The 141,776-nt window shown below is 41.3% G+C and overlaps 9 protein-coding genes across 19 annotated transcripts in view; 4 read left to right on the top strand and 5 right to left on the bottom strand.

Annotated features, from left to right (window-relative positions):
• Nucleotides 1–2,124, bottom strand: part of narfl (nuclear prelamin A recognition factor-like) — a 4,466-nt gene extending 2,342 nt beyond the window's left edge. The window contains exons 1-6 of one of the 2 annotated variants that reach the window (XM_042392841.1): nt 2,018–2,124; nt 1,156–1,251; nt 930–1,073; nt 693–822; nt 383–517; nt 1–7 (exon numbers count right to left, since the gene is read on the bottom strand). The exon at nt 1–7 is cut by the window's left edge and continues 112 nt beyond it. In XM_042392841.1, coding sequence (XP_042248775.1) covers nt 1–7; nt 383–517; nt 693–822; nt 930–1,073; nt 1,156–1,251; nt 2,018–2,083 — 578 coding nt within the window. In that variant the 5' untranslated portion in view covers nt 2,084–2,124. Of the gene's footprint in view, nt 8–382; nt 518–692; nt 823–929; nt 1,074–1,155; nt 1,252–1,656; nt 1,938–2,017 lie in introns of those variants that run through there. The other variant, XM_042392840.1, reaches the window with a different exon arrangement.
• Nucleotides 2,125–5,181: 3,057 nt separating this feature from the next.
• On the top strand, nt 5,182–11,689 carry e4f1 (E4F transcription factor 1). The gene is made up of 14 exons (XM_042392828.1): nt 5,182–5,358; nt 5,616–5,737; nt 6,635–6,722; nt 6,807–6,988; nt 7,171–7,291; nt 7,392–7,544; nt 7,652–7,839; nt 7,993–8,229; nt 8,674–8,785; nt 8,938–9,155; nt 9,301–9,499; nt 9,606–9,778; nt 10,273–10,335; nt 10,502–11,689. The coding sequence occupies exons 1-14, from the start codon at nt 5,262–5,264 to the stop codon at nt 10,874–10,876; spliced, it is 2,328 nt and encodes a 775-aa protein (XP_042248762.1). The 5' UTR covers nt 5,182–5,261; the 3' UTR covers nt 10,877–11,689.
• Nucleotides 11,690–12,141: 452 nt separating this feature from the next.
• On the top strand, nt 12,142–43,679 carry grid2ipa (glutamate receptor, ionotropic, delta 2 (Grid2) interacting protein, a). 2 transcript variants are annotated; one of them, XM_042392806.1, is made up of 24 exons: nt 12,142–12,493; nt 13,052–13,369; nt 15,032–15,285; nt 15,372–15,704; nt 15,826–15,980; nt 25,044–25,319; nt 26,332–26,417; nt 27,799–27,868; nt 30,436–30,732; nt 31,066–31,217; nt 31,477–31,638; nt 32,149–32,255; nt 32,387–32,534; nt 33,709–34,040; nt 34,698–37,151; nt 37,265–37,352; nt 37,913–38,002; nt 38,283–38,479; nt 38,606–38,761; nt 39,163–39,249; nt 39,332–39,461; nt 40,722–40,840; nt 40,960–41,124; nt 41,888–43,679. In XM_042392806.1, exons 2-24 carry the CDS (start codon nt 13,288–13,290, stop codon nt 41,966–41,968), a joined length of 6,021 nt encoding a protein of 2,006 aa, XP_042248740.1. In that variant the 5' UTR covers nt 12,142–12,493; nt 13,052–13,287; the 3' UTR covers nt 41,969–43,679. The 2 variants fall into 2 exon arrangements, with proteins under 2 accessions (XP_042248740.1, XP_042248741.1); XM_042392807.1 differs by lacking the exon at nt 12,142–12,493 and having other exon boundaries at nt 12,630–13,369; nt 34,710–37,151.
• Nucleotides 43,680–43,820: 141 nt separating this feature from the next.
• slc5a11 (solute carrier family 5 member 11) lies at nt 43,821–53,417 on the top strand. 2 transcript variants are annotated; one of them, XM_042392830.1, is made up of 15 exons: nt 43,821–45,048; nt 45,890–45,961; nt 46,199–46,303; nt 46,397–46,456; nt 46,538–46,642; nt 46,762–46,867; nt 46,990–47,070; nt 47,149–47,354; nt 47,845–47,980; nt 48,185–48,292; nt 49,731–49,881; nt 50,355–50,523; nt 50,739–50,954; nt 51,591–51,765; nt 51,884–53,417. In XM_042392830.1, exons 1-15 carry the CDS (start codon nt 44,902–44,904, stop codon nt 52,114–52,116), a joined length of 2,070 nt encoding a protein of 689 aa, XP_042248764.1. In that variant the 5' UTR covers nt 43,821–44,901; the 3' UTR covers nt 52,117–53,417. The 2 variants fall into 2 exon arrangements, with proteins under 2 accessions (XP_042248764.1, XP_042248763.1); XM_042392829.1 differs by having other exon boundaries at nt 46,397–46,642.
• Nucleotides 52,891–80,074, bottom strand: arhgap17b (Rho GTPase activating protein 17b). Of its 7 annotated transcripts, none has more exons than XM_042392825.1 (22): nt 79,048–79,276; nt 78,487–78,927; nt 74,043–74,082; nt 65,695–65,799; nt 64,853–64,929; nt 64,507–64,618; nt 64,114–64,190; nt 63,727–63,829; nt 63,234–63,302; nt 62,994–63,075; nt 62,234–62,361; nt 61,576–61,687; nt 61,393–61,474; nt 61,140–61,220; nt 60,417–60,530; nt 60,199–60,290; nt 59,324–59,462; nt 58,218–58,502; nt 57,494–57,615; nt 56,998–57,408; nt 54,684–54,735; nt 53,980–54,066 (listed from the first exon to the last, which is right to left on the bottom strand). In XM_042392825.1, the coding sequence occupies exons 2-21, from the start codon at nt 78,537–78,539 to the stop codon at nt 54,728–54,730; spliced, it is 2,292 nt and encodes a 763-aa protein (XP_042248759.1). In that variant the 5' UTR covers nt 78,540–78,927; nt 79,048–79,276; the 3' UTR covers nt 53,980–54,066; nt 54,684–54,727. The 7 variants fall into 7 exon arrangements, with proteins under 7 accessions (XP_042248757.1, XP_042248755.1, XP_042248761.1 ...); XM_042392826.1 differs by having other exon boundaries at nt 54,008–54,066; nt 54,690–54,735; XM_042392823.1 differs by lacking the exons at nt 54,684–54,735; nt 79,048–79,276 and adding an exon at nt 80,056–80,074 and having other exon boundaries at nt 52,891–54,066.
• An 894-nt stretch (nt 80,075–80,968) lies between these two features.
• aqp8b (aquaporin 8b) lies at nt 80,969–83,238 on the top strand. Its single transcript, XM_042392862.1, has 5 exons — nt 80,969–81,536; nt 81,878–82,004; nt 82,096–82,310; nt 82,502–82,636; nt 83,001–83,238. Exons 1-5 carry the CDS (start codon nt 81,277–81,279, stop codon nt 83,041–83,043), a joined length of 780 nt encoding a protein of 259 aa, XP_042248796.1. The 5' UTR covers nt 80,969–81,276; the 3' UTR covers nt 83,044–83,238.
• A 2,550-nt stretch (nt 83,239–85,788) lies between these two features.
• Nucleotides 85,789–93,725, bottom strand: LOC121884177 (meteorin-like protein). The gene is made up of 4 exons (XM_042392859.1): nt 90,988–93,725; nt 90,095–90,498; nt 88,148–88,207; nt 85,789–87,127 (listed from the first exon to the last, which is right to left on the bottom strand). The coding sequence occupies exons 1-4, from the start codon at nt 91,071–91,073 to the stop codon at nt 86,790–86,792; spliced, it is 888 nt and encodes a 295-aa protein (XP_042248793.1). The 5' UTR covers nt 91,074–93,725; the 3' UTR covers nt 85,789–86,789.
• A 73-nt stretch (nt 93,726–93,798) lies between these two features.
• Nucleotides 93,799–99,808, bottom strand: cbx8a (chromobox homolog 8a (Pc class homolog, Drosophila)). Its single transcript, XM_042392850.1, has 6 exons — nt 99,730–99,808; nt 96,441–96,858; nt 96,276–96,319; nt 95,792–95,857; nt 95,296–95,362; nt 93,799–94,831 (listed from the first exon to the last, which is right to left on the bottom strand). The coding sequence occupies exons 2-6, from the start codon at nt 96,507–96,509 to the stop codon at nt 93,974–93,976; spliced, it is 1,104 nt and encodes a 367-aa protein (XP_042248784.1). The 5' UTR covers nt 96,510–96,858; nt 99,730–99,808; the 3' UTR covers nt 93,799–93,973.
• A 2,394-nt stretch (nt 99,809–102,202) lies between these two features.
• cbx4 (chromobox homolog 4 (Pc class homolog, Drosophila)) lies at nt 102,203–110,282 on the bottom strand. Of its 2 annotated transcripts, XM_042393821.1 has the most exons (5): nt 109,877–110,282; nt 109,733–109,776; nt 108,950–109,015; nt 106,781–106,847; nt 102,203–105,277 (listed from the first exon to the last, which is right to left on the bottom strand). In XM_042393821.1, the coding sequence occupies exons 1-5, from the start codon at nt 109,943–109,945 to the stop codon at nt 103,826–103,828; spliced, it is 1,698 nt and encodes a 565-aa protein (XP_042249755.1). In that variant the 5' UTR covers nt 109,946–110,282; the 3' UTR covers nt 102,203–103,825. The 2 variants fall into 2 exon arrangements, with proteins under 2 accessions (XP_042249755.1, XP_042249756.1); XM_042393822.1 differs by lacking the exons at nt 109,733–109,776; nt 109,877–110,282 and adding an exon at nt 109,460–109,657.
• Nucleotides 110,283–141,776: the final 31,494 nt, after the last annotated feature.

The following is a 141,776-nucleotide window of genomic DNA, read 5'->3' on the forward strand; positions in this document are numbered from 1 at the left end:
ATCCAACCTGAACAGAACACACAAACACATGCACACAATGAGAAACATCTTTGAGCAAACAGAAATTACAAGAAATGTTAACTCAAGCAACTGAACCTGCCTTAAAAGCTTGTAATGTCTAAAAATGGAAAAGATGATTAATATACTCACAATACTTTGTTATAATAATGTAGTCAGTAAAATTAACACTTTTTTCTCCTCAAGTAGTCACGGGATTTTTTATTAGAGAGTGGACAGTAGAGGGCTGACAGGAAATGATGAGAGAGAAATGGGGATGACATGTAACGAAGGTTCCTGCCCACACTGTTGTGATTTTGTGCTCAGCATCTTGAACCACTAAGACAGTTCTATGTTAGACTGATAAAGGTTTTTAATGGAATACCTGGACAGGCAGATGTCAGCATGGGCAGGGCCTTTCTGTCCTGCTCCTTCCTCTGGAAACGCTCCACAAACTCTCGCTGGCTCTCCAGCAGGCTGAAGGTCCGACTAAAGCTTGTGTCAAACACATGGTGAACCCCTGCAAAACAAGCATCATGTTTGCACGTCCCTTTGATCAGTATCTAAATTACATCAGTAATCATCTTCAAAGGTGACTGTGTCCGGCTCATCCAACCTGTCTTATTGTCATTTCCTGCATCACTATGAGCAATATGGTTTGAACGGAAGAGAAAACAAATGTTATTTCCACTCACCAAGGCCTTTGAAGAAAGAAGTAAGCCTCCTCCCAGCCTCGCTGCTACTGACGCCATAGCGTGCTGCCAGGGAGGCTCTGGACTGCGGTGACACCGACACCACCACCACCTTCTGCTCTGTCTCACTGGCCTGTGGACAGAGTGCAAAATTATTACTAACACATTCCAAAGGCTGCAAAACCAAATATGACCAGACACAGAAAACATATGCATTCAAACAAAGATATTCATCTCTACCTTGTTATCGCGCAGCACTTTGTAGAGCTCCTCATGGCTCTGCTGTGTGATGAGGACACTCTCAGCAGAGGTTATACAACCACTGCAGGCCAAGCAGTCATTCAGTGTGATCTTTGCTTTCTCCAGCTTCTGCTTCCCACCATCCTACAAAAAAAAAAAAAACATGAGATGTAAAATTGTGCTACAATTATTCAACACACAGGTTTGGATTAGCCTCTGTACACACCTGGTTGACTTGAAAATAACTGCCATCATCTTCTATCTGGATTTTGGCCACAGATTTGCCTTGTTTCTTCTCGACTTTGACAGGTTTGATACATTCCTGCAAAACAGAGACTACAAACATGAGCCAAAGTACAACATACTACTGAGCGTGAAAGTTTATTCTTGACTTAGGAAACAGTTGTTTGACTTAGATCAAGGTCCATTAATGAGCTTTTACCAGAGCTTTCAACTGCATCACACAGCTATTAATATCAATAAATTCACATAAAAAACAAACAATAACACTGATGTAGAGGTGAACAGACTGAGGTGTATGGCCAGATTCAAAGATATTTTGCGTTTTCTTCTTTCCATAAAGCTCAAGAACGTCAGATGACAAGATTCTACGTGAAATGTAAGAAATGAGAGTTCAAAATGCAAATGAACATCAGTGCCACATCATTCAAATAAGCGAATAGTAGGCCTAAATACAAATGATATAAAGTAGCAAAAACACCAGGACCTTAAACTTGATAACTCGGACACTAACTCGAGTGTTACAGCTATTTCTGCTCAGTTGCATCATTGCTAACATTAGCGGTAAGCTAACTACGTAACACACTTTCGACGGTTTAACATGAGCTGGTTTTACACTTTGCAGTCAGTAACAAAATTCCCGTTGCTTACTGACGACTGTCAGTGAAGATGGATTCATTATTTGCGTGTATTTTTTAACCGTTAGCTCAAACAACAGCGCTGACACGAGCAGTTAGTTTAACATCGTCACTACTTAAATACCTTTGCGGTAATAGTTACTGAAATAGTTACTTATGTCCTTTTAGAATAAATCCTGACTTGTAACACATTACAGTATGTTTCGGTACCTGAGACGGGGTGATAAAATCATCGAGATCTGTCAACTGCAGAACACCGCTAAACTGAGCAGCCATATTTACTGCCGTAAAGTGTTCGTTGTTTACTTTTGGTGTCGTGAATAGCTAACACTTTACTATAACACTAACTCGAGTCAACCATGGATGTATAATAAGAGCTCTTATTATACATCCATGGAGTTAACATTCACAAACACGCCAGTTTGACTAAAGGTTGTAATAAACAATAATAATGTAAAAAGTTAAATAAATATATTGTAAAGCTTACAGTGGTTATACGATTTAACAGCTTTTTTGTTTGTACATTCAGATATTGAAGAAATGTATTATTTGATATGGACAGTCAGCTCTGAATTTGGCTTTTTGGATTTGTGAATATAAAATTTGGTCAAAATAGTAAGCAAATTAAAACAGAACTATGAACAGAGTCATATTCAGTGAATCCAAACAATACATGTTTTTCCAAAGTAATAAATGAATAGCTATCCTTGCTTTAACTTCAGCAGAGAGAAAACTCACTATCTGTTGCCTCCCTTTTCTGTTCTCCACTGTATATATATATATTTTTTTATCTTGTCTTTTTTGCATCTTATGTTATTTATCTTTAATTGGTTATATAATGAAGGAAGGCTGACAGTCTAAAAATGCTGATAATGACTCTTGATAATCCAAAAGAAGGATAGATACAGCTTTATAGCTTTATCTCTATAAAATGAATAAACATAATCACAGGTTTATACAGCTACACCCCATCACCCAGTTAATTGTTCTATCTAAACTGGGACTGTTTTGATTTTTATATATATGTTTCATCTCTTCTTTTTAATTATTTCATATCTATTGTAAATCGCTGCATAAATGAATGCAGAATAAGGATTTCATGGTACAGTTTGTACACTTTGAGAAGCAAATAGTGTCAATATTAAGTATATTTCTGAATGGCTGAATATGCAAAAGTGCTGCCCAGACTGGCCTTCAATTGATGCCTCTCTGTGTTGTCTGTGTTGATAAATGATACCTCCTCATCATTGAATACATGCCCTCAACAATTAGAGGCCCTTTGGATGGAAAAATGCATCATGGGTCCCTAATCCCCCTCCAACCTCTGTCAGTGTTGCCAAATTTTTGACAGACCCTGTGTCAGTATGAAATGACTGGACCTATAATTGTGCAGTGGTCACTGGGTGTTTCCGGTCTTTCAACATCAGACACCCTCACCCAGGCGACCCAGCTGTGGTTGATCAGGCCACAGCTTGTGTTCAGGTGGCACTTGCTTGTCCCCATGGACCTCCTCTCCGGATCCAAAGCCACCTTGAGGCTTTCTCAGCTGTTTCGGTGGTGTTCTTGATGGCTCTGCTCATTACTACTCCTGTGATGCCCAGTGCACTTAAAGCTTTGTGGAGTGAGTGCCCAACAAATCCTCTGCAGCCTACCTTGATGGCCATGCATCTAGCCTTCCAACCCTGCATGTGACAGTTGATGACCAGCTGTTCATAATTGGTCCTCTTCCTTTTGTGAGCCTCCACCATGGCACTATCAGCTCCAAGATGATGATGATATCCAGGAGGATATCCTGGTCCCTGTCACCTTGATTTCCTCTTCCGAAGACTTTGAAGGCAACCAGAGCTTTGTGTTGTTCCTGTAGAGGGCAATGTTTCAGCCACCCCCTGAGACAGCCACTGGCCTTCCTCTCCAAGGTTTCTACAGTGGAGATGGGGACTTTGCAGACAAGTATCGGCCAGAGTATCCTTGGAAATACACCATGCTGGTCTGTCCATGCCTTGAACAAGCCTGGGAGCCCTGACCGTTTGGCTGATCTCAGCCAGCTGTCCAGTTCCTGGCAAGTTGACTGAACAGGTGTGGAGTCCTTGAGGCTGCTGCCAAAGACCTTGCCCAGGCTCTTCATTGGCTTCTCTGAGATAGTTGGGATCAGTGACCTGTTCATGACCTGGCCTTTCTTCAGCCCAAGTACTTGACTTTGCCAGCTTGAAGCCCATCCAACCCACCGGATAGGTTTTTCCAGCCCTTGAGGGATCCACCTGCATCCTGGCACTGACTGTCTGTCAGCCAGCTTGCTACGATACTGAAGAAGATCTTTCCTTCCATGCTCAGTAGTGAGATTATCCTGAATTGGATGATTTGATGGCCAGCTGTTCATACGTAATAGGTCCTCTTCCAACAATACATTGAAATACTGTGAACATTTTTTTATCAAGCAACAAGGTGGGTAGCTGCAGGAGGGAAGCTCACATCAGTATATATTACAGTGATAACTTCTGATTTACAAATATGTAGGTTACACTGCCTCTGCCTGTCCATTATCTTGGATCCCTGTTCGAAAGTAAAGATAGCTGGACCCTGAAAGTTTGAATGTTTTAAGGAATGCCTGTTTGTGTCTGGGACTGACTGAGATGAATTTATAATTTTATCTGCACATTCTGATTTGTATTTAAGTGTACAAAATCAATCTTCATATGAAAATGTGGATTATGGGGCCTGTATCGGTCGCTGTGAGACCCTAGATCTGTCCCACATTTATATAATATGGCTACTCCAGGTTGGCTATGCTTTAAAAACTTTAATAATTTCTGCCTTCAGTCTAATATCTAATGTCTTAAAAAAAAATCTCTATGTTAAAACATAATCTTAGGCCTATTACAACTGCTGCATATATCTGAACATGCAGACTATGTTTGATAAAATAGTTTTAGCTCTGAGAGAAACACAGACATGCAATGCCACTGTCATAAAAAACAGTAAATAATAAAGTAAATAAAAGTTATTAATGGACGCCAAACTGTATATATCATGTATGAGTATAAATAAAAACCTTTCTGTTTGGAAAGGCCTTTTCATCTTAACTCTTCTTATAATAATAATAATAATAATGATAATAATAATAATAATTTATTTATGTTGTGTATTGTATGTTATTAATACTGTAGCACTTTGAGTTTCAATTATTTTAAAATTAAATTAAATGTATTATTGTTGTTATTTTTGTTATTTCAGATCGATTTTTGCATATTTTAAAAACATATTTCCAATACAGTTAATGAGCTACTGCATAAAGTTGCAGGACAAAATAGCAGGCAAGGTAAAATCACGTGTGCATTTTTCCCCTTTATAATGACAAGACACACGCACGCGCCCTATTGTTGTTATGACTACGAGGTCGTAAATCCGCCATGTTTTCCCTCCCTGTAGTGGCGTTGCGACAGAGACGGAGAACGACATGAATGTAGAAAATAATCATACGGCAGAAACAGAGACGGAGGAAACGAAGAACGGCAACGAGACGATCACCATTCAGACCACTCTTGGAGACGAAGGTTGGTCCACTCACTGACCAAAACAAGCGTGAAATGTTCATCAGTTATTGCATTTGGGCCTAGCTAACTTCCTCCATCGTGAAATGTTGCTAGCAGCTAGCTGCCATTAGCAACATTAGCTTGTTTGCGTCCTCAGTGCAGCTTTTAGAAAATGCAGGATTATGAAATGTTTACATAGGTGAAGCTAGTAGGTAGCTTGCAGCGCCAACACGTTCAAGTTATTTATATAGTGAAAGGTGTTGTCTCTGTGCTGTCAGATGAAGATGTGCACAAGTGTGGACGCTGTCAGTCTGAGTTTTCTACGCTGGAAGCTTTCATCCAGCACAAGCTGCATCACAGCTGCAGACGAGAGGCGAGCAGCCAGGATGTCCAAAAACAGGTAGGAGCTGTGATGTGCACTTCAAATGTTTGTACATTACCATTAGGCAAGGTCATTTTTGTAAAAAAAACAAACAAAAAAAAACAAGACACAACTAAATATCTATTTTATGAATGTCAGCATACAGGATTCTTGTAAAAACAATTGATCATTTTGACACTCAAACCATTCAGTTAAGCTGGAAGCCAAGGATGTAGCCTAATACTGGACTATGGAAAAAGAAAATAAAAACAAAACAAAGTTCAATGGTCTGTCCATTTTATTAAATTTACTGGTAAAAATTCACATCCATCAATCCAAGTTCTCAGAATCTTGTTTGAACTTTTCAGGATTGAATTTAGAAAGTACATACTTTGAGTCTATCCAGTTTATAAACAAAAGGAAATGTGCACATACACTTCAAATGCTCCAAGAATCTTTTAAAGAAATCGTATTTTATTGCCTACCTTTTCTGTGAAGTTATTTTTCCATTTTATATTGTTATTGTTATTGTTATTATCATTTGTAACCTTTGTCCTGTTACCATGTTGACTGTATCAATAAATAGAGAGTGAAGTCATGTAATTTATTTATTATAGTATACAGACGTTAAGTAAATTTAACTACATTTTGCTGAAAATACTGCTCTTTCACTCTTCACTTATAAGTAAAAATTTTAATGCAAGACTTTTACAATATTTTTACTGTGTGGTATTAATAGATTTACTTAAGAAAAAGTTTTGAGTACTTCTTTTAACAACATTCCCAGTTAGAGAAATGGTGAAAATAAAGCAGAGTTTGCCTGGGTCCCCCCAAATCACTAAATCCGCCCCTGTGTATACATCCAGTAATTACTATAAACAGCAAGTTTACAAAAGTTGCAGAGCAAATGTAAGTTGGATATCTCTATTTTGTCAGGTTGCTGCAGCAAACGGAAGCTCTTCTACAGAGGTGAAAACAGTGGAAGGTGCATCATCAGATGAGCCTGTGAAGACCAACACTAACGGTGGGTCTACATTTCAGCTTGGTGAATTAAATCTCCAAACTACAAGGTGATTGAATTGTTGTTGTTACTTTGTTTTCCACACAGATGAAAGCAGTGGTCTGCTGGGTCGAGGCCGCAGGAAGAAAATCACTGCATTAAAAGTCACTGAGCAGTCAGATGGAACTGAAGGATCCATATCTGACAATGCTGACAATGACAAACTCATCTACAAAGTCAACCAAGAGGGACGCTATATTTGTCAGCTCTGTGAAAAGACATTTAAAACGGCGAGTCATACAGTTCATTTTATTACATGAATATATGAATACATGAGATGGGTAACATTAGATTTTCAAATTCTTTGAAACCCATTTTAACAGTGATAACATAACATAACAAGCAGGGTAGTTATTACACTTTTTGTTGCCAATCTTGTCTCTCTAATGCTTTTTTTTTTGTCTCTGAACAGACCAACATCTTGAGAACTCACATGAAAACTCATAGCGACCAGAAGAATTTCACATGTGACCTGTGTGAGACCTCCTTTCGCACTAAAGGTTCCCTGATTCGTCACAACCGTCGTCACACTGGTACGGAAGCTAGACTTAGGGGCTGTTATTGTCTTGAATTCATTGTCCTCTAATAAAGTCGACCTAATGATAACTCTACTTTCTTCCCGTCGTCTTGCAGATGAGCGGCCGTATCGCTGCACCCTGTGTGGCCAGTCCTTTAGAGAGTCAGGTGCCCTCACCAGACACCTTAAGGCTCTCACACCCTGCACGGAAAAGATCCGCTTCGTTCAGTACAAGGAGATCCTGGTCAGCAAGGACGGAGTACAGAAAGGTGAGGTTTTTTCTTGTTTTTTTTAGCACTGGATTCAAAGTAAATTTAGAATACTCAATGAAATGATAATCCACTGAGTTACTGACAGGTCTGTGTGAATTTTTCAGGGGTCGAAGCTGATCATGCTACCGTGGCTGGCCAGCAAGAGGTGGTGGTTGTGGAGCAGCAGCCAGAGCAGCAGGAGGTGGTGGAGGCTCAGACTGCTGTCGTCAGTGTGGTAGAGGCTGGTTCCCAAGAGGTCCTCCATCAGGTCCACTTTACTATGGAGGTGGATGGCACAACACAGGAACAACAGGTGAGTGGAGAAAAGATGCAAGTTACATTACACAGATATCTTACCTGAAAGTGCTTTTTGATACATGTTTGTTATATTACAAAAATGTGGCATGGTGGAGGTGTAACTCTTGCCCAAACTCTTCTGTTGACCTGTTGCTCGTCCTCTGGCCAGGTGGTGGTGGAACAGTCTCAGGCAGAAGCCCTGGCGGCAGCTGCAGCAGCGGGTGACAGTCTCATCTGCCAGGCCATCATCAATTCTGGCATTGCACTGGAGACAGAGGAAGCGGTGGTTGAGGAGACCTCACAGGCAACTGAGGAGATAAATAAAGTGGTCACCGAGTGTCCTGATGCTGATGAGAATATCACAGAGATCCAGGTTAAAGAAGAATTTGTGGAGATGGAGGCAGAGGTGAGGGTGAGGGGAACTGCATTGTGTTTGAAGACATGTTTTGCAGTCCGTTGAAAGTGTCAGTGTGGGTTCCTTAACAGTTTTTATTGTTAATATTCTGAAATGTTTCCCGTATCTGTTTGTCCTTTCAAAAATAGTAGAATGCATTATTGTAAATGTGCTAAACATGTAATCTGAGTCTTTTAGTTATTCTTCAAGCAAAAATTACTAATACTGACTGGTTGCTGCCTCTCAAATTTGATGGGTTTTTTCCCCCATCATATATGATAATATACTGAATATCTTTTGGATTTTTGACTGTTGGTCAGATAAAACAGGCAATTTGAAATTATATAACGGGCATTTTTCACTGCTTCCTGACATTTCATAGACCTTGACTAGGCAATGACTATTTGCACACATTACATTATTTTTCAAGCAGCCTGTACATTGTTTGTTTTGCAGGAAGCAGGTGATGGAGATGAACAGACATGCTCAAAATTGTACTCATGTCCACACTGTAATCGCTCTTTCAAGGGCCTGAACTATTTCCGATTTCATGTCAAGGGTCATTTTGGTAAGTATGAATACTCAAAGAATCACTGAACTCTTCCTTCTTGATCAACTATTGTTAAAAAGTGTGGACTAGGTGACAGAAAACGAATCATTAAGGAACTTTCTGGATTCTTTTGTTTAACAATTAATTATCTTTGTGTATTCTTTATGCAGGTTACAAGCCCTTTAAGTGCACTCTGTGCCAAAGAGAGTTTCTGAGTGGTTATCTGCTTAAGAAACACATGGAACTCCATGTCAGTGAGAGGAGGTACAAGTGTGGTGAGTGTGGCAAGCTGTACAAAACCATCGGGCATGTGCGCGAGCACATGAGGGCCCACTCGGATGAAAGACCTTACCACTGTATCAGATGCAACAAGGGGTACAAGACTAAGGTGATTTGGGTGTAATTTACCAGTCCTAATTATAGATATAACTCTTTGTTGTATTGAACTCTTAACTTTTAACTAATTTGTCATTTAGAGACATAAAAGGAATGTCCAGGGCCATTTCTTTACAGTACCTCTTTGTCTTGTTCAGAATGCTTTGCAGGTGCATCAGCGGACCCATGGTGATGAGAAACCTTACGTGTGTCAGTTCTGCTTGAGAGGTTTCAGGGAGAAAGGTTCTCTGGTGCGACATATCCGCCATCACACCGGAGAAAAGCCTTTCAAGTGCACTAACTGTGGAAGGGGTTTCGCTGAGCACGGGACCCTCAATCGACACAGGCGTGCAAAAGGTAAGGGAGATGGACAGACAACAAAACAAAATGTTAAGAAAAACACGTATTTGCAGCAGTTATACAAACAGGCCTAATGATAGATGCTTGTTTTGATTTCCACTAGGAGGCTGCCACAAGGAAGAATCCAGCGAGCAGCAGGATGAACAGGTAACAGAGGAGCAGGCGTCAGTGGACAGCCTCGCTACAGCAGCCATCATCTCATCTCATGAGGATCCTCATGCTGTCCTGGTGGAGTTCTCCTCCGTGGTGGCAGATACACAGGAGTATATCATCAAGGTGAGAGTCACAGGGGAGCTGGGCAAAGAGAAAGTGTGTACATCACAGCTTCACAGTGCATATGAGGTTAAAACACTTGTGGGTTCCAACTCCTTTATCCACAATCCCAATCAGTTACAGAAGAGCAATATTAAACAGATCAAAAATAACATCTACCTTATTAATATATTTTTAGAGCCAAGGAGGAACTAGTAGTTTATAGAATTACCACAAGTCAGTTTAGTTTAACACAATTTAAATACAGACACAACATAATGTGCTTTTCTTTCTTATTTGAATACATATTTAAGCATTTTCAGGCTTGGATGGTAACTAATTCTTAAAAAATGGGTTAATGTTGGATTTTGCTAAATTTAGTAGGGCAATGTCTTATTAGCGCTTTGATTCATGCGTATATTTATTATGTTGTTAATTAAATGTTCTGTATTAACGTTTGGTGTAATATGCTGCTAGCTATTGTTATTCATTTGATCTGCTTCTGTTGTTTCCTCCAGACTCAAACAGAGGAGCAAGTGCAGGAAGAGGAGGTTACACTTATTCAAGACAGCCAAAATGAGGTCAGTATACGCAACCATAAATGAGATCATCTGTATGATGGACAGTAGTTGCAGAATGTGAGAATCACACTGTTTTCTAAAATTCAGGTTAATGAACAAGTTTCACATTGTTACATTAAAGGATTTGCATTGTCCTGTAACCCTGTTTCTAACCTCTCCCTCCCAGATGGGCAACCACATCATGAAAGTGGTGCAGAGAATTGTCAGCCAGTCACATGGCGCCGGCGGCACGGGCAGCCACCAGATCATTGTGCGCAACGTGGCGGTGAACGAGGAGGGCGCGTCCATCTCAGACTGCGGCGACACCATCACCATCGCTACACCCGAGAGCCTGACGGAGCAGGTGGCCATGACACTGGCCTCCGCCATCAGTGACGGCACGCTCCTGGCCACAGCTGGCACCGTGGAAACGGCAGACGGAACAGTTACTATGGTTACGACAGAGGAAGTGGTGCAGGAGGGAATACAGATGGTGCAGCAGCAAGAGGAATACGTCATCACCTCCCCGGAGGAGGTGGAGATTCAGACTGTCATTGTGTGATTGTAGAGGATACGAACAATGGACTGTGATGAATTTGGCTCGACTGTACCTGCATAGTGGATTACCGTCGAGTTCGTATGAGCTTCATGTGGGGCTGATTGAATTACAAAACTAAGGCCAAAGTGTTTATAGAGTTTAAAGTTACAGAAATAGAAAAACTTCCAAGTCATTTTTGTATGAAATGTAAAGACTGAGTGTGCATGAGGACTAGTTTTGTTTATTGATTGACTGAAATGAAGCACTGCTTTCAGATTTCAAGGTAATGTTGTAGCTTTTAAGTGCATCCGGCTTAAAAGACTAGATTATTAGTTTCATTTTATAAGGTATTAATTTAGAAGGCCCTTTTGAAGACAGATGTGATTTCTTTTACGATGTACAAACTGAACATGTTTGTCTCTGCACTGTGTTTTAGGCTTTTTCCAACTAAACCGTTTGTCTTTGCCTTCATCTGTTAGCCTCTCTTCTTTTCTACTGGCAAAAAGTGAAATCCCGTCTTTCTCGTACTACCTAAAATGGTATTATTTCATTGCAGTTTTCACTTGCGCTCTCTGAAGTCCAGGTCGGCAACGGTCATATCTTGAAAGTCTTCTCTTCTTTAAAGACAGATCCAGAATTGTGCGTGTGTGTGTGTGCCTGCCTGCCTGAGACTATTCAGGGACACTATAAATTCCCCCGATGGTACAGTGTTGCTGTTCTGAGCTGGTCAATCATATGCATCTCTAAGCATGACAGATTCACCAGTACACAGACATAAAAATGTGGCCAGTTTACTCAAGCAGAATTTGCATCAAATAAATGCTATTTTCGTATACAGTGGACTTTGGTTTTCTGACTGAGAAGATTGTCCAATCTTTCAGAATGTCATGATAGAGTGTGCCTGACATTGCTATTATATTATCATACATTGTTTTTAGTTTGTGTGTGTTTGAAAAATATTTTTTGCTGGGTTGAGGCTGATCTTGACATTGAGAAGAAACAACCACATACCAAGTATTTCTCTGTATCATTCAATGTTCGTATCTTAGTAAGTAATCAATGATAAAATTAAGAAAAAATCTTCCTTAGTCAAAAACTCAGCTAATCTGCTTCATCAGGACTGCGTGTGTGGTTTTGATCAGATTTGATCAAAGGTATTCACACAACTGTCATATCTAGTGTATTTACATGTATGTGACAGCAGCTTTTTTTCCATCTGAACTCCTCTGACCAGTGAGAAGAGCGAACCAGAGACAAAAGAGTACAGACAGTTGAATTGATTAATTCAACACTGAAACAACTGCTTTTAGCCAGTTTTGCACCACTGAGGGAAAATATGTTCCCTCTCCCTGTCACACAACAAGTTGACTGTGGCCTGTTGGTATCTGGTTGTTTCAAATCTTACAAATTCATAATGTTGTTCCAGCAAAGTCCCCTCAACATCAGTGGAAAAACACCAGAATATCAGCACATTTTTTTTCCTGTGTTGCCATAGATCATGTAGTATTGTTAGTCTTTTGTCTTTGTGTTTAGCTTATTTATTTCATTTCTTTTTCCAGAAGTGTGTGGCTATAGAGTGAATGTCATCCACCATCTCATCATGGGAATACCACCTGCTTTGAAAGCACACACACCTACCAGGTAAAACACTGCTGCATCCTCTGAGATGAGAGCCCAGGCCACAAGGGTTGTACTGATTGATGTGCTGAGAGACTTAGTTAAGCTGCTAAACCTAAACCCAGTATTTGCAATCTTATGCCAAATTTACTATGGCTGATTGGCTTAGTTGAAACACTGCTGTATTGGGTTCGTGTAACCTTGAGCATATCTGCAGGCTACATCTCTAACTGGTGCTGAGGTTAACACAGACGCTATAATCAGAGAAGTGTCCCTGGCTGGTACACCACACAGTTTCTGGGTCATTCCTCAGCCCTCTGAGAGGGCCCCATGCACATGAGCAACAGAGGGAGACAGAGAGAGAGGTTGGGAGAGAGAGAGAGAGGGAAAGGTATTTATAGAAAAATGGGGCTTCGCAGTACCTTTTCTTGCAAAGAACCATTTCAGGACCAAGTGTCCCAGTTTTCTGATCATCGCTCAGCCATAGGGCTTGGACTGAGGCTGAGGCTGGATCGCCTCACCCAGGATGGAGAGCCTGACTTACAGACGCTCTCCCCTCTCCTCCGGCCTCCCTCTCCTCAGCTCCAGTCCGCTGGTTCTCTGATTGAGAACAGGGGGAGGCACTGGCCTACATAATCTACAGATGTGACCCTTTAGGTGTACTCGATTTGCCTAGCTGGGTAGAAGCTTTTGGAGGCAGTGAGCTCAGGTGAGGAGCAGCAAGAGGGTGTCCGTGGACACTCTTTGGCTGCAACAACCCCCAGGTTGGGGGTGTAGGGAGGCTGGCTGGAACGTGCCCCGCTGCAAGCCGGGCAAGGATGAGGCGTTTCCTGAGCAGAAAGGGCCGCTTCTCCCTGCGCCAGAGCAAGTCTGGGACCCGGAGTGCCTCCAAAGATTTCTGTAAGTCTAATTCTCTGAATCACAATTTTTACATGATGTTCCTGAACTGTTTCATCTGCTGGAGGTAAGATAAGGAGAACTAAAAGGAGCTAAAGCTGAGATTGTGTATCTGGGTCGCAGGCTGGAGAGAATAGGACAAAAAGAAGTGACAGTCATCTGAGCGCTGCTTGTGTTCTGCTGGGGAGAAAAGATGCTGATCCACAGCTCCATGTCAGTGATTTCCCAATCTATTTTAGATCAATAATCAGCTACAGATTGATGTTTCCTTTCAGTAGACTGACACCAAGTTCTGTGTCTCTTTGAGTCTTTGGATATGTTTTATTCACTCAGCCACATCTCGCCCTGAACATTAAGCCGTGTGCTCCAGAAAGATCCCTCGCAGATTTGTCTTTCTTTGCATTGAAGCAGATCTGACATTTCTTTGAAAAGTCTTGTGCTGACCTTTATTTTTTCACTTCTTGTGTGCACTTTTTTGTTGCTTTTCTTACTTTCTAATTTAGTCTTTCCTCTTCTGTCTTACTTTGCCCTCTTTTTCCATCTTTCTGTGCCTCTGATCAATTACAAAAAGTAAAACAGTGGTTTGTTTGTTGCTGGTGGTTTGATGGATGACTGTGTGAAGTTGTTCATGTACCTGCAGTTCTAAAATGTTTCACAGACTGTTGTGCTATGTAATATTTTCCAATGTTTTACCTTCCATTTTTATACCTCAGGGTTAAGCTGTCATATGATAAGACTTGATTAAGATCATTGTCGATGAGAGTAGCAGGGCTGCTTTGACTTGAGGCAAACATGTTTTTCAAATTACTGACACGGAATTCCAACCTAAATACGAACTAGATTCAGTGTAGTTTTTAATACTGTCATATGCAAGTATCCTTGTAACACAAATGTGAAATGTACAAAGGACAGGAGGACAGGGCAAAGAGATTGGATAATAAAACTAAAATATACAATGCTAAGGGCAAGTGCAAGTACTCAAAGATGTTTATTTTCAGTTTATGATCCAGAATAAGAGAGGGGTTTGGGGTGAGAACATCACAGAGTGGATTTACCAATCCATATAATGTCCTACATATATCTTTGACATATCAAATTGGCTGTAAATGAGAGGACATGAAATCGAGTGAGCCTGTTGGGAGACTTTGTGCAGCAGAAGAATGAGGCCAGTGACCAGGGGAAGGCCAGCAGTTCAACGTGGGCTAGATACCAGCAGTCAGAAATAACCTCCTTCACTCTATTTCCTAAAACTGTCAATCAGCTTACAGAAAAAAAACCACATCTGTTAATGTAAAAATGCAATTTGACATGAGTTCTGTCTATATATATTTATGGCTTCATTAAATGGACCAGTGTCCCTGCCGCAACAACGAGGCAGTTCCATCACTAAGGTGCCCTATTTAAACCAACGGACAATTTGACCTCCATTTCACAGCTCACAACCTGCTCGTCTGTATGAGCAGCATGCACCAGATCATAAATGTTCCTACAGGCTGACATGACATACATATCCTACAAGCAGTAAAACTGCAGGTGCAGATTTCACATCCTTGTGGAGAACAGTGTGTAAACCTATAGACCGAACTCATGCCTTCCAAAAAAACATGCAGATTTGGTTTGAACCTCTCTACATTTTCCAAGATTCACCTTCTGTCCATCCTCCAGACCTCGGCCTGCCAGCCACCAATCAGAACTGGCCTGAGGCTTTTGGCTTCCGACTGGGGGGCACTGGGCCCAGCTACATCCTGTCCGTGGTGGAGGGCAGTAGCGCCTACCTGGCAGGTCTGCAGCCAGGGGACCAAGTGGTGGACATCGAGGGCCAGGACGTGACCAACCTCAGCACTCCGGCACTCATCGCCCTGGCTCAGACCCTCAAGACGGTGCCACCCAGCATTGGAGTGGTGTCACGGATCGAACAGGTCAGCGGACACCTAACGAACCTACAGTAGATACATAACATTAACAGCATAGAGTTGGCAATTAACACACTTTTCCCCTTCTTCAGCTTGACATCACTCCTGGCCCAGATGGCCGTTTTGGCTTCACCATAGTGGGAGACAGCCCTCTCATGGTGGAGGACTGCATGCCCAACGGTCCGGCTGGTCGCACTGGCCTCAAGGCTGGGGACTATGTCATGGAGGTCAACGGCATCCCGGTGAAGCATCACGAAACAGCAGCGGCCATGATCAAAGCAGCCCAGGGTCGCCCTCTGCGTCTGGGCGTGCTCAGTATGGCCCGGCGGCCCAAGCGGCTGAGCAGCAGCATGAGAGTGCTGTCACAGAGTGGTGATAGCGTGAGGGAGAGTCGCGCCCACAAGGCCATGGAGTTCAATAAGAAGGTGGGTGTATGTGTCGAATAGATGAAGATGTTTGTTCATCAAAGTAATGTTTAATGTACATATAATCTCTTAATTAATTTGGTTATATTAAGCCATGTCTGTGCATGCATTTATCCATCAGGTGGAGGAAGTGCTCGGAGAGGAGCCAGATGTGAAGGAACAGCTGTTTGAGGTGCTGAAGCAGTATGCTGCTGAGAGGGATGTGGAGAGTCTGGCTGAGGCCCTGCCTGACATCCTGATCACAGAGGAACATCAACAGCTAATTGACAGCGTCAGGTACCCAATTAGTTGCTAAGATACATATTCAGAGACAGATTTATAAGTTAAACACTCCCATGTCAATGTTGAGTGTGTGTCTTTGAGAGTCTTTTTGCACTCCCTACGTGCTGATGAAAGACGCCTTGACACATACAAGGGAATTTCTTAAAATGATCTTTCTGCACTGAAACAAACTTTTGCCATACACGGATAAAAGTAAATGAGTTCTGTTACAGTGGCAGTATTACACTTGGTTGTAATATCTGTCGCTGCCAGTGATGTAATCAGGACAGTGCATTCATGTTTTAGCTAGTAGTGCTGTTTCCAGTCCAAACTCTCAAAGGTATATGTGCTTGTGAATTTAGAGTTGCATTAAAGTCCCTTCAGGCAGTGTTGGGGAGTAACTGAGATGTTTGTTTGTAAGGGAAGTTGCTGACTGATGACCAAACAGCTGAAACTGCTCCAATTATGTCTGCAGATTTGTTTTGGTTGTGGGATGTTACGTAAGTGGTGGAATCCTTCTGTAAATGACTAGATTTCACTAACACATAATGGTAAAACATTAACAAAACAGCTCAACTACACATTACAGCTTATCCAAACAAATAACATTTTTTGACTCACAGAAAAACTTCAACTGATTGGAGATATTTATATTTAACTAACTAAACTCACCAAAATCCTTGCAATTCTTGGTTTTGTTGCACACTTCCATATCTTTTCTCATAATCTCTGTATATCACAACCTTACACAACAATAGGAGTGCAGTGAGGGGACCACAAACTCCTTAATTACCCTATTAAATCAATATTTTAGTAAATCCACTTTTCGGCACTTTACTCTAAAAGGTGGGAGAGATGTACATCAAGAGCACATATGAATGACTTTGATGTGATGTCAAGCACTTACTGCTGCCCTTAAGGCGATCTGTCACTTTGTTCTGTTCATCCAATCAGAAGTACAGCACACAAGAGTATAGTAGAAATTCACTGCTGAATATTGCATTTCTTCCTCCTCAGCATTGATCGGAAAATCAAAACCAAAAACACAATACCGCTGCACACACTTGCATTTTTTTTCGTCACTTATCCCCTCTGTCTTTTCCTCTCAGTCTGACTTTCTCTCTGTTGGTTTCTTTCTTTCCCATTTCTCTCTGTCAGCTGTGATGCACTCTTTGATATACGCACCAATTTTTTTTTTTTTTTTTTTTTTGGTGGATCACATCACTGGGTCCTCTTTATTCCCTCCTCTTCATACAGCTCGTAGCTGCTACAGCCAGTTTACTGCTGGTGGTTGAAATATGCACACATGCGAAAACAAAGAAACATGCACACAGCACTTACTCTCTCACACATACACAGGGTCCTTGCTTTGAAGCTCTATGCTGGGAGAAATTATGAGCTGCTGCCTCAGGTGAGTACTGAAAAAACAATTTGTCATTGCACATTTGCAGACATTTGTAGGATGTGACTGGTCATCAAGTTTGGTGTCAAAGCGTTCACTGGTGTCTGTCTTACATAGATGAAGTAAGATACAGTACAGCTGAAGCTTTTTATAGTAACAGTCTTGTTATAATTAATTAGCATTTTTCCATTGACTCATTTTTGGTGAGTAATACTTTCTCTCTCCAGCTAAAAAACAAAGCTGTTGTCCAGCCATCTCAATTTCCTCTGACACAGCTGTCTATAACACAGCTTTGATTGCACATTTCCTTTCTTTGAAAGCTGCCTGTAAAAATGCTTTGTAATGTTTGTTTTGCACAGGAGTCCCTTTAATTATGCATTAACTGTATCCATAGAGGACTGAGAACTGTTTTCCTCACCTTTAGGCGTTGAGAAAGTTCAGTAACTCCCCCAATAAGAGTCTGAATCTGTCTTTAGATAAAATCTAACTTCAGTTAGCTGTCGTTACCCATAATTCCATCCGGGTTTGTTTTGTTCAGGTGCACTGTGACCTCAAGAGACTTTGATATGCAAAGTTGTCCCTCTTCTCTCTGCTGTGTCATTGTGTTATTGTCATTATCAGCGCTGTTTTGTGCACCATCTTCCTTTATGCCAATTAGGCTGTGCAAATCTTACAACATATTGTTGGGTTTTCATTCTGAAGAAAGGGCTAAAAATATTATGTATATTCCACATTTGGAATAGTTTTTGATGTTTTCAGCAGTATCCGGTGATCATGTTTTTGTAGTAGGAGCCTGAGGGTGTATTGCTTCCAGATTGTTCATGAGCTATGCCTCAGGGTGGTATGGTGTAAATGGCTGCTGGTGAAAATATGTAATGTGGAAGTAGTCTCTTAGGGAAATTTGTTGCTGATGATATTTTGTGACAATCATGGTTTATAGGTGGCTCTTGAGATTTTTAGCCATGCTAGCAGGGTGGCTTTAGTAGGGATGGCAATATTGGTCTGTCAGTTGGTTGATTAGTCCACCAATTTGATCCACATTAAAAGATCTCAACAATTATTGGATGAATTGCCAAGAAATTCTGTGTTTCCCAGATGATGAATCTTAACAACTTTGGTGATCACCTGTCTTTTCCTCTCCTGCTAGCATTAACAGTACAGCCTCAAGGAGCTGCTAGCAAGGCTGTAGACTCTTTTGTTTTGTTGAAGTTAAAGGTCCAGTGTGTAGAATTTGGTGGCATATTTTTTCTTTTCGTGTTTTTTTGCAAGTTTGGCAGAGGGAAGGGGGTGAGGGGGAGGGATATTCAGTTAGTTGCAATCAACAACCTCACCACTAGATGCTACTAAATCCTACACACTGGTCCTTTAAAATACAGAGTGAGACATATTCTGAATATGTCGATATTGATTGTCTATTTTCTCTATTTAGTTTGGTTGCTCTAAAGCTCCTAATCACAGTGATTCGAACAGTTGTGCGTTGAACCACACAGCAGGAATACCAGCCACTGACTAAGATTAACAAACCAGACCACAAAATATGATATGAGAGATCTTATCTGATGTGCTCGGTCATGATCTGGGTGCCACTCTCATCAGTTGTGGTGTGGAGAATCAATGTGTCTGCCGCTGACACTGGATCTACCTCTTTTATTCACTTGCTGTCTCCTCCCACAGTTTCTGCCTGCCAATCTGTCAGTCTCTCCCTCCACCTCAACCACTGTCACTTCCTCTGCCAGTCACTCACGCGCACACAAACACATGCACACTCATACTCTCCACCAACCCTACCACAGTGCGATAATTAGAGGTCTTGTGTCAGAGGATGTGAGGTGTGCTTAACAGTGTGCGAAGTTATTTCTTCTGGGTGCCGTGTAAAACTTGACCAGCTGGGCCATGCTCGGCTCAGTCTGCCTCTGTCCCCTCTCCGATTTGCCTCTCCTTCCCACAGGATGTGTTCTATTTTTAAGCAGCCTACTTCTTTTAATAAATTCTCTCTTAGGTTTCTGACGCACTCGCCAGTGTCGATTCTTAAATGACTCTAAAACCCAGGGGTTAGGGAGTGCTTGAAACACTTGAAAGTTATGCAAAAGATTGTATATCTGGAGTGTCATTAGAGAAAAGCTTGAAACACCTATTAGCTCTTTTGTTCATTTAGTTTTGTAGAGTTATGGTAATTAAATGTAATTATTGTGAACTGTCAGCCTTTGTCTGATAATGTATCTGTACATAGACTTCAAAGCTGCAAATTAATTAGACTGATGTGTTCTCAACCCAAGATTAAGGATGTAGCGCAATTTCTTTTCATTTCTTTAGTGTGTGAATACCAGAGTGTTTCTGTCTTTGAGAAACGAGTGATTGATTGTCAAGTTGTTGAAACACGAGCACATGTCGCACAGATATGACTGTCAAAGTGTCTGTATATTCACTTATACACATTATTGCACACAGTCATTGTACTGACCTGCCTATGAAATTCCACCGGGACTCTCCTCTCTTCTCCACTTCTCTCCTCTCTCCCTCCTCACTTACTCCTCTGTTCATCGCATTCTTTCCTTCCTCCTCCACTGAGGGAAGAGAAGATTTGTCACTCACTACCTCTTGCTGCCAAATGATGAACGACTCGACAAGGATTATCCTTTAACCATGACCGACAAGACTACCTTGTGGTGACCTTGACCCTGACTTCTTTGGCAACCTGAGGAAGACAGGGATACAAGATGGGGACAAGAGAAGAGTGTGGCCCCAAAGATGAAGTTGGAGAACAGCTAATGATGTTGCCTGAGGATGTTTTGGAGGTGTGGAGGGATGTAAACCACAGCCACTCTTCTAGTTTGCTCCCTCCCTCTCTTTCATTCTCCCTCTTTCTTCATCTGGCTGCTTCCCGAGCCTGCAGCAAGCGCTTTTGAGATCCAGGACACCTTCCTACTTCTCATCTTTCTCTTCTTTCCCCTTTGTCCGGGAGAGTTGCTTGTTCACACTAGATGGAGACTCACCGAGATAGAGAGGAGGTATTTGAATTGCTTAACTGAGCTCAGGCACTTCCTCAAAGCCCCCGAAGAGCCATGGGAAGGGATAGGAGCCTTTCCAGACACTTTCGGTATGGCACTTTTCCTTTGATCTCAGCAGTGTTCGCTGTGCTTTGTGTTATTTGTGCTGACTTGCATGTGAAGTTGCTGAAGTATTGTTGTGCAACTTTTTTCTGTGTGTTAGTTATTGAGGTGTGTATTGATGATTATTTTACACTTTCTGTCAGCATACTGTATAAAAATATGAAAATGTGTTCTGTCCCTAAATTTGACTCCAGCATCTGAAACATGATGAGCAAACTTCTTGATTATAGCAAAACTCAGAGTTTGACATTTCGAACAGCTGCTAATGAGTTTTTCTTCATTTTGTTTTCTGTCTTCTCTCTGACTGATGTGTCTCAAGCTATTTTTTTGTGTTTGCAAATTCATACTTGGCCCAGCTGTCAAACTGGCTGATCAGAAGTGGGTCTGATAATAATGGTTCTTGCAATGAGTTTCCCAGCTGATTGCAGTTGTCATTCATCCCTCTGTGCGCTGTGTCCTTGATCCACCCCTCCTCCAGACCTAATTATAGACTCCTCTCGCCCTCCTTCTAATTGAGGGCATCCCAAGGCCTACATCCAACTTCAATGGAGGGAACTATGAAGTTCCAGCTCACTTGTTTTGGCCAGGTTACAAAATTTGACAAGTGAAATTTTCTTTGATTGAGATCAGAATAGGGCAGTGGTGTGAAGATGGTAGAGAGCAGTGGAAAAGATGGAAAATCAATAGTTGATTGAACGAAATAGAGCAAGAGACTGTTATAAAAGCACAACGAATGGCCTTGTTCTGTTTAGTTTTCCCTATCTGTCGATTGTCTGAGTGACCATGGTGATGTATGAGTGTTGTTTGGGAAAGTTCTGTGGCCTACATAGCCTGTAAGCACAGACTACCGCACTACATTCCCAATAGTTATATGACCCTGGCCTAGAAAGAGCTCTAGTTCTCCACTTTCTTGTCTCTGGTTATGTCATTTTTCAATGCATAAGTCTTTCTATCTATGTCTGCAACTTTCTCTGCCATTTTTCATATTATTTATCCACTTTCAGCTGTTTGCCTGCTTGTCAGTCTGTCTTTTACCAACTTCTGTCCCTTTTATTTCTCTGTTGCTCACTCTGGTTTCTGTGGCGTAGGTTTACTGACTGTGGATCTTTTTTTTCCTCTTATTTTATGTTGTCATGATATTTCTCTTGCTAGAATCACTTCAGTTTACCTCTTGCTATACAAAACTGACCCTCAAGATAGCAGTGCAGAGCAGCCTGTTGTCGCACACAAGTACATCAGAACCCTCGGGGGAAGCGTTGACTTCTTGCTGCATGAATACACTATGCACTTAATCACTGTCACCTACATACACTACTTCCCTTGGTTTTTAATTCACCATAGTACCTGGGTTGTATTGATTTGTTCTCCAAACACAAATGTAGTTCTACAGCTAACAACTATCTCCATTATTGATTTATCTTCTGATTATTTTCTTGATTAATTTTTTGGTCTATAAAATATCAGAAAATACTGAAAAATGCCAATTATAACTGCAATAACGAAGTCCAAGTTTTTGTCTTTAAATCGCTTGTTTTGTCTGATTAGTTGAAAAATGATTTACGTGATGTATCTATTATCAGCATAGTTGCTTTTTAATTTTATGTTGATTGACTAGTCAATGAATTGATCAATTGTTTCAGCTTTACACAGATGCACATGCACCTATTCCCTTAAACACACATGGATTTACATTGATTGGATTGAACTCAAGTCTAGTTAAGGCAATCTCTGCAGCTCTAGCAAAGGAGGAACTCCCATACTTCTACTACTACTATACTATTGTATAGTTTTAAGAGATAATGAATTAAGATTAGCCATAATTTTTCACTCTGGCACCAAATTCATAACCTTTGTTGCTTCATTTAGCAGTTAAAATAAAAGGCACATGTACTTGTGTATGTCCACAATATACTGAGAGAGAGATATATGATTGTATATTATGATAATGAAGTGTTTCTGTTTGATGGGTCTGAGTTTAACATAGATGTGAAATAAAAGAGGACCTACGATTGATCCCTGTGGAACGCCATATGATGAGTTAAATGTTTTTGACAAATGCACTGTAGTTGTTGAAACAATGTAACATACTACGAGAGAAACGCAGTCTGAGGCAGTAAGATGATTACAGGGTTGACCATAAAGAACTTATTCTATTATCTGTCTAAGAAAGCGGGGATTGGAAAAAGGTCTACATTTACGATAACAGTACTTCTATCTTTATGTGTTCACATTTTGCTTCATTAAATGTGGCTTAGTTAGAACCTTTTTAATGCTGAAATTGATTTAACATTATTTTAGACACAGCCTGTTGTTGTTGTTGGCTTATGACACAGGCAGTGCTTACACAGATGGGTTAGCACACACACGTACAGTGGATCAACAATCAGCTCAGGGATCCCATTATGTGATTGTGGGTTGTGGTACGATTCCACAGGGTAGCCGACCAGGTTTTTTTTTCATAAAAGCCTGATTTGTTTTGAATGACATGGTAACTGTTTTGACTCCATTATATTTATGTATGATGAACATATAAAGCACACTAGGTGTTAACATGTTAGCTGTGTGTTAATGTGCAATATTTATCTAGAGTCTATGACTTGATGTATAGAAGAAAAGGGTTAGGGTTAGGATACAGAGGAGCGCAACATTTCTTGTTGACTTTTAATTATAAGACTATGTCAAATAGATTGGGTTGTGATATGGTCTCAGTTTTTATTGGCTCAGTGTAAGGGAGTGTCTGGGATAGCTTATGCTTTCTTTTAGTGTCTGTCTGCTTGCAAATGCCTGTGAACTTTAGTGAGTCATAATCTTGTCTGGGAAAGAAATCTCCAGTGCAGATAAATTTCTAAGCTTCCTTCAACTTTGGATTTTTAAAATATGGCGTGGAGGCAGCTCAACATTTGCATGTCGCTCTTAATTCAAATCCAAAACTCACTGTACGTTTTTATGAAACTACTGAATGGAATATTGAATATACCGAATACGGAATATCTAATCCTTGCCTCCCTAACAGTGCTCTCAAATGTACCAGCAAAGGGACTGGGACAGCTTTGAAAACCAAACTGCACCGCTGAGCCTTCTCAAGCATTCTCAACAGTGGCGTTTGATTAAGGAGTTGTGCTGTATATCTGTATGCTCATCGGAACTGGTGCACTCTGAAAAACCCAAAGCACTCTTCTCTCCTCTGCACAGTGAAACCACCTAGGAGATTCATAATGAAGACAGGATTCAAAAAGAGAGAGGGAGGTTTGTGTTGAGGATTGAAGCAGAATCATTTTGTAGGAGGGATGCGGTGGTAGATATGCAAAAGAGAAAAGAGACAAATTAGGTGTGTGAGATGGATTTGCTTCTGTATGTATGTGCATGTCTTTAAAGAACCACAGATAAAAGAGAGAGAAACGAGGAGAAAGCGTCCTAGATTTAAAGGAAAAATACTTTATTGGCAGTGTTTCTTGCATTTCTGGGTCATTTCTGTTGTTTTGTTGCCTGTTTTTCTTGTTCTTACAGATAATTGGTGAAATATAAACCATATGCAGCAGACAGCACAGCTACAAGGGAGAAGACATATTCAGCAGTCTAAAACATCTGTGGTTTTTGTCAGGTTTCAGTGTTTGTCCTGGGAAACAAAGAGAAGAGGCTTTTTTCTTTTCTATCTGGTGCTGATTATGAACAGTCTTAAAGGGAGAATTCTGTTATTTACACCAACAAACATTATTAACTAACACTACTTGTTTCAATCTTCATTTTATTGACTATATTTTCATCTACATGTACAGTATTCCACCATCACTGGAATGCACTAAATATCACAAACTGATATCTTAGAGTGTCTAAGGGCGTGTTTTTTCCTTTAAGAAGAAAAAGGCAATAGAAGTTGATTATGGGAGGGGGAAATAACACTAGTGGGGGGAGTGGAGCGTTTTCTCCCAGAGGTGGCTTTGGTGGTTCTTCCTTTTCGCATATTAGCTGTGAGCTGTCACTGATACTGAGCACTCGTACCTGCAGCTGTCAATGTGACAGCAGCACACAAAAAAGACAAAAGCTTTACTCGTGTACTTCTCTCTCTCTCTTGCTCACACACATGCATACACTCTGAAAAATACACACACACATACTAATGTTGGACCAATCCCTTCTACCTGCCTCTCCCCTCCCATGAGACGATATGGACTGAACTATTTTTGAACCAATTAAGTGGATTCTGCTGCTGGAACAATACATATTCAGAAGAAGAATCCCTCTACATTTTTTTTTTTTTGGATACTCTGGACAATGGATGCTTTGAGAGATCAGGATAAAACATTTTGGATTTGGGGGGGGATTTTGGCTGAGATGCTTCACATCTTGTTCTGATTTGAGACTTTGTGTTAAGCTTTAGAACATTCACAGCAAAGCATGTCTGTATTTGTGATGTTGCTCTTTTGTGCAAAAGTAGAAATGGTCTTTTCATTGACAGCACACAAGAGAAGCTGAACTGGATGCCTACTTTGCCTCTCCACCTCTGCTTTCATCCAGAGCTTTTCTAGTTAAAGCTGAATTTGTCTCCGATTCCATAATGTTTGCCAGGATCTTCATCCCCAAGAAGCACCGGGAGCGCTTTGACGAGGTGGTTTCCCAGAGCCTGATGAGCCGCATCAAGGGGCGTAGCTTTAGTGACCCTAGCCGTAACCGCCTTCGCCGCAGCCGGAGTGAGGATCACCCAGAACGACTTCTGGTCTCCACCCGCGCCAGCTCAGTTCCACGCACCCACGCGGAAGAAGGCGTGGCCCCACCCACCCGCGGCATGCGCAAGACCACCTCACTGATCGCTGGCCACTCCAGTGGCTCCACAACCAACTGCAGGTCTGTATGAAGTGTCAATGATCCAGCCTTTAACCAGTGATAAATGGTATCACAGATTTTGATTGGGCAATATTTTCTCTGCTCATCCTGTCTTTTCATTTCCTGTGTTATTTTGCCTTACATCAGCAGGAATGACAGATTTTCTTATTTCGCATTTCATGTCATTTTTAGATTTCAAAGAAAAGCATTTTTCCATTTTTCCTTAAATAACATCCCCCCCCCCCACCCATGTCTGATCACATTTAAAAAAAAAAACACTCCAGCAGAAACATGATAACTGCTGTGACAGGTCCTCCTGTGTAAGCAATGCATGGAATTTAGGTGAATTAAGATGTATAGGAGTTTATGTGGAAAATAGACCTGTCAGTGGTGAAGCCAGTGGGAACATCAACCTGTTTAGACTGTCATGCCTGTCCTCCTGCTCGTCTCCCCTGTGTTGTTTCCTGTCATGTCTTTATGAACTGATGGCAGTTTGTTCTCTTTTTAAATATTTAAAACAAGAAATGCCATGATTGTAAAACTTGAAATTTTAGGAAGAAAGTGCCCCAAAAAACTGCTTATGTCCTCTATGGCTATGTCTTATGAGGATGTTATGCAGCTCCCTGGGGATATACTGTCCATATTTAAGTGGGGCTGTTCAAGCAGGATGTGAATTCAAAGTAGTCTGCTGAATATGGAAATCTGTAGAAGGACCACAGTTTGACTCAAGTTGCTTCTGGATGGGCAGAAGGGCTTTTCAGTTTAATTGCAGGGGACTTTTTGAATACATTTCAGCCACAAAACTGTGCAATGAACTACACAAAGTAAACTTTGTGTGGACAGTGACCTGTTTATTAAATCTAATAGGGTGTCTATGGTAATCCATGCATTATAAACATGATCTCAATCATTAAATGTAAATTAAGCGATCACTTGAAATACATTTATAATACATAAAATACATATTTTTGAACACCTGCTTTTCATAAAACTACTTTTATAGCATTAATAAATGCTCAATCCCTCTCTTTAGGACAGTGAGAGTGTGCAAGGGCAACATGAGCTTTGGCTTCACTCTTAGAGGCCATGCTCCAGTGTGGATTGACTCTGTCATCCCAGGTGAGTTTAAAATGAGTGCACACTTGTGTTATATATATATATATATATATATATATATATATATGTGTGTGTGTGTGTGTGTGTGTGTGTGTGTGTGTGTGTGTGTGTGTGTGTGTGTGTATATATATATATATATATATATATATATGTGTGTGTATATATGTGTGTGTGTGTATATGTACTGATCAGCCAAAACATTAAAACCACTGACAGGTGAAGTGAATAATGATTATCTCGTTAAAATGGCACCGGTGAAGGGGTGGGATCTATTAGGCAGCAAGTGAACAGTCAGTTCTTGAAGTTGATGTGTTGGAGGCAGGAAAAATGGGCAAGCGTAAGGATCTGAGCGACTTTGACAAGGGCCAAATTGTGATGGCTAGATGTCTGGGTTAGAGCATCTCCAAAATGTCAGGTCTTTTCGGGTCTTCCTGGTATGCAGTGGTCAGTACCTACCCAGTACCTAGCCCATCTGGTCCAATCCCTCAGAGGAGCTACTGTGGCACAAATTGCTGAAAAAATTGGGCATGATAGACAGGTGTCAGAACATACAGTGCATTGCAGCTTGATGCGTATGGGGCTGCGTAGCCGCAGACCAGTCAGAGTGCCCATGCTGACCACTGCCCACCACGGAAAGTGCCTACAATGAGCATGTGAGCCTCAGGACTGGACCATGGAGCAATAGAAGAAGGTGGCCTGGTCTGATGAATCACATTTTCTTTTACATCATGTGAACAGCCAGGTGTTTGAATTGTTTACCTGGGGAAGAGATGGCACCAGGATGCACTATGGGAAGAGGGCAAGCCAGTGGAGGCAGTGTTATGCTCTGAGCAATATTCTTCTGGGAAACCTTGGGTCCTGGCATTCATGTTGATGTTATTTTGACCACCATGTACCACCTACCTAAACATTGCTGCAGACCAACGACCCCTTCATGGCAACACTATTCCCTGATGGCAGTGGCCTCCTTCAGCAGGATAATGCAGCCTGTTACACTGCAAACATTGTTCAGGAATGGTTTGAGGGACATGAAAAAGAGTTCAAGTGTTGCCTTGGTCTCCAAGTTCCCCAGAACTCAATCCGATCAAGCATCTGTGGGATGTGTTGGAAAAACAAGTCAGATCCATGGAGGCCCCACCTCGCAACTTACAGGACTTAAAGGATCTGCTGCTAACGTTTTGGAGACAGATACCAGAGGACACCTTCAGGGGTTTTTTGGAGTCCATGCATCAACAGGTCACACCTGTTTTGGTGGCACAAGGGGAACCTACACAATATTAGGTTTTAATGTTATGGCTGATCAAACTCCACCGCTGTGCTGTTCCTTTAATAAGGAAATGGTCAAATTAGACACCTTTTTTCTCTGATTCTCTTTGTTCTACAGGAAGCCCAGCAGACAAGGCAGGTCTAAAACCAGGAGACCGCATCCTGTTTCTTAATGGACTGGACATGAGGTTGAATTAACTTTACAAAGTCTGTGTATATTTGTACTTAAGCTTTGCCATGTTGTTTCAAAGCAAATGGAATTAGTAAGAAACAGTTAAAAATGCAAGTAAACATAAATATGGTAATGCTGATGATGTTTCATTGTTTGTTGAGCTCACACACCTGGTTGGGAAAATCTTATTTCAGATTGTTTTGATAGAAAAACAACTTTCTTGAAAATAGCTCAAGTTTAAAGAAAAACATTGATATGGATGTTCTCCAAAGAATTAATAAAAGTGTTGTTTACACTGTAGTAAATGTAATGACTACTGCAGAAATTGTTTTCTTTTTTATGCAGTAAAGTGAAATGACTAATTAATACATCAGAATCATCTTTATTGGCCAAGTATGTTTACAAATAAAAGGAATTTGACTCCGGTTTAGTGGCTCTCGGTGTGCTTACACAGAATAACAACACAAAAATCTTTAGAAATATATACAAGGAATGACTATATACAGGTGACGCTGTTACTGTAAATGGTAAACAGGATAAAAATAGTGCAAAGACGTAAAGAGTGCAAAAGAAAGAGTGAAAAAAAAGACGTTACTTTATAAACATACTGTATAGTAGGTGGTTATGTACAGCCTGTTAAGATATACAGTAGTAAGTGAAATGTATTGCACATTTTGTATTTTAGACTAAAATCAATATATATAATTTGTAGGTACAGTGGGTATTATAGTGTTCCAGGATTATTGCACAGTGCCACAGTGAATTAAAGGGAAATTCCAACATATTCCAGTATTGAGCAAGAGCACTAGTTCATGTGTTTACTTTCTTTGACTTATAATAACAACCTGAACCTGTCAGTGGCAAAAACAAGCACTTTTAGTAGACGTACTTTGACAGGCGCAATTGCCCCCAAGGATTATATTTTGCAGCCCGTGTCCTAGCTGAAGCTCGCTCAATACTGGAACAATTCCAAAGATGTTTGTTCCCATTAGTAACTTATACTGAAAAAGATGGGAAAATAGGGTCCAGGTTGAAAAATATGGAATTTCTCTTAAACTGTTTATAAGCGTGAAGGTGAGGGGGAAGAAATTTTTCCTGTGTCCGGTGGTTTTGGTGGAACAGGTTATGTGTAGGGTATGAGGGGTCTGCAGTGATTTTCCCTGCCTGTTTCCTGACACTAGAGGTGTACAGATCCTGGATGGTGGGCAGGTCAGCACTGATAAGCTTTTCTGCAGACCTGTCCATTGTAGTCTGTTCCTGTCCTGTTTGGTGGCCAATCCAAACCAGACAGTGATGGAAGTGTAGAGAACAGATTCGATGACTGCAGTGTAGAACTGGATCAGCAGATCCTGAGGCAGGTTGTATTTCCTGAGCTGGTGCAGGAAGTACATCCTCTGCTGGGCCTTTTTGATGACCTTGTCGATGTGGGACTCCCACTTCAGGTCCTGGGAGATCGTAGATCCCAGAAACCTTAAGGATTCCACAGCCAACACAGTGTGGTTGAGTATGGTGAGGGAGGGCAGTGATGGGGGACTCCTCCTGAAGTCCACTGTCATCTCCAATTTTGAACGTGTTCACCTCCAGGCTGTTTTGACCACACCACAGGGTCAACTGTTCGACATCCCATCTGTATGCAGATTCCTCTCCAACTCAGATTTGGCTGCGGACTGTTGTGTCATCTGCAAAGTTGAACAGATGGGTCTCCTGAGGCGCAGTCGTTGGTGTAGAGGGGGAAGAGCAGTGGGGAGAGCACACATCCCTTAGGGGCACCAATGCTGACTGTTTGGGTGCTATATGTGATTTTTCACAACCTCACCTGCTGCTCCCTGTCTGTCAGGAAGTTTGTAATCCACTGACAGGTGGAGGCAGGCACAGAGAGCTGTGTGAGTTTGGTGAGGATGACTTCTGGAATGATGGTGTTAAATGTCAAACTGAAGTCCACAAACAGGATCCTTGCATGCCTCCCTGGGGAGTCGAGGTGATGCAGGATGTAGTGCAGTCCCATGATGATTGCATCATCCACTGACCTGTTTACCTGGTAGGCAAACTACAGGTGGTCCAGCAGGGGGCCTGTGATGTCCTTCAGGTGGGTCAACACCAGTCTCTCGAAGGACTTCATGACCACAGATGTCAGGGTGACAGGCCTGTAGTCATTCAGTCCAGTGATGGAGGATTTCTTGGGGACCGGGACAATAGTGGAGTGTTTGACGCAGGAGGGGACTTTACACAGCTCCAGTGATCTGTTGAAAATCTGTGTGAAGAGGGCCAGCTGGTCAACGCAGACTTTCAGACAGATGCCTTCCTGAAAGAAGATGAACCAGACAGTGATCAGAGAGTGTTAAAGCTGCACGGGGAACAGAGCCATATACATCCTTTAATATTGTGTAGCAGTGGTCTAGTGTGTTTTTATCCCTGGTGGGACACTTAATATGCTTATATATTATGCTTAATACATATTAGAAATGTATTTAAGGGATGCAGTTGTTTTTTCTACAAAATAACCAGCTCTGGTAGATGCAGTAAAAAGGCTATCATACAGTGTGTTGGCATATGTCTTCATGCATACCATGTGTCTGCCTGTAGGACCTCCTCCCACGAGAAGGTGGTATCCATGCTCCAAGGCAGTGGTGCCATGCCCACCCTGGTAGTGGAGGACGGCCCGCCTACTTTCAGCCTATCAGAGCAGGACCTCACAGGGGGTGGCGTTCCCACAGAACGTGCCCGCTCTCCTATGCTCAGCTCCCTGCAGTGGGTAGCAGAGATTCTGCCTCCCAGTATCAGGGTGCAGGGCCGTACCTTTGGACAGCAGCTGGAGCACCTGCTGACTATCCAAGAGAGGTATACCATCTGCAAGGCTCTGGAGAACTTCTTCCAGCACAGGTGAGCAGGAGGCACAGAAGAAGAGATGAATGGACAAAATCTATCGAAAAGAATTAATGAACATATTGTGTTATGTGATAACTCATTAAATTTGACTCTTTCTGTAGATAATTCAGTTAAGTGTCACAAATAACCCAATGGATCAGTTGAGCACGGGGATAACAAAACTGTGTCCTATGGTAATTTTAAATGTATATATATATTATATTTGGTCACCTACAAAGTTGGCAATACCCCAGAGCTCAACTTTCCCTGTTAGCCACTAATTCCCATGACTTCTGATTAGACAGCCAGGCGATCTCTGTCACCTTGCCTGTGTTTCCATGGCAACAGGAATGTTGACACTCTGATCGTGGATGTGTTCCCGGTGCTGGATACCCCAGCCAAACAGGTGATCTGGCAATTTGTCTACCAGCTGCTGACGTATGAAGAGCAGGAGCACTGCCAGAGCAAGATCTCGCGCTTCCTTGGATACAAAGCACCAGGTGAGTGCACACATTTGTCCTTTTAAATTCTTTGGGCATATGTGGCTTTTGGGGTTTATACGTGTATCAATGAAAAGGAGTTTGTGTGTGAGATTGGGAAAAGTATCACATGAATAAAAGTAACTGTCATGAGAATGTATCGTCATGGGGATCTTGAATGAATTCCCCTGTCCAGTAAAGTGCAATCAACTCCGGTGCTGCAGCCCTTCATACACCTCTGCCTCTTCCTGTGCGTTGCCACTATGTGTGTTTGTTCCAGTTCCACCACCACCACCACCTCCTCCCCCTCCTCCAGAGCCTGAGGTTGTCCCTGAGCCCCATCGCCGTAGCAGCTCCATGAGGGTGACAGGGACCACGTACAGGAGCAGTGTGAGGGGACGTAGCTCTGATGACCTGGTCATCGGCACACACTTGGGCATGGGTACAGAACCTGACTTCATTATTTTTTATCATCCTTTCTGTTTTTATCCGTAGCAGTAGTGACATTAATATTCTCATCACCATCATCAGTATTGTTATCTTCAGCATAATCCTCATTGTGGTCATAAACACAGTTAGATTATTTTTGTTTGCTCTTTTGTTTCCAGCTTTTGACTTCTTTTTACATGACCAGTGTGGCTGACATAAATTCATACTGTATATTTCACCGTATTTTATTTATTTAATAATAGTTTATTATAATCCAATACAACCAAAAGGCTTAGCACCACCCTGGACTAAATCTGGTACAACTGGATTTCAGACTAATGCCAGATTCTGACGTCACTGGTTCAAAGATAGCCTTCGTTAACCACCCTAGCCTCAGCACAAATCATCCCACAGCCTAAAACCAAATCTGACAACCATATATAAGCCAGAGCTGGCTCCCATTTAGTCCTCTGGAGTGCAATTGTGTTGTATTTAAGTTATTCTAATGCGTGGATTATCATAGGCGTCCGTGCAGAGCCAGTACTGGAGACAGGGATGAGGTTGGCTCCAGGGGAAAGACAGTCAGGAGATGGTACCTCACTTCCTGAGACTCCCAACAACCTCACCAATGTATGTACCAGCCCATCTTCACAGGAAAAAAATCAATATCACAGTAGAATTCACCAATAATTGCAGCAGTTATTATGAAATTAGGGCAAGAAGTCTTACTTTGGTCTCTTTGTACATTTCCACCATACAAGTTGTCAGCAGTGTATGCTGAACTGGAGAACATGTACTCAGCCAAGAGGTCCAAGTCCCTGAAGAGTCGCCCTCCTCCTGCCCCTGAGAGTTTGCTGGATCTGGAACCTCCTTCCGGCACAGCTTCCCCTACAATACATGCTAACACAGGTAGCCAAAAGTATACATTTATACTAAACCCGTAGCAGCTGGAATGAACTAATATACAACATAAAATAACAACCTTTCTTATTTATTGTGTTTGAGTGAGTGTGTGTGTTTCAAGTGGAATGGTGAGAGAGAGGGAGGATAACAAAATATTTTTAGTACTGCAGTGCAACAATGATAAATCCCAAGGTAGCCAACCCATTTCTGACTCTGCTGACTATCCCTGAATTTTACATTGACAGAGATTTTTATGATTTCACACAAATGTACCTAAATAAGCACAGAAACAACCCTCTGCTTTCATTATTTTTCCAGTCAGGCTGTAATAATTAGTCTTTTAATAGTTTTAAATTGTGTGCATGAAGGCAGTACAGAGTCAGAGCTAACATTACACATGGGGAATAAGTTGCCATCTTTGACCTGATTCACCCATGACTTCTCTTCCAGACCTGCTCCCCCCAGATTAGGGATAGGTTGAATCTGCATCACGCAGGGTCAGACTCTCAGGTTACGGGTACATTAGATGCAAAGTGGGCTTTCAGTAGTCTTGAAACTCTTATTCTCATAAGGAGGCTATGGTGATGGTGGAAGTGGAACTAGAAAACACACAGTAAAAGACTCCCTTCAGTCAAAAATCTGTTTTCTGGTATGGTTAGTTCCTCTGGGAGACATGTTCAGCTTGGCTTTTGTGCACAGCCCTTTCTCCAAATGTGGAACTTTTCAAAATTTTTTATCATAGAGGGAAACGTCTCCTTGATTGCCCACAACTGCTATTTAAAACATCTACAAGAAATCTAGTGCAATATTGGTATTGTTTGCTTGAGATTGAATGGGGTTGGTGAGGGACAAGGGGAATTTCCTACAAATTCTCGAGAAGCGAAAGTGTGTTGATATTTAAAGTGGTCTAATGAAGATTTTGTTGAAAAAAACAAAACAATATTGAACACTTTATAAAAGATAAACTGAGTCTGGATAGGACTTATGAGTATACAAACACAGAGTGAGAAGAACTGACCACACTGTCACTGACAGGAAGCCTTTTTATGTATTTCTTCTATTTATTCATAGACCTCTGAAAGTCAGCAGAAAGACATTTCTATCAGGCACCGCACATAACATGATGCTTCAGAGATTTAGCCTTCATTAAATAACTTTGTATGTCTCTTCCTAATCTTAGGTAGCCGTAAAGCCCCCCCTCCTCCTGCATCCTGGTCAGAGCCTCTTCCCAGCCCTCCTCCATCCCAGTTCTACTCATCAGGGCTGACAAGTCAGACCAGTGGGGAGTCCAACCCCTACATTAGCCTGGACAGCCCCCCACCTTCACCACCGGAGCCCCCTGACTACCCATCGAGTCCCCCCGCCCACCGCAGCAGCAAGCGCCGATACACTTTCTCCAAACCGCCTCGGTCTGAAGACACAGATCGTTTTCTGGACGCACTGAGTGAGCAGCTGGGACAGAGGGTGGCCATCGTTGATGACTTCCTGACACCTGAAAATGACTACGAGGAGGTAGATTCACATTCCTGGTCACAGGCCTGGGAAAAACAGCCTTGTAATGAAGTCTGTATTAAAAAATAATTAGCTGATCATTTGACTACTAATAATCTTTATTCAGTTTATCACATATATTGTACTGTATATAGTCAGATGTTATTGGTTTTTGTGTATTTTAAGTTAACAATCATTAATTTTAAATTATTATATTAGTCCTCAGCATCAAATAGACACCCGTAGCAGTGGAACAATTAAGTTTCAAACAGTCTGTTAACCCATTTGTGACCATAAAGCATAAAATTGGACTTTAAGGTCATTCTGTTTGGTGAATAAAGATTATTTTTTGTACAAATATGCTAGAGGCTTATAAATTGAATGATCAACTATAGTTTTTGGAAAATTTCTCTTTATCATGCTTTAAATTGTAGCTTTAAATGGTTGAAAGTAATGTTGTAGAAACACTTACATTAAATTCAAGTCCAACATTACAAATCAAGTGATTATTAAGCCGAAATGTCTGAGGTTTGGTTTAGTGTTACAGTGAAGAAAGCCAATTAAAAGAATGTAAACAAATTTTTGATCAACTCGTCCGGCTTGACAACTGTACCAAAAGAATTTCAAAGGTTTTTTGACATTGATGAGCTAATGAAGTGTAATTGGTGTTAATGCCAGGATGTTGTGCAGATGGGATTCCCAGATGAGGAGGATGAGGACAATGAAGAAGAGTTGGGGGTGGACGAAGAAGAAAATGGAGGATTTGTGGCCCCAGAACTCAGCAGCCCAAGTGATGTTCAGAGCAGCAGTGGAGAGGAGAATGCCTCTTCCCTCACCTACTCCTCATCCTCTGACCACATCCCTCCGCCCCCCATGACCCCTCCTCCACCCCCACCTGTTCAGTTCAATGATCCGCCTCCTCCCTCTCCTGTACCTGCTCAGACTCAGCCTCAGCAGCAACAGCAGCAACAGCTTAACTACACCCCTGAACACTCCCCGAGAGCATATGTGCCCATCCGCCGGAAATCTGGCCCACCTCCCCCACCTCCACCCCGCAGTAATCTGCCAACTAAACGCCACTCCCTACATAAAATGATGCCCACAAGAGAGGACATACAGGTTCATGCTACCATACAAGAGCTAAAGGCCTTCCAAGAACAACAAGTCTACCAGGAAAGACAAGCTTACGAGGAACAACAAGCATATAAAGAGAGGCAAGCATATGAAGAGCAGAAAGCCTATGAAGAACAACAACTGTTCCAAGAGCAGCAGGCCTACCAGGAGAAAATTTTCAAAGAGAGACAAGCCTATGAGGAGCAGAAGGCGTATGAGGAGCAAAAAACTTTTGAGGAGCAACAAATGTACCAAGAGCAACAAGTCTACCAAGAAAGACAAGTATATGAACAGCGTCAAGCCTACCAGGAACAAAAAGTGTATGAACAGCGTCAAGCCTACAAAGAGCAAAAAGCATTTGAGGAGCTTCAAGCCTACCAGGAGCAAAAAGCATACGAGGAACGTAAAGCTTATGAGGAGCAAAAAGCATATGAGGAACGTAAAGCTTATGAGGAGCAAAAGGCATACGAGGAACGTAAAGCTTATGAGGAGCAAAAAGCTTACGAAGAGCGCCAAGCCTTCGAGGAGCAACAAATGCAACTGATCTACCAGAGCCACCACTCGATGCCTGCCCAGCCCACACAACAGAAATCCCACTCTCCACTCCCTCTCCAACAACTGCACCAGTCCTTACCCCCCCTCCCCTCACCAGACTCCACCCACCAACACGTTAACCATCCTCTCTACATGATACGCCAAGCACAGCAGCAACAGGTCCACCACAGTCATTACCACCGACGTCAGTCTCGCTCAGCCCCACCCCCACACCAGCCGTCACCCCAACCAACAGTCCATCCCAGCCAGCAGGGTCAGTATGCTGAAGGTATCTACCAAAGTCATCAGGGCCTAAGAACCCAGCCCCACCATTCTTCAGCGGAAATGCTTAACCAGATGCACCAAGCCCCAGCTCACCATTCCTCTGCCGAGGTGCTCCACCAGTTGCAACAATCACAAGCCCACCACTCATCTGCTGAGATGCTGCAACAGATGCAACAAGCCCACTACTCGTCATCAGAAATGCTCCACCAAATGCATAAATCCAAGGCCCATCATTCTTCATCTGAACTCCTGCACCAAGCACACCAGATGCAGCAAATGCAGCCTCACCACTCCTCGACCGAACTTCTCCATCAAGCTCACCAGATGCATCGGGGACAAGCCCACCATTCGTCCACCGAGCTGCTCCATCAAATACACAAACCCCAGGCCCACCACTCCTCGACAGAGCTTCTCCATCAAGCTCATCAGATGCACCAACCGAAGCCCCATCACTCCTCCACAGAGCTTCTGCATCAAGTCCAGCAAGAGCCTGCCCCCCTCCAAGTTCAGCTAAACCGGGAGAGCCACTCACACCAGAGCCGCAGAAGTCTGAAAGGTCATCATCAAACCCAAGTGTCACCGCAGGGAAGACACCAAGAGCAGCAGATCCACCAAACCCATCACCCCCAGCCCACCAAACCCTCTCCCCAGAGACCCCACTCAATCCAGCAGACCCACCACCACTCCAGCACTCCTCAGATCCACCACATCCACCACATGACCCCACAGCCCCCACCGCAGGACTTCCAACACCAGATTCAAGTCATCCACCCTCCCCAGCAGCCCCACAGACCCCAGCCCCTTCTTTCTACCTTTCAGCCCCTCCAGCCCCTCCAGCCGCACCAGCCCACCCTCTCCACGTTCCAGCCCCTGCCCCAACACCACCAATCCCAGCACCAAGTCCAATCCTCCACCCAAGCCACCCGTCCACAGTCCCAACCCTCCCACCACCTGCTGCAGTCCCAACACCAGCCCCAAACCCAGGCCCACCACAAACCGAGTCAGCCCCAGTCCCTCCCCCACTCTCTATCAGACCCCTCAGAGCACGTGGAGCCCCCTCCGCCTCCACCCCTGCCCCCACCTTGCTCCCCTCCACCCCTGCCAAGGCCCAGTCTCTCCAGGATGGACTCCAACCACATGAGTGTGAAGAGGTTGCGCTGGGAGCAGGTGGAAAACTCAGAGGGCACCATCTGGGGACAGGTGAGATGTGTGGGGTTTGGAATTTCAAATTCTAAATTGGAAATTATCTATAAAACTACAAATTTTAGTGTTGAAAATGTTATTGATGTACGATTTTTGCATGTCTTTGGTAGTTGGGAGCAAATTCTGACTATGAAAAACTGCATGACATGGTGAAGTATCTGGATCTGGAGCTGCACTTTGGGACACAGAAGAGCTCCCGTGAGTACAAGTGGCTGTATGCATATCTGCACTACTTTAAATTTAAGCACAGCTAAAGATCATTAGCCAATGTGTAAAGAATTCTGGATTAATCAGTGAGTTAGCCCCATTTATGCATACATAGAGACATGGAGAAATCATTTTAGTGCTTTAACTGGTGGTCGATTTGACATTTGATTATGCGTCATTATTTCTTAGCACATCATCATCCTGGTGCTTTGATCTCTGTATCCCCGGATTGTGATGGTTAGTCAATGGATCTATTTAAACCCCCAGTCATGTTCCCTATTCTATGTGTAACTGATCTAAAAAAATCATCTTATATTATTATTTTTCCCAGTCTTTATCTAATTTTTCCCCTTGCGTTTGTGGACTGTAAGTGTGTGTTCTAAACCTATTCTGTTGTTGTGCTCCTTGTAGTCCGCCCTTTACAAACCCTTGCCAAAAATGTCATGTAAAATGTCTTAATTTATGTTATCTTTCTCTTCCTTTATCTGTATACCGTATACCATGTGCATGGTTAACATTTGAGTTTGTACTAACACTGATCCCATTTTCAGTGCCTGCTCCAGAGCCATCTCCACAGCCAGAAACTTTCAAGAAGAAAGATGTGATTGAAATTCTGTCCCATAAGAAGGCCTACAATGCCTGTTAGTATACAATTACTTAAAATTTTATTATGTGTTGTCATATGCAGTACCAGTCAAAAATTTGGACACTCATTCAAGGGAAGGGGAAGGTGTGTCCAAACTTTTGACCATTTTATTTTATTATGCTGTTTTGAAAAATTCAATAGTAGCTCAGAAGTCAAGATGAAAGTGAAGATGATGATGCTTCGTCCTTTTTCTTAGTAACCCAGATTTATGGGCTCTTTTATGGCTCAGAATTAAGCATTTTAATCCTGCTGGCCTTTGTTTTTTTAACCTCTAGCCATCCTGATAGCCCACCTGAAGCTGTCCCCTGGGGAGCTGCGTCAGGTGCTGATGAACATGGCCACTGATAGGCTGGAGCAAACTCACATCAAACAACTGCTGCTGTATGCCCCTGATGCAGAGGAGGTGAAAAAGTATGAAGAGTACAGACAGGACCCGAGCAAACTCAGCGAGCCAGACCAGTTTGTGTTGCAGGTACAGTCCTGGCAGAGTGTGGATGAGTGGGTTGGTTACCTGAGGTTGTGTCATTGTACATTTGCTGCATTTTCATCATCACTCACCTCTCTTTGTGTTGCCTGATTTGTTTGTGTTTCCCACAAGATGTTATCGGTACCAGAGTACAAGGTCCGTCTGCAGAGCCTCCTCTTCAAGTGTTCTCTACAGGAGAAGACAGAGGAGCTGAGGGGAGCGTACGACTGTATATACAAGGCCTCCTTAGAGCTGAAGACAAGCAAGAAGCTGGCCAAGATACTAGAGGTAGAATACAGCTAAGTACATTAAAATTAAAAAATATCATCTTTATATAAATAAACCCCTGCTGTTATGATAATGGCATAAAAATGCTGCTTTTACAGCTGTGAGATTTTGATAAGACACATAGCAACAAACCACCTCCCACTGCACTGTGGGACATGGTGTTTGTTATCAGATTAGTTATCAGAACAGTAAAGTATGTTTTCTTTTTCAAAGAACTGGAACTAGACATACAGTTTATCTTAATTTTTTACTTTGAATGTCGTAAAACAGGACTTTAATTTTAGGAAAAAAATTAATACATTTAAGAGATCAAAGAATGTGTTGCAATTGTATCAAGATAAGTTTAAAGATTAGTTATTTGACAGAGCTTCAGTTCCGCTTACTGAGTTGTCTTTCTTTAGTTTGTGTTGGCGATGGGGAACTACTTGAATAACAGCCAGCCTAAAACCAGTAAGACAACAGGATTCAAGATCAACTTCCTTACAGAGGTACATCACACACCAATAGAAATGTCTGTTTTTTTTCAACCTGTTTTATTGCTCATCATGTCCCTTGTTATGTCCTCTGCAGTTAAGCACAACTAAAACAGTGGATGGGAAGTCAACGTTTCTGCATATTCTGGTCAAGTCATTATGCCATCACTTTCCTGAAGTGTTGGATTTTTCCAAAGATCTAACCATGGTTCCTCTTGCAGCCAAAGGTAAATTGACAGGGTTGGGAGGGTTATTTTAAAAATGTATTACGATACAATTACTAATTAACTGTTAAAAAATGTAGTCAGCAACCTAATCCAAGTATCACAATATTAAAGAAGCGTAACTTGATTACTTTCCTTTATTTTTGGATTACCTCAATACCAAATATGCAAATAAACACAAGAAAAAAGAAATATCAATAAGATGATCTTTACTTAAGTGTATTCTGTAAGACAACAGAAAAATGTAACCTCAGGAAAGAAAATGGGGAAACCAAGATTTTTAGCATCAAAAATGTTTCCTCTGCTCAATGTATTTTTAAAGAAAAACTTGCTTTTCATCAAGCAAATCCAGGCAGTAGCCTATAGACCTACAATGAAAGTGCACAACACATGATGAGCATTACAGAGAACATTCTCAGGGAAATCCTCTGACGAAACAGCGCTTGGCCCACTGGATGTGTGAAGCTATCACACAGGAATACTGTATGGCACAGCGGGGGAAGACTCCCCGCTGGGTATTCGTGCCCACTCTACGAGAGCTTCGTCCTCCTCCACAGCTCTTCTCAGAGGAATGGCAGAGGCAGACATATGTGCCGCAGCATCATGGGCTTCACTGTGTCCTTTTATTCGGTTCTATCTGCATGATACATCTGAGTTTCCTCTAACTCATTCAGTATTGAACGTACTCGACGACCAATGACACACTGTCAGCTCTGGGCATGTTAAACACACACAGTCATCTCAGTGGAGAGCCGTTATGTGCACTACAAGCTGTCATATACTCAAGCTCTCTTTTAACTTATTTGTACGAGTCTTTGGGACTGCCACAGTGCATAATGACCGTCCCCACCTACTCTCCCAACATAAGTTCACTGTGTGTGAAGTGTGTGTATGTGCACCCAGTGTGTGCACCTGTGCATGCCTCGTGGTATCATCCTCTACTCACAGCACCGTGGATCAGTTATTTAGTTTGCCCTCTCGTTCCTGCTCTGCTTATGTTTGAGACTTTTACAGTGCATGGCAGTATATCGTTCTTTATTTTAAAATGTATTTTAATGTATTTTAAAATTGTAATCCCATAATCTAATTTTTACTAAATGTATTGGTAATCTGACTACGTCTTTTTTTTATCTGTAACAGACTACAGTTACCTTTTTTTTCTATCCTAATTACGTAACATTTTAAAATATACTGAACATTAATTCAAGATGTATTCATTATTGTCATTTTTCATATTTGTTACTGCACAAAAAACGTCTTCAGTAAACCAGAGGACTATCACATCAGATATGAATGACCTCCATACAACCATCCAGGACATTCGCTCAGCCTGTCAGAAGATGCCTGCGACTGCTGAGGACCGTTTTGCTGTTGTCATGAGTGTATCCTTCACAAATTTGCCAGAGAAACAGACCAGTGAGAAATAAATAGAAAGATGTAGATGTAGCAGATGGGATGTACTATGTGAAACGTTTGTCTCCCTTAACTCCAGTTTGTGTAGAACTACCTGGAAAACAGCCATCCAGCGGTCCAGTCTCTGGAGTCCCTCCAACAGAGAGCAATGGAAGAATTTTCCAAAACTGCTTCCTACTTTGGAGAGGATGGCAAAAACGCCAACACTGAGGCCTTCTTTGGTATCTTTTCTGAATTCATCAGCAAGTTTGAGGTGAGGAAGAAAGATTCAACCATTCATTTATTCAAATAATCCCTTGTGTCATCTCTACAGTATGACAGTCAAAACTTCATGCATGTTATGCTCTGTTGTTCCTTCTCAGCTTTCCCCCAAACTATGAATATTATGGTCCGAGATAACCTTCATTTTTCTTCAAATAGCTTGGGACTTAAATGGTTGTAGATAAACAATTTCACTGTGACTGTTAATGTCTAATAATTACCTCATTGCCTACTGGATTTTCCTCTCTGCCAGTGTTTTGTTTTCAAAGAGGGAGGTGGAGTGTGTTTAGTAATGAGCACAGCCTACGTTGAATAAGAAATGTGGAGAGAAAGTCTGCAAGGTCACATTACTAATAATGAGCTACTGTACATACAGCAGCAGGATCAGTATGTTGTTGTTTCTGAATGTTATTCTCAGGGAGCTTGATCTGTATAAGGAATTTAATTTGTTCATAAATGCAATTCACATTCAGTTTCTACAAAGATGATAGTTTTCGATGTAAATGTAGATGGGATGAAAATCAAAGGACACCAGTTTAAGAGCAGTTGTAATAATAAGGAATTTTAATCTCACTGTCATACTGTAAGTTTCATTAACTGTAAGTTTTTAAGGTTTTATAAAAACTATAAAATAGCTATAAAGAAAAGATACATGCAACATTACAATATATTCCACAAACTATAAAAGAACCACAGAAATAAGAAAATCATGTTTATTTGTTTTTGTTTTTGTTTTGTTTTGTTTTTTACCACAGAGAGCTCTCAGTGATCAGCAAATTGCAGAAAACCCGAAGAGCCCCAGAAGTCCACGAATGGCCTCACCGCTGGCCTGGTAACACACACACACACATAAAGAGATGATCACATAGTTCATACAGCATGCACACATGTACACAGATACATCTACAGACGTACTGTACACATACTCTGTATATACACACACCCACATACACAGATACACACTTTTGAGCAAAAAAAAAACAAGTTTTTATGTACAGTATTTATGTGTTTTTGGCCAAATTAAGGGCAATGAAGAAGTTTTGGAAAGAGGCAAAATATAAAGTCTCTTGCATCAAAGATGGATAATTTAGCTTTATGCCAGTGGTGTACTATATGTATCCTCCTGTATTGAAAACTTAAATGGCTAAGAAGACCAGTAATAGAACAACACCTTGTTTGGCCGTCAAGGTATCTCTGCTGTTTGAAAGATAGTTACTCAGCAACCTCCTATAGTTTAAGTTTTCTTTATCTAAGACTGAGTTTAGGTCATTGAATACCTCTGTAAGGGTGGTATATAATTCTACAATAAAATCTTTGTGATATATAAGAAGTAGCTTTACAAATGAAAATTTATCCTGAAATAGATGTTTAATTAAAATACCCTCACATACAGTACAGTTGGAGGTTTGGAAGAAAACCACAAAAGCAGTTTTCCTCTTAGTTTACATGTTGTGTATTTTTGTAAGCCGCCCACCACACTGAATGTAATATGAGTTCTTTACTAAGTGTAGCTTATTTTCTTGAGTAAACACTCAAATACTCAGCTGTCCTGATGGTACTTTGTAAAAATGGATTGTTTCATTTGCTGCATTGTGTCAATGAGTTTTCCAAAACTTACCATGTCAATCATAGCTGTATGAATTGTTTTCTAAATGGTAATGTATGATACTTAACTTTGAATGCTACCTACTTGTACATATGAGACAATGTCAGTGGGAGTTGGAACTTACTACTTGTTTTATAAAAGACAATTTAAACTGTTGCAAGGATCATTTTTAACCCAGCTAAAGTCATTAACACGCAATAACAGATAGTAGATTTGGGATCATGTGGAGATTACAGCGGGCAGTGTGCAATATGTGGATGTTTAGCTGTGTTCCACTTTAGATATTATACTCATTTTACTGTAACAGAGATATCTTGTGTTTGTACTGTACAGAAGGAGAGTGAATATAAAGAATACAGTCGCTACAATATACTGTATAAAGCACTTTGTTACCTTCATTTATTGCCAAAATATTTCTTTTATTGATCATATCATATGTCTGAACAGGAAGTTATACCACTGAGAGGACAGCAGTGTTGTTAAGTTTAGTGCAGCAGATTCAGTATTTTACATAATTGTCAATCTAATAATACAGCATACCAGCTTTTCAGATATGCCATTGCTTTGTGAAGCATAAAGCTTAGTCTTCAAGTGATATTTTTAAATGGTAAAGCAAATTATTATGACAAGAATAATATGTGCAGCTACAGTGGTAAATGCTTTGTTTTCTAAACTTATGAATTGTTTGATTCTGCTTGAATTATAGAATTTAAACTTCTGAAGTGTTGCTGTCTGTTTAAGGCCTATAAAGTGTTAAGTCTGTATTTTGTATTGTATCCTTACAATGCTGACAAATATAAAGAGTCATATGAAGTCTACTTTCACCTGAATGTCTGTGTTTTATGACTTCTGATGGAAAAAAAAAACATCTGTAATGGTTGCTGATATGCTCATGGAAATGTGTTGTCTTATAGAGAAATAAAACCATATGAAGCATTGTATTATTGACAGTACAAAGGGAACCACATCTAAGGCTTCTTGTGCCTACATTTCCTGCATCTTTTATGCTGTAAATGCTGTCATATGTCTTTACAATTTGTTTACAACCACAGCTGAAACACCTGCTATTACTGCAACTACTTTATTTTTCCTGCTGTAGTACAATCTCAGATTAAGATGAGTTTTTGTGAGATAAGCTTGAATCTATCTGTATGTCTCTCTTCTGGACACAAACACGCAGACACACACTGGCCCTCCCTTCACCTTGCTGTGATATCACGCTGCCCATTTTATTTCAATTTAAAACTCATTCAGCAGTCTTCTAGCTCCCATTGGCTGGAGTGTGTTGTGCAAACACTCTGTGAGGAGTAATAAATCCTTTACATTTTAACTAAACCTTGTAGTGCACGTGTTGGAAAGTGGAGTTTGATCCTCTGGCGAGTGGAGGAAGCTTCTAGACAAACATGAGATTCCTGGGATCGTCCTCAGGTAAATTGTGATACGCTGTATTGTTTTGGATAGACAATTCAGCTCAAAGACAGTCCGCCTGGAATGATACAAAGTGTGACAAGTTACTAAAAGGTGAGTTTATTTACTAGATAATGCTATCAAACACACAGCCTGAAGACAGTGAGAAACTGAGTTGTAGCTTTTACTGATATCTGAAATCCTTTAATTGTTTGATTCATAATTTAAGATGTAAGTAAGTGAAGTTTATTTTTGTTTTTTAACACTAGGTGTCACAAAGTGTTTCACAAGTTAATAGTTGTGTTAAAGTGCAAATTCTGTAAGCTCAAATTAAATTATTAACAGGGTTGGACAGTTTAATGCTAACAACAATACAGCAAGTTTATTGAAAATGTCTCTAGTAACTAACAAATTTTAAAATATTTGTTAAATTCATATAAAGTAATAGAAGACTGAAAGTTATCAAATTGTTATCTACAAAGTAGATGTCAAATAAATGTGGTAGAGAAGTAGAAAGTTGCATATCAAGTACCTCAAACTGGTGCTTAAGTACTGCACACAAGTACATGTACTTTTTTTCTTATCACTTTTATCACTATACAGTAATACTTTTGTCATGACTTTGCAAAATACAACTTGATTAGGGTGTCAAGAGCCAAGATGTTCAATGTGCATGATTCAAGTGCAACTACATGTCTTTAAGTGTTGTGCTTCCAAGTTGAAAATAACAGAGTTTATTAATTTTGTGGTTTCCAGATGACTGTTGACCTCACAATGGGGCCCCCGGGTGCCAGTATGCCCCCTTCTCCATCTCCCGCTCCAGTGGGGAAAACCACTCTGGTTACTGTGGACATAGTGGTCCTGGTAGTCTACTTTTTGTTGGTGCTGGCTGTGGGCTTTTGGGTAAGCATTTTTTACATTTTTACCTCGTCAGACAATTGTAAACAATTCTTCTAAGTTGTTTTGAATTGAGAGGCTTCATGGCTTAAAATGTTGTACACAGTATTTAGCACAAGTCCCTTCCTCTTTGGCATGTTGCCCCTCTCCTATCAAGCAATGCAACAAATGTCCCTCAACAAGAACAGAACAGACTTGTATCATACTCATTTTATCAGAAGTTGCTTTTTACTTTTTCATCTCACCTCTTTCAAGCCCTACTGTCTCGAGAGGCCTCTGTTAACTTCTTACTGTTTAATGACCTGTATTCTTTATACTGTAATGCACATTTTCTCCATGCTGCATGAAAAAAATCTGCACTATTCTGCTGTACATTTTCAAAATAACTGTTAAGAATGTAATTGTACATAATTGTACAGGAACTGGATGTAACCACAGTTCTCTAGAGGCAGACACACTCATGCAGTGTAGGTAGAAGATACCAGGAGCAACAAAACAGAGATGTGGCAATATGACTTTCTCTTCTTCCGCCTGTAATAGAGAAGAATGCTTGTGGTTATCATTGTGTGTGTTGGGGGTATGTGAGCTTACACGCTCATTGTGCCCTAAATGCCATCTGTCAGTCAGTGGAGCAGCTACATCAGCACAGCAACAGGAAAGCTATCAGGCTTTCTCATAAAAATCAAAATTTTGGTACATGACACAATACCTGATGGAGGTGTTCCTCCATGTAGTCAGGGATCTTGTTCATGATGCTGATAAATATCTTCTCAGGTGTTCTGAACAGACATTTCATCTTCATTTGTACCTTCAACATGTTTTCTAACATTTCTCATATTTATACCAGTCCATGTGGAGGACAAAGCGCAGCACGGTGGATGGATACTTCCTGGCAGGGAAGAGCATGACCTGGTGGCCAGTGAGTCATTTTTATAAATTTCTGGTTTCCTGATCATTTCAGAAGCTCCACTGGTTTGAATTCAAGTGTGTTATTTTAACTGTCATACTGAATGACAGCCTTTATAAAAGTAGCAAGACTAAACTGGAGCTGCTATTTTGAATACTTCAGACATAAGACAGATGGAGGTAAAATGTTGCAGTTCTGTTCAAAGTGAATGCTGAGTTGATTCTGATTTTGACTCTTATCTATATTTAGGTGGGTGCTTCGTTGTTCGCCAGTAATATTGGCAGTGGACATTTCATTGGCTTGGCAGGGTCAGGAGCTGCAGCAGGAATCGGGGCTATTGCATATGAATGGAATGTAAGATATTGCATATAATCTCTTGGAACAAATGAATGAAAAACCAATTCTGGTATTAAATATTACTCATAGTTGATATTTGGTATTTGACAGGGTATGCTGATGGTGCTGCTGCTTGGATGGCTCTTCCTGCCCATTTATATTGCCTCTGGGGTGAGTTGTCTTCACATGAAATGCCACACAGACACACATATGCACATGCAGGTCATCATCTTGAATGTCTTTCTTCTCCAGGTCACAACAATGCCAGAATATTTGCAGAGGCGATTTGGTGGGAGAAGAACGCAGCTATTTATAGCCATCTTGTCCTTATTTATTTACATCTTCACAAAGATATCGGTATGACACAAATTATGCTTTCTGTGCTGTGAAAAATAAGTATTTTTGTGCCTGCATATGTGCATGCGAGACAACATTTGTGTTTGTATTTTCTATCTTGTATCTATCATTCTGGTCAGGTGGACATGTATGCTGGTGCTATATTTATTCAGCTAGCCTTACAATGGAATATCTACCTGGCTGTGGTGCTGCTGCTGTCAGTCACTGCTCTCTACACTGTAGCAGGTGACCTTCCTCCTTGCTGCAACACTTAAAAAATCTCTTGTTTAGACACTGTAAACATTTAGACATTAGGGTGTTCTGTGTGTCACTGGCTGTTAGACTACAGCGTGTGTTGTATGTCTCAGGTGGTCTGGCTGCAGTTATCTACACAGATGCTGTTCAAACTGCTATCATGCTGGCAGGAGCTCTCACCCTCATGGGCTTCAGTAAGTCAAATCTGACACCCTCCCATGTCTAGCCCTTTACTTTGTCAGTATATCTGACTCTTCTGTCCCCATGTTCAGGCTTTGCGGAGGTGGGAGGCTGGAATGCTCTGCTGGAGGGTTACGCTAACGCCATCCCCTCTATACGTGTGCCAAACTCCACCTGTGGCATCCCTCGAGACGATGCCTTCCACATATTCAGAGACCCAGTGAACTCTGACTTGCCGTGGCCTGGGGTCATCATCGGCATGTCCGTCCCCTCCATGTGGTACTGGTGCTCCGATCAGGTAAGAATAATAAAATTAAACCTTATTTGTTTAGCACTTTTTCAAGTAAATGAGAGAAAATGAAAGAATGCAGCATTAAAAGTACAGGTTTACTGCCTGGTAAAGCTGTAATGCGGTGAAGAAAACTGTCTGAATAGTATAGAATCAGACATTACACATCAGTATAAAAAAGCACTACTGAACCTGAGACAACAGGGGGCACAAATACTGTTAATGAGCATTTTCTGGCTTTTCATAGTTTCATACTGTATGTATTTCATTGTTTAAGTTTCAGCAACTGCATAGTCATCTAATTTGTGAGCACCTTTACCCATGATATCTGCATGCTCTTGTGTAATAACAGCAAACTATGCGATTTCTTATGTAATATTCATGCCACTGCAAACAGACCCCTATTAAAATTTAATTACTGCTGAAAATCGTAATTACTTATTAACTGACAGTCGCTAGGGGTTAACTGAGGGTCAGCTGTTGTTATGATTCTCTGCAGGTGATCGTGCAGCGCTCACTGGCTGCCAAAAACCTGACCCACGCAAAAGGTGGCTCCCTGCTGGCTGCATACCTCAAGATTCTGCCATTCTTTGCCATCATGTTGCCTGGCATGATCAGCAGGATACTTTATACAGGTGTGAAATGCAGCTGGAAAAAAGTGCTTGATTTACACTTATTGTCCAACTATGTATGACTTTAGATAAAAGTTTGCATTTATACAATGTTGGTGCTTTGTGAGTTTTTATATTTAAAATGATGCTATTGAGAAAACTAAACTGGATGACACTTTGTGGATATTTGAGTTTGAATGTTGTTATGTCTCTTAATGATGCGTGCAGATGATGTGGCGTGTGCAGATCCTGAGCTGTGTAAACAGATCTGTGGCAACGAAGTGGGTTGTTCAGATACTGCCTATGCCAGACTGGTCATGGAGCTGCTGCCTGCAGGTGAGACGTTCTCCCTTGTCAACACTTCCTGTCCTACCTTTGGCTCTATATAAACATACCAGACACAGGGTCGTGTCTAGATGGTAACCCTAGATTTGCTAAACTCTCGTAAGATTGGGTTGGGTGGCAGGTTAGGTCTTAACCTGCAAAAAATAGTAGTTAGCTGGATGTCACTCAAGTTCTATGAGCATGTGTGTAGCCCCCTAATGGTCTTCACTATTGGTTTACCCTACAAGGCTCTGCCTCGGCACCTGAGACAGATCTTTACACTCACCACCCAATCAGGAAGTAGCAACCGCACAGCACCCTCCCACTATAAGACCCCAGCGGCAGTGCTGCTCTTCACCCTTTGAAACTCAGCAACAACAACTGGGGCAAGCTGGGCTTGTGGTTAGAGGGCTACACAGGAACTCATAGAACTGTAGTTACATCCAGGTAACTACAATTTCTATGTCGTACGTGCTCAGCCCTCTAGCAGGCTTGGCTATTGGTGATAACCTAGGCCGGAGGCTGTTAGGGCCCATCTTGGCCCAAACCGACACTAGGCTCAGGGGGTGGGGGAGATCCACTGCCTCATAACCTCTGAAGCCCCTCTGTGCCTCCAAATAGGGAACCATAGATATGGCTCCTTTTTGGAGGAGTGTGGCTATTTCTTCTTCCATGGCCGCCCTCTCTGCAAGGATGGAAAAAGAGGTCTGAAGTAGGCGGAGGTTTGCAGCAGAACTACGGTGCATAGCCCTCCTGTAGAGATCTGTCTAGCCAGGCGGGGAGAGGGCTGCAAAGCTGCACTCACAGGGTGGCAATCTGTGAGTGGCAAAACGATGGGTTCGGCAAGGAGTGTCCCTTCCACTGCGCGAGGGAGCGCATGGGGGGCCCTGGTAGAAAGGGCCAAGAAGTAGCTAAGGCTATCAGTGATGCCGCTGCATGCCTCACTTCGTCCCCTGACGGACCGGTAACAGACAATGCAGAAAATGTATTTTTGGGGCTAGGCCAAGCCCCTGCGTCCCGCCTTGGCCTGCTGTCCACAATCGATGAAGAGAAAACACTCACCTTATCGGACTGCGGGGTAGTTGGTCTGGAAAACTGCTCTGCTGCCATCGTGTTTTGGTCGTCATCTTTTCCCTGAGCCGCAAGGCTAATAACGATAGCCTGCACCTGGCTCTCACCTCCGACATGAAACATAAACATGGAAGTGACCGGCTATCAGTGGGTCCTGGAGGGGATAGCGGCTCCACCTTGAGTCTAAGTGGTTTTTGTGCCTAAACCTAACCAGACCTTAACCACAGTGTTCTGCCATCGCTAATGCGTGCAGAGTCAAGCGCTACTGTGCTGAATCACGTGCGCATGTGCAAGAGTTTTGCAAATCTAGGATTACCATCTAGACATGACCCAAACATAGACTCTTTTACTTCAATCTGTTTTTTTTTTTACCTCCCAGGACTGCGAGGTCTGATGATGGCAGTGATGATTGCTGCCCTCATGTCTTCTTTGACCTCCATCTTCAACAGCGCCAGCACAATTTTCACCATGGACTTATGGAAGAGTTTCCGATCCAGTGCATCTGAGTGGGAGCTTATGATTGTGGGCAGGTATGTGCAAAAATATATACCATATACTGCAGCACTGGACTAAGTATTTGTGAAAAAGCCTCTCTGTAGAGGACCCACTACTGAGGGCTCAAGTGAATGGTTAAAACATTCTTAAGAATATTTTATTCCTAGTTGGACCAACTAGGCCTACATTTAAAGTAACCACAGATGGCATTATAATGCACTTTGGATGAAATCATCCACCAAATTGCATGTTAAATTATTACATTTTTCTCTCATGCTTACCCAAACCCTGACCCCTCAGTCCCCATATTCCAGAGTAATGACTTTTCCAAATGTTCTTTTCTAGCCTTCAAGCACACTGCTTTAAAACCAAATTGTACAGTGCTGTTCACCTATACACTTCAAAATCTGTAGTTTACTTTGATCAGATGATGAGAATGCCATGTCTTTTCAGAATTGAACTGCTTCATTTTCATTAAAAATAAACTTTTATTTTTTTCGCGCTGCAGGGTGTTTGTGCTTGTACTGGTGGTGGTGTCTGTGCTGTGGATTCCTGTTGTCCAGGCCAGTCAGGGTGGGCAGCTCTTTATCTACATCCAGTCCATCAGCACCTACCTCCAGCCCCCCGTCTCCATCATCTTCCTCATGGGCTGCTTCTGGAGGAGGACTAATGAGAAGGTAAGTTGTATAACTTCAGAGTGTGAAGTGCAAACCGCTCAGACTGATGACAAAAAAGTGTAATTTTTAATCATTGAAAGAAATAAGAGCAGAAGAAAGAGATCCTGCACGGTATCAGTGTTGGGGCATGTTTGTCACATTATAAACAGAGACAGACAGAAACGAGTGTAACTGAATGCATCTCTAATGTGTTTGTCTTTGTTTCTCCAACACAGGGTGCATTCTGGGGCCTGGCTGTTGGCCTGTTGGTGGGCTGTATCCGCATGTTGCTGGATTTCATCTACCCAGCGCCCTTGTGCTACGAAGAGGATGACAGGCCCGGAGTGTTGAAATACGTCCATTACCTCTACTTCTCCGTCTTGCTGTCCTTCATCACCCTGGTTGTGGTGGTTGTAGTGAGCCTGGCCACAGAGGAGCCCAAACCGGAGCAGGTAAATCCACTTTTATCAGATATATAATGAAGCTGTAGGTTTATTTTTTTTATTCTTTAATGTTATTTTCACTCATATTGAACATTAGAAGTTCAGAAGGACTTGTGCTTGGGACATTAATTCAAATGTAGAAAATAAAATGAGTTTTTATTTTAAACATACCCATTTGTTTAGATTCAGTGTTTCTCACCCAAACCCAATGTGTGCATCCTTAAGGCCTAAAAATGATACATGAAATACATTTCAGATGACAGAAAAGTATTTTTCTTCTCTTTAACTGGAGCATTGCTATGGTCCACTAACACCACTGATATTACCATCCTTTGCAAATCTTCTCATTATAACATCGTTCCACAGCACCACTAGGTGTCAATAACTCCTCAGGGTACATGTTTTTAGTTTGCAGTACAGATTTAAAATTGTGACCTAACTGTTCCATTTGTGTCCTTTAGAAATTTAGTTCTGCTTATTTTAGCTGTAACTGACACAGGACATACACTTTATATAGATTTGTGGTACAGCTGAATAAATACTAATACATTTTTTAAAAATATCCCAGGAAAATAAATTCGATTTTCTCAGTTGAACTTTTCGAATTGCATGTCATGTTTTTTTGTTGTTGTTGTTGTTGAACAGATTAGTCGCCTTACCTGGTTTACAAGGTTTGACCCAGTGGAGCCCAAAGAGCAGGTGTTTACAGTGGAGGGGAGCAGTAAAACCTTACAGGCGGTGACTAGTCAGACGGATGAGATGGGAGTTACAGGAAGAGAACAAGAGGACAGCAATGGAAAAGCATGTCACCACAGGAAAGGTGGGTCTTTATCTTGCTTGTCAGAACACTTTTCCATTTGCCCATTTGTCAGTCATGCTGGCGAACACACCCACTCAGCTATGCTCTGTTTTTGACTTTCCCCTCCTGAATTCTCTAGACTCTACATCCTCTGTGTCCAGTGTTCAGAGCCAGTCCAGGCTGATGTCTGCCCTCTACTGGCTGTGTGGGATGGAGAGACGGGAGGAAGGAGAGAACAATCTTGTGACACCTCCTGCACCTGAGCAGGCTATCGACTCCCTGAAAGAAAAGCCAAGTCTACGGACAATGGTCAATGTCAACCTCATCATTTGCCTCTCTGTAACTGCCTTTATCATTGGCTACTGGGCTTGATGGGCGGGGTATGACACTCTTAATGGACACATGGTGTTTGGGTTGTGTAAAAGGTGTTGTACAGATTTTAATGTTTGTTTGTATGAGAAGAAATTGAAGTTTCTTCTTGTTTCTGACACAGTAAAACTGACACAGTAAAAGGAGATACGTCCACAGGGTGATATTATTTCCTTCAAATCACATAGTTCCTTGTCATGTTTTATTTGTAAATATGACAAAATCAACTCACTTGTAGTATACTTTTTGCAACTTCTATGTGTGAAGTTAGGTCTTTTGCAGGGTTTCTTTTGGAAATTTGTTATCTGTCTGGAAACAATATTGATGTCATTTTTTTTTGTTAAAAACATCAGGTGTTTTTTGACATTTATTACAGCTGAAAAACATCCAAACCTACCATAATGACTGAATGCAGGTGACATTTTTCAAGTTTTTTTTTTTTAAGATAAATTCTTGTGAATTCAGTTTTGACAAAAAGACAAAATAACTTCTGAAAAGAAGCTGACAACACAGTAAAATGCTGAACAATCTTTAATCATCAAGAGTAATGATGCAATATGTGCAGAAAAACCACCATAAAAATGCTGCAAAGAAATACAAAAAAACATCATCAAAGAGCTGAAAAAATACCCCAACAAGATAAAGATTGTCAGCGTCAGCCGTAGTAAAAATTATACACAAAGAATAATTATTTGACTATATTTGGTCATAGCTTTCAGCTCGAGTGGGAGTGATCATTTATGAGCTACAGTATGTATTGAAAATACTTTTTAAAAAAAAATTACAATCAATTTGTTGGAAAACAAATCCCTTTGATAATAAAATGTAATCTTTGAGCTTTAAAGCTATTTTGAGTTTGGTAAATCAGGTCAGGTTGAAATCAAATAAAATGCAGATGGAAAACAAAATGTAATTCTACTGTACCTCACTAGATTATTAGATACAATGAAGTAAAGAGAAACTGCTTGAAATACCCAACACAGGTATGTATGTGCTGTGGAGATGACACCACTGAAAAACTACTGCGTTTTATATTGCACTCTTGCCAAAATATTTGGTCATTATGCAGCTATTGTATAAGCTGAGCAGCACTTAATTTTGTATTAAATTTCCTTTGGCCCAGAGTCTTCTTTGGTCTTTTACAGTGTGGTGCTGAAAAGTGTTGAACATCTAGCTAGTTGAAACTGTCAAATTAGAAAATGATAAAGAAAAATGCCAGAATGTGATTGTGCTTCATGATAAATAGATTAACACTTGCTGGCTAATACACACTCATACTGTAACTGTGCTGCTGATTTTTTTTTTTTTAAAAAAACAAACTAGTTATCAGGTCCATGTAGTCAGACCTGGCGATGGATTCACAGATTTCTGTCTCCAAAAACATTCATATCATTGAATTAATAGTATTGATAGTAAGATTTGGAAGCATGAGACAACTCAGTTCAGCTGTTATATGATTCAGGTTATATGTTAGCCTCGTGTCTCGCAAGCCTCTGCAGTCCAATCTCAAAATACTCAGCAGAATGTGGAGCAGAGAGAGTTCGATGTGAAGTCTAAAATAGAAAATGATAGCTGGAAAGGGATTTTGTGGTTTATACCGCCACTGCAAGATGAGGTTTCTAGTTGGGAGTCTCAGCATAGCAGAAGAGAAGGCAGCCATTTTTTTCCAAAAATGTGAGTGGAGGGTGAAGACGTCAGGGTGATCCGTTGCTTTTGGGTTACCTGCCTGATATCGGATTAAAAACATTCAAATCGGCTGAGCGATGGAGGATTTCGATGACAACGAGCGATCCCTCGTTTTTCACAGAGCAGTGCTCTCTGACTGGATCTCAGGGACTAGGGGCGGGGGATGAGTGGCCGCGGGCTCTTGACCAGCAGAGCTCTCCCCTTGTTGGTCCACAATCACCTCAGGGATGAGGGCTCGTCCAATCCCCTTAATGACCAGGCCTCCGTCTATATAGGACAATTAGAGTCAGCGAACACATCAGCTGAGAAACTCAAAACATCGATCAAACTTAACCATAGTGACACACATACACACAGACTTTTTCAAACCAACCTGGGGAGACACACACACACACACCACCTTTACACACTCAGTAAGACACCAAGGATTGCTCTTATTAATAACTGAAGTCAATATGGCGTTATAGTATCAGATGAGTATTTTTTCGAGGTGGATGCAGTTGGAGAGTATCCTTGGTGTGTTAATCTTAACAATTTTTCGACATAGATCTGTTCAAGAAGTGCAAGAGAACACGCAGAATAACAGCACACTGTTGGTTTAAAGTTTGTTTAGTATGTTTAGGGGCGTGTTAGTTATCACAGAAAACAGCCAGCTAGAAGCCATCCAACCTCAGCATCGGGGATGGTGCAAGACTCACAGGCGTGTTAGTTTTAGAGTTAAAGTGCAGGACAAACGCACAAATACATACCATCATACATTCATGTATCCAGTATGTGTACGGCAACAATAACAAACATGGCTGCATTCTTTGTTTCCCCCCAACACAGACACACACACATGCAGTGGACACAGAAGCAACGCCATCAGCCAGTCAGATCCTTACCATTACCTGCCTTGCAAAGCTCATCTTACAGGCAGGCCGGCAGCTCAGACATCTGCAATATTTACACACATCCTGTCATGCTTCAGATCACCACAGTCATATTTAGTGTGTGAGGCACTAAGAGACAGTGAAACCAAAAGCCCGAGAGCTAAATATGCCTTGAAAATGCCCTGAGAGGAAGCTGAGGTCACTCAATTACGGTCAATGTATCAGTAGACGATCAGCAGGTGATTTCAGTCGCTCTACACAAAGAAAATGATGTTTGACAATGAAGATGTGTTCTTGTTGATGCACCTTCATTACGTCATATTATAAGTGTTTTATAACATCTGTAATTATGAATAGTGTTGGGTAACGTTACTTTTAAAAATAACACATTACATTACAACATTACTGCCATTAAAAAGTAGCTAGTTACAGTAAATAGTCAGTAACAATGTTGCCTACTGAGAAAAGTAACATGTTCAAGTACTTTTGTGTTACCAAAAATGAAAAGCCCTTTGCTACTCCTTGCACATGTTGGTTATATATATATTGTGGCGATGCAGTGCATTCAGTGCAGAATGAGAGACAGGAAGTAGTTGTCAGTATTGTCAACCCTTCTTGACATATTACACAGAAGACGGGATCTCAGAAACAGTCACAAACAAAGCTGTGGTCAAGAAATGAAACAGCCACCTCATTCATGGTTAAAACTATAAACCGCCATGTTCTCACACATAACAAACGCTAGAAAAAAGTAACATTTGCATTTTGGAACATAACACAGCAAACTTAAACTACCCAGCCCAGCACTAGGCATTATGGGAAATGAGGGTCATGCTACTGTGCTTTTGAGTTCCTGTCCCCTGTGGTGTATGTCAATAATAACGTTGATGACAGCTGTTTCCTGTCTCTCATTCCGTGCTGCTCGCCACAATTATATAACATAAGTAATGGGTGCTTATTTGAAAAAGTAACTAGGTAACTGATTACTTGGATCACAAAACTAACGCCATACGTTACTTTACAACAAAAAAGTAATCTGAGTACTCTGCTCCTACACTGATTACAAATCCTTTTATTAAAATACCTGCTCGCTGCAAAAACAGAGAACTCCTTTATTGTTTGACTGTCTGTCTTGTGTGATGTGTGCACCACAGCAAGTGACCAAATATCATTCTCTATTTGGAGTTAGATGAGTTTCCACTGGAAAAATGCGATCATACAGTACACCTGTTGTGCACACAAACACACACATGTAGAAAGGCTTCTTGCAGCAATATTTTTGTTGGCGTATAAGTACACTGAAATTTTATTATCCTTCTTTCTTGTTGCTTGGCACATTTTAGGATAAGTTCACAGTTTTTCAAGTCTGTCTTAAAACAACAGTCAGGTGCCCATATGAACACTGAAATAGGTTTTGTTCACTGTAATTATTCCTCCTGTTCATACCGACCATGAGAAGATTCCCTCCAAATGTGCTTATAATGTAAGTGATGGGCGAGAAAATCCATAGTCCCATTTCGATTAAAAAAAAAGTATTTATTTGAAGATATGAGGCTTCAGCCATCTGAGCTAGTCAAATAAAGCGGATACCTTTCACAGTTATAGTCTTTTTAGTAGAAAAAATCCTTTGTGTCTTGATGTACAGCGTTTTCCTGTTCAACTGCAGTGAAATTTGGCACTAAAAAGACAGTAACTTTGAAAGATATTGACTTACTTTGACTAATTTGGACAGCCGAACCCTCATATTAGCTTCAAATAAACTTTTACAGACATTTTTGCACAGAAGGAGGGCTGTGGATTTTGTCCCCCATCACCTTCATTGGAGGTGCAATTTAAAGGTCAAGTCAAGTCAATTTTATTGTATAGCCCAATATCACAAATCACAAATTTGCCTCTGTACAGCAAAACAACATCCTCTGTCTTTAGACCTTCAATTCGAAAAAAGAAGCACTCCCTAAAAAAAAAAAAAATTAAGAGGAAAAAATGGAAGAAACCTCAGGAATAACGACAGAGGAGGGAACCTTCTCCCAGGACAGACAGACATGCAATATGTTGTGTGTACAGAACAGAACAAGAAAGACAAATTACAGAAATACAGCATGGAGTTATCTCTTAATGGCCAGTATGAACAGGAGGAATGATTACAGCAAGAAAAACATTTGTCAATGTTCATTTTGACACTATTGTTTTAGGACAGACTTGAAAAATTGTGAACCTATCCTTTAAATCTGATTTTTAACTACACTTGGCTATCCCTGACAATGTATTACTATAAAAAAAATATTGAAAAACAGGATCTGTAAGGCACAGGGGACAGGCATTTTACCTGTTATGATCTTGGAAGCGGAGCTGCAGATGCCACTATCATTGTCACTTCCTGCAGGTTGCGGGGGCGGCGGCATGCTGGGTCGGGGTCGTGGCCTGGGAGCCGGCCTAGAGGGGCGAGGGAGAGATCCATAGTGGGGGGCAGACAACGGGTTGGAATGGGGTCCATCATGAGGCGGAGTGTCTGGAGGGGTTGGAGTGCTGGGAGGAGAGGGCTCCGACTCCCCCTGGGCCTGGTGGGGTTGAGGAGGCTGCGGGGGTGGGTGGCTTGGGGCGTGGATGGGGTTTTCTTTGACAGTGTAGCGTCGTGGGGTGATGGGTGGGTGATGAGGGGACCCGGGTGCCTGGATACTGGACTGGGATGCGAAGGGGCTGGCCTGTTTGGGCGGGGCTGGGGCTTGCTTCTTGGTGCCTTCAGAGGTATTTTAACATTTAATACATGACATTATCGATATTAATGATACAAAAAATGAAAGAAGAAATGTACATTCTCTCACCTCTGCGGACCATGTGTGGACTGGGCCCCCTGGACCCACCCTGAGAGTGCTGGGTTCCTACTGTAAGATTGACTGAACCATTCCTCTGGGGAGGTGGGGTGGACATGAGCTCGCGGGCTGGGCTGTGGAAATACAACAGATCCAAATGTTCATCTGTGATATACATTCAATGAACAAGTGCTACATCGGTGCAAGAGCTCATGCATGACACACAAAACTAATTACACTGGGGCGAGGGAGGTTATCACATGAGGAATGACTCATAAAAACAAAACAATATAAAGAGTAGAGAACAGGATGCAAAATCAGAAAACAAGTTTGTTCAAAGAGGCTGAACTAAGGTTGGTAATGTGCTGCATGCAAGATCAGACGATGCCACAAAGTAGTCAAATATCCAGACAGACACACTGACAGGTGGGCAGGAAGGAAGGCGAGTATATTTTTAAAAATGGTCCGAGTTTGGTCAATCATCACAACAAGCAGGGGGGAGGATAAAGGTCGCCTGTAAACAAAGCATCACATGATTTTTGTTGCATTACAGTCTTAATTTGTTAGAATGAAGCCAAATTTATGATATTATAGACAATGATTTTCATATTTTATGACTTTATAAAAAACAACCAATCAAACACAGGACAAACATAAAGGGCGGGTGAGCTCCGGATTGGCTGATTGGCTGCGAGCAGGCGGTGGAGTATTGTTGCTACCTCAGCTCGCTCCTTACCTGCTCTCCTCTGCGCTGAGCTGGGTTACAACCTGAGGTTGCACAGTGGCTACCTGGACCCCACCACCCAGACCACCAACACCACCACCAGCAGCACCACCAGCACCACTCAGGCCAAGCTGCTCAGCCTCTGTAGCTGGGGACAGAGCCTGGGGCTGGGGCTCAGGCTGGGTAGCTTCCAGAGGGGGCAGTGGGGGTTGGAAGGTGGGTGAGGTTAGCTGTGGCTGCTTTCTATTTACAGTGCTGGCTCTACGTGGGGTGGGCTCCGGCTGTTTGTTAACAGTGCTAGGGAGGGGGGGAGAGGGGAGAGAGTTCAGGAGGGCAAACCACACACCGTCTGACAGAGTGAAAGAGCAAGAGACCGAGAGAGACAGAAAAAGAGACAGAGAGAGAGAGAGATGGTGCGAGAGGCAGAAAGAGACTCACTTCCCGAGTTAAATGAAACCAGTCCAGAAAGAAGAACCCAAAAAAGGACATAAAACCACATGACAGTGACCTTTTAAATAGAACAACTTTGAACTGCAACGTCACTGCAGGGACAGAAGAGACAGACGCCACACCATACAAACAAAATGCAAAAGAGGAAGCCCACACAAAACATAAAACCAGCAACCTACAGGGTGACCTAAGCTTTAATTGGAAATAAAGGAGATAACACAAGAGTACACAAGAGTAACACAAGAGAATTATAAGTCTAGACAAGAAGTGGTATCCCAACAATATTGCAAAATGTTCAAAATGTCTCCTGCTTCATTTTTTCAACATTCTCTGTACCATCCTGGAGGAAAACACACTGTAAGTGATTAGTTTGTGCTGAAATTACCTAAACATGACAGAAATGAGGTGTAAAAATCACACAAAACATCATTCCCTTCTTTTACTTATCAGCAAGTGGATTCATGGGAGCTACATTGGACTACTGCACAGCTTTGAAGTCTGGACTGGGCAGATCTTCAGTGGGCGTTTCAGTGACTGTGATGGACTCGTCGGCCACTACATAGAGGGCCGACACTGCCGGACCCCGCGACTCCTGCCTGCTCAGTGTCTTGGGACGTGACGGGAGGGTGAGGGGCAGGCTGAGGCTGAGGTTGGGCCGGGACAGGTACCTGTCTTTACGGGGGGTGTGACTGTCCCCGTCCTGCCCCACCAGGCTGCCGGGGCGTTTCCTCTCCAGGCCGGGTTCAGGGTCCGGGGTTGCTGGGTGGGTGGGCATGGCAAACATGCCCGACACGTTGAAATCCACCTCTGTACGGAAGAAGGTGGGAAGCAAATAGAGAAGAGATTGATGAAGATTACATTAATGGTAATGATATTCCAATGCTTGCATACATACACTGCTAAATATCATCAGAGCGTCAGAGTTCTGGAGCTTTCAATCACATTATATGACCTTCATCAGCAGATTAGGTTTGCCCAGATGTCATTGAATTGTAGATGTTATGAGAATTTTATAGCCAACATGAATGAGAGGTCATTAAAGTGCTCAGAAAAAAAGGAAAATCAAACATCTACAATTTCATGAAAACTGGGCAAACTTAATCTGATGATGGAGGTCAAGTGAGATGACTGAAAGCTCCTAAATGGACCTTGTGGTGAGGCCATTTTCTCAACTATTTTTAGTTTGTTTTTTGTTGTAAAGAATATTTTAATTTACTTTGCATTACTTTGCATTTGGTGGGCAAAAAACATCAAAAATGTAACAAATTTTTTACTTTTTTTTTTAATGATTAAAAGATTTTCTGCTTCTAAACTCTGCTGTAGCAGCGCTCAATATATTGAGAAAAAACACCACATACTCTTTGTTTTGGGCAGTTATCATCAGGAAATACAACACCAAACAACATGTAGATAATAGCTATATTTCTCTCTAAATCATCTACTTAAGTTGTGTCTCCTTTTCTGCTTAACTTTATTTTCCTTCTTTCATGCAACACATAGAGAAGAAGTGTTATTGGAAATACACCAAACAGATATGTTTTACCATCAGGGAAGAACCAATCAGCATGCTGGATAATGGGCTCGATGATGGCGACCACATGGACCGATGTAGCTGCTGCCATCTCCGCCAGAGTCCTGAGTACAACCGCAGACGGACAGACAGGGAAGGGAGGAAGGTCAGTCAGCTTGATCAACCCAAGCTTCACTTTGTACTCAGAAAAATAACAGAAATATGAAGTGAAGAGCGTAAAACGTCCTCACCCCTCAGTCTTTGCCCAGAGCAGGTTGGGCCCCAGGACTATGGCGATGTTGCTAGGAGTCATCTTATTAACGTCGCTGTCCTGAGCCAGTTTGGCCAGAAACTTCACCAGATACCTGCAACAGAAACTTTGCTTTATACTCTCCAAGCGTCTGCAGCTGTTTTTCATAACAGGCTAACTGATATTCTAAGCAGAGCTTGTGATCCGTTAAAGCGGAGGGACGGCCTTAGTATGGACACGAGTAGTGTCAGTAAAAAAGCTGAAAACTTGAAAACTCTGAAAAAAATTTTAAGCAGCAATGAGTGCTCTAATAAAGCATCGGAATGACCTCTAGTAAGACTGGTTTCTGTTTTTCGACTTGTTAAAAATCTGCTGTATCAATTATGAAAGTGAAAAACAGAACAGAAAGGAACTCTACACATTCAGTTCTGTTTCTGAATTTAGAAACTCAGTCTAACACTGTGTGGCTGTGTAGTAACAGTATTTATGTTAATCAATCCAGCTGTCTACACAGTCCGCGTACTGGCTTGTGCCTCCTGTGTAGACACACAGATGGAGCACTTGCTGCTGCTGCTGCTGCTGCTGCTGCTGCTCTGCTAAATGTGCTGCTCATGCCATGCTTTCTGTGTAGACACTGTATTACTGTGGCAACAACAGGGTGTAGTATTGCATCATCGGAGTGCCTTATACAACATGTATAGAAAACAATAGAAGATGCTCTTACCTGAGGTTGGCTTTGTGAGTCTTTGGCAAACGGTCACATGTCACCCATAAGGCCTGAAGCCTCTTGTCAGGGTCAGGAACACTGAAACCACACACACACACAAAATATTTGCCTGTTACATAAGTACCAGAATATCTGAAGCAGCCTGTGAGCACATGCTGCTTCAGGTGTGTCTTTAATGCTTATTAGCACTGAGTGAGTGTGTTTTACAGGGTATTAAAAGAGTCGTTTCTATGTGTGTGTACTGTCTTACTTGGAGGCCTGCGTCCACTCGTCGTACAGGCCATAAGTCATTAGAGGTTCAGGAAGTTCCCTGAGGTAGGACTTCAAGGCTCCTGTGTGCAAAAATATACACACACACATGAGAGAAAAGCTATGAGAAAATGATGTGGACCAGATGGTTTCACTTTTTGTAGATTTGTAGAAGAGGTTGTACCAGCAACGGCGTGGGGATCAGAGTAGAACTCTTCGAGCTGCGAGGTGGAACAGTCCAGCGCCGCCTTCAGCTTCTTCAGTTTTGAAGCTCCGGCAGCTATTCGGAAGAGACCCTGCGAGGAGCATGTAGAAAAAACGGCTGAACATTGTTTTTTTCAACAGGTACGGCAGACTGGTTTCCATCCTAAAATTAAAGAAGTGCGCCTGGGTTGGTAACAGGAAAGGAGAAGTAAAGCATAAAAAGCATGCCATTCACCAAAGTAAAGAGAGGAATTGTTTGTATTACCAATAGAGATGTGGGTCTTTCAGGATGAGTAGCAGACAGACATACAGCCAGAGTTTTGTTTCCATTTATAAAAATGTCTTAAATTGTGCACCTTGGGGAGTCCAGTGATAAGGTTTCATTTGAAGAGTGCAATGGTGAACATACTAATGGATAACAGATGCCTGCACACACACACACAGTGCTTAATCCTGCAGTCCCAAGGCTAACCTTGGCCCTGACCCACATCTCCCTCCAACTCCAACAGAGAGAAGCAGTTAAGTTTTAAGGTTGCAATTTATGCTCTAATCCTGATCAATTAACTTTCAACTCTGCCCTATTTTACCAAAGTTTCTCATCGTCTCCCTCTCTCCTCCCTCCATCAGTACACCCGTACCTCCTCCCTCATGCCGGTCTCCAGCAGCATCATGACGCAGGCCTCTATGGGCAGAGCGATCTCACGGTTACTCCTCTTCAGGTGCTCCTCCAGGAACGTGCCAAACGCCGGCTTCTCCATCCAAGAGTCTAGAGGAGAGGTACTCCATCAGAGTTTTTTTGTGCTAATCTTAGTCGACTTATTCTGCACATCGTAGACAGAAACTGATGTGATTAGATGTGATTTCAGTCATTTTCTTTCATGTGAAAGTAACTAACTTTGCTCCTCAGTCTGCTGAACAGTATTTGTGCATCTGAGATTTTAGTAATTCACTTATCAGGATCAGAGAAAAAGCAGATGTGGCATCAGATAACTAAGATAAATGAGCTCTCATCCTGATTTCACAGAGCCTGGGAAAAATTTGAGCACTTTTATGATAGAAATAAAAGATTGTCATCTCAGACATATTTAAGAGTTTAAAGCTAAAATATGCAACTTCCTTTCCCACTGCAATTGCGATAAAGGTAGAAAATCTGGAAATTGTGAAATGCTCTGCTTCCATTGTGCTAGATCTGTTTCTGTTTACTTTATTAGTGCAGTAAACCAAAACAGGTACAAACCAACAAGCTATAACAAGCTTGTTGGGTTTGGACACAGATGCATGTCAGCTCTACGACTATATTGGGGTTTAATGAGGAAGTAAAAGGGGAGAGACAATGTTGATGCTTTCTTGTTCTGTTTACAAATTTAATGAATGTCTGATTTATGCTTTGCTGTTTACCTTGCTGTAAGTGGATGGTGGGTATAGCTCCCTCCAGAGCTGCCAGAGACCTCCTGTGGTAGTCTGCCTGGGCCTCTAATAACTGGAATACATGAACACAAATCACACACACAATTCTTTGGCAAACAGGGAAGCACGTAATCATTCTGTGTCATCAAATATTGCTGTTGTAGTGGAATATTTGCATCACATTTCCATTTTTAGTTGCAGGTCATTTACACAAAACCAAAGCGCACCTACCATGACATAATACTGTGCATACTCTCCCTCTTTGGAGGCAAAGTTGTACAAGTCTGCAGAGAGCTGGTCCTGTGGGATGAAAAAAAAAAGTTTCCATGATGGCAACTCTAAATCTTCTGCTCCACTTTACAAAGCAACTTTTCATTAAGACACAGATGACCTCCAGATGACAAAGCGATGACCCTTTAATTACATGATCCTAATAATGTGCATAGCGTGTTTGCTCTTGATCCACTCCTGTTACAAGGCCTCCTTTGTCCAGCCAGTTCATTAGATATGATCCTAACCTGATGAAGAGACCCTGGCTGGAATGTACAGCTATTAGTTTAAACATGTCTCCGTTAAACACTGAACATACAGCATACTGACAACACTGTAATTAGGATTGCATTGTTCTGCTGTGTGACAAAATGTTATTTTATATCATAAATGTCATTTTAAGTGGTAAATCAAAAAGATATGCATTGCAAGAGAAATTTAAATATAAAAATACCTTGCATATTTCTACTTTATTGAGAGCCTCGTCCATCTCATCTTTGAGAGAGTCGGCTTTAGCTGCCATGGCCTGGTTGTTGGACTTTGTTGCCTGGTACCACCTGCAGTCCAAGAAATTATTACACATGTATGTCAACATTGAGCATGAGTTTATCTGATTTGACAAGTTTACTTTTTTTTTACTAACCCTGCATCACAGATGCAAACTTATGTTTTGTTTGCACTTAGGCTAAGACAACTTTTAAACTCATTTTCAAAAAGTCCAACATGCTAAAAAAAAAAGGGCAAGTCTGCACTTAATGTTAAGATTTGTGGGTAACGCAAATCTGATGAAGACGTTACAGACCATAACATTACAAAACTTTGTGAGTATAAGCAAGCATACCTCGTCTTGGCTGAGTCATAGTCCAGAACCAGCTTGGCAAGTTGCTTCCTCTGTTTTAGTATATTGGGAATCTCCACCTGTCAGAGAAACAGTGTGGATCACAGCATGAGTAAACACAGTCAAAATCAGCACAGGGAAATACTTTCCCGTGAGAAAGTTTTCTCATATGAATCATGCAGAATGGTAGTATAACACAAAAAGATGCCAAAGGACATGGAGACTTTGGCACAATCGTGAGATTAAACACAGGATATGACTGTACAAGTGTACTGAATGTAGTTTGTCTCAGACATAAAGCAGGGTGAATTCAAAAAATAGCATCCTTGGCCACAAACAACACAAATTTCCAACAGGCAGTATGAAGGGTAGAAGGTGACAGTGTGTGCGTTTTACCTCTGCCAGCTGGTTGAGAGGATCCAAGATGTCTTTCTCAATCTGCATTTCATGCTGCATCAGTTCGGTGGCTAACCTGGTCTCTGCTTCTCCACACACATCCATCATCTTGCTGTTGGCACATACACACAAACACACATGCAGGGGTGTATATGAATATGACAGTCACCCCTACATTCCTCACAGGGAGAAAAATTATCATGTAAAGATAAAAAAAAACATGAGCTCCTTTTTGGACCCTTTGCACTCCTTTCACTCCAATAATTACTTTTAATATATCCTCTTAAATGCTTCTGAAACTGGTTTTGCATGTGTTCATGTCTTGCGGTTAAGTTTTCCATCTCACCCGATCAGACTCTCGTCCCCCAGCTGACCGCCTCCCTCTTGCATTGCCTGGGATAGCATCGTCAGGGGCAGCTTTTTCTGAGGAAGGGCAAACGTAAGCAGACCAGCAAAATGAATTTAGCAGATAAAGTAGTTACTGGGATAGAACTAGAGCAAAAAATACTAGAAACACTTTCTATGATATGTCAGCTTGTCTCTTCGTCTTAATATGTTTGCTTTTGTGATTTGGATTTGGCTTAACTGAACAAACAGCGCAAAGACAACCTCATGATCAGCATCTAGGATTCAGGCAATTAAATATTTTCTAAAGAAACATTGCTCATTTATTATTTTATCATATCTGCAGGCATGTCAAGCATGCATTTTGATGATTTAAGTGACAAATCAATATAAACGTGTGATAAAATAGCATATAACAGTCATTCCACAGTAGATTTTTGATTCCCTGCATGTGTGTTTGTGTGGCTGTGGTAGTAACAGAGAAACTGGCAGGTTGCCAGTGCGGAATATTTTTCTCCTGAGTCTCTCTCATATCTATGTGTTACATAAGAGGAGATGTTATGTGCTCATAGCAAAAGATAGCATGGCCTCGCTAATGCTGACAGTGATGTTAGTGATTCATCCTTATTTAATTCCTGCATGAGTTACATTCTGTGCAGACATCTTTCTTAGAACAAAATGTAAAAGGTTTTGTTAGAGATCCTGACTCTGTGGCTTGTTGCTGTTGTGCTTCAATAATAAGTTTACAAAAGCACAAAGTATGAAGGTGTGTTCAGTTGTGTGTTTCCACAAAGTGCAGCTGGTGAACAAACAAGTGATAAAGAGAAATGGAGTGCTTCTTACATGTCTCTTCTCAGTGTCTGTGCCCAGTTGACCCTGCAGACAGGACACCAGCCTCTTGTGTGTGTTGTGCGACACCAAACGCACCAGCTCCATCCGCCTCTCAATCTGCGCGCACACACACAGACACACACACACACACAACCCACGCAATGCAATGTCATAAAATCAGAACAAACAAAACAGGCCTACAGTGAGCAGAGTTCAGTTGACTGATTTAAAACAGGATGAAAGAAGCTTGTGTAGTACAGTTTCATCGTCCGAGCGCACATATTCCTGTTCGAAAGAAACAAACCAGGTGAGAGCAACAAATCAAAACACAGATGCCGCAGTAGCCAACATCCATCTCTAAACTTTCCATCCTGCTCTTGTTATCGAACGATGATGGAAGATACTGTTTGTCTAGCTCGTGTTGCAGTCTGTTCCTCAGCGTTATTACAACAGGCAGCACTGACAGCCAGATGGAGGGAAACATGGCAGGTAAGTTATACAGACTGATGGATTGTGATCTTTACTGAGAACAGGGAACGTTTGTCTCGACACATAAAGACTCAATGCAGAGATACGATCAAGGATGAACACATCAATCATTCTGACTGCAGGCCTGATGGTGGCCTGATCTACTAGTCATACTTCAAAAAAACGGTATTATAGGGGCCTTCTTGTGGTTTTGCATATTTAACCCCTTTAACTACAAACAGTGTACATTTTACATTGCTGTATCCCATTCTTCAGGTTGATTTTCTACTTTGCAGGCAGCAAGTGGTTTAAATTCACTTAACTATGGTGAAATTATTCCTTCACCACTTGTAGAGACTTAAAACATTCCTGAGATAGTCAATCCTTCACAAAAAATACTTTAACTCTTTAACAAATAATTTATTTTATTTGTAAAAGTTACATTATCATCACATGGTAATGCAGCAGAAAATTTTGGTGAATTAGTTGACTGCTGAAAAACACTGTATGCTACAAAGCCAAAATACAAACGACAAGGAAACGATGACACTGTAAAAAGACATTTTTTAGAACTCAAGCTTCATTATTGACTTTGGAAACAGCTGTTGACAGCATTTGATCAAAATCTCCAAAACAGCTACTTTATGGTCCTTGAGGTGGAATTGTTTTATCAACCACTGTTTCCAAGGTCAAGAATGAACTCTGAAAGTCAACTCTTAAGCCAACTGGGCTAACTCCATCTGCCGATGAAGACCAGGTGATATGATCAAAGGCTTCAAAACAGCTACTAAAAGAACCTTGATGTGAGAGGACCGTTTTGACAAGTACATTTTGTATTGGCTTACATCAAAAACGTTGCTGAGCGGCAACCAACTCTGTGATCTCAGAGTGTTCTTGAATGCACTTACCTTGCTACGCATCACGAGATCAAGCGAGAATCCATCTCGTAAGGCTTCAAGTTACGCGCTTGTGTCCCGACCTATCAGCGTCCTATGAGGATTCTTGTGTGATCGTGTGATCTTGCAAATGCAGCTGCGTCGCAAGGTAAGACTTTGATAGACAGATGGTTCATCCAATCACATGTCAAGCATTTTTTTGTAAGTGCCTGCCCTTTTCCAAAGACGACTTCTCAGGTGGTTCTGTGTAACAAACCATCTGGCACGTCAGGTTGTAAATACACGACTAGAGAGAGTTTTCTGAACAGTTCTTGCTCCCAGTTGCACAAACATGTGGTGATAACATAACTTTGACGAAAAAATAAGTGAGTGACTAAAAACTGATATATTTTGGAAAAGGGTCTGAAGTAAAGTTTTATAGTTAAACTGTTAAAAACACACACAAACACTGGTGCGGTCTTTAAAACCAAACGGCAGCAAATTAAATAAGTTCAAATTGTCTGCGGTATTTCAAAAAACAGACAGGTTTCGTATGAGGCCAAACAGTGAAAACCCCATGCCTTTATTTCACAATTTGGAACTAAGTGCTGCTGTGGCTCAAGTTTAGTGGTAGCGGGATCCAAGAATAGAACGGACACGCACACACTCTGATTTTGCACCCAGTAAGCTGACTGTCATCTAAGTATTCACTTCCTCTTCCTGTTTCAGTGTAAACATCCAACTGTGTTACTACATCTGAGGGCCCCTCATTTGCTGTCTGATCCCCATCTTGGTCTTCTTCCCTTATCCTTCCCTTTTATCCTCCCTAATTTGCTCTTTACAGCATGTGAGTCTGTCCTCCTCCCTCTCCTCTCTCTTTCCTGCAGCTGTTGCTCCATGCCAGACCACAGCTGGACTTGGCTACCTCGCCTGGATCCAATTGATTCGCTCATCATTCAGCTGATCCCCAACTCTGATTAATGCATGGAAGTCTAGCTCTATCTGGTGACAGCTCGATTGGATCCAGACTTCTAACACTTGTTGCCAAGAAGGAGAGAATGAGGCCCAAGTGACTGCAGTGTGGGCGGCACAGCAGACTGGAGGCACTGGGTGATCGCATTGTCTCTGTTGATTGAAAGCATTTTCAGTGAGTGTACACCAAAAGACCCCGGAGAGTATAAAAAAAATCATGTCTTTGATATTGAAGTCTGTTTTGCACATTTCACATTTGAAATGTCTCAGAGTTTAAATATCCTTCTCGAAGTTGTTTGCTTCTCTTGACCCACATTGTTATGCGGTTGATATAGATTTAATTTAGCCACAGTTAAGGCTCATGAGTCACAGAGCTAAGCATCAGATTTTTCAAAATATAATCACCCAACGATCTTTGAAAAACCCAGAAGGTCGTTCTGCTGTTCTGAAAGTGTCTCAAGAATCCTTGAAGACTATTATAACAACTTTGGGGAAAAAATATTCTGTTTGAAACTGGATAAACAAGACTTTTAGCTAATTTTCCAAGTTGCATCTCTATTTTTCTTTTTCGTAATTTAAACAATTACAACAATTTATGTATTTCAGAAAATCAGACATTCTGTCAGTCAGTCATTTCTGACAGTGTTCCTATTATTATTTGCTATATTCCTATTATGACAAGACTGCTTTGTGGAAAAAATACATTGATGATATCATGGTCATAGAGCTGTCTGATTTTCTGAAATACATAAATTCTACTACTAACTATCTTTCTTTCTTTCTATGGAACAGCATGAAACCTTTGTTTACTTTCTAGACCTAACACTTTACAAGGGAAACAACAGTACTAATGAGTCTACAATCTATCGTAAACCCCTAAGCAGAAACACTCTTCTAAAAGCTGAGAGTAACCATCCAATTCATTTGCAACATTCCTATTGGTCAATTCTTAAGATTGCACAGAAACTGCAGCACTGTTACAGATTTCCAGTCTAAAGCTGTTGAAATGAAAGAGCGTTTCCAGCATACAGGTTACCCTACATCATATATCTGCTAGGCCTATCATACAGAAAGGGAATCCTTGTTAGTTAAGAAAACTAGTGATACCACTACTGCCTCACAGATCACAGATTTCTCTACCAAGTACTCTACTCTGGCAGGCAGGGTCAGAAATATTATCCTTAAACATTGAAATGTCCTCAAAAGTGACCCATCTCTAAATAATATCAGCTATGTCCCTCCCCTGATCATGTTTAAACATTGCCGCAATGTGAAAGAAAGACTGGTTCATTTTGACACTAGAAAACTACCCAACACTGGTCACATCATCAACTCACTGCTCTGCAGAGAAGCATATTGGATTCACACTGTGAACACATTGGAACCCTTTGGCATAAATGAAGAACTGAATTTGTTGTGTTTCCTCTAATTTGTCACACTTGACGGATGTTTGCACTTGTACTTTTTGTACTTTTATCTTTGTATTTTTAAGAGAGGCCCATGTTCTTTTGTTTCTGACATGGTGTTAGGGGTGTGGCGCTTGGACACTGACTATAGCAACTCCCACCTTTTGATTCATTATCCAATAGATTTAAAACCATATTCAACCAATTATCCAATTGCAATTGTACACCTGGTCTAGGTTGACTATAAATGTTGTTTGCCTCATGTCTTTGTCCACTTCGACTCTGATGAAGACACAGTAGTGTTGAGACATTAGTCTGTTTGCACAATTAAAGGCTGTGAATTAATCGGTATGCTCCAGTCCCCTTTTTCCTCTGGAAATATGATTAGTCATGGTGGTATATATTGATGTTTCTTTCCAATATTTTTACATTTTTCAGGTTGATTTTCTATCTTCCAGGCAGCCAGTGGTTTAAGTTCATTTCAATACTGTGAAATTATTCCTTTATCACTTGTAGTGACTTGAAGCATGCCTGAGAGAGTTCGCCTTCACGATTTTACAAAGATCACGAGGTAAATTCTTTTTAGAAAATCAGAGGCTTAGCTCAATGACTCAAATGCAAACTGGAGCTAGATTTAATAATGAGCATCAATAGGAGATGTTGTTTTTATCAGTTTGCCACTTTGAAAATAGTTAAACTCATCTTCAATAAAAAATATTCCATCTACAGGAATGTACAGATATTCCACTAGAAAATAAGTCTGGTGATTATTTCTGGCATTTACATCTTCAACGTTCAATTAGTCAGTCTCAATTCTCAAGAAGCCTAATTTACTTTTCTGAGATCTGGCCTCAGGGAGAAACTCAATTAAGGAAACAGACTCATGCACACACACACACACACACACAGAAACACCCTGACAAAATTAAGTCAGAGCTGAAGGGAGAAAAAAACCAGGAAAACTCCCTGATCATGGGCACAGATGAGAACACACTTTGACGATTATCAGAACAGAGACTATCCCTTCCGCCCACCTCTCCAGTTAGGGAGTTGTCCAAAGGTTTACAGGCCAGTTATTGCCATCTTTTTTTTCCAGACAGAAATGAAAGCAGCAAACACAACAAGCAGGTGACCTCTGACCTGCCACAGCAGAAAATGTGGAACGTCTAGTGAGTCACAGAGGAACCGAGCGGGCGGATACAGTTTTGTTTTCTGGCTTGGAGCTACTTTGGCTGACTGGATAGCTGGTTGACTGATGGGCTGGCTGGCTGACAGATTACTAGCTGGCTGACCTTGTTGGAAGGATAGCTGAGTTGCTGGTTGGCTGATGACAGAGCAGAAACAGGATTTAAATGTAGCAATGGTCTGAATAGTCATGTTTGCTTAAAAGGGGTAGTTGGACATTTTGGGAAATACACTTATTCTCTTTTTTTATTGAGAGTTAGATAAGATTGATACCACTCTGTCTATCAGTTCATTAAATATGAAGCCATAAAGCCAATTAGTTTAGCTTAGCATAAAAACTGGAATCAGGGGGAAACAGCTGGCCTAGCTAACTAAGCAAAATCAGCCTTCCAGCACCTCTAAAGCTCAAAAATTAGCATGTTATTTATTTAAGCCATACAAAAACCGAATTGTAAAAATGAGAATTTGCCGTTTTATGGGGTTTATGTGCCAGACAATTTCTTGGCTGGGATTATAGTAACTTCTTGCAGTCGTTTTTTTGGTTGGCAAACACAAGTTACTGCCCTGGCCAAGAAATAGTCCAGCACATGAAACCACAGTGTGTCATTTTTACACTTCAATTTTGTTCATTACAAACGAGATATAACGAGTTAATTAGTGAGTTTTGGAGGTGTTGGTAGGTGGATTTTGTTACTGTGAGTCAGGCTCGTTTTCCCCTGTTTTGAGTCTTTATGCTAAGCTAGGCTAACTTTACTTTTATTTACCGTACAGATATGACAGTGGTATCAATCTTCTCATCCTACCCTTGCAAAGAAAGCAAATATGCGTATTTCCCAAAATGTCAGACTGAGCCGATGTTCTCACCGACAATGAAAACCCATTCTTGAGTTTTCTGTTTGGCTCAACAGCTGGTTAGCTAACAGATACCTGTTTAACATACAGTATCAGATATGGGTATGCTTCATTATCCACAACAATAACTGTCTATTGTGTATCCTTGGTTGTATTCAAATACGGAGATGGGACCAGTTCCAGCCTGACTCTCTCCCCAGTATGAGGCCAGGCAGGCAGCAATACAATCCAGTCTGACAGCCTCCTCAACTCTCCCACTGAGGCAGGACGTGTCCAAACAAGATAAATGCCTTGGCCAATGCAAAAGGACTATGGAAAAATGAAAAAGAGCTACTACGACACCATGGAAATCAAAGTGTCAAATTTCAAGTTGGACTGTATAGAGCAGGGGGCGTGGGGGTGTGCTGGTGGGGGGAACAGGACAAAAAGGGAGAGGAAAAACTATTCTTTCTCTGCTCATGTTTGGAAAGAGTGAAAAACTTTTCCAGCTTGTGTGATTAAATCAAAATGCCAGCACTGATTCACTGGACTATGTCAGTAAACTGTGAGCTGCACATTTTACAGAGATGACTGTAATCAGTGAGCATATCTGAAAATGGACTGTGTGGAGCATGTGTACTGGTAAAACACAGATTCTGACAGGCAACTTGGAGCTCAAGTTGTTTTGCCAAAAGACATCCAAGCCACTTCCACTATGCTGATCGCCTGACAATCACATTCCTCACTGAGAGCTGGAGCTAAAGGAATGTCTAACACAGCACAAAGCTCCTGTCGTTCAGGACACGGACCAAAGACGAGAGAAAGCATTCTCTGGAAGGGTTGGGTCAGTCTGTGCTCTGTGCTTTTGGGACAATAGCACATATATGCCTAAATTCAACTATTATCACTGTTAAAGCAAAAACCAAGCCTCAAATGTTTGTCTTGATTACAGCAAAACTGGCAACATGTATTAGTTAATAATATTTATTCAATTTGTTCACTGCTAAGTATTTGTGTTGTGTGTTAGTGTATGTGCGCGAACCACCCAGGGTTCATAGTTCACTGCTTGCATGTCATAAAACTATGACTTCTATGACTGAATGAGAGTTGAAGAGGGCTTTTAACTTCACCTTTACTTTCTTTCCACAATAGCTCCTTTCTTCTGCAAAAATGCTCTGTCTTTCTCAGTTTCTCTTGTATTTATTCACACTCTTTTCCAAGCAGTGATCTCACAGTTTCACTAGCCAGAGTGCTCCCATCCCCCCAACACACACACACATACACACACATATGCACATAATGCACAGCATACATCCAGTATGATTTCAAGATAACAGAACATTGCCAGGATTTGCCTTGAGTGGAAAACCTTGAGGCACTTTTCCTACAGTTGCCAAACCCCTGAGCTGGCAAGTCATTACTGAATGAAAGGCCCCCAAGAGGAATGTTGTAATGCCAGCAGTTGTACTCCAAACTGCAGAGAGACTTGGCATCAACAACTGTTAAAGCACGATGGCTTTAACAGAGCCTTTATGGAGAACTTGTAAGTCCTTTGATTACTTCCCTGTTTTACTCTTCCAGAAAACAATTTCTAAAAGAAGAGCAGTTTTTGCACTGAGATACAGTGGTGTAAAATAAGGTGGTGTTAGACACCTGAGGACATAAAACCCTGACAGATACTAAATTACACAGTTACAACAACCCGTTCACATTTAGTGCCAGCTCTAGCTTCTAGAGGTGCAATGATACAGTCAGCTCATGATTCAGTATAATACACGTGGTATATGATCATAGTTTGATGCAACAACTCTACTCTACTCTATTATAGTACAGAAAAATCCATACTTAAATGTGTTTTCAACTTCCCCCAACTTTCACCATTTTTAGATTTGTTTTAGATTCCTAATATTTTACATGAAAAAAAAATCTGATTATTTTGCCAACAGATCCCCATTGGCTTAAAAGTAAATAGAAGAATAAAAATGTCTAAATGAGAATGTCTTCATCAAGATAGAAAAGCAAACCGTTTGAACTAACAATCTCATTAGATTGCCACAAATAGACTGTGGTTAATGTGGTTAATGTTGCTGCTCAGTCACATTTTACAAGGTGAAGTGATATTTAGAGGTTTGCAAAAAAGTTAGCAGAAGATGCTATTATGCCTCACTAGGCAGCATAAATAAAAGAAGTGAGAGAGAACAATGATGGTCTGGCTTTGAAGAAAGGCAGTAAACACCATTACACTTCCACACCACACCACTCATACCTGCTACAGCTGCCAGTTTATGCAATTCTTTTGGAACTGCTGTCCACGATGCATGTCATCATAGCACGAAATATTGTGATGTATCTTAACACCCTAGGTAGTGGCTGAGCATTAAACCCCAGAATAGTATAAGCAGTTGGATACCAATGATGGTCTGATATTGAGGCATAATTTAAAGGCAGTAAACACCATACCAGCACTGTTGATACGATTTTTTGAAACTGCGGCCCACAATACATGTCATCAAGTTTTTATAGCATGAAATATTTCATTGCTTCAACAGACATTCAGACTGTGTCTGAGGCATCCAAACCATTTATGTACATGAACAGTAATAAAAGAGAATATCATATTCACCTGTAGGAGGTCATCACTCAGCACTTCTGTTTTCTCAGCCCTGTTGAGAGAAACACAAATCAAAAACTAAATTTAAAAGACTGAAAATGAAAAAAAACCTAAACAAGCCACACATTCAACATACCGGAAATGCATGTGAATTTGAATTGAATGCTTTAAGACTATGTAGTTTTGATCATGTTGGCTAACTCTTCAGCATTGGTGTAGTGGAGTTCCATGACATACTGTGTTTTCTTACGGATCAAATGCACACATTTTATTTCAGCTAAACAAGAGCTAACTTGCTGAACTCAGCTGTAAAAGATGAGGCCATCAAACTAATGTCTATCCAGCCCAACTTGTCTGCAGTTTGCACTGTGTGAGCCTGCAGCAAAAGTTACACAGCGCACAACCTGCTTCAATCCACAATAAAATGTCGTCACATGATATACTTGTTAACAAAGTGAAATTTGATTACAGTTTATGAACCACACAATTGTGCACAAGCCCATCACCACATGTGCCTGTGGCTGTTTTCCATGATGGACCTGTCGGATTCCTCCACCCTGTCCAAAGGCACACTTCCTGTTGTACCATCTCCACCTTGTTTGTTATGGCAACAGGGGGAAGGTGTGTGTATTTGTGTGAGAAGGGGGAGGGTGGGAGTTGCCAAGTGGCTTGTTGCTGTCTGAAATGCACCAAAACACACTGCACATTGTAGCAGAATCTAAGGAAAATAGGATGGTGACATCACTCCAAAACTTGTAGGAAACATTGATAAAATATCATAAACATCTGACATAAGAAACACACTCGCCACTTTAAATATAATCTCAAACTTCCAGTGCATTTCTTCCTGTTTCTTGGTTTAAATCTTGCTGAGCTAGTGAGACCAGCAAGCAAGGCCAACACTCACCCCATCAATATCTAACAAATACACCAACCACATATGCATTACGTCTACACACACAAATCTCTGAAGACCTCTTCCCCTCCCTCTACCAGAGCAGGCATAGCCCACACTATAGATTTACATCTCACAGGGATCAATTAACCCCTCTCCCACACAAGACTTATTACCTAATACTGTTGTAAGACTCAGAAATAAGATCTTCACAAGCTACACCCTCCACATACAGGCTTACCTCACTAATGCCTGAAATGTTCCTCAATGTTAATCGAAAACACCTTTGAATGCACTCTGAAGTATCAAGACTGTACCAAGAGTAGAGATTTTTAGAGCAGTCGAGGTGACAGCAAAGATTTTTCAATTTTGGCACAAAGCTAGAGATCAAAAATTATTCAATAGATAATTTTTAGTTATAAGTAATCAATGATTTGATGTTTGGGTCTCATGTAAGCATAAGCACTGGCCTAACATATTGCAAGGGCTGGGTACTGAAAATCAGTACTTTTATTGTACAGACTGTATTTTTATACAGTCACATTTGCATTGAAAACTTACTTACCTTTTCAAAGTATTTAAAGGTATTTAAAGAAGTATAGTTTGGTATCTGTGCCAAAACTCAGGTTAGTATTAAGCATTTTCAAATGATACCCAGCCTAAAGCTGCAACGAGTAATCAATTATCAATCAATCGATTGAGAGAAATTTGATCAGCAACTATTTTGATAAGTAAATAGTTGTTTAAGCAATTATTTAACCAAAATGGCAACAGTTCACTGGTTCCAGCTTCCCAAACGAGAATATTTTCTGATTTTCATACTCTGATTATAATAAACTGAAACAAAACCACGGGCTCTGAGGACTTAGGGTGGACATTTTACTGACCTGTCTTCTCATATGTACTCTATAGTAACTGCTTTTCTTGCTATATTAAAAGGAATAACCTGCAGCACTTCCGAGCAACAAAGGGTTAATTCAGGGTAAGAGGGGAATCCTCACTAAAGTTTACAAGTATAGAAAAAAACTGTTTTTTCATGTGGTTTCAACAGAGACAGAGATAAACTAAAAAAAGGTAGAGATATACTGTAGGTGACAGCCTGAGATATAATCAGCCAGAGCACCTACACACTGATCCACATGATCGCATTACACATTAGGCTGCACTGGCTCGCCACTGAAGGAAAAAGCTACATGCACAACTTTCAGATTCCTATCAATATTGAATTAGCATTGATTTGAGTGGAGTAGAGCTTTGACCTAGCCAGCAGCTATTGTTCTAAGAATAGACTCCCACAATGCTGGAGCCCAGACCCTGAAAGAAAACTGAAAGAAAACATAACAACACAGAAAACTGAAGTAGAGGAGTAACTGTGCAATGTATGATATACTCTGTTATGTACATTGACTTTTAATTCATAGAGGTCAACCACAAACACAATTAAAATGCTAAAACTTTAGCGGTGAAAACATCTGACAACATTTCCATGCGGATGTTTTCATTCCAAATTTGTTTTTTTAAAGAGAACTCTCTAAGCTTATCTCTCCTAAGTGCTGCAGAGGTATGCAAGTATTCATAAACACCGTACCCTCTTAACTCCTACCACGCTGCAACTACGTGTAAATCAAACTGCTTCCTCCTTATTAATCGCATTTACATCAAACTGGTTTCCTCTTTTAGAAAAACACCCCTCTGTGGCTGCGAGACGTCCCCCAGCCCTCCGCTGTGTCCCCGTCAACAACAACCATGGAAATGCTTACTCCACAAAAACTCTCTGTGCCTGGCCCTTCCTGAGCCAAACAGAAAACCACATCATTACAAACTGCCATGGGGGGAGACAAATTCAGCGGTTTGTAAACTAGATAGAAAGGTCTACCAGCTTTAGCTCTGTTCTTTCAAGTTTCAGTTGACCTATTTGTGTGGCAGGATGGTGGGTTTAAAGCAGTTCATGGTATTGGATAACTGTTACCAGAGGATATGTGGCAGGTTAAACTCAATGCAGAGTAATCCACAGTCAGTGTGTGCTTGAAAACACTTCGGCCTCCCTGTACGCAGGCTGTCATTCTGCTCAGTTGAGTTTTACTGCTCTTACACAATATATGGAGGAATGTATGTGAGGAATCCAAGACCAGTGGCTACGGGCTATTTGGTTAGAAAAGTCATTTTGAACGAAACATTAAGAAGATGCCGTTAATGCAGTAATAACTGAAGACATCTTCTCAGTGGTGGCTGCTGATGGAGAGCAGGGGCTGGAAACCCCTGTGGGGACGGAGATGAAAGGAAAGGAGGAAAAGGAGATGGTGTAGATTGTATGTTTGTGTGCACGTCCTGCTCTACAATTGCAGAAATACCAGTAACTCGCCTATGCTGTATAGATACCTCTAGGCACTGCAGTCCCTACTGGAGTGAAAGGTGGAGACATTACAGGGGCCCAAAGCTGTAAAGGGCCCACAAATATTCCACTGGACAAGTTTTATTAGAAAGGAGTCGATATTTTTCTGAGGGCTCAAAATTGCTTCCAGATATACTGAAAGATATGATATACTGAAGAAATAATTAATCTAATTAAGACCTGAAACAATGAATCAATTAGTGGATCAACAGAAATATGGCAAATATTCACTGGTTCTCTCTTCTCAAATGTGAGGATTTGCTACTTTTCACAGTTTTATGTAATTTTGAATTAAAGTTCTTTGGGTTTTGGACTGTTGGTCTGATAAAACAAGATTTTTGATTTTTTTCACATTGACTAAGATTAAAGCTGCAGCAATTGGTTGATTCATTAATCAGTTGATAAAAAAAATATATATTCAGCAACTATTTGGACAATCGATTAATCGTTTAGAGAAAAATAGTCAAAATTCTCTGGTTCCAATTTTATGAATGTGATATTTTCTGGTTTCTTTTGTCCTCTATGACAGTAAATTGAATATCTTTGGGTTGTGGACTGTTGGTCGGGACAAAACATGACATTTTAGTTCGTATGTTCGGCTTTAGGAAACGGTAATTGACATTTTTAACCATTTCCTAACATTTTATAGATTCAGTGACTAATGATTAATCGTGAAAATAATCAACAGATCAATCGATAATGAAAATATTCATTAGTTGCCGCCCTAGTTAAGATTAATCATTATAAAATAGTTGATAGGTGCAGCCCTAAATGTAATTAAGCCATTAACTTACTACTACTAGACACAATGTAAGTGCATACATTGATATTACAGTGACTTTGGATACATTGAACACATCTGTAATCCCATTTACTTTTTCACACGTTTTTACTGGCCAGCTTCAACTGAAAATTAAACATCAAATTTAATGAAAGATTTCTGCTTGACATCACTAAACTGCTACATGATGCCTCTTAAACTTTATGAACTATGCAGGTATTGTTAGAGAAAAACGTGGCCCAGCCCTTCCGACACCGCCCACAACAAAAAGACAGATGTCAGTCAAGGGTTAACACCATAATGACAAATTATGAAAAGCAACAATGTTGGCCTACCAGAATATAAACATCAACTTACAACAATGCATGTTGTTGAAATAAACACCCACCTTCCAACTGTCTGGTTGGCAAGCTGCCTCATGCGATTAAACTGTTTCTTCATGTTTTCTTTCCCTCCTCGGTGTCTCCTACAAGTCTGTAAAAGTTAGAGGCACCTCGGAGCGCTGTCGTTCATCCACCGCGGATCCAAAAGTTGCGCTACGTCGCAGCCATTGTGGCAGAGTAGGGCTGCGCTCCGACCAGTTTAGTGCGCTACAACTGAATGGTTTTCCTGGCTAAACCCAGTGACACAAGCCGTCGCTCTTACACTCCAGAAAGACGGCAGAGAAGTCAGTTGAAACGGCCTCTGTCGGACCTCTGGATCCCCATTGTCACGAATATCTGAAGTCCTGTTAAACTGGCTAGTTTGAGTGCAACCAGTGTGGTAGGAAGAAGGAAGTGCCTTTACTTCCCTACTGTATGCTGCATGGGCCAATGGTGACATGTGATACCTTTGCAGAAAAAAAAGGAAAAGAAAAGCATTGACTCAGCTATTGGGTTGTCATGGTCATAGCAAAGTCATACATTTTTTAGTCTGTGAATGAAGAATAGGCTATAGAAAATCATATTACGTTGTTTAAGTGGGCCCATTATTTATAAGAAATTGTTGAACTAATGTGGGAAAACAGGGGAAACTTTGACTAAAATCACACATTTAGCCAAAAACAATACTTGTAACAATCCAAATCAGACCCAATAAATCACAGCTGCAAAAAGTAATAAGAAGCCCTTTCAATGTATTTAACTCTCTAAGCACTGACGCAGGGTCAGTCTGGGTCTTCAAAGAGGGATAAGTGCCTCCAGATAATGTGATCTCCGGACTGACTGAGGATCAGTTCGAGATGAAACACTGAAACACTGAAACACTCTGTTGTTCACAGTGGTCTGCTGCCATCTTGTGGCTGCAGATCTGTCATGACATGGGCCTGACCCTCTGAGAATCAATCAGTTGTTCCTGCTAACTTGAATTTACACTACAATACATTTTATTGCCGTGATAAATGAAAAGAAAACATCTTATTGTTTGTAGTATCTGGTCATATAGATAGTTTTGGGTTTGTGTGCTGAGAAATCCACTTCTGAGATGTATACTGGCAGTCCTGTACGAAGGAGTTGAATTTTTTTTTCTTTTCTGCTGCTCACTGCAGTGTTCCTGTGCTGGTAGACATTTTTCTTGGATGACCTTGTAGAGTTCATGATACTCTGCTCTTAACAACTAAAAAAATCCCACTATGTCTTTTCAGACCAGTGGCACTCCTCTGCCTTATCTGCCTTATCTAGCCTATATAAAGAGGGTAAAAACTGCAAAGGCTTACAGCGTAGTATGACCTATGAACCTGGTTTGCCATGGGACTGATGGTGTGTGCGTTATTATGTGCACAGAGTGAAGAACTCTTGAACTTTCACTTTAAAGTACTTTAACCCTGGCATGTTGATGTTAAAGAACAACTAGCACCATATCGTCACGTCTCAGTGTTTTTAAACAGCCGTGCATCCAAGTGAGAACACAAAACAGCTCTGTGAGACAACATGCTCTCCTCTGTAGGAATAAAATTGACCTTCATCTGTCTCTTAATTACCTGCACCTCAATTAATTATCAAAACCTTCCTGTCAGATGTAGCCATGGCAAGTTATGCCTTTGCAGAGCTGTTATCAAAATCCTGTCATTGTCCAGCTGATAATGTTGGACACTTGTGCAGGCCTAAAATCACATTCCCACTCCAAACTGTAAAAAACCAGGCTCCTTCTCATCTGTCCAAGATGGATGTTTAGTATTTCTATAAGGGGAAAATCCTGCAGATTCTTTGTTCAGTGTCTCCCCCTACAGGCACTGAGCATTATTTCAACTATTTCAGTCTGCTGTTACCCAGCAATGCGAACTATAGAATTATTCTGATTTGACCAATGGCAAACCTTTAGCATTATAGACCTTATAACCAACTATAAGAACAGCTAAGGATTCAAAATTGCTATTCTGTTTCTGAAAAGATCTAAATAAAGATCCTAGTCAGGGAGGTAATGTGTACTCTAGTACCACTTATTCCATGACATGAGGGTTTTTCTTGTTTGTTTGTTTGTTTTTTGTCATTTAATGTGTGATCATTAAATGACATGAATATCAATGATCAGTGATAAGACATAAGTAAGAATGACTCATAAGTATCTGCTATATCATTAAAATACACAATTTAACTTAAATAATCTTTTTCCCAATTGGAAAAAAGGGCACAGACTTTGCTCTCAGGTAAACATTTAAGAGGAGTTCTGGCATGCACCATAATAAATGCAAATGGTTTTTTTTAAAGCAATTTTATCATCAGGATTTAAGAAACTTGACTTTACCAGCACTGAAGTCCAAAAGTATCTACACTGAAAAACAAGGGAACTGTTGCCAACAACTGTTGTTGTTGTGTCATGCCATGATTTGTCCTGCTTTGACCCTGCCTTGGAAAATGTTTGAAAACCTGTTTATACAGCTTCATAGTAAATTATTAGATTTTATTATTGACAAAAACTAGCTGATTTTTAAACTGGTCATGGAAGAGTTCACAATCCTGTCGGCAATTGCATGAAATGTTTATCTTGGTAAGTGAACTCTTGTAATGAGAGAGCATGTAATGGACAAGCTACTTTGGATTAATAAGACAAGGAGGTCAGTGGAGCAACACCTCTAGACTCTAACCTTACTCGCCAAAGTTCATCTGATAACCAAGAATGGAGATATTTGTATGCACACATCAGGGGAAACACAGTCAAAGTCACATCCTCAGCTCTTACAATCAGACCTCACTGAGGAATCATGGCTGATGACAGGACAGAGATGGGCGAAGTGGGGACTTCTCTTGTGTCCTCAGATTCTAAACCATCTCCCGCCAGACCTCCTAACAAGTTTGAGAGGTTATTCCAGCCCTGTCTGGCTGAGCTGGTGGGAACGATGTTCTTTGTGTTTATCGGGTGTGTGTCAGTCATAGAGAACGTGGAGGGTCCAGGGAGGCTTCAGCCAGCTCTGGTGCATGGTTTTGCTGTAGCCGTGATGGTGGCTTGCATGGATAACATCAGGTGAGGATCATCTAAAATATGTTTTCAAATATTTGAAAAGCCAGCTTGTTTAGGCTTTTTAAAAAAAATACAAAATATGCATGTTTTATTGTTTTTTTTATTCTTAGTTATCCTGGAATTATTTACACATACATTTTTTTACTTTAAGAAACAGGACGTCAAAAGATTTTCTCAGTTTATGGTAGCTTTAAGTACAGATTTAAATAGGTTATTGTTTAGATAAGGTAATGACAAAAGCTGCACAATCAGTCTCAATCTCATCTGTTGTGCTGTGATTTCATTATTTCCTCACATGCATCTGTATATCACACAATTTTTCTCTCTGTTTGTGTCTCCGCCAGTGGCTCCCATTTCAACCCCCCGTTCACCCTGGCCATCTATCTTTGTGGGGGTATGGAGATGCATATGGTGGTACCGTACCTTGCATGTCAGGTGGTTGGAGGGGTGTTTGGAGCTGCTCTGGCAAAGGTGAGTCACAAAAATCATCTTAGACTCTTTGATATTTACATAAAGCAGACCTATTCTTCACCACTGAATCATTGCTGGCTGGTGTCAACAGGCAATGACCTCCAAAGAGAACTATGCCAAGGCCCAGGGGGCCGCGTTTGCTCTGCTTCAGGCTGACAGTGAAATAGGTGGAGCTCTGATTGGAGAGATCGCCATGACCTGCCTGGTCACCATGGTGGTGCTGCTGGCGGCCGTCAACACCAAGACCAAAAGCCCCCTCGCGCCGTTCATGGTGGGTTGCACTGTCATCATCAACGTCTTGGCTGGGTGAGTAAATTTCTGGTTTAAATGCATTCATGGTGCTTACAAGATTTGTCCAGGTGAAAGTTTTTAAAATTTCATATCTCACTTATTCTTATTCACATTAATATCTGTCTTTTTTTTTTTACGACACAAATAGTTGAAAACCCATTTATTGCAATACATTAAACATCTAATTTTTTTCTTTATTGTATCAGTGGGGATGTATCTGGTACCTGTCTGAATCCAGCCAGAGCCTTTGGTCCAGCCATAGTGAGCAACTACTGGACTTATCACTGGCTCTACTGGGTAGGACCCATCACTGGAGGTGTAATAGCAGCTGCACTGGTTCGGTAGGTGCAGCACAAGATTGACAGATACTTTGATCCAGAGGTTCACAGCATTTTTGCCTTAAAGTCTTCTTGTGACACCTCATCATAGGTTATGGACATGAGTTGTGAGCATTTCAACCAAAGACAGTTTCATTTCATGCCTCTTTTAGAGGCCTGAAAAGTGGAAGGAATTCTGTGTTTCACAAGAAAAAAAAAGCAAATATTAGAAAACAAAGTCAGAAAAAAATTAACAGAATTTTGTATAAAAGATTTTTTTTGTCTTTTTTTAAACAACTGCTTTAAAAATCATGGTTGTATATTGTATGAAAATGAAAGACTTATTACTTGCTGAACATACTGTGTATCTATTTTCCTGTTTTTGCAGACTCATACTTGGAGACAGGAAGATTCGACTCATCCTGAAATGAGATCCTGTGTGCATCAACTTAAGTGAGATTAATCATCACATGGCTTTTTAAAAAATCAACAGTTACAATAAAACTCTCACTTTATTTGGTCAACTGAGATGTTTCTGTATGATTAGATTTTCTTTGCTATATAATAAAATTAAGTTCTGTCACATCATGAAACATCCAGTGTTGGAATTTGATGATTAAAGAAGTATTTCCCCTTTCTCTTTGTACAGTATGTTACATTATGCTTAGCATTACAGATTTATTTGATATGATACTGGTTTTATTAATAAGTCCTGTCACACTATTATAGGTGAAGTTAAATTTAAACAGAGTTGTAGATAATTAGTAAACTGGGTTAACTGGTCTGGCATTCAAAAATGAATTGTCCAGTATCCAGCCAAGTTTCTTTTCTGGATATTGGACACTGGTTAGTGTGTGAAGTTGTATTTGTACACACTGCATCAGATTGTAAGTGAAAATTCATTTTCACATATCCTGATGCACAACTCTTCAGAACTTCCACACAATATATGATGTGAGCATATATATTTATCCTGCAGTTAAGAGAAATAAATGCTAAATGAGTCATTTTTGTGTTTCACTTTTAAGAACACAAAGGCATTAGAAAAATCAAATTTTCAACCAGGTGCATGAGTGATGCCAATTATGCAAAGACATTAAGGGAAAACCCTCTGCTCTAACTAGTTACTTTTTAAATTGACAAAAAAAATAAAAAAGCTAAGGCCAAAATTGAATTACTTCAGATTTTCAACTACAAATGCTGCCCACCATTAAAAAGAGACCAAATGGCAACCTTTTCAAAGCCAAGAGACATCTCTGCTTCAGCTTTGTGTTCCTGGTACCATGTCCCTGATCTCTATAGCAGGAGCAGTGAATGCTTGTTCGGCACTGGAGGGTATCATGCTGTTTCCATATTGTACCCCTGGGCCTCCCCACAGCAGTGGCCCACATGGGAAAGCAGGCCAGGCGGTGAGATAAACCAATTACCCCCCAGTCTGTGTGGACTCCTGCCGGTGCATCATGCAGCAGCTCCGGGCTGAGCCCTCCTGGGCTCGTTCCCCATGAGAGCCTGCTGGAATTCCCAGAGTTGAGAATTGTGTGGTCTCAAAAGCCTGTAGAGAGGTTATTTTTTGCTTGGAAATTTGACATGGTGGCCCCCTGGGACAACACTGAGGGAGGAGACTTCAAACTGGGCTTCTGTTGGCCAAAAAAAAAAAGAAAACATTTGTAGAAGATTTATGGGTAAAATTCATCAAAATAATACATTTTTGCAACCTTCAACTGTGTCTTATATACAATACATAAACATGTTTTTAAATAAACTAAAAATCTTTATGACAAAAGTATTTCAGTCAGGTTCTAACGATTTTTTGCTCAGTTTTCTCTGCTCTCTGAGCAGCTTCACACAAACTGTCCTTGAGATACACAATATGTGATGAACACAGACACATGAATTAAACATTCAAAATTCACAAACAACTGAAAGCTAATACAAGAGGAGGCTGAGGAGGTAGAGGGAGTTACATTTCTTCAACAATGTAGCAGCAAGGATGCAGAGCTCACCGTTGTTGTGGACTGAAGAAGCACCAAATGTTTATATCAAGAGAAACAGGTCATGGACATAAGTGATTTCTGTGCCTGCATGAACTACTGTGAGGCTCCATTTGTCTACTATAATAATAAATGTGGTTTGAACTACACAAATGAGGAATTACATTTTTGCATAAAAAAGTCATGTTTTCAGTAGCTGAGATGTCTTAAATGTATATACTGCAGGTTTATAATCAAGTTTTATCTGAAGCTGAAACAGACGACATGCATAAAAAGAAGGGAAATAGGGAGAAATATCAAAGATAACAAGAACAGCAGAAATTTGGACAGGCGGAAATTAAAAAGCAGGGATCAGCCCTCCTCTGGCTTCTCGGATTCATGAGCCCTGATGGTTTCTCAATGACAGCAGCCGTGACAATGGTCATTATGTCTGCCAGAGGCCTTGTCGCTGCAGGGTCATTGTGTGGGCCCCATTCACCACACAGTCATTTACACTTTCATTGGCGGCTATTTAGTCCTCATAAAAAGTTCAACACACCAATTTGTGAGCCCTGCTCAGCCAAGGAGAAGTGTGGAATAGGCTAAGAAAGCAGTTGCTTTAAAAGTCAATTAATTGTTCCCCTCTTCTGGGGAGGGGCTGAGGGGAGGATCTCCAGGCTTTGGGGCCTCACATCTGTCCATTTGTCTTCTCCGGCCATGATGCAGGGGCCACACAACTCAAAAGAAACGTCTGACTCAGTCTGCTCAGAACTTTGGCCATCTAAGGAGATTTTGTATTTCATTTTATGGTAGGGCTATCTTATTATCATAAGAATCTGATTACAGGGAGAAAGATGGGATGCAGAAGGAAAAGGACTAAAATAAGCTTGTAGGACACTTAGCTCTAAATCCTTTTCTTCTCATAAACCAGAGATTATGCAGCATATGATGGGAAATGGGGGCTTAAGTTCATTCACGACTTTACCAAGCCTCCTATGAAAAAAGAGCGCATTGGTCTTTAGGGGCCAGACTATTCTCCTAAGCTGAAGGACCTCATGAAATTTAGATTTTTATGCACTGTTCATGAGCTCAATTCACATCTAAACACTTCATCACTTACACATGAACCAAGCAGATTCTCTGTTGTAAAATAAAATCTGCAAATAGCAATGTTCAAAAATATTATTTTGTATTTATTGTGTTAAATGTTTAAATGTTCATTTTTGTGCAGTTTATTGAAACAACCCACAGTCATGATAAATGGGTAAATAAAACTGAGGAAATGTTTTACTTCTTCTTGCAAGATTGGGAGAATTAAAATATTGAGTTTGGCAGATGAAAGACAGAGAGAAACATGCAACGTCCAGTCAAAGCTAAGCTAAGCCAGGCTAAGCTTTTAAAAGATTTAATGTAGTCTCTGATTCAAACACAAATACAAAAACTGTGTCTCTGTTAAATCAACAATTTTGAAATGTTGGAAAAATTGATTGCACCATAAAAATGGTATGTGGGAGGAAAAAATAAAACAAAGGAAAATGTAATTAACCAAAATTGAACAATACAGCAAAACATCTGTTGAATAAATGTAATACAGTGGATTCTTCAGTACATCAGATAGTTTGCATTGTAAGCACTGTTAGATACAAAAACATTTCATTCAAAGGTCTTGTGTGGTGTACAAAACATATAAATAACCAAAAAAATGAGGATTTGAAACTTTAGCAGATGATGAATCAGGATAAGAATAACTTCTTAGTCATATACAAGCCTATTCACTAAGACAAACTGGCAATTATAAATGATCGTACTTAACTCTTCCCTCCCACCTCAGTTCAGAGGGCAATTTTCACACAGAGCCAGCAAAGTGAACAACAGCCGATGTGGAAAGAAGCACAAAGAGAGAGAAGCAACCCAACCCCTTCTTAGTCTCCCAGGACCGAGGGCAGTGATGGGAGAGAGACAAAGGCTGGCCCTCTCTGAGCCTCGGGAGGCACCAGAGCAGGAGGCCCTGCTGTTTGCGCCTGTTCTGCTCCTCCAAATGTACTCTCCATCAGCCATTCAGTATATCTGTCCCTGCTGGTAATGCTGGATGCCACCTTGATGGCACAGTCCCTTTGCCATGACAACGTTACAGGGATCCCACAGTGCCAGCACAGTGGTGAGGATGTCCGTGGATAAAGACTGGTAGGGCTCAGCAGTGCACTTCCTCAGTCTAAAGGGAAGTCGCAGGAATTCCGAAGTGACGCCCGGGCAGTCTGGTAGACAGACAGGAAGTCTTTGTATCGCGGGGCACACCCTAACCAAGCTTCCCCGAAGTGTTCTGACCCCGTGAAAAGAAACTCTCCATCCCCAGGCTTCACGTAGCACTGCAGGAGTGTGTGGATGTGTCCGTGCCAAGATGGGACTGACCGAGATGACCCAGAGGCAGCCACTTGTTGCATGAACACTCCACTGCGCTGCCAGTACACCCTCGAGGCTGACACCTCCACAAGGGATGTCTGATGTTCAGGGTGGTGGGACACATTCTTGATATAGCCTCGGACAACTGAAAGAACAAAGAGCAGGACATCAGATCATAAAAATTCCCTCCAAATCTTACTATTATCCGAATGTTTTTCTTTTCTGACTCTTTCCTTTAGCCATTTAGCTGCTTATATACTCTCCCTTATCTTAAAATTAACAAGGCAGTATTGTGAGACTATTAAGGGACAGATATAAAGCTCTGAAGACCTATTGCTTCTGCTCTATTGCTTTCTATAAAGCACTCCCATTCTGCAGCTCCATCCACATCTGTTCAGCCTCCTCTGCACAGCCAGTAGAGCTGCTGCTTTTTTGGCCTACACCCAACCATAAAAACAGTTTTTTTTTTTTAAGTTTTTTTAAAGTCTCTCTCCAGTTATTTTTACTTCAAGCGGATGTTTGAGCTGCACTGTGCAGAATTATGTATGTGCAGAGATTGACATTACTTGGCTGTTTTTGTAGAGGTAAAGTTTATTTACACTCACCTTAAACCTCAGTTTAAATTATGTACATATGATTTGTGACATCACAACTAGTTTTCGAATCATGGTGCAATATTCAACTCACATAAGTGCACATACACTGAAATCTTGTGTCAAACAGTTAAACTTTTGAAATAAAAAAAAAAAGGCATATTCATAGATTTATCATTTTTAACATGATCATTGAACTTTAATCTTGTAAAAAAAAAAAAACAACTTGTTGGACACAATTATTTTCCCAACAAGTATTTTATGTCTTAAATAAATCTGGATCTTGAATCTTTATCGCACTAAGATTTAATGAGAAATGATGCCCCTTTTTGGTGCAACTTCAAGCTTCACACTTCATATGGAAACACTCACATCCAGGAACTTTTATGCATGCTGGTTGCTCAGAGAAGGAAGACTGTATCTAATAGTCTCCTCTAGTCCTTTCCAGTTTGGCTCACATTTCATTGCTTTGTAAAGAAAAGATCATGATCTTAGTCGGAATTTAATAGAAATGTGTCAATGTGTTTATATGGTATGTCTTGGCTTAATAGAGTGAGATTATGAGTACTCACCAAAATCACTGTTGCAGATGGCCATTAGAAGTTCTGTGTCATTGCAAGGCCGACATGAAGCTGCGGGTGAAGGAAATCAGTAAAGAAAATGAGAAAGTGTTTTATTGCCAATTCAACTATGTGATTTATATCAATTTAAAGGACAGGTTCACAATTTTTCAAGACTGTCTTATGACAACAGTCAGGTGCCCAAACGAACATTGACATGTTTTTCTTGCCATAATCATTCCTCTTGTTCATACTGCCCATTAAGAGATCCCTTACATGCACTTTCAAAGTAAGTAATGGGGGACAAAATCCACAGCCCTCATGTGCAAAAATCTATTTAAAAGTTTATTTGAAGCTACTATGAAGCTTCAGCCATCCAAATTAGTCAAATTATGTCAATATTATTCAAAGTTGCAGTCTTTTTAGTGCCATATTCCCTCTCTTTCCGAAACTATGCATGATGCAAAGCACCATCTAGACTGACAGTGACTGATAGATAAATGTCACTCCTCCACCCCACCACTCCAATGACCTAAAAGCTGACACACACATACCATCTCCATTCATCTCCCTCGCATCACAGAGTGAAGAAATTTGGGGTTAAATGAAGGAATGCTGCGTCTGTGTTTGTGCTCCTTTAAGTGGTCTGCCTACTACACCGCCTGCAGATCAAAAACCCAAGCTAGTCTTGACCCCATGTTTGACTCCTATTGTATCTACTTAATTGAATGACCCCGTGCCAATGAAGGAGACTGCAGGAGTCAACCACTCAGCCAGGCTGGCAATACAGAAAAGATAAACCAGCAGCTGTCTATTATAGACAGAGAATGACATCACCGCATTGAGAAAGGCCCGCACACATGGATAAATGCTAATAAAAATCCATACACAATGATGAGGCATTTGCGGAATCTGCAAAGTATTTGCAGTCTCAATTCAGGCCTCTTTGGACCGTTGCCCTTCAGCCGCCCTGTGGGTCTGCTCTGTCCTCTCTGCTTTGTCCCTCGATGGAAACCAGACAGCCAGACAAAACACAAGACTGACCAGCAGCTGCATGCTCCACTCGCCATGATTGGGGTCTGTATATAATAACCACTGTTTTTTCCTAAACTAGGAATTAGGACTGTCCAGCACAGGCCATGAGTCAGTGATTTGAACTGCCTGCGAATAGTCAACAGTTCATGCAAGAAATGGCTTTGAAATGGTGTCACTTTCTTATAATCCCTTTTTAAACTGTACAATGTCTTTACTAATGGTTGATGAATAATTTGCTAATGCTTTATGTTTTATAATTCTAAGCCATTAAGAAGAACAAATATTGGGTTGCCAGGTCATGGAAATTCTCCTTTTCTAATGTTTATTCTATTTGGTAATAAGACAGTTATAAATGCATTTGATCTAATAATAAATGTTTAGTAAGTGCTTAATATTTGGATTTTGGTCCAGATCCTCTGCAGTGTTTTAAAGTAATTTTTAAAGAAAAAAATACTAAAATCTTCTTGTTCCAGTTTCTTAAATGTGAATATTTTCTATGATCACAAACTGAATATCTTTGGTTTGTGGACCGTTGGTTGGGACAAAACAAGACATTTGAGGTTGCACATTGGGCTTTGGGAAACAGTGATCTACTTTTTTTTTTTGGCATTTCATGGACCAAATGACTAAATGATTAATCGAGAAAATAAGCGACAGATTAATCAATTAATCGATAATGAAAATAATATTAGTTGCAGCCCTTGTCATAAGATCCAATCAAAGATATTTCAAAGAGGTTTCTCACAACCTAGCGACCTAAAAATTAGAATTATGATTTATTAATGATCCATAAAGAAATTAGTAAATGATTTATTGACCATAAATATAGCCATTATGTATAACTTATACACCTTTTCTAATGGGAGTCTTGTCAGAAAGTTGTACCAATGAAGCCTCAGTACCGCTTAGAGAGGGTGTACTCACTCTGCAGCCCGCTGTGGCCCAGGTTGGGTGCAGCGCTCCTGTTACCCAGCAGCTCATATCTAAAGCCCATTGCGCGTCGGCTCCAGGCTCCATCTCTCTGCGGGCTGGCCTGGAGGTAGATAGCGGGCCTATGTGGTCCATCTGCCCGGAAACAGAACACCTGCTCCGGACGCTCGCTGTCCGTCACCAGGAGCTCCAGCTTCCCGGCCCGTTCAATGAACACACTGGCTCCGCGGAAAGAGGGAGACGGTTTGATGCAGACGGTGGTGCGCCGGGCTGAAGACAGGTTGGGCTCCAGGACCACTCTGACAGCCTGGCCCGGGTAGATCCACCTTACCGAGCCCTCTGTACAGCGAAGCCGCACCTGGAGTACAATCCTGGAGTCCACACCAGCTGCAAAACCGCTGGAAAAAGCGGGAAGCATCAAATGATTCTTTCAGAAAGAGGTTTCCAACATTCAAATGACCACTGTCTAATGGCTCTATCAAATGTTAAGAAATCATTTACTAATGCTTTATTGGTCAATATTAACACATTTTAGGTTCCCATTGACTGGTGTTTATAATTTATATTGGTAATAAGGTAGTTTTAGCCTATAATGTTGTTAATAAATGCACTGATTTCTCACTAATAAGCCGCAGTTATAAATGTTATGTAAGTAGATAATAGAGGGTTTCAAATCCATTGAATCTGCAGTAAGTGTTAATAATGTGAATAAATGGATTTATGTCTCTGCAGTAGTAAGTAGTTCACGTTTAACTATATACAAAGCATTAATGGCCTATTAATACAATCATTAGTTGCAACTTATAAACCCATCATAAATGGTCCTTCAAATCTGCTCTTCAAGCCTATTGTAACAATCTTCATCAGAAATGAGAAAAGTCCCTCACCTTCCAGTCCAGTTGCACAGATCAGCCGCGCAGTGCCGCAACTGAAGAGCCAGAATATACATCGAAACAATCACATTTGGCAACATCTCACCCGCGGAAAGACAAAAATCTAAAATTAAGTTGACGGCAGTGCATGGCTACAGAGAGTTTCTCTGTTTGAGAGTTATACCGAGAGTACAAGAAACCCTCTGCTGCACCGTGATGATGTGATTCAGCTTTAGGGGAAAAAAAGGATGAGGGGCGATCCACTTGTCCTCTCTCTCTCTCTCTCTCTCTCTCTCTCTCTCTCTCTCTCTCTCTCTCTCTCTCTCTCTCTGTAATTAGGACAGATCCAGTTGTTGGGGACTGCTGGCCTCTGCAGGTCTTTCCTCTCTAAAGAGAATCAGTTTCAAAGCCTCCAGCCATCAGTGCACAATAATTCATTCACTTCTGAGGCTGTCAGTGGTTTCTTATGTTACTTTAACCGAGTTCTGAGTTGAGTTATACTTGGCATTAATAGCCTAAATGTGAATCCTCTTTGTTTTTTTTACTTGAAAATTGCGCACTTGAAAATAACTAGACCCCCAAAAGAAAACAAATTGTGAGTCATTTTTAGCATGCTTTATGCTGTTAGAGCAATTAATCTCATTTATGACTATATCATTTCAAAAGTAGGCCAACTGAAAAAAGAAGAAAAACAAACAAAGGGAAGAAAATATAAAAGTGTCTGTGTTTCTGTGCCTGTAGCTTCATCTAGTGGCAGGATGACGCAACGCACAATCCCCCTCACATCTGGAGGGCAAAATGTAGTCTCTCGGAGGCTTTTCTGGCCCGAAGAAACCGACAGCAGGAGGCTATAACTCAACAATCGCCAATACTGTAGATAAGTAAAAAAAAACTGGAATGCGTTACCAGCTTTCAGCAATGATTAATCCACCGATGATGAGCCGTTTCGCTCCATTTTAACCTGCAGGGGTTCCTGTGCAAAAATAATTTGGCACCGGTTCAAGGTCTTGCCGGTGGCGACATCTTGTGGAGGTAAATTAGTGGACCGTAACCACGCAGGCCACTCTAAGGGCTGATGGCTGCTGCTCTCTCAAGGTTTGCTTTTAGCCTATAGGCCCTCGGGCAGCAGCAGATCAAAGGGGTTGAGGTTTTTGATGGGTATGTCGTTGAGTAAATTACACTCATATGGAGAATTTTGGCCAGATGTTGTCTCAGCTGCAAGAAAATCCTTTCTCTATTCCATAGGGGCATCAAGACACATAAATCCTGAACTGTGGAAGAGATCCTGAATCTCATCACATGTCAAAAACTCAAATTTACAAAACTTATAGGGATATATGCAGCTGTGACAATATATTAGGGTATATGATACATTTTAGACATGGAAAAGAAACAATGTTGGCTCTGCATGAATGCTTTTTTTTATGATTTTGCTTTCTAAAAATGTCTGCTTCATCATTTTCCATTAAACTACCATAAAAAATGAGGACAGTAGCCTGCACACTACTTGAATATCGCAGCGGTCTTCTTACATTTGTTGGTGAGCCAGAAACCAACCGCAGCTCCTTCGCAGGAGTACAAGACAGTCAGAGAGACAAAGCAAAGTCAAATGAATGGAGGCTTTGTGTCTGAAAGGAGCGGCCTCTTATTGGCACAGTGCGCTCTGAATCCTTGAGGCCTAATGGACCGTGGTGATGTCAGAAAACACTGTCATTGGTGGAAATAAAAAGCAGGTTACCCACATGATCATAACCCAACTCAACACGGGGTCACAGTTTCCGTAGTTCATCCTGGGTCTCTATTCCCTTTCAATAGCACTCAAATGATTAGGTTATGTCTATAAACAATCTATTAAAATCATTAATAGCTCGGTTGCCTCAATAAATTAAAACTACCAAAATAATTAATCTATATCTGCATTGAGGCCACAGGCTCGCCGTCAACTTTAAGGCCTGACTTCAGACTCTGGGAGTCTAATTCGACCGCAGTGATGATGATGATGAAACAAGAAGAGTATGTTTCTATGTTTCAATTAACTCCTCAGTTCTTGGATACGTTTCACGAAGCGAAACTTGAAAAACATTGATATTAAAATAAACATAAAGGCAAATAAATACTAGGACTTCCTCAACTTGAGTTCAGGCCTTCACTGCTTGAAGTCAACCGGTGCCGCTCCCAGAAAACGTTTCACTTTTTGTGCTGATTATTTTATTATTATATTGATTCTTTTTGAAATTACAACAGAAAATAGCATATTTTTCGTGGTTCCAAATAATGTGATCCGCAAGTCAGTGTTAGAATAATTATCATATATTTTTTGGCCGTGACCTCTGCATAGTAGTGCAGCCGTAAGGCCTTTAATTATGCAGTTTACAAAAATACTACATTTTGCCGTCTAATCAAGTATTTTTAGATTAATCTGAAAGCCTACAACATACATGCACAATCTTATTTCAACCTTCTAAATATGTTGATTATTTCTGAAATCAAAGATCCCATAAGCACACTAAGTGCAAGTTATTATTTCGGTTATTTTGTACGGTCCTGCTGCCTAAAAACTTTCTAATATACTTACTCTGGATGAAAGAAAAATATATTTATTTCAACCTCTTACTCGGTAGCGTTTTGGTTGATAAAATCAAACAGCATGTGAAGAAGGGAGTAATGGTAGGACTGGAAATGATGTTCAAAATACACACTCACCTTTCCAAGATAAAACAGTCTGTACATACTCAACTGTTGTATTATTGGCCTTGTCTTTTTAGATGTTTTAAAAGGGCTGTGATACAAACATTTAAGTGTAAAAAGCGCAACAAAAGCACAAACTTACAATGTCACTTGAAATTTTAATTTTTTCAGCAGCGTATTAAATATTGAATGTACACATTTGAACGTTACATAGAAAAAATATAGTATTACAGTGGGCTTGTTAGTTTGTAGCATGTTAAACAATTATTCCGGCGTATATTCGCCTCCTCTGACCTACATCAAATGCAAATACTCATCTTTTATCTCTGAAAAAGCCTTTGTCCGTGCTGTTCTCTCTGATGGTGACTGTCAAGAAGTTCATGGTGACATCTGTAACGGTCACAGAGTCCAGGTTGGTGAAACTGGGGGTCCAAGACGAGGCTGGTCGCGTGGATAAATCCTGGATGGACTCTGACTGTCTGGAGATGGCAGCCGGTTGTTCCCGGGGCAGACAACACTCCTTCACCTGATGGCTCCGGTGTTTTGCAGAGTGCTTGCCCGGCTGAGGAATAGACATCCCGGCCAAACAAGTAGTCCTTTGACCCCCCTGATCACCTTTGCGCACATCTGGACGGAACGCGCAGGTGTAAGACAGGCCTGCGCCCCCCAAATGTCTCTGCTCGCTGCTGGATTTGGGCGTGATCGTGGTCTCCTCCTGAAACCTCTTTGTCAGCTGGATGAGGCTTGGATCTGACGTCTCTCCCCGATGATGCAAGCGTCGGGGCATTTTGGACAGACCGTGTGACACGGGCTCCTCCAGTAACCTGCTCCTTTTGGTGTCAGGTTCTGCTGAGCCGCATGCATCTTCTTCATCATAATGCAGATGAAGCTTCGGTTTGCGCCCTCTCTTTTTGGGGAAACTGGCCGGTTCTTGGACTGCGAGAGACTCTGGTGGAGCAGGTCTGGGCCTCCGTTCTGGCTCTGGTGGTCGGATGTGGACACTTTCTCCTCTGTTGACTGCGCTCGGTGGGAAGATTGTGGGAACCACGGCGCGTAAACCCTCCCGGGCCCTCGGCGTTATGACAGGCTCCGGGATAGGATAGGAAACCTGAATCCCCCTGGGAGGCTCTCTTCTAAATTCATACGTCTTTCCTTTGGCTTTGGCTTTGGCCTGAGGACAGAGCAAATACGGTTTATGTGAGGAGGTTTTCCAGAGATGAAATTTTAAAGTCTCCTGAGGAAATTTAAAGGTTTAAGAGAGGCAGCTGGAGATCTGTTAGGACGTTCAAGGCCTCGTCCTAAAGAAGATTTGTTTTTTTAAAGGAATGCACGGCTATGAAAAGAAAAAATAAGTCACATACATAATTTATATTATACGTTATGGATGCTTAAATTGTACCGTAACTTCACCTCATGAAAGTCAAACAATGAGATATTTTCTTTTGGGTTCAACTGTCATTCCATTTATCTGTAAGTCTGAATCAGAGTCCAACAGTTTCGGAATCAATCAACCAGGTAGTTGTCACATCATGGAAATTATTCATCATCTGCACCATTTATGACACGCCTAAGAGAGGCGAGAGGATGAAATGAACCTGAAAACCCGCGAAATGCGCAATCAAAAGATTCACCAACCTTCAGGAGAAATGTCTCAGGCTTGGGTCCCCTCTTTTTCGGCCCGAACAGTTCTCGCTCGCGTTCCCTGATGGATGAAAATAATGATACGAATCATCATGACAACACATTAACAAATACGTGATTATTTGATCTGTAATTAAATCGGAAAACATTTTTACAAGTGAGGGCCAAACTCTGCCAATAAAGTGAGATTCGTCCAATTTTCAGGGCAGTTTTTATTCTAAAAAAGTTCTATCAAAATGAAAAACGAGTAAGAATGAAACAGATAAATTGCTTGTGATAATAAGAAGATCTTGAAACTAGTTTATTTGAACTGAAAATTGAATAATCTCGCCCAACTGAAACTTGTTGTCACTTTCTTTACTGAAACTTAGATTTATGAGTCAAATCTACACTAAATGTCTTATTTGTATGGGCATTTTTGAAGTACAGAATGCGCGGTGCCATCTCTTTTTCTGCAGAGAGGCCTACTGCTGCGCTGTCAAAACCTCACCTCTCCTCGAAGGCAGCGAAGAGACGTGCATCCAGAATGTTTTCCTCCGGCTCCCAAGTGCTGTACCTAATATGTCACGACAACGAAGAGGAGAGGTGTTTGGCACCACACAGAGAGCGGGTCACACGCCAACACCCTCACACACACACACGCGTTAAAATACTTTTGTCAAAGCAATCTCGCTGTGTGCGCTGCAAATACAGACGACGTAGCGGACAGTGACGCATGGTGAACCCAGCCATTGCTAAAGCTATAGTGTGGACTTTCATACATCCCAGTGGACTGATCCTCACACATATACAACACCTGGCTGTTAAGCACAGGCGACTTGATATACAGTACACACTGCACAACAGTACACAGAGCAGATGATATGGATAAAAAAACATCCACAAGCTGAATTAGGGCAGACTCTGAGGTGGTGCAGTTGTGCGAGCGGCCAGGATGGAGCGCTGTCCTTCACAGCCTCGGATATTATACTCACTTCTGAGACCAGCCCTTCCATTTCACGAGATATTCCCAACGACCCTGCAAAACAGATCCGTAACATATTCAGGTTATCAGAGGATGGCCTGTCGGCGCTGCACAATCAAACGGTTGCGTAATAGGTGTAGAGACACAGGCTGTGGGTAAAAAACGCAGCGAATACCCGTCTGATTCTCCGTTTAATGATGGACTCGGCTGCGAAGACGCTCTCACCGACAGCCGAGAGCTCCATGATCCACCATGCACCTCGTTTATTTCTGTCGCTATTATTATTTTTGGCTTCCCCGTGTCCTCTCCGGGTTGTTTAATTCCGCACATCCCATAATACGCAATCTGGAGAGGACGTCATCACGTCTTTTTTTCTGTTGCCAGGCACCGCAGTCGGTAGGACGGATCGCGGTGGAGCACATTGGCTCAGTTGTTGCTACGTGCTCCGAGTTTCTGAGTGAAGGGGCGGAGTCCCGCTGCTCTGGCTGCTGTACAGGAATGTCTGGCACAGTGGAATAAGCGGAGTCAGAGGCTCCTAGACCCTGAGACCTGGACTGGGACCCCCTGAAGTCTCTAAGGGGTGTCCATGAAGCCTAAAATGAAATAAAGAATCATTTAATTTCACTATGATTTAATTTATTATATAGAAACTCAACGACAGAAGAGGATGGTTTGTTGAATAAAATGTTTCACCCTCACCCACAGCTCATTTAAACATCTGTAAAATGTGTTTATAGCCTACATGTATGTAAAAACATGAATAATTTATCATTAACAATAATTTAGTATCTTGACAAACACAAGTTCCTGCATAAATAATGTATCAAACAGGACCATAACCGGTATATACTGTGTCCTTATTGAGGATGTTTAAGACACTGGCCCCAGACACACACTAGTTAATAGTTTTGTGATTGATTATTTAAAATAATTTTTAAAAATATATAATCTGTGTCAACATATTTTCATTTGCAGTTTCACCTGTTTCAGGTTCACAGAGCTAAATATCAAAAGAAAAGGGCCCCTGCGTTACTATGCAATGCCAAGTGAACTTTTGCACATTGTGTATAAATTCAGATTTTACGCACGAACTATCTGCCGTTTAATAAAGCCACACAACGACAGACAGAAAAACACAAACAAGTTCTTTATCATTATTTGAACCTATGTTTTTAGTTGGTCGATTCTTAATGCGGATTCCAGATAATCTACATTGCATTATATATCTAGCACCTTCAGAAGTCTGCATATTTAGACGTATATGATTAGTGAAAAGCGAGAAATGATTTATTTGACAGTGATTTTTTTTTTATTTTACAAGACTGTCGACTCAAATTACATGAACGGTAAACGTGGTTCCAAAATGAGCGTTTTCATATTTATTGCTCCACTCAAACGGATGCTGGATTTTCTGGAGGGTTAATTGGGAGTTTGTCAAGTTCAAGTTCTGGATGAGTTCTACGTTTAGTGAAAGCCAGAAAGCAAACGTGAGAAAGCCAAAGTGAAACTTCACATTGTATATTGGACTGAACCCAGCAGAGTATAATCTGTTTGGCAATATCAGTGAAGCTTTTTGAAATTAAATCTCAAGTTAAACCTAAAACTCTTTTGTAACTTTTGTAAACCAACCTACAAAATATGTATTTCTTTAATCAATACACAGAAACACAGTTTTGTACATCTGTAGTCAAGACAGATGTTTCATTTGATTGAAACTTTTTAATTCAATCTTCATTCTTTCTTGTATAAATCTGACCATGAGGGCCTGGTGTTGAGATTTAGAAAATAAGCATTCAGTTATTCCATTTTATTTAATTTTTAATTATTATAATTTTTTTCCTTGTTTGTTTCTGGCTGTTGTTTACCTTAAAAAATAAACGAAGTACTAAAATGTTATTGAATAAAATTGTTGTATTTTATCATTTTCTATATTATTATATTATTGTTATATTATTATTATTATCATTATTATTATTATTATTATTATTATTATTATTATTATTATTATTATTATTATTATAAATCCTCAGCCTTTTCTAGAATATATTTAAAAAACGATGGGATAAATTCATTCAATTAATCACAAAAAATCTAAGAACGAGAGAACTGCGGAGCATGTCATTCTCTGCAGGCCTCCGGTGTAATTTTACATCCATCAGCCATTCATTTCAGATAATTAAAAATAAAATAATAAGTAATGTGGCCCAAATTTTAAAAGGAAACATCCAGAGGAACATAAGTGTATCTCAATCCTAACAGTCTTTTACCTACCAACACGTCTAGGCCATCCACTTCATCCTCTCTAATAAACTGAATAAATGGCATTTGAAGGTTAATTAATCTATTCAAAATGCTCTAAACATAAAAGACCATTCGCACTGTACTGGAAATACATTTTTTTCCTCATTTATAGATTTCTACTCCGTTTCTTTTCTGTTTTGCTCTTCTTTATTTTTCCAGTTTGTATATTTAAAAGGAGCACATACAGAGATGCAGCCTGCGCAGCCTTGCAGTAGCCTAAGAGTTTATTCACTCAATAATACGGCAGGTTTAAAGTCCAAGCATCAATTAACTTCCACCAAAAGCTTTTTGTTTATGCATTGATTAAGTGTCTGTGGACCAGTAATTTCCGTAGACCGACAACAAATTATTTGGACACTGTGGCAATTTTAAGAGTTTACAGCCTTCATATGCGCAGAGAACTAAAAGATGACATTGCAACAGGAATCCTTGTCGTTATTAAACACGATTTTAACGCGAATCTTTATTGTTATTTGAAAGATATTGCCTCAAACATTTATTTCTCTCCATTTGTTTCTTGATCTGTGCTCTTCAATATGTCCTGTAAAACTGTGAAATCTGGACAGATTCACCTTAAATTATACCAAACCAACCAACCAAATGTTCTGTTTTGTAATTAATTTTAATTATTTGCAGAGTTAATTAGATCAGGTGGGATCATGTTGCAGATGTGTAAAATGGAATCGCAACACAACATCACAAGCGCGGAGGCGTTTTGTCCGTCTTTGCTCTCGATCATGTTAAAGATAATGGATGATACATTTGCTGTTATCTGTCAGTTTCAATTCCCCCCGCTGTGGAGCAGACAAAGGCGGGCGCGCCGCGGACAAAAGATGCGTTGTAGCTGCCGTCGAAATATGGACCACCATTTTGATAGTCATAGTAGACCGACATTTCCTGTCGGTGCTATAATGGCTATGGTTTCTGCTTAGAGAGAAAGGCGGCTGGTGCGTGTTGAAGGGAGGCAGCCTCACACTGCACGCTGCTGCGGTTCTCCATATTTGGCTGCGAGTCGTTGAAAAGTGAGTCTGCAGGCTCTAGTGCGGAGCCGCAATGGCGACAGCCGTACATGAATAAACAGAGCTGGCTCTGTAGGAACATTATTGGCTCTCTGGTTTCTGGGCAACTGCTGCACACAGCTCGCTGTTCACTGTACTACTTACCGGGCGACATTTTCTGCTCAAGGTGGCTCAGACTGAAAACCACAAGCGAGAAACTGTGAAGCCGTGTGCGTCTGACCTGCAGTTTTGCCATATTTTCAGCGCATGCTTCGAATTAGAAAGCATCCTTTACAGTCTGATGCACCCCACCACAGCACCGGCTCTCATGTCTCATGCTGCATTAACTATTTGGGGTTTTTAGGTTAGATCTATTTGTGTTTAACAGTTCTGTCTTGTTCAAAAAAAAAAATGCATGCCCCACAACAAAGAAATGAAAGGTCCACTGATGATATTTCCATCGCTATTTGGAAAGAAAACCAAGACTTTAAAAAATAACACCTTAATTCATGCAATTGCCTTCTATATTTTTAATCCTTAAATGTTGTAGGCCTATTAATAATTGATTTTATGAGGTGGCTCAGGCCTCCGCCGGGTCACACAGCTGGGCTTTGAATTTGCCAAATGATCTTGCGTGTTGACATGATCCTGTGAGGCTGCACACCAAACCAAGACTGAGCAGGCTGCCTGGTACGATGATAAAGGGGGAATGTGAAACATCACACTTGGTCTATAAATATGTCCCACTGCTCAACGATGTTTCAGTTTCCTACTGATGCATGACTGACTCTCATAGCTGGTTCAAAGACATGAAAAAGGCCCATATAGCTTACATAGGAAAAGAGATACAGAGAGAGAGGCATGTGGGTTGTGTGTTCATGGGTCATATCGATTGATATCAACTGAGTTTCGCAACTGAGAAAATGTGCAACGTCATTCATGTATTTGACCGCGATTTAGACACGTCCCTTAAGGGCCTGCTTAGATTAATAGATTAGTTGTCATATTTTTTTGCCCTCATTTGATGTCGGTATACAGGTTAACACTTAAAATACCTTCTTTTTTTCGTCAATTAATACATTAATTCCGATTATTAAATAGTCACTGTGAGTGATAGTTGAATTTGAAGTGAATTAACTTTCTCACTTCAGTGGATTTTTCTTATCCAACACAAGATCCTGGAGAGGAGAGAAAATGTCTGTTTTTAGAGGTGAAAATTTCGATAAAGGTTGAAAATGAGTCAACTGTAAAGTTGAGATAAGTCTTGCGAAATTGCTGCCCAAACTGCTGATCCGTGAGATCTATACTGATCACTGATATGTAAAACTAATGTCACTTTTTTTTGACAAGTTGTAACTCTGGAGCCTTTGGTGTTCCACCTATTAGACTTTATGATATGGAAATCATTTTAATTATTTCTATGAGAAATGACTCTAAATTGACAACAAAATCAAGATCACAGGGGAGCTCAGGGAGAAGATTTATTCAATTACAAACAGGAGAAAATGCCTGGAAACTATTTTAACCAGAATGTACATGAGGAAGGCCTTACTTATTTAAATAATATAGTGACCCCAAATAAGGCCTTGCAACAGCACCTTTTTACAGACAAATTTGCTTTTTTTTTCTTTGTAGCTTCTCTGCAGCTTTCTTGTTCTTTTCCTCTTAAACTTGCTCTGTTGTCTGTCAACATTCTTTGATAAGCAACTCCCCTGACTAAACTTAAGAAGACAGCACACACACACACACACACTTTCAAGGGCCTTTCTCTCATTCAATCTTTCTATCAGCCTGAGATGCTAGCAGCAACAACATAACAACCTCTGCCTTCAGTTTTCAGATCAGCTATCCTTCGAAAGACGAAAAGGTCATGATTTAAATTTCAATGATGAAAAGTTGAGCAATGTGTATCTGCAGCTTTGTGGGTCTGTCATCTTGTTATCTCAATTTTACTGCATGATAATAATATAGGGAGGAATCGCTGTGTCATAGTGACACAGGCCTGCTCAAAGACAACATCCCTTTATATAAACTCACCCTTGTGTTGGAAATGCCATGAAGCCTGTTTGGTGACACATTACATTTGAATGTCACATAATTGATGCTCCTCCCTGAAACATTGTGCTGGACTGCACACACATTTATAAGCCAATGTGGTGGCCAAATACCTGCCCTCCATAAAGCCTTTCTTCTTGATACAATCTTAAGATTAACATAATAGACGTTTCTGCCCTCCTCCAGTTATTTTGCGTGTTTACATTCCTGCTTGGGGTCGAGCTGCAATAGAAAAATAATGCATGGGTAAAGTTTTGATAATACAAGTGACTGGTGCAGTTACGCAATACAGAGGGCCCTTTGTGCTGGATCATTTGTGATTATGCAACGCGATCTGTTTTTCTATTCATGGTTCACAACCAAGTTAGTGTTTCTAGTGTGTTTAATGTTCCATTCTTTGTCTCAGTAAGCAAAGATGCTTCAGATTAGCATGAACAATGATACATTAATCTCTAACATACTGAATCACTCGGGGGAAACTATGAAAAGATTACCCATAAAATAAATAAATAATGTTGGTATATCAACACACAACATGCCTAGTTTGCACTCACCAAATATTAACACAAGAAATATTAGAAAGTCATTTCTCTTTCTTTATTGTTAAACATACCATCCAATAAGCTGCACCAACAGCAATAAGTCAACCAACTCCTGGTAGAACACACTTTATGACAATCATTGTGACTTTGAACCAAGTGCAAGAAAGAATCAACAAATTAAAGCAAAAGCAAAAGAAAAAAAAAAGAAGCAAACAGACTCAAAAATATCTTTCATTAAAAGGACTACCTGTTCACTGGAATCACTTGCAGCTTCTGATGCAGAGAACATCTTGTAATTGTTTTGAACAACAAATGAAATGTCAATAAATATGCACTCTTCATTTTCATGATCATAGCATTTTAGCATTGTTACTGGTTTTGCATTAAATGTGCGTGGAAGGCAATTTAGACCCACATGAAGGTTACATCCAACAGCTTTGACATTTGAATTTTCAGCAGCATAAACTAAACAGCCTGCACTCATTGGATTGCATTTAACAGTATACAAAGCCAGCCTTCTCATTTAATCTGTATAACATACTTGTAAGTAACCCCGGTAGCTTTTTCCACAACAAATAGCAGTCACATGTGTTCTTCAGATTATACAATAATGAGCTTCAATAGCAAAATGAGATGAATATTGCTAATCTGTTACATTGGGAGACTCCTAACAAGACCAGCATACGTTTTAAAGTAACTCTAGCAATATGTGCGACCCACAATAAGGTAATAAATCACAACCTAATAATGGAAAGAATCAATAAGTCCTCTTAACGGGAAGTCACATGTTTGATAAATGACATCATTTTCTTAATGGTAACTGACCTTTGTGAATGTACATGTCACATTTTAATCTTTAAATGTTTGCTAAATGTGAATTGTGCAATAGATTGGGTTGCAACGGCACCCCCGCCGACAGCTTTGTTACGAAACAAAAACCTGACAAAAAGAAAAGGCTGGGGCATTGCTTAAAAGTTGTTGACACAGCTGAGTGTGTTCCGCAGTTGTTACTGTTTTTATACTCTGTTCAGACACACCCGCTTTTTAAATGTGCATGTCATGGCTAATAATCTCTTTTAAATGAGCCACAAACAAAACACTGAACAAAATATGCCAGATCAGATCGAGGGTACCAATGAAATGAGACTTAAAGAGAGCAGCAGTTTCTCCACTAGTAACGAAGGTACATGACGTAAATCAATGTATGAAAATGTAATTAAGTGCTTTCAATTTGATCTTTGATCACTGTAGACTCAACAAGTTCTTCTCTACCTTATATTAGGACCAAAATAAGTGATATTATTAATATAAAATATGTATAAACCTTCATACATCTCAGGTTATAGGTTTGGTACAGGTATGAAACAACAGCAAAAGTATCCCATTAAGCTCCATATGACAAATAAACATTTTTTTTAAGTGGAATACATCCACCTGAATGCATTCACTCAAATCCTCGAGGGCACTTTCTTGGCTACAACGTCACAGAGGAGTTACGGTATAAAACATTATAAGAAACATACTGAATTTGAATGATAAATTATAAATTTCCATATATACAAAATTCAGATGTTTTTACATATGAACATATTGACAAGGCCATTAAATCAGTCACTGGTAAGTCCCATTTTACACTTTTTTTTTTTTTTTTTTTTTTTTTTTTTTTAGAAAGAAACATATTCCTTGAAGGTGACAGTGAGACTGTTTGTTGTGATGTCAGTGATGATGATATTTCCCATAAAAGGGGAGATTTTTTTAACAGATGCTTCTTGAGACTTCTCTATGGATTTTTGTGTGTCCTCTGTCACAGTAGGTGTATCTTTGACAGCAGGCTCAGGCTCAGGCTCAGGCTCAGGTTCAGGTTCAGGCTCTGGCTCTGGCTCTGGCTGTACATCCAGCTCCACCTGCTTCTTAGTCTTTGGGCAGCTGAGATCCATCGGCTCCTCTTGGCTGCCAGAGTCCATAACCTCATATGTAGGTGCACTGCTGTAGCGAGGGCCGCTACAGTGGAGGTCCATAGGTTTGTCCTGCGGTGGAGTGACCACAGTGCTGGGCACACTTAGGCTTCTGGAAGTCAGGAAGGTTTTGGAAACACTCCGGTCCTCCGCAGGATCAGAGAGTTTTCGCTTGCGGTCATTGGGAAAGGAAGGAATCCTGATGTGGTCAATAGACGTAGCGGTTGGAATGTTGGTGTCAACAGCCCAGGACGTTGGGGGTGAGCTAGCAGTCAGCTGTAGGGGCAGATCTTCCGGTAAATCAGCCTGACCCCGAGCCACTTCAGTGTTATATTCCTCTGCTGTGCTTGGCGAAGGTTTGGAGAAATGTCTGTCCTTTGGGGAACACTTTATAGGATGTTCTGCAGCAGGTGGGGAGCTGCCGTTACAGATCTCTTTGGGGATACCATTCTCCGGGTGCAACTGCTCCACCATTTTGGTTCTATGTGCTGGATTGTTTACTGATGGTTTGGTGTTTTGGGGTTTCTCTTCGCTTGATGATTCCCCATGTTTACCCTTTGCTCCATGAACCTTGTTACTGTCCATGTACTTGCTCATGACAATAACGATACGCCCATTCTTGTTTTTATTCTTGATTATCTTCATTTTGCTGCTAATAGCACTAGGGAAGGTTGCATCTTTAGGACTGGGTTTGATGGCATGTTCGCTCTCAGCCTCTTTAACAGCTGGTTTCCTCACCTCTACTGCCAGCTCTTTTACTTTGCTCAAGCAGCCAGTGTCTTTGTCACGAACCCATTTCTGCTGCAGTGCCAGCGGTAAGTTCCAGCCCGGGTTGGCTGGTTTACTAGCTGGTTCCTGAACTTTGACCACCTCTTTAAACCTAGAAACCTGTGCATAGTACATATTAGGGTCAGGTTCATAGTGGTGGTGCTTCTTGCTGTTGAGCTGGTAGATGAACTTCTTCTTGCCGTTGGTTTGCTGGTCAGCAGGGACCTCCTGGCTGCTGGGCCGGTACTGATGGTGCTTCTTGCTGTTAAGCTGGTACTGTTGTGGCCGGGAGCGCTGGACCTGGACGGGATCTGACTTGAGGCTACTCTCTGCATCCTGGGGGGTTTCCTCGAAACCTGCAGGAATACTTGATCTTCGGGCAAATGAGGGAACCTAAAAAAGAGAGAAAACACCAGGTTAACATTTCAGCCATTTTCATCAAAATCTTACTGTCAACTCAAGAATATAATCAGTTGGCCACATAAAGCCCTATTCTACTGATACAAATAAAAATTAGGCCAAATTAGGGGAGCACCTTAAAGGGTTACTCCAGCAATTTAGTGTTGCACTCCCATAAAGGTGAGGGGCTAACAAGAGACAGATTAAAAAAAAAAAAAAAAAAAAAGGTTAAAAATCAAAGCAAAAAAGAGAATACAGAGATATAATATATAATATACAGAGATATCCTGATTTTTAGTCCCTATATCAAGCTCCATAAAGACCAGATCCTACATTTCCCATAATGCATCAATTCTTTTGTCCCTCCATGCCTGGTAAGTTTAATTCAAAATCTATACCCACAATTTGTAATGCATGGTTTTCTGTTAGATGAGATAACCCTGATGACATCACTAAGACGTCATCAGGGTTATTTTCTCGGACTTGACAAAGCGCATCCAGAGCCTCAGAAGATATTATGTTTTCACAGTATTATTAGTATTATGGCAAGTAAATTGATTTTGTCACAGTAGCTAATCGCTATCTGCTAAAATATGGCAACTTGCATGCTAAAATTCAGACATAACTAAGGACTACAGGATGCTTAAGCGTTTCAGAAAGTGAACTAAACTATCCAATCAGGACTCTGCTTATGACCCCCCTCCCACCACCTTGTCCCCTCCCCCTTCCTGTACAGGCTGACCCCTCTGGCCGTCAGAGGGGCACTGCCGCGGAACGCTCAAGACGCTTTGGCTGTGACCTTAGGTCAGTGAAGTGCCACCAGACATGACACGCTTTATCCCTGATTGCTGGCCACGTGTGACTCTGGCAAAGTGGTATGCCTCTTAAGGAGTGACACTGCATAGCAATCAGGTCTGAGTCTCTCAAAATATATAATCACATTTGGCTTAGAATAAGGTCCTGTAAAACCCTGAGCTAAGATAGTCAAAGCATGACAGAGTGATACTTTCAGCCATCTATTTCTGTCTCTGGAACACATTCACAAACATGGAATTGAAAGAAAACATTCTCCTGATTTAGATGTAAAAGGTACATATCCTAAAAATATTAAGCTCTCTTTAAAAAAAAAAAAAAGAAGCAAGAAACTGTGTTTTGCATAATAAGCTATTTAGCATAAGGAAATAATGAACATGCAGACAAAACGAGTGCACTCAAGCAACGCTTATGTAACCTCAGGCAACAAACCCAGTTTCATGTGTGGAGAGCAATCCAGCTCTAGAACCCTGTCCTCTCTTTGCCTTTCCCCCATCTCTCTTTCTCAAAGAAACCTATAAATAACCATGACCATAATGACAGCAGCTCTAAAACACCTGACAGGAACCTTCCCCCTTTTGGCCTCTTACAGAACACTTCAGAAAAACTGACAGAAAGGCTTGGAAACAGACGCTGTTACGTTGGTGATGATTCGTTGATGATCGAGATGATGGAGACAATTACCTGGAGTAAAAGATGTTTTGGTTTCGGCCCCCGTTTGCGATATCCCATCAACTGCTCCTGCCTCTCTCTGTGAAAACAAAAGATAATTACATTTTCTTGTGCCTTCTATACACAACACCTCATTTACCAGACAATGTTCCACCTTACTACATTAAAAAAAACTAATTATATCACATATAAAATTACAGGTTTGATATTCAGAGTACTCATTCATTTTCTTCTACCTATTCAAGGTCAAAAGTGGAATTTTGATTTGGAGGACTAATGAATGCCCACACGTGACCCACTGCAAAGCATTATGGTCCTTATTTGCATAGCTCTCCATGGTAATTGTCCCATTCCATATTCTCATTATCCTGGAGAAATTCAATTAAGGCTACTGTGGGGAGAATCTCTTCTTGTCTTTCAAACATCCTCCCTCCTGCAGCACACCATTCCTCGTCTGCGCTTTCACTAACGTTCAAACTCTAATTAGGGTCATGAGGTAGGGATGAAATGGGATAAATACAACATTGTGGAGTACTTCTCGGATACACGCTGCTGTTGAAAGCATGTACACATGCATTGTGCAAGTACATTGAGAAAATGCAGGGGGATAAATGTCAGACTAACAGACTACTCTTGGAACTGGTTGTTTTTGGCGGTGAAAGCCAACAGGAGGAGGAGTAGATAAGGTGTTACGGTGGTTGTACTGACTAGACCGAGCACTGTCTGTGAAATATTGCTCCCTGATATAAACCTTGACTCATCATTGGCTCATAAATAACCAGCCGTGGGTGAATGCCGGCTGCACGCAGGCTTCACTAGGAGTGTGTAAACTCCACACTATTGTTGGCCTTTCGCTACTGATGTTCAAACTATTGGGGCTGCCAGAAAATTGCCACAATAAAAAGTCTACAGTTTAATGCTATAATGTGTGCGATTTCAAACAGCGTCCAACGGGGTGACCCCTATTCACAGAAGATTTGGCAATTACAGCCTCCCTTGTCGGATCCCCTCCCCCATCCTCTGGGAGCAGAGAGGAATCCACACACACAGCGCAGAGGCAGCCCTCCATGACCATCAGCACTGAGCCAGACACACACAGGCAGGCAGGCAGGCTGCGGGGGAATACGAGAGCGGTACACTGGAAACGCTGGAGAGTACTGCGTGTCAATTAGCCTTTTCAGAAATCTGAATTCCTTTCCCCAGCCATCATGTCTTTACCCAGTCCCATGAGCGGCCTGATGGCCTATGGAGGGAGTATATCTCAGAGGCCTCATGGGTCCAACAACTCATACATAATATTGTCTTGCATGTGCTCATTGTGCTGTAGGGATAAAATGACAGCAGCATTTGTATTCATTAACATCTCAACCTCTGACTGACATGTATGTGATTGTGATTATTTTACACACCACTAATGGTATGACTCCTGACCTAAGATAAGAGGCAGGTTGTCAGTGAATGCATCCACTGTAAGATATTCTGTTTTCACAATAACAAAAGGCTGTGGTTGCATGCAATATGTCAAGAGTTTTGTCTTGGAAAAACACATGAAATCAGCCTGCAAAAACACAGCTCATCCTATTAGAAGATCTCACACTGGTACCATTAAAGTGATGGGAATCCTATCAGGCAGCAGCTTGGATTCCTCACATTAAACCACAACAAACCACAGAGCTTGTGTCCTGCAAGCCAAATGATAACAGTGAGGCTTTCCAGTGCAGCTGAATTAGCACCTGTCCTGTTAAAACCTTACAGCTGAGCAAATTAAACCAGTGACAGTATGGATGTGAAACAAATTAATGTCCACATGGAGAGCATTGCTGTTACATGTTTAATGGTGTATCATGTACCCTTGGGCAAGACAGACTGCTACTTCTGTTTTCTATGTGAAATTGGGTCATCCTATGCGTTGAGCCCTGATCCTGGCGTAAAATGTAATAAGATAATAATTTGTAACATTTTACATCACATCCACGCATATTTCCACCTATCCAATCCTTCCATTAGTATGATTTAGGAATTCTCACTACCAGATCTCCAGCCCCTTTCCCCAGGAGACAGTCCTGTGGGGAGGAGGGGGATCAGTGATAGAGTTACTGGAGCGCCCCTCCTCCCATGCCCATATAAGGTCATGGCTGAACTGGAGGCTGCGCGGCCTCGTCCGAAGTCCACATCTCTCACCTGTGTTGAAATGCAACGAGGAGCCGAGGGTCAAGGATGTTTTCCTCTGGTTCCCATGTGTTGTATCTGCAGAGAGGAGTAAACAACTGTCAGAGAGACAGCAGTCACGTGCAAAACTTCCTTTTTCTAACTGACACACAGGCCTCAGTCTCTGTCACAAACACACACATTCTCACACGTTCACCTATGCTGTGCACTCAGTGTAGAATAGACAGGTAAGACAGACCTTCAATTATATGTCTAACAAATGAGAATTTGGGACTGTTTCCTTGCTGCAAGATGATTCAATTTGCAAGGCCCACAAATAACAAATGGGCTACTGGTCACATTCCCGCTGCAGCAAATCAACCACCAACTGCACAACAAAAATGTCAAACAAGAAAGTGTCTGTATGTGCTCTCCAAACGGTCCTCCAGCACCAACATACAGTCGGCCATTTTAGCACCACTGTCTCGTAAATTCGCTGGCAGAGCAGAAATAATTAAAACGGGATTACATGGCTGTGCCTACCCCCTTCCCTCGCATAAATTAGTGAAGGCATCCGCGGATACACTGAAACACATACCGACCGCGCTCTCCAAGCTCTCTCACACACACTCACACACAAACAACCACACACAAACACACAGTAGGCGCACGCCCTTGATGAATGGCATTTTTTTTAAAGTAACGACACTTCATTTGTGTTGCAAAATGTTGCAGTCTTTCACTGCAGTGGTAAGATATCCTAGATTTTTTTTTTTTTTTTTTTTTTTTTTTAGAAAAGGTTGCATGAAGACTTACTTGGGAGACCAGCCTCGCCACTTGACCAGGTACTCTATCTTGCCCTGTGATGTTAGAGAAGGAGTAAATGTTGGTGAGGCTGTTATTAAACGCAATATTTCAACGTCCGAAGCGCTTTTGCAAATATGCTCCCCTCTCCGTTACCTTGCGGATGCGTTTCTTTTCGATGCCCTCCACCGCAAAGACGTGCTCTCCGGCGGCAGGGAGCTCCATTCTCGCCTGAATCCGATAGCAGGGGACGGGGAGTAGGTGAAATGTTGGCTACGCACCGTCGATGTGCCTTCCGCTCGATGCGTGCTGTGCGCGCTTGGTAGTTTTCCAGTTGTATCCAAATCCAACTGTATTCCCTCCACCTCTCCTCGCGCTCTCTCGCTCTCTCTCCCTCTCTCTCTCTCTGTCTCTCTCTCTCTCTCACGCTCTCCCTCCTTTGCACACTCCACAGTCCTGGCAATGAGCATACAGATATTCACAGTAGTGCGGCTGCGAGCAGCTCTTTTCGTGCTCCAGCTCGGTGCATGACGTCAGGAGGGGAGGGGGAGGTGGAGACCTTGCACAGAGGTTGGGGTTTATCCCGTGCGTACCGGACTGCAGGAGGGATATGTGGAAATTCAAATAAATCACAACGTTACTGTCACAGCACATATGCATGAAATCGACTTGTGCAGTTATATTTTTTTTCTTTTCTGTACCAAGGTTGGAGGGAACCCCTCCTCCAACATCTGATGATGTATTCACATGAGAAAACACTTTGAGTGGTTGAGTTTCTTGTGTGGATGTAATTCATAGAAAATGCGTTTGCAATAGCAGACTAATAGTATGATATTAAAACAGACTAATAGAGGACTGAAGGTTCATTTGAGTATTTGGAGAGGGCATGAGGGTCTGTCTCAGCCTTCTGTGGATACAGTGAGGATAGCAATAGGGAGAAGATAACAGCAAGGTCACAGAAGAAGCAAAAGAGAGTATGGGTGCATACCAGAATTTGAAACTTTCTCTCACATTTATGCTTTTAAATATTATTGTAAGTGAACACAGAATGAAGGAAGTATAAGTACATCTAGTATTTTGAATGCTGCAAAACTGCACCTGGGGGCAATGAAATGCACTTTTTTTTTTTGCTGTCTCCGCAGCAGTTGAAAACAGTTTTATCAGTAAAGAAAAAAAATGACAGCACTGTGTCACCAGAGCTTCTGTTTATCACTTTAACTGAGGCTGACGATCTGATGAAAGAGAAGTTCCCCTTTTATTTCCGATCCCCTTAAAGCAGCAGTTTTAGATGTGCAGACGGAGGCTTACAGTTCGATCTGCTAACAGCGCCGAGCAAATATAGGTCACACATACTCTGATCGTCAAACCAGTGCCATGTCCTCTGGGCTCAACTGCCATTAATTTGACACACAGCAGAGGGTTGCTGTGCAGCCTCCAGCCTACCTGTGGCAACTTTTCTAATCGTAAACTCATTCGCTGCCAGAGCGCTCAGCTCGTTTCCACTAAATCATCATTACAGCTTGTTATTGGTTGTAATATATGTCCATCTGCATCATGACAATTTAAATCCAACAGCATAAACCACATCACCAGTGAGCTTGTACTTTGTGCTGCAAATGTCATCCGCATTAACTCACCTAATTTATGGGGACTTAATTAAAAACATGAGAGAAAACGCGCATCAGTGCGTAAAATACCTGTTTCTGTGAGTAAACTGTGATCTAGACACATGATTGTCATCAAAATGCAGCATTTCATTTGTTTATGTTGTATTGGAAGCGTAAAAAAAGAATTTTACAAGCTTAACCCGATGGGCTTTTTTTGCTCCAAAAATAATTCAGCACCACAAGGGTTAATGGAGCCTAGAAGCAGAGCGGCAGCGGCCAGCCTATTACATACAGGCACGATATATCTCTGCCCTGCCATATAAGGTAATTGACAGAAAGCGCCGAAATATCGCATTTTACACTCATGAATTCCCGAATTTGAGACCTGAAATGGGCACAGGAGAGGGTGAAGACTCTGTCGGTTGCAAACATGCTCGATCAAAGCACCGTATTTTCGCCCAATCCTTGTTTTTTCCTGTGCCCTTCAGCCGCGGCCAGGGAGCGCATACGCCCTGCTTCCCTAGCAACAGCATGAAAGAAGAGAGAGAGACAGACATACACATACACACACACAGAGAGAGACACACACACACACACACACAGAAATTTTAAGTTTCTGACAAACAAACGAGCTCCAGATAAAATGGCACCAATGAGTTGTCGTTTCCTCGAGCATTATTTCGTCTATCAAACGATCTTTTCGAATTGAAATGCGCATTCAAAAGCATGGAGGGTTTACAGCGTTATAAAGCAAAAATTTGGAGTTGGAGGTATTCTCTGTGATCTCTATTTACTCACCAGGAACCCAAAATACAAATTATGTATCATTTTTGTGTTTGCACTGACGGCAATGACGCCTGAAGTCTGCGTCAAGACAGAGATCATCATTTAGAAAACCCTCTGACTCAGCTTTTCGGCAACGTCTGATCAGAGCTCAATATAATATAGTCTGAATATATTTTGTAACACTTTCAAAGCCAGCAGACTTCATCTCAGTGGGCTTCAATCATCCGACAATACTCCAAAGTGAAACTGCGTCACCAACACACAGAAAGACGGTTCTTATTTTTAATTAATTTACAGCGCTCAGGTTGCCCAGCAAGTATGAACATTTAAGGAATTGGAAAACATTCATTCGCTTTAAAAATACATGGCCTATTTGTGTCTTTCCTAAATTGGTTCGCTGAGGGGCTGTGTGTGTTATTCCATGTTGCCCCGAAGCACCTTGGTAATTGCTGATCATCAAGGGAAGTTATCATATCCAGAGCAAATACCGGGAATCATTTCAATCACACAGATATGTTTTTGCTATAATCTGATTTGTAAATGAAAATATTTACAGTGTAATGTCGTTGCTTCACGGTCAGAGTGCCCTCTCAGGAATGCGCCCAGGTGAGCTCATGTCCCCCTTGCACTTGTTCACCCGTGACTTTAACATTTAAGATGCTGATAAACAGCGCTGACTGGATATCATCAGTTTTTTCTGGGAGGTTTCGATTGCCGACACTTAAAAGAAAAGTCTTTAGGATTAGTCGAATAAAAAACGCACGAAAGATGGCACATATATTTAACAGGGCGCTTAATTGATTAAAATCAGACAGTGTCGATCAGGTAATTTGGTCAGAAAATACTTTTAAGAACCGTTTCATCCTTCAGTCTTAGACAGAACGATGTTTAACAGCGCAGAAACCCTTTTAATAAACGTCTCCTCATTTTTCTCCTCATCTGTGCGACGTGAAAACGACTCAAAATGAACCAACAGCAAACACAGATATGTGTTAATGCTGTTTTTTTTTTGTGAGCTTTTAAAGCTACCCTGGTCTCATACTTTCAGGGGTTCCTTTTTTTTGTAAACGTTCCATGAGTGCTTTTGCAGAAACGTTTTATTTTGTCCTTGCTGCAGCCCGTCAAGGTCAAATGAGCTGTTATCTAAAACGCGAGGATAAACTCAGGGTCAGACAGTCTGTTTTTTATCTCCTGTTTGAAGGGACTCTTTTCAAACAACCTAAGGCGTCATTTTAATTCAACAACAAGGCTGTTGTTGCTTTGTGTCAGTGCTTTATGATCACACAATGGTAAGAGAAACACATTTTTGAGACATGTAAAAAGCAGGAAATATAGTGAAGGTAACTCAATAAGTTTGAGTTTAAAGCAGGTTGTCTGATATAGTGCAATTTTTACAGAGGTGAACAGTCAAGGAGTAAGGGAATGATTTTGTGTGCATGTAAGAATGTTTATCGAGTATATTTATGTGGGTGTAAATGAGTGTGTGTGTGTGTGTGTGTATAGCAGGGCCAGGGTCAGGTTAAGTCATGATCTCTGGTCTCAGCAGGAAGCGCAGAACGCTCAGCCTTGTGACCTTTTTCCAGCACCAGTTTCTCTCTTCATTCTCCTTCTTTCTGTCTTTCCCTCATTTTCTCTCTTGCTCTCTCTCTCTCACACACACACACACACTGCATGCACACAGCTGGCTCACTCAGGCAATCCACAAAATGGTGGCTCAGGGGAAGCCAAGAGGCCTCCCCTTCCTTGGCACCCGCCACCCACGGTGCCAGGAGTGCCAACTGAGGGAATGGAGAGATGAGGGGAAAGGAGGAGGAGGAGGAGGAGGAGGGTGGGGAAGCTGGGAAAGTGTGATTGATGCATAGAGCAAGGAAAAGAAAGAGGTGTGGTGGAGAGAGGAAGAGAGGGAGGATGAGAGGAACAAAAAGGAGACAGAAGAGAGGAACGCGAGGTAAGGGAAAAAGGCCTCTACTTTGGCCAGGCAAGCATCCGATTCATTCCTCCACAGCGACATGGAAGAAAAGAGTTGATTGGGACAGAATGCAAGGACAGGGTGGAGAGGAGAAGGAGGGGGGTATTACAAAAATGTTAAGAGGGCCCTACAGCCATTCTCACAGTGCTCAGCAGGCGGTCATTAAGCTGCACTATCAAACAGGCTGATGTAGCAAGGACATACAGATACACTCAGACTGAAACATATTCTCAAATGGCAAGACGACACAAGTAATGAAGGTTCACACTGTTGCTCAAAACAGATCATGGAAACTTACTGAATTATTGAAACAGTGGCTCTTTAATTAGCTACTATAAATATGCTGTATGATTCCAATATACACGTCTATTCAGGCTAATTATGCTGTAACAAAAGCGATCCCTTTCTAGAGCCTGCATCCCTGCTTCAGGTGCTAACACAGAAATCTCCCTTTTCCTTTGTCTGCTCCTGACATATGTTTAATTATGATAATTGTAACAAATGGAAGCTATTAGAAAGCCATTCATCTTGGCGCTGCAGATTTTAATGCACTATGAGGATGGGGTGGGGAGGTGTGTGTGTGTGTGTGTGTGTGTGTGTGTGTGTGTGTGTGTGTGTGTGTGTGTGTGTGTGGTGGGGTGCAGCGGAAATTCCTCCTCCAGTGTCATTGTCACGGCCATTGTTGCACCGAGGCGACAGGTCTGCAGAGAGGGGTGCTCCTCTGCCAGGGTGGGCTCTCCCCCCCTCCTCTTCCCCTCTGCGCCCTACCGCCTGCTTGCCTGCAAGGCTGCCGTCGTGTGGGGTTCACCCCCACCTCCACCACCACCACCACCTCCACCACCACCACCATACGCTTCCCCCATTGATCCCATCTACCCAGGAGCCTGAGCAGGAGCGGGGTGCAGGGAGCTTGGGAGAGAGAGGGAAGAGGAGGGGGAGCCCACGCAAAGCACCAGGCTTCCGGGGAGGGGGGGGGTGGTAGGAGCGAGGGCCGAAGAAGGAGGTGGTGCAGTGGAATTCTGGCAGAATGCAGCTGAAAGCACGACTTGTCAATACTGTATTGAGCTGCGGCAATATAGGCAAAGAGGATACCAGGAAGGTTTGACTGCTGAGAGAGCGCACAGTTGCACCATTCTGTCTTGCATGCAGCACAGTGCCACAAATCTGAATTCAGGGTGTATGTTGGAATTATTTATTCACTGCCATCAATGATAGATACTCCAACAGCTTTGTGCAGGGCCAGAAATCACAATAGTAAGCCTGTACATGAAGCACAATAGTGAGCGCACAATAGTACGCTTCAGAGAACAATAGCTGAATAATCCACAGGCAGAGACACTGAATAATTGTGTGGATTTTTCTCAGATCTGAACTGTGAGGCAGAAATGGTTCCCTCTGGACGGGATGGTGTGGTTATTTTCATTGGCATGCAAGGAGACCTTGCAGTGGCAGACACAGCTCTTCCTCTAAATGTGCCTGTGACCCAGTGTTCAGATTTAGCTCCCCTCAGTCTAATGCCATGCTAATGATGAGTGACACAGGCCCTTATCCTGAGAGCCCTTTCCTCGCTTTCCTCCTCTCTTCCCCACCCCTTCCCCAAATCTCCCGGGAACAGCTTATTTGCCTGTTTTTAATTGCGTTTTAATTTACATGTAAGCCTGGAAGCACCATGATGAGGAGCCGTCTTTTTTTTTTTTCCTTCTTCCTTTTTTTCTCACCACAGTGGAGTCATGAGCTGCAGCTTTTTTTGCAGGAGGAAGAAGAGGCTAGATTGAGCAATAAGAACATCGAGATCACAGAGCAAATGAACATAACAAACCGTGGCTCGAAAACCAGGCACTGGTTCCTATTTATGGGGTCAACACCAGTTCAGAAACAATCAAGTGTCCAGGGCAGATAGAAACACAACGGAGAGAGAGAGAGAGAGATGGGGAGGGAGTGAGGGGGGGGTGTTGCAAGTAGATGATGTAGATGAAGCGGCCATCTCTCCATCAAAATGTAATAAGAGGAAGAGTGGACAGAGAGCTTGCAGATAGACAAGTTTAATGTGCTCGTCTATCTATATGGAAATTCAGCCACGCAGGCGTTCTCCCCGCTGCTCCCTTTTTTCATAATTCACTTTGGTTTTTCTGATTGGCCGTGTGGAGAGCAAAGAGAAGCGCTTCAGAGGAGGAGCTGAGAGATAAAGCGTGCTTTCTTTACTTGAGCAAAGAGCACAACAGGGATTTAAGATTTGTATTAAATTTACAGAGATAATCGAGCCGCTATGGAGTGTCTGCCATCTTTTTTGCACAAAGGTGACAATCACTTAGAAACTGCCATCCACAGCAGTTTTAAATCACAGTATACACAAAAGACTTTGCAGCTCAATATTATCTATTGTTTTCTAGTTCATGCTCTTAGTCTTTTCATGGGGTACACGTTCAAAAACTCCAACTGTTTACCCATCTCCTATACATTCATATTTGTATTAGAACCCTACTTTATAAAAAACTTCAGATAATAAGCCGTAATACCCACAGAATGTTCTTTACAGCTATGCCTGGCTGTATAATCATCTCTCACTCCCACACTGATGGCCTACGGCAAGCCTGTCAGAACCCATATAGGACTGGGCTGGGCTGGGAGCGTGCGTGTCTGTGTCACTCATCACCCTGCCACTCTTGAACGCGTGCACTAGACATCATGCACTCAACACAGGAACTCAGTATGTGTCACAGGTACTGCAGTTCGCCACATCAGAGCAAAACGGGCCTCTTCCTGAACACAACAGCACAGACAGCCCTTTGTCTGCTGTATGTCCTGTATTGTCCCCCTCTGCTGTTGGTTGACACTGCATTGTGTGTGTCAGCATGTATTAGATGATATGCCTGCACTAATACAACAAATACTCAAATACAAGAATGTATTGTTGGAAAAGAGAAGAGATTCGGACGCTGCATGTGCATGAATCGTACAAGAAGCATCACATACAGGTTTACATATGCACACATGGTGCATGCACATGTTCATTAAATATGTTGTTAAAACAAAAACAAAAAAAGAATCATTCTGGCATGTTTTCATGCTCCTTTAATCCACAATCTTTGGGTTTGTTTAAATAAAAAAATATAAAGCCAGTTAGACAAACTCATAATGCATGAATGTCCAACTAGTTCTTTTTTATTTATTTCTGAAAAGATGACAATTAGAAAATACAGGCTTTCAAACAACAATATACAGTGAGCATTGATTTGGTGATTTATAGGTAAAAAAAAATCTAAGCATTTAGGTTAAAATGCAGAGAAATTTGGTTGAAATTTTTTTAGATTTTTAGATTTAGATTTTAGAATTTCATGAACTGCATTTTAATGTGAAGCTGGTCTTAAAGGATTGGTTCACAAATTTTTGAGTCTGTTTTAAAACAATAGCCAGGTGCCCAAATGAACACTGATATTCTTTTCTTGGTATTATCATTCCTCCTGTTCATACTGGCCATTAGAAGATCCCTTCATAATGCACTTACAATTTAAGTGATGGGGGCCAAAATCCACAAACCTCCTTCTGTGCAAAAATGCATTTTAAAGATTATTTGAAGATAATATGAGGTTTCAGTCATCCAAATTAGTCAAATCAGGTCAATATCTTTCAAAGTTACTTAAGCTCATTTTTAGTGCCAAATTCCCTCTTTTTGTTACTATATGTCCACTGCAGCTCAACAGTTGTCTGTGGAGACACAGAGATTTTTTTTTACTAGAAAGACTGTAACTGTGGAAGATGTCCACTTTATTTCACTAACTCAGATGGCTGAAGCATCATATTAAATACATTTTTGCTCAAAATGAGGACTGTGGATTTTGTCCATCACTTACATTGTAAGTAGATTTGGAGCAGATCTTCTAGTGGTCAGTATGAACAGGAGGAATGATTACAGTGAGCAAAACCTGTTTCAGTGTTCATATGGGCACCTGACTATTGTTCTAAGAACGAATTGAAAAACTGTTAGCCTATCCTTTAACTACATGTTGAAATAAAGTCATTGAACTGCTGTTGAAACAATAGTTATATGTAACCTGTGTAAAAAAAACATTCACTTTTCAACCAAATTTAGCAACAACCACCATTTTTACAAATTTACAACAATGAAAACAATGAGAAAGCCAATGAATGGACCTTGAGTTCAGATCCTTTTTGTCAAACTACTATTTCCAAAGTCAAAATTAAACTTTTACCCTGGAATTTGGTTTCAAAGTAGACCAGATTACCAAAAGCATGCTTACTGGATGATAATATGAATACATGCGGATTTATTGGTGGTGCCTCTATGTGAAGAGGAATCCCACACACACCAACACACACGATTGGGGTCTCTAGAAAAGCCTGATTCAGCAAAGCTTAAGATAATTCACAAGCTTCGTCTTTGTCGGGACGTAAGACACGCTGAGAAGATTGCCTTGCTTACACTGGGTGTCCCATGTGTTCCAATTCGATATGGTTTCTCTATGATATATCTCTCTTGTCTTCATGTGATGCTTATTTAAAGGGAGAGCCATGGATTTTCTCCCCCATACAACATAATGGCAAATCAATACACAGGCCATACGGTGAGAGTGGGCATTTCATAGAGCAGCCTAAAGGATGGGAGGCTAAATTGAACTGGAGTCTTGGCAAAAAGGAATAGATGGGTTTTTAAACTGCATTATAAAAATAAATATTTAATCATTCTTGCATCTTACAGAGATGAATGCAAAATTTCTTGGCAACACACTGTGAGATTTGCTGTCTGAAATCTATAATCAAGGAATAAATCTGCTGCATCATTTTAAATCTTTACTATATCAGTTTCATTTATTAACCAGCTTGTTTTGGAATATGTGCAGGGCAATTACAGCTGTGGAAGTGTGTTTGGTGCGTGCATACACACGTGTTGCATGTAAATGAGTAAACTTATGTGCCTGCAAGGTCCCTGTAGTGTTTGTGCACACACTTAGACACACTTGTGTGTTTTTCCCATACCTGTCAGCCAGCAGACGTCTGACATCATGCTCTGAGCAAGTAGGAGGTTTTCCACTGTCTGTGTTACTGTGTGTGTGTGTGTGTGTGTGTGTGTGTGTGTGTGTGTGTGTGTGTGTGGATAGGAGGGAAGGAGGAAGACGGTTGTTATCATGACTTATGGATTGGACAGCAGTTTCCTACTGGGCAGAAAAGACAGGAATGGTTACACAGAGGAATGCTGTTTTTTTCAAAGAGGAGGGGTTTGCAGGAAGGAATGAGAGGATGACAAGAGGGGAGAAATCAAAGACAACAGGGAAATGAATCTCCACCAACCACCAGCGAAGACAAAGAAAAAAGGGGGAGAGAGACAGATGTCGAAAAACAAGACGCCTGGAGGTCCTATGTGTTTACACTTTCCATTCTGTCATTCATTGCCTCCTCCGTCGTCTTTATCTCTGACACAGCTGGCAATCCCTCAATGAGTCACCACACTCTGAAGTCCTGTGACCTGGCTTTGCTTAGGGGTGGGGGGGGGGGGATTGACAGCAAAATCCTGCTTAATCATTCCCGCCACCACCGGTGCAGATAGCCTTTGGGTATGAAAGGATGTGGAAGCCGTGGGTGGGAAATAAGGGAGTGACACTTCACATCCAGATATAATGACAGCTGAAGTAACAGTTCATGACTGTTCAGATTTACCCATGCTCCCATACTGACAAAGGGAAGGTTGTCTTCCTTGTGTCCCAAGCTGGAGTGCCCTCATCGGGGTGAAATTTTCACTAAACTCCTTAGGTCGCGGCTGGGGCTTGTTTTCAAAAGAGCCTCTTTTGTGTTCGTGCAGCCTGAGAAGACAGAATGACTAACAAACTGTCAGTGAGCTCACTAGCTCACACATACACAAACACCACACTGACTGATGAAAAGGTGATGTGTTACTTTAAAGACAGCGTTGTGACTCTGCCATACCACAGAGCCTAGGGTGCATTTCACACCTTTGCAAAAACTGCAAACATACATTATGTGTGTGCGTGTGTGTGCACACATGGCAAATGTACACAAAGGTAAGTCTGAATTCATACACACCACATGTATACATGGTGGTTCACTTGTGCCATAGCTAAAGTGAATTATGGAAGAGATCACAGTTTTGTGGGCTTTTCTCTAGTGCGCACACACACACTTCTGCAGATGCTGTATTGCCTGAGTTGGGTCTGTCAGAGCAGTGGATGAGAGAGAGCAAGGAGGAGGAGGGCTGAGATGTATGATGTTAATCTAACACTTCTGATCTTGAGAGTGAGTGTAGTTCTCACACTTTTCCACCTTCCTGCTGAATCTGACTTATCACACATACAGGTGCATGCACTTGCTCATACAGGACATGTGTACACAGGGCTGGCTTTAACCTTTTTTTTTTTTGCTCTCAAAACCTTGAGGCTGAAAAAAACCTTTTAATAATGTCAGCGGGGAAAAACATTTAATAGCTGATTGAGACAAAAATATAGGGTCTGTTGTATCTGGGAGCAGCTTACAGATTGGATAGAGCAGTGTCCTGTGGTGAAAGAGGACAGCAAAACTCCAATTTTCAAACCTGACACTGAATGATCCAGGCAAACTCGCACCACACTGTGCTCACAAATCCTGCTGGATCATGGATGCAGCTGCAAACAAAACAGGCAATAAAAAAAGGTTCATGTAAGAAAATAAGGCATCAGTATCAGAGTGGCTCTGTTGCCTCACAGCAAGAAGGTCCGGGGTTTGAACCCCGGTCATCCAAGGTCTTTTCTGTTTGGAGTTTGCACGTTCTCCCCGTGTTTGCGTGGGTTTACGCCAGATGCTCCAATTTCCTCCCACCAACACAGACATGTATGTTAGGGTTACTCCCGTCAGTGCCCCTGACCACTGGAACTGACAAAAAGAACTGGAGTTGGTCCCCAGGTGCTGCACCATAGCTGGCCACTGCTCCTTGTGTATAGGGTGGGTCAAATGCAGAGAACAAATTTGTTTCAGTGTATGTGAGTTCTGATGAATGACAAAGAAATCTTAATCTCTTAATGTTTGGGGGCCCCCAGGAGAGGTTGACAAACAAGACCAGCCTGCCTGAACGACTACCACCCAGTGGCACTCACCTCTGTAGAGATGAAGTGCTTTGGATGGCTGGTCAGGGATTACATCTGCTCTTCATCACCCAGCACACTGGACCCACCACAGTTTGCCTATCATCTGAACCGGTCAACGGAGGACGCCACATCACCGAGGGCCTGACCTGGACCTGATCTGAGAAAGGCAAGGCTGTTCACTGTTTCACCTCAGACGTTTGAGGAAATTCTGGGTATCCCCTCAAATACTGAGCAGTTTCTACCATCTACCATTGGGAGCGTCCTGACGGAGAACATCACTGACTGGTATGGCAACACCGAGCGAGACCACAAGACAATTGCAAGAGTGGTTCGTTCGGCTGAACATAGAATAGGCATTGCTCTATCCTGCCTAAAGGATATTTACACCAGGCACTGCAAGAATAAGGCTAGGAGAATCATTAAAGTTCCCAACCACCCGGATAATAGCCTTTTCTCCCTGCAGCAGTCGGGAAGAAGGTACCAGATACACCAGACCAGCACTGAGAGGCTCAGGATGAGCTTCTACCATCAGGTCACGAGGATCCTAAATGAGGTCACTGCCTATGACTGAGCCCACCCCCTCCAATCATACACATACACATATATTATCGCTAATTTTTTATTTATTACTAATCATTACTTGTTTAATCTATTTTATCGCACAATTTGAAGGAGTTGACAGGATTGCATTTCACTGTGATTGTGCGTGAATGATTGCATGTGACAAATACACTTGAAACTTAGGGGCCCTTAGGCGCTGCGTTATTCCACAGGCCTGCACATACAAATATTAACACGTGAGCACAATCTTTCTGGTTATCATGCAAGTGCAAACACAGACACTTGTCATCTGCTCTCACATATTCGTGCAAAAGATCATGTTGTTTATACCAGCTGAACACAGCAATCTCTCTCTCACTCCCACACACACACACACACACACACACACACACACACATCTAGATAAAAGATGAAGAGAAGAACAAGGCCATTTCGTGCCTTATACACACAAGTCCGCTCATTTCCTTCAGTATTTTGTGAAAAGACAAAAGCTTCCAATCAGAAAACCGATGGATACTTCACAGTTTTAAGCAAACAGAATGATTCTGCACACATGCAATTATCTCCACATTCTCTCTGGCCAAGTGAAAAACACTCAGTCAAACAGCTTCCTCAAGACAATACCAGCTCTGTAGATGCGTCCCCGAAGTCCCATAATGTGTGCTTTTTCTGGAGAAGAATTGCTTCAGAAAAATGATACTGTTAAGGGTATTAGAGGGAAAGTGCGCCTGTGTGAGCATAAAAGTAGAAAAATAAAAGAAAAAAAAACATAGCTGGAGCAGAGGGATGCAAAAATACAACTTGAAGGACTTGGAAAATACTCTGAAATGCAACGTTTGCATGTTTGTATTTATTACATAAAAGTCCGATGTGGCTTGTTTGACACTTTAAAGCTCTGTAGAGAGCAGGTCTTTGTCAAAAAAAAGTCAGTCTATGGAATGAAGGGTTCCTGCTTTCTTAGTTATTGTATCAAAGTTATTTTTTCTATGATCTTAAATGCACAACAACTTTTCATTCATGAAAAATAAGCAGAGTTTGGCCTGTTGCAGTTTTCAAAATCAAGTATGCTGCTAATGTTTATGAATCACCCTCCAACAGAGACTGCAGTCGCTACATAAAGACTAATGAATGGCCCATTTACCCCGACAAATTGCTAGTAAATGGCTGGTAAACTCCAGATAGTACAATGAATGGAGTAACAATGCCATAAAACTGATGTGAGGCCCCCAGTCACATGGCCTAGAGTTTGGCTGCAGTTCTCATGAAGGTATTGATTAAAATGGCCACATGAATGATTGCATCGGTTGGATTATTGATGGACACGCGGAGAAAGAGTGTGTAATTAAACAGTCCCCTGTGTGTACTCAGGTCACCCTGATGGCTATCAGCAGTAAACACCAGACGGACAGAGAGGTTGACTGAGATCAATGTGAGAGTGTCAGATTTCAAAACTGGAAATCATAGCATGTGATATGATATCATAGAGATTAAAGGTCCATTCTGTCATTTTTAAAAATATGTTAAGTGGAATAGAATTTGTAAATACTGGGATGTTCATCTGGAAAATGTACAAAAATAGCCAATTCCTCTTCATACAAACTGATTTTCCGTCATGTTTTCATGTCTCTCATATGTGTGAGACAAATCTTTTTCCCTCTGGGCCCGTATGTGGTGACCTCTTCCATCATCTGCAGCAGAGAATGACTTTGATTCCCATTTCATCGCTTTATCTCATCCATCTCTCGCAGCTCTCCATTGTCTGAGGCTGCATTTAAATGACAGTGATACATACGGCGCATTACAAAGACAAAAGGTCGACAAGGCCTAGTTTTTACTCGCATAAAAACCGTGACAAAACACGCCGTGGCCCGCCCTCATAGCGTTGCATAAAAAATTCACAGGAGCTGGGATTTTATCGGCCCCAGTTAGCATCCAGGAGACTTAGCTGGCTGAGGTGTGTGTGAGGATCCCATTAAAATGCACTACAGAAAATGAGATTTGGGGGAGCCCTGTGAAAAACCATGCGTGTAATCATCTCTCTTCCCCTCTCAGTTTATCTGCGAAGGATTTGGAGGAGGCTTTGGTTCCCCACCCTCCCTGCCCCTCAACCTCCCCCTGTACCACACATTAATATTCATAGAGAAGATTCTCTCCTTGCTGTCTGTTGCTGCCTGTAGCCCACAGTCTTGGCTTATTAAGAATCTAAAATATGGCGAGCAGACTCTCTGTTGGGAAAGGCTATTGTGATTTTCATAGACTGCCTGCGTGGCACAAATCATTGTTTAGTCTTAATCTTTATAATCTTTAGTTAAGGTAAAATATCTAACTTTTTTGGCTAATTTCTAGCTGAGCAATAGTAGATTCACAGTTCACACACTCCAGTGAGTGCACGCACTGACTGGTTGCTGTTGTGGCTTGTTTTGGTCAGAGCCATCATGGTGGAGTGAGTCAGAGTGAAACTCAGTGCTCCACTTTGCCCTTCCTACTTTGGTTCACGATGAACTTTAACGAGAGAGAGAAGTAGGTGACTCATGCCTCCCATGAACAGCCTCAGTAATTACATGTTCACAGTCATTAAGTCCACCTTGCAGATCCCTGAAAAATAAGCACCATTATGACAACATATTACTGCATTTCCTCTCCTCTTGTGGTCACTTCACAAAGCTACTTCACTAAAAATATAATTATTTGAATTTTGCCCCCTTTCCTTTTGCCCTCACTATTTCTCTTGCTCTCTTAGAGGATGAGGTGTGACAGGATGCCAGATGTTGGCCTACATGCAGTATGCAAAAATTCCAGCTGTCTTACACACTCAAAGGTGAAGCACACACACACGCACACACAAGATATTAACAAATTAAGAAGTGCTATACCTTTAAATATAAAGTAAATGACTTTTTTCATTATATATTCCTATGAACAGAGTTAATATAAATGATTATATGTGCTGTTTTTAGGTATTTTGTCTTTATTTGAATGAATGGAGAGTAATAAAAAACGATACTAACAAATCAATTTATCCTAATTATTTTGTGAAGAAGGACAATACAACCACATATGAGCTGAAAATGATCAAATTCAATGTGGACCCTGAACTGGCTACAGAGATTTCTAAGACAAGCGCTAAGGATGACATTGGTAATGGTGTTTTTTTTGGTATGTATTCCGGTTTGATAACATTTACATTTTTCTTAATGTGCTGCAGACTGAAATAAAGCTTGGTGATGATTATCTGACACTCGAGAGAGACAGGAAACATAGGAAGGGGACAAGATAGTTCACACGCAACAATGGTCCCCAGGTTGAGATTACATGGTGTGCATCGAAAGCCACTAAGCCACAAGGAAGCCCAGTCATAGACGGTTGGCATTTACATGTATACGTAAAATAGAAACCAGTGTATAAGCTGACAAGATGTTCAATATGATATACTCTAAGACAGAGTTCAAGTCGATAACACACGTACCTATAAATGGCCAAAATGTTGGTCAAAGCTTCTACAAACATTTGCCTGTGCCCTATCTGACCCTCTTCTCCAGAATACACTCAAGTGAGTGGAGTGCAGTAGAGTGTAGTCTCTCTCTCTCTCTCTCTCACCACTATCCTCTTTCACATGTAAATTAGTCTTTAATCTCCGCTGCTCTAATAGACAACCATGGCAACGGAGGCAGGCCTAATGAGGCAGAGGCGCAGGTTAAAATCTGCCTGCATGCAACCACCACTCACACAATCAACAGTTTAAATACACGCAAACTCAGTCATGCTTATACACACACACACACACACAACTATACCTACATCCACTCATGCATCCTAGCCCTGCAGGAGAACATTAATGTTTAAATTAGCATATTACTTACATGAATGGTAAACTTGCTCGTTGCATTAAAACCAGAACCCTGCACAATTGTTAATCTTGTAGTTCATGAATTGAGAAATAAAAGCCAATGCAGATAAATTGCTGTTTAAATTTAAAGCTGCAGCTTTTACAAGCTGTTTTTTTGTTTAAGCGTTTGTCTGGATAATTAGACATTCCCTTCAAATGAAGCATGAAATTAATCATAGAGTGACAAGAAATCCATACAATCTGTTCCAGAGTATGAAACACAGCATGAAATGTACAGAAAACGAATTATAAGGGGAAGTCGTCTTGAAAATGTGAAAGGAAAAGAATAGCCAAGGACATAACTGACCACAAACACACTTAACATACTCAACTTAGTCAACCCTAATGACTTCAAAAAAGGTCCGCGGAAAGATGCATGGAAATGAAGACGCTACACACACACACACCAACTGGTAAAGCTTCGAATACAGCGTTAAAAGGCACTCAAGTAGTGCTCATTTCCATGTGAGTGGTACTGATGCTCCAGCACTCTGTTGACTGTAATTTACAGCCATATTAAATCCATTAGACCAACATGTGTTTTCAGAATAGTTCTGCCCACAGACAAGCTTTTCAGCACACTGCAGTCCCAAACCTCAAACACACAACACACATGCTTTACATAGGCAGTGAGTAAAGAAGAACGTGGGGGATGTGAGGCTGCGTGTGTGTTGCATGAGAGCTAACAACAGTGCCTTGCAGTTATTTCATGAGAAGAGCTTTGTGGTTCTAAAATCCTGTTTTACTGGTTACTTGAGGAACACGTTTTGTTTTAGCTTCACTAAATTCCTGACTGTCATAATTTGCCTACTTCGCACACATAATGTACACACAAGAATGTTTTAATCGCATTAAGGTAACGCTGTCTCTGGAATGAGAAACAGTATATACTGGATGAGATGGTGTCTGCAACACAGGGAGCCAGTTATATATACTGATACCAGAACTGATTGGTGATTTCATTGCCTTCCATTTGTTTCTGAGCTCAATTAAAATGTATTACGGATGCATCGCTGACATGCTGAGGATGTGTGTGTACATAAATGTGGTCATGGGTTTTTCCCAAACATTGCGTTTGTTCAGGGATCCCTCCCACAAAAAGTGCATTTGAATTTGATCGTTTTACCATGACTTTTCATGACTTGAAAATGAAGAAACTGGGTGGTCAGAATGTGTGCATAAGTTTCAAAACAATAGTCAGGTGCCATGTTTTTCTTGTTGTAATTATACCTTCTGTTCATACTGACCATTAGAGTATCCCTTCATAATGCACTTTCAATGTAAGTGATGGAGGAAAAAATCCACTGCCCTCCTTCTGTGCAAAAAAGTTAATTTGAAGATAATATGAGGCTTCAGCCAGCCAAATTAGTCAAATCAAGTCAACACCTCTCAAAGTTACTGTTTTTTTAGTGCCAAATTTCCTCTTTTTGTTACAAGTTTGCCTAAATATCATTGTGTCATTAAGTACAATCTGTCACATTTATAAGCTTCCCTCTCAGAAACCATTTCTTTCTTACAGCCACACAGGGAGCAGATGTTGACACGCTCTTTACAACACCTCTCAATGTAATTATTCTGTGTACACCGACACAGTGCTATCACCTCACACAGGGGTCTGTTGCTACACAGGCCTAATTAGCAATTAACAATCATATAGCCATGAAAACACTGTCTGTTGGGATTCACCGGGGGATACAGCTAAATAAGAAAAGAGAGAACATTTGAACAAAATAAAAGAATGAATATCTTTTCCATGTGGTAGGCCCATGCAATGAGAAATCATTTTGATATATGAAGAATGAGGCTACAGTGTGTTTTATGACTGTAACATGATTGTGTGGTTTTGTCTTGATATAAAAGGTGTAGACTGCTGAAAGACAGAACAGAACACACTCTGTGTCCCTGTCTTTGGTGCAATGTTATTTTTGCCCTGAGGCCCAACACAATTAACACCCACTGCCAACTGGTAGGTTGTGTGTTTGTGTATGTGTGTTTTATCGTGTGTTTTTGAGTGTGTGTGCATGAATTGATGTGTCTGCTCTAGATACATCACCGGGTTTAATTTGTTAATTCATTCAGGCAAAAATTACTGTGTTTTTATCTAACAAAATGTGTCTTTTGCTGTAATTATGAATGCACATACACATATGCAGATGCATCATGAGGGAAATTTCTATTTGATTGATTTCGATTTTCATCATTTCCGGCTCCTAATTAATTGCACTTTACAAGTTAATTTCTCAGTAAATGTAAAATAAACATGCAATAAAGCACTGTTTAATTTGGCTCGCAAAGAAAAAAAAATAACAGAAGCGCGCGCGCACACACACAAAATATGCTCGGCTTGTCACACAGCATCTGTTAAAAAAACACAAATCTCTCCAGATTGATCACTCAAAAGCAAATCAATGGTGTTTGGACATTTTGGAATGTATCAGTAAATCAATTCAACCCCCTGCAACAAGAAACAATAAACCTTTCTTCAGAGGTAATAAAAGAGTAAAGCCCATTCCATTAATTTATTGCCTCCCCCTGTGTGTGTGTGTGTGTGTGTGTGTGTGTGTGTGTGTGTGTGTGTGTGAAATATGAGTGGATAATCACAGGCCAGGAATTCTTCCAGCGGTCTGGCAGGCAGGTCGGTATGCTGTGCAGAGGAATGCGGAACCTGAAAAGTCAAAACAATGTTGGGTAATGCAACGTCAGAAAAATGACGAAGGATCAGAGGAGGGTCCTGGAGGACAGGAAAGAGGGAGAGGGGAAAAAAGGAGTGGAGAAGGAGGTAAAAGGAGGAATGAAGTAGGGAGGGTTTTATCACACTGGAATGAAAATATTTCCAACCTTTTTGTGGCATCCAAATCTGTCAAAGCAATGGGAGAACTATGAGAGCAGATTTGAGGCATAACCTGAATTTAGACTCTCGGGGAGCCCAAAAACATCCACCCTGTCTTGAGTGAACATGCTTTTCAGGAACTTAAATATGCATAAGCACTCTGTTAAGGTGTTTTGTTTATTATTGAGGCTCTGAAATCCTTCCATAAAGGGGGTTTACCACAATAATCACTCTTATTCTCCACCTTCTCCCTGCCTCCAACCTCATCCATGTTATAGCCTCCCATGCCCCATCCAGAATCTCTCTAAATCTGTGTAAATAAGGAAATGCTCCCATTTCGATGCACACTGCAGAAGAAAAGATGCATGAAAAGATGCGTGAGCCCCGTACACAATACAATTCAGAGGTGTGGAAATCTCCCCTCCTTAATCCAGAAATCAGTGCTGTGGAAAGAAGGATTTGGGGCTGTCACTGCTAAGCTCCTTGTCCCTGGTGTATTATTGGAGCAGTGGCATAGAGGAGAAACACTGGGAGGATGATGCCGCCGCTCACTGCATTGTAAACAGGTTTCAGTGTTTGGGAGTAAGCATCTTGCCATAACCAAATTTCCAGGAGCAACGCAGGGAGAATGATGACATCGATGGCAGCAGAAGCTTATCTTTGTGCTGCATCTGCGTATATATGCGGCTATGACTCCTGAGAGTCAATCTTTAAATACTGCATATACTGTACGTGCTTGTATCTGGTGCAAGGAAAGTAGGAGAAAAAAAAGTGTGCAGAATGCAAATAGGTCTACCTGTTTATTAGCAGTTTCACACATCTCGTCTTATAAGTGTTTCAGCTCGAGAGAGAGAGAGATAAACTGTCTGCTGTTAATTAGACAGCAGACATGTTCATATTATTTGAGCACTGTGACATATTTTGTGAATCTGCATGTTCAATGCACTATCAATATATATAAATTAAGATATTGTAGAAATATTTTTTGGAAACTAGGTGTCGTAGCAGAACTGCAGCCGTATTAACAGCAGAAATGGAGCTTGAAGGATTCTGGCATACAGGAGCAATGCATAAGACATGAGCTATGTTAGGGAGGTGAGTGGGTCGCAGCTCCAACCCTGTGCTATTCATAGACCCTGCCGATAACAGGTTGACTTCTCTGGGAAAGCAGCAGGCAGAGAAAGGGGGGGAGGGAGGGGAGGTTAGACAGGAGACAAAGGAGGGAGGTGGAGAATTCACCTGTGGAAAGAAACAGAACAGAGGCGAGGAAGAGAGGATGTTTTAGGGTTGAAGCATAGGGATAAAACAGAGGATAATGAGGTAGAGGAGGCATCCTTCCACCCACATGCACCTGCACTGCCAACACATGACAGAAGAAAAAAGGGGGATTGCCACAGAAAGGGTTGTATAAGATGGAGTGAGTGGCAAGGAAAAGACTAAAAAAAAAGGGACACCTGATGAAAGGGGAACTGGAGAGTTTCCACCCAAGCGAACATCCGCATGTCAGATGCATTTCAGTGTAGCCCTGGAGGGAAAATGTGAAGGAGCATCTTCTGCTCCACCGCTCCTTAACGGATGAACATAAACTTGGGAAGTGAGATGACAGCGAGGCAGTCTCAGGACAGACACAACATGGAGCTGTTCTGATAGGCCACCACATAACAAACCAGTCTGATTCAGCAGTGGCAGCAGTCACGTTGAAGTGTGACTAACTAGAATCATGTCATCTGTGAGCCCCGTGACTACACCCTGTGTGTCTGCAACAGCAATTTAATATACATTCTCACGCTCCGACCAAACCAGAGGAACTGACAGAAAAGAAAAGCAACAAATCCAGCAAATTCAGGCTACATCCCAATATGTCCTGCATGTAAAAGCCGAGCTGTCTTCCTTGCTGTTGGTTGACTTGTCATGTCTGTTTTACAGTCTGCTTGCTCTTGTGTCCATCATTTATACCATCTCACCTGTAGTCAGGAGGTCTGGAAACCCACGTACAGACTCTCTGAAGTTGAAATTGAACCTATGACTGCCAAGAACCTGCAGGTTTTCATTCTAACGAAACATCTGATGATTTTGCTGACGACTCCCTCCTCTCTGGCTGAAACCTGTGGTGTTCCCTGATTGGAGCTGTTTTATTCCACAGTGTCCACAGTCTCCCGGCCAAGGAGATCTGCCAACAATGCCAGGCCCCCATGCCAGCGGAAATGGCCGCCTCTAATTTAGCTGAACCGGCTGCATTCCTTGCCTAAAACAAAGCCGTTGCTGTTCACCATATTAAGGCGATCTTGCAACAGATACCAGCTCCATGTTGAAACGGACTCTAATCCCTCTTTTCATGCTGGCCTCTTGGTCCTCATCCAGTTGTACTAGAATTGACAACTGAACTCCCTCAGGGCATTCAAAATCCCATTTTTTCTGGCCTTAATAATAATAGTGATAATGCATTTTATAAATAACACATGTTTCATTAAATGCAAGTCTCAAAAGGGAAATAGGAGGATAGAGCCACACAGTAATTAAAAACAGGTAAAACAACAGAGAAAAGGCAAAATCTAAGGACCAAGTGGTTGGCTGTTTAGTAGTAATACTGTCATAATGTGTAAAGAAATGTTTTTAGTATTGCTTTAAAGGTGATTCCGGTGTTTTTGATTTGCCCTCAGGTGGTCAGGAAGTGTGTTCCAGAGGTACCAATCAGCTTTTCGAAAAGTCAGATCCCCTGTGGTTCATGTTAGACCTTGAGGCCTGAAAGAGATGATTGATGCTTGAGCTGATGTTGCAAATAGAGATATGACATTTCCCTCCTTACGACATGTTCCCATCCCTCTTTCCCTCTGACGAAGTTTAACTCTAACTTCAGTTATTCCCCAATCACCTCATTCACACTCCAAATTTTCCTTTCCTTCTCCTTCCTCTCCCTCCTTCTCTTCTCCTCTCACTCTCTCTGTCTCTCTTACACTCTCTCTGCCTGAGCCTGCCCTGACCCAGACGTCTGTTCCCTGTCTGAGCTCTTGCCAGATTCCTGCAAGGGGAGGAATGCATGAGAGGGCCTCGCCGAGCCGCAATTAACATTTCGTCGGTGCTGCACCCACACCTATGCAGGGTGCTTAATGATGGCATATTCATGAAAAGCAAATATTTGAGCAGAAAAGCTGTCTCCCAGCGACCGCCGAGAGGAAGGGGAAGATAATTGAAAGGAGCTTGCGGCACTTCTAAAAAAAGCAAGAAAGAGAGATTTTAGAAAAGGATAGCTGAGATAAATGGAGGGCTGGGCTTTACAGTAAAGAGACTTTTGGTGGTGAGAGGATACCCTATGAGGAGTGTGTAGTGACAGGAGAAAACCTTCTCGGTGGGGGAGAGCAGCACATGCTGAGAGGGCACCAGCAACGGTGAAAAAAAAAAAATCCTGGCACATCACTGCATAGAGAGACGGAGAAAGCAGGAGAAGACAGAGAAGGAAGGAAGAGAGATGGGGGGAGGGGGTGACAGGTAGAGTCAATTTTTTTTTTTTGCAGATTGAGAAATCAGATACAGTAAAGCAGAGATACATTTAAATAGAGAGGAAGAAGAAATCTGAAGCGGATAAAAGGACAGAGAGAAGGAGAGATGATACACTGACGGTTTTCCAAGAGGAGCAGACTGCATACCGTCCTCCATTTCCCCAAAGAACATCTCTCCCTACTGCTGCCCCCAGCTGGGAGCACACATACACACACACACACACACACACACACGCGTGCACACACACACACACGCACACACGCACAGCCCGGCTGTCTGGTTGGGGGAGGGGTACACTGAGATGCAGGGAGACGGCAAGGGATAGTGATGGAGAGAGGAAGAGAGGATCGACAAGGAAAGGAGAGCAACACAGTAGAGAAAGGAGAGAGGAGGTTGAATGCATGAAGAAAAACAAAAGAGAAAAATTATGTTGCACATGGTGTGTCTCTGTGCCTCCACCTGCACTGCAATGCTTACACTGTAAATCACCCACCTGACTCAGCATCCCACACCCAGTCCACACACACACACACACACACTATTCATCATCCATGTGCTCTTGCCCGCCGCTGCCACACACACGAAATTCCAACAAAATCCCCCTGCAGAGAAGTAATTCAGGAGTCAATAACACGGCACACATGCACTCACTCACACACAACACCCCCCCCCACCCCCCCTTGAAAACACACACATACACACACACACATATGCGTGCGTGTGCACTTACATGCACCACCTCTCCCCCTGCAAGCACACACATATACACATATACGTATGTACGCACATGCACACACATGCAGCCCTAAACGAGACAGCTGGAGCTATCAAACCAAAGCCTGTGAGAGCCAGCTTTCTTCAGATGGATTTGAGATGTGGGCTTTACCGTATCATCTGCCAGCACGCTGCTGGGAATGAGACGTCACATTCATAACAGCCTACTGCCTTATAAGGCAATTATCTCTCTCTCTCCCCCCCCTCTCTCTCTCTCTTTTTTCTCCCCTTCAGTGGGGGGAGGGATGAGTGGTTTCAATTATGTGCGACAAAGACCAAATTAGGCACCTGGCAATTTCAATATGGCCTCTTTCTCTGCATTAAGTTGATAGGATGTGGTTTTGATGGGGAGGTAAAGTGGTTGCATGCATCTCAGTCTCATGGATAAACAAATTCATTTGTTTGCACAGTGGTAAAGAAACTACTATTGAATGTATCATTCATAGCAAGAGAAAAAGATCACACTTCTTATCTTTGCAGCAACTTGCAAAAATAATTAGCAACAATGAACGGAAATTCTGAATAAGATGTTCTTTTATTAAAATCAAGGAAAGCAAGCACTGCACACTAGTATGCACATTCCATTATGCCGGTCACACAAAGGCTCAGCAGCAGGCTGTGATCGATCCCTCCGCGGCAGCATTGAGGGCACATTGAGACTTTACTCTCATTGACTACTTCACAATCAATAGTAGCTGATTACTGGCTGGAGAAACTAGCTGGGGTATCTGACACTGCTCTTCTGCTGCTATCATGCACACACAACCACAAGAAATGCAAGATATACAAATGCAACCAGTAGCTGCTCACACTCTCATTTGCTCTCAGAAACACACACACACACACACACACACACACAAAACCCATGGTATAATGTACAAATGCACGCCCACTCAGACTGTAATGTAGATAGTCTTTCTAATGAGGGAAGCTGATGGAAGCTGTCATCTGTTGGACTGTAAGGCCTTCACACAGGGCCATGAGATATGAAATTTCACTGCAGAAAGTAACAAACGTGTGAATGCATGCATTTTTATTTAAATGCCCTTCTCCTCAATTTACTTTAGCACCATCCATCCGTAAAGACTGCCATTATCTCCTGACACCATATTTGAACACCCAAAGTCAAGAATGGAAAAATCAACTCTTCATCCGGTGTGAGTGTGCACTCAACCATCCCCTTTTTTCCATCTCCTTGTATGGTGCTGCTGTGTAGCTGTGAGGGGACCGGCGAGGCTCGTTGTTCCTCTCAGTCTCTGCACCTCACAGGCAGCACCGGCGTCTGCACGGCTCTAATCCACTGAGCTGCTAAAGGAAAGAGTGCCGACGGTGCCCTTTTCCACCGACTATCCCCTAATCCAGCTGGCTGCGGGTCTGGGAGAATAATCCTGGATTAGGAACTCCTCCCCATGGAGCGGCCATGGGGTCCCTTGTGGGGGCCCCGTCACAGTCAGCGGTGCCTGAGGCGCCACGCCTTTTACATCTTGAGAGAACATAACAGCCAATCCAAAAACAGGCAAACAGTGTCTGATTAGGATTGAATTGCATCAAATCTTGCCTTGTCGCCCTGAGGGGAGCTGCGGTGCTCATTGGAGATGAATAATGGTAAAGAGGGATAATGGTGGATAGGCCTTGTGATGTTACAAGTGCTTTTCATTTGAGGTGACAGAGATTTGGATTCAAAAACTGGAGGGATTGAGCTGCCAACGAATCACTTTGTTAGCACAGGATGTACTCTAATTGGTGCATTGTTGGAAATGGCAGCTTTTGTCTTAATGAGACCCCTAACGTGTGTGTGTTCCCACCTTAACCTACCTTGACACAAGTATTCTCAACATGAAAGACAGTGTCATCACAGCCACATATGCACAGCCAAGATACAAACAAGGAAAGAATGTCATTAGCTAAAAAAGGTTTGCTTCAGTCCAAAATGCATCAAAAGGAACTGAAAGGATTCATAACACAGTCATGGTTATGACAGATAGACAGCCTATTTACACATATTTCAGACATAGACATATTTCATCCCTGAGTCAGATTAAACAGCAGCATATGTTTCAACAAATAAATTACAAAAAAAGAGTTTTCACGGTAAATGGCAACCAAACTGTCTGCTGAGAAGCCACACAGATTCTCCAGACATTAATAAGGAGTGACAAATTATTCATGTTGCACTGAGATTGATCCAATCCAGATATCATCATCCTCTGACTAAAGTAAGATGTGTCAAAGCCACAGACTCACTGGGAATGCAGAAGGTGGAGTGAAGTTACAGTAAGCCATCCACATAGACTGTGTGGTCATTCACAACACAGGCAGAGTCAAGATGTTGTTATATATTAAATAACAGGAGAGTTTCAATTTCTTTAAATTGATCAGTAATTGAGGTGAAAGGCGATTTTCATCATCTCCCATCAAAATCAATGACTGGCCGCCAAGCACACATATGGATGCAATTAAATGCAAATAAATTATACTGGTTGGAGGAGAATTTTCCTGCAGGTCAATACCGAATTTATATTTCAGTCATCGTATTAAAGATTGATCCAGTGCTCATCCTGAGGCTGAGTCAGGACATGGAGCATTATTAGTGTGGTAACCGATCAGTAATCAACAGGCTCTCTCATCTGTGCATGTGATGTCCTCCCTCTGCACACAATCACCGGTTTATTTACCTGCATGGCTGCCCAAGTGGGACTTGAGCTTGCGTCAGTGCACATATCCCACGGCCCCAGTGAAGCACAACAACAGGGGACAGCAGGGAGGTTTAATGCACTGAGTGTGTGTGGACACATCATGGCAACATCGCTAATGGTTGTCAAGATGACTTATAGCAGCAAACTTTAAATTTTATCATCTCACTTTAATTGTAATTGCAGGAAAATGGGATTTGTCCTGCTTATAATAGAACATTATTTCTGTTCTGTTAAGTTCTATTCTATCCAATTTTCCTTGTTATAAATAACACTGTAAAACTTACATCAAATGATCATTAATTTATTTTCATTTGCTCTCTCTCTCTCTCTCTGATCTCTTATGGTAGCCATATGATATTGTTAAAGGACATGGCTAGTGATATTCCAAATGTTTCTTATTGTTTACAAAACCCCAGGAAGACGAAAACCAAGAATTTTTCCGTCTCTCAGTACTTTCTAACTTCCCTACATTGTCTGTGGAACTCAGCCCCAAGCTCATTGGTTCCCGCTGAAGACTTAAGACTTAAATCTTTAAAAACAGGTTGCATATATATACAGTAGATTAATTTTTTAAAAAGGATCAGTAATTTCCTAAAACAGCTGGGCACTGTAGATTTTAAGAAACATTACTCAAACAGGAGTAAATAGCGCATTTGTTGGGAACTATTTTCAGCTGCAGATTAATACATACTGTATGTGGAATTCACTAAAAAGAAACTACAGTGCCCATGTTCATGGTAATGAACATGTCACCCAGTGCAACAGTATGGATAATGTATGTGTTTTTAATAGCTTTTGGACAACAGAGGAATAAGATATATCTGACTTTGGCTACTACAACAATACTCAATTCATTGTTATTATTTTTTTCATGGTAAAAATAAGAAAAATGTAGGATGTCACCAGCCTTGTCCTTTAACAACTAGAAGAAAAAGCAATAAAAGTGTAGCTTAAACACAGGGAATTACTACAGTATGAAACCGAATCACTGGGTGGTGGCCTTTGATTTCACACTGTTAAAACATGCTTACATATGATAAGTCATTGCTGGGGATAATGGACCTTTTGGCAGCAGCATAAAAGGCCGTGTACATAAAAATAAAACATTTTTCATGAACTGAGTTCATAATACAGAAAAGCATATTTTCAACCTGCTGTGAATCATAGAGCTTTCTTTCATAATGAGGAAATAAATGCAGAGCTCTGTCTTAGTCATTCATTTCCTCCCTTGTTCTGGCTCATACCAAAATATGCAAACACACAAAATGTCACACACACACACACCCCAGCAGGAAGACTGCTGGGGCGAGGGAGGGGATCTGAAATACACACACAATAACACAGATGCGTGTTTGCATTCGCAAGCGCGCACGCACACGCGCACACGTGCACACACACACACACACACACACACACACACCTGCACTCTCTGTTTTCTCTCACCCTTGCACAATGTAAACCGATTGCAAAGTTAATGCGGTGCATACCACGTTCTCCAATCCATCATAACACCTGTGACATATCTCAGACGCATCCAGCATGGCAAAGACTCAAAACAACCCATGAGCTCTAAAATACACAGAAAGTCACAGCATATATCTTCACCCCTGTCGCCCTCAATCCCCTGACTACCAGCTTCCCCCGTTTGCCTGCAGCTATTTTGAGAAATGCCTCATTTTCATTTCAATCTCTGTATGATATAGTGCACGGCTGCCATAAGCTGACTCCTTCACCTAAACGTCACTAACAGTTGAATGGAGCACAGATGAGACAGGCTTGAAAAGAGAGACTATTGTAATGATAAGAGGCCAAGTCAATCTATTTGCATTCAAGGGTGAAAAGACATCTATTTTTGTGCGTATTTGAAGATGAAAGCAGAGGAGGGAGGGGTGGATACAGATGGCTGTGGCAACATGAAAGCAGTGATCTATGCTTGTCTTCTGTCATACGTGATCACTTAGTATGAAGAAAGATATCAGTAGCTACAGGCAAATAAAATGCTACATGGAAAGTGGAATTTGCATGAGTAATCTCTAGTGGTTTTCTTTCAGTGCTGCACCTGTTCTGAATATTTCATGAAGGTGCAGAGCCTAGAGACCAACGTAAAAGAGAGCTGGATGAGAACTTACATAGAGCAATGTGGCAATAATTCAGGAAGCAAAGTATTTCTTAATGCTATTACAAATCATGGCTGACGATGGCTTTCATACTTGTCAGTTGTTTCTCATAGGAAAAACTACTCCCTGTCCAGCTCAGCTTCAATACTCCAGCAATGTACAGTACTGTTGTACTTCTATAAACTTACAAGAGATGGATTAACACAAGAGTGGTCAAAGTCAATGCAGCAGAATCACATTTATCCTGATTTTACATGGGGTTTTCCTATGACGACATGGTTTTGTATCTTTTTTTTTTTTAACTTCTCCCTTCTTTTAAAAGACTGGAAAGTATTAGAAGAACCATGATAGCCAGGCTGTATAACAGCACATATCCAGAGGCTGTTCAGCTCCTTAAAACTCCTAAAACACCAACAGTGTTACTGATCACAACAATAGGACACTGTAACCATATGTGCAACAACATGCTTGGTTTAAAGCCCTGATTTTTATTTATTTATTTTACCATTTTTAAATGCAGAACATTTTTATTGTGTGAATGTGGTCATTTTATGTTTTTAACACTTGTGTTTTCATTGTGGTCATGTGATGTCCAGTTTCTGCTATGTTGCTGTTTTATGTGAGGTCTATCCTATCTCCTTCATCTCTTCAAGCTTCAAAAACTCTGTCCATAATGCACTTCGAAAGCATCTTTTATGTGACCCTCCCTACGTAGCACATCCACGTCTTTCAAACTTAACAAAACCAGTTTTTAACGCAGCCCTGATGTGTAAAACTAAAGCAGAGATATTCAAATGATCTAACATAAATAATTTCCTTAGACAAAGCTCTCCCACAGCCACAGTTAATATTATCCAATTTTTCACAGACTATGTAGTACTTGGCTAGTAAATTGATTTTGATGTGTAAAGGTAGAGTTCCCCTTTAATAAGGGATCTACAAATACTGCAAAAATATTATAGTGTCATAGCCCTTTCATTACATCTTGTGTAGATAACTGAAACAAATATCTCTGAATGTTTTCCTTGAAAATTCATGTTAGAGTTAATAGATTTAAAACTTGCAAAGCAAATGTGAATTACTGACAATTTACATACGTTAAAATCTATCTATAGTAGAGATAAACACTAAAATCCAAATAGCAGTTCAGCATGAATCTTGTTCTGTTATTAGACACTGCTGGATCAGCCTGCTGACTATACCCCTGGAAGGCCCATTAACACCTCCAGAGAGTAGAGCCCAGCCCCCTCTATAAACAGCCCAGCCGGAGGTCCATCCTAATGGACTAAGATCATTCCCAGCCTGGCCTGCTCCAGGTGTGGAACCTGAGCCCTGTAATTGATAATTAGGGGGCAATAACCAATGCAGTTCAATGCAGGCCTCGCGACAGGAGAGTAGCCAGGCACTGCACTGTCACTCAGTCAGAGGCAGGGAAAATGAGAGAATTGAGGAGGAGGGGAGAGGGCTGTAATTTGACAAGTGGAGCTGTTGGTGGGTGAGTGGGTGTGGGCTGGTGTGAGGTTTCTTGGAAGCAATAACACATGTACACACAGGCGGGTTTTAGAGTGTGTGATCATCATGCAAAAACTGATAGAGCAGAGAAGACAGAGGAGTGTTTGAGTACTACTCCAACAAAAAGAGCCTCCACACGCTTTGCGTGTGTTTTTGATAGGACTTGTACGAAAGCCCTGAGAGGCAAATGAGAAAAAAAAATTCTGGTGATCCATTTTCTAAGTCTGATCTAAATTGTTTTCTCCCCTGTTTATGACCTAAGAACAGGTGAAAAAAAGGTTATGCAAGGATCATTTTTCTAGGTTACTTTTTTTTTCATCTGTGAAAACAGGTGAAAAAAAGTATTGTGCCACTACCCCATGTTCAAAACCTGACTAAGTTTTAATATGACTCATGTTTTTGATGAGTCAGATGAGTTTTAATTTCTCCATGCACGCTAAACACAAGGTACATAGATTGTGTGTTAGCAAGTTATGTAACAGTCAGTTTCTCTTTCTTTTGGCTAGAGATGTATTTTAATCAGTGTTAATCTGCCGTTAGTGTTAGCTATACTGACATTAGCCATTAGCTCACTAGCTAGCAAGTGAAAAGTATATTGTTCATGGCTAACCAACAGCTACAACCTGGGTTAAGTCAACTGCATGACTAATGTTAGTTTACTGTTACTGTCATGGTAACAGGGACACTTCAACCCTTATGAGTAGGATGTTTTACCAATACAGATAAAAAAAATTAAAAAAAACGTTATGAGTGGGACATTCGAACACTTGCTAAGGGAACAGTATAATTTTGTACATTTAACGATAGCTATACACAACCAAATAAGGACTTTGGATACATTTTGATTTTGGCAATTTAAATTAAAATAGTTATATTCATATTTATGATATAACACTGGATGTTGTTTATTGAATGTTGCAATTATAGTGTGATGCTTAGTCTTGATCAGTCCTGCAGTTGACAGTTGAACCATTGGTACTTTGGACAATTGGTTCTCAAACCTTTTCATGTCGAGGTACCGCAAATTGATGTGTAACAAGCCATGGACCCCCATTTGATAAGATTTTTGTCCAAGGGGCTCCTATCTGAAGAGACGATTGTTAGATATAATTTAGTAGAGAATTCCATAACTGTCTATACTGTAGGTGGGGAGATAATGGTGGAGAGAGTAAAACCTCTGATCAGAATATTCATTCTTATACATTGTGCTAACTTCTAGTGAAGAGAATATCAGTGAACCTTGAACTACTCCCCATTTTTATGGGGACCCCCTGGGACTCCCTTAAGGACCCCTGGGGGTCCCTGGACCCCACTTTGAGAACCAATGACTTAGACCAATCTGTATCACCCTCAAGGCCAGTCAGCTCATTTTTGTTTGTTTAATATTCCAGAGGGAAATCCAACGTTTGACTTGTGGATCCAACAGTTCCATCCTTAAGGTGTTAGTGAAGGAGGAGGCCATGTAAGGTTAATAAGATTTGTTTATTTATTTATTTAATGAATAAAACACTTAAGTAACAGCAACTATGACTCTGAATGATGTTGTCTTGTTTCACAGAGGGCAGAATGAGACCTACATACTGTTGGGGAGAAATTCAAACTGATCAGCTGTGCGTAGGTAAGGTGCTAGATGACCCAAGCTATCCAAACATATTTGAGCAGTGAGCTAAACTTGACATTGTTGGCAGATGAAAGTGCTCAGAGAGAAAATAAGAATGTGTTGTTAGTCTTACCTCATGAGTACTTTTATGCAAAATACAGTAATGATTTTACAACATGCATGTGTTACTGTAGGCAGCAGATTGTGAGGTTGTAACACAAAAGGGACAACGGGTCGGGAATTATCTTTCACACACATTTTCGTCTTACTGTTATACCACAGATCTTATCAATCATAACAACGCACTGAACGTTCTTTAATCTAACACTGTGTGGAAATAAGCAAAGTGCCTCCAACGTGCACTGCTCAGGCAGACTTCACATTAGGGAGGGTTATCCATGTTTACACAGTTATCCACATATACAGTGGATAAAAACTGCTTTAGTTACTCAAAGGACACAACGAGGCCAAAGATTTGAGTAATGAGAAATGGCGTTTTATTCATTTATGTATTTATTGTCATTTTCCCTTTATCTTGTTTTCTGCAATAGAAATGCATTAGCCCTCAGAGAGGCTATCAATCAGGGGCTAATGGGTTGTAATTGCAGGCAGGCCAGCCCCCACATCAGAGGCAGCGGGGTCTCTGGATAGCAGAATAATCACACGTACAGTAGAGAATTGCTTACAATGGATTAGGTCCCTGGGCAATCTCAGGGTATAGGTTAAGGTAATTTCCAACTCATTTTCCTTTTGAAACCTATTACACTCATCCCAGTGACTTCTTGCATTAATCAGTGTGGTTAATATTGTGAGGAGATTAAAACAGAGAGACACTAAAAGGGAGTTTCAGGTGTCACTTGGGATGACAAACGCTTTGGTCACTGTACTATAGGAGTGTGGCCAAAAGACACCGTCACAACATGAGTCTTCCAGAGCAAACCGGTGTAAGTTTTGGTTTCCTATAACCATTCTGGGTGACTAAACTAGAATACCTGCGGTGACAGAGCTATTCCCCAAAGAGGCCTGACAGCCCAAGTCTTCCTTTCATTTTCAAGGAGCCAGCCACCTGACGACGGTGTCTGATGCTATCTCCACAGCTGTCCGCGACAGTCAGTTGATCACTGTCAAA

The sequence above is a fragment of the Thunnus maccoyii genome, chromosome 18 (genome assembly GCF_910596095.1).
Source record: "Thunnus maccoyii chromosome 18, fThuMac1.1, whole genome shotgun sequence".
Taxonomy (NCBI): domain Eukaryota; kingdom Metazoa; phylum Chordata; class Actinopteri; order Scombriformes; family Scombridae; genus Thunnus; species Thunnus maccoyii.

What these genes read in the sequence shown, in the direction of transcription:
- e4f1 (XM_042392828.1), top strand. Translation starts at nt 5,262, where the DNA reads ATGAATGTAGAAAATAATCATACGGCAGAAACAGAGACGGAGGAAACG. An exon ending in GCCAGGATGTCCAAAAACAG is followed by an intron (nt 5,738 to 6,634) that starts GTAGGAGCTGTG and finishes CTATTTTGTCAG; the next exon opens with GTTGCTGCAGCAAACGGAAG. An exon ending in TGTGAAGACCAACACTAACG is followed by an intron (nt 6,723 to 6,806) that starts GTGGGTCTACAT and finishes TTTTCCACACAG; the next exon opens with ATGAAAGCAGTGGTCTGCTG.
- grid2ipa (XM_042392806.1), top strand. Translation starts at nt 13,288, where the DNA reads ATGAGGCGTTTCCTGAGCAGAAAGGGCCGCTTCTCCCTGCGCCAGAGC. An exon ending in CTCCCAACAACCTCACCAAT is followed by an intron (nt 32,256 to 32,386) that starts GTATGTACCAGC and finishes CCACCATACAAG; the next exon opens with TTGTCAGCAGTGTATGCTGA. An exon ending in AATTCATCAGCAAGTTTGAG is followed by an intron (nt 41,125 to 41,887) that starts GTGAGGAAGAAA and finishes TTTTTACCACAG; the next exon opens with AGAGCTCTCAGTGATCAGCA.
- slc5a11 (XM_042392829.1), top strand. Translation starts at nt 44,902, where the DNA reads ATGACTGTTGACCTCACAATGGGGCCCCCGGGTGCCAGTATGCCCCCT. An exon ending in ACATCTTCACAAAGATATCG is followed by an intron (nt 46,643 to 46,761) that starts GTATGACACAAA and finishes CATTCTGGTCAG; the next exon opens with GTGGACATGTATGCTGGTGC. An exon ending in CATGGAGCTGCTGCCTGCAG is followed by an intron (nt 48,293 to 49,730) that starts GTGAGACGTTCT and finishes TTTACCTCCCAG; the next exon opens with GACTGCGAGGTCTGATGATG.
- arhgap17b (XM_042392823.1), bottom strand. Translation starts at nt 78,539, where the DNA reads ATGAAGAAACAGTTTAATCGCATGAGGCAGCTTGCCAACCAGACAGTT. An exon ending in TGATCCCCACGCCGTTGCTG is followed by an intron (nt 61,475 to 61,575) that starts GTACAACCTCTT and finishes TTTTGCACACAG; the next exon opens with GAGCCTTGAAGTCCTACCTC. An exon ending in TCCACACATGGTCCGCAGAG is followed by an intron (nt 57,409 to 57,493) that starts GTGAGAGAATGT and finishes ATACCTCTGAAG; the next exon opens with GCACCAAGAAGCAAGCCCCA.
- aqp8b (XM_042392862.1), top strand. Translation starts at nt 81,277, where the DNA reads ATGGCTGATGACAGGACAGAGATGGGCGAAGTGGGGACTTCTCTTGTG. An exon ending in GCTTGCATGGATAACATCAG is followed by an intron (nt 81,537 to 81,877) that starts GTGAGGATCATC and finishes TGTCTCCGCCAG; the next exon opens with TGGCTCCCATTTCAACCCCC. An exon ending in ATCATCAACGTCTTGGCTGG is followed by an intron (nt 82,311 to 82,501) that starts GTGAGTAAATTT and finishes TTATTGTATCAG; the next exon opens with TGGGGATGTATCTGGTACCT.
- LOC121884177 (XM_042392859.1), bottom strand. Translation starts at nt 91,073, where the DNA reads ATGTTGCCAAATGTGATTGTTTCGATGTATATTCTGGCTCTTCAGTTG. An exon ending in CTGTGCAACTGGACTGGAAG is followed by an intron (nt 90,499 to 90,987) that starts GTGAGGGACTTT and finishes CGCTTTTTCCAG; the next exon opens with CGGTTTTGCAGCTGGTGTGG. An exon ending in GGGCCACAGCGGGCTGCAGA is followed by an intron (nt 88,208 to 90,094) that starts GTGAGTACACCC and finishes CTTCACCCGCAG; the next exon opens with CTTCATGTCGGCCTTGCAAT.
- cbx8a (XM_042392850.1), bottom strand. Translation starts at nt 96,509, where the DNA reads ATGGAGCTCTCGGCTGTCGGTGAGAGCGTCTTCGCAGCCGAGTCCATC. An exon ending in TGGAAGGGCTGGTCTCAGAA is followed by an intron (nt 95,858 to 96,275) that starts GTGAGTATAATA and finishes GTGACATATTAG; the next exon opens with GTACAGCACTTGGGAGCCGG. An exon ending in CTGAGACATTTCTCCTGAAG is followed by an intron (nt 94,832 to 95,295) that starts GTTGGTGAATCT and finishes CTCTGTCCTCAG; the next exon opens with GCCAAAGCCAAAGCCAAAGG.
- cbx4 (XM_042393821.1), bottom strand. Translation starts at nt 109,945, where the DNA reads ATGGAGCTCCCTGCCGCCGGAGAGCACGTCTTTGCGGTGGAGGGCATC. An exon ending in TGGCGAGGCTGGTCTCCCAA is followed by an intron (nt 109,016 to 109,732) that starts GTAAGTCTTCAT and finishes TCCTCTCTGCAG; the next exon opens with ATACAACACATGGGAACCAG. An exon ending in CAAAACATCTTTTACTCCAG is followed by an intron (nt 105,278 to 106,780) that starts GTAATTGTCTCC and finishes TCTCTTTTTTAG; the next exon opens with GTTCCCTCATTTGCCCGAAG.